The sequence below is a fragment of the Sturnira hondurensis genome, unplaced genomic scaffold (assembly GCF_014824575.4).
Source record: "Sturnira hondurensis isolate 20B ecotype Veracruz unplaced genomic scaffold, ASM1482457v3 Scaffold0018728, whole genome shotgun sequence".
NCBI classification, from domain to species: Eukaryota; Metazoa; Chordata; class Mammalia; order Chiroptera; family Phyllostomidae; genus Sturnira; species Sturnira hondurensis.
This window is the reverse complement of record NW_028091359.1, coordinates 9,297,420-9,436,494: the sequence shown is the minus strand read 5'-3', so window position 1 is coordinate 9,436,494 and position 139,075 is coordinate 9,297,420. Positions and strand designations below refer to the sequence as shown.

At 39.8% G+C, this 139,075-nt stretch overlaps 2 protein-coding genes across 2 annotated transcripts; both read left to right on the top strand.

Moving 5' to 3' along the window:
• The first annotated feature begins 484 nt into the window (after positions 1 to 484).
• On the top strand, positions 485 to 54,652 carry ABCA6 (ATP binding cassette subfamily A member 6). Its single transcript, XM_037069764.1, has 40 exons — positions 485 to 702; positions 1,066 to 1,126; positions 1,769 to 1,869; positions 3,358 to 3,553; positions 4,770 to 4,931; positions 6,512 to 6,615; positions 8,974 to 9,200; positions 13,662 to 13,803; positions 14,541 to 14,726; positions 17,993 to 18,140; positions 19,494 to 19,659; positions 23,331 to 23,389; positions 24,426 to 24,536; positions 24,980 to 25,155; positions 25,358 to 25,477; positions 25,729 to 25,867; positions 26,434 to 26,524; positions 27,356 to 27,495; positions 28,669 to 28,785; positions 30,056 to 30,224; positions 30,615 to 30,781; positions 33,027 to 33,160; positions 34,617 to 34,754; positions 37,098 to 37,205; positions 38,158 to 38,331; positions 38,564 to 38,677; positions 43,138 to 43,257; positions 44,752 to 44,826; positions 46,310 to 46,401; positions 47,093 to 47,213; positions 47,815 to 47,932; positions 49,147 to 49,238; positions 49,502 to 49,680; positions 50,059 to 50,134; positions 50,214 to 50,308; positions 51,266 to 51,385; positions 51,580 to 51,720; positions 52,028 to 52,107; positions 53,897 to 53,952; positions 54,047 to 54,652. The coding sequence occupies exons 3-40, from the start codon at positions 1,774 to 1,776 to the stop codon at positions 54,146 to 54,148; spliced, it is 4,851 nt and encodes a 1,616-aa protein (XP_036925659.1). The 5' UTR covers positions 485 to 702; positions 1,066 to 1,126; positions 1,769 to 1,773; the 3' UTR covers positions 54,149 to 54,652.
• Positions 54,653 to 71,792: 17,140 nt separating this feature from the next.
• On the top strand, positions 71,793 to 127,669 carry ABCA9 (ATP binding cassette subfamily A member 9). The gene is made up of 40 exons (XM_037069976.1): positions 71,793 to 72,292; positions 75,726 to 76,055; positions 77,210 to 77,311; positions 78,792 to 78,999; positions 81,064 to 81,228; positions 81,700 to 81,803; positions 82,517 to 82,743; positions 85,649 to 85,790; positions 86,074 to 86,259; positions 87,379 to 87,526; positions 87,960 to 88,128; positions 88,783 to 88,844; positions 89,362 to 89,472; positions 89,903 to 90,078; positions 90,258 to 90,377; positions 90,591 to 90,729; positions 91,399 to 91,489; positions 93,677 to 93,816; positions 94,328 to 94,447; positions 95,499 to 95,697; positions 97,717 to 97,883; positions 98,747 to 98,880; positions 101,050 to 101,187; positions 103,910 to 104,017; positions 108,090 to 108,263; positions 108,453 to 108,566; positions 110,662 to 110,781; positions 113,549 to 113,617; positions 114,041 to 114,132; positions 115,325 to 115,445; positions 116,033 to 116,150; positions 116,795 to 116,886; positions 118,552 to 118,712; positions 119,231 to 119,306; positions 119,380 to 119,474; positions 120,145 to 120,264; positions 120,686 to 120,826; positions 122,072 to 122,151; positions 126,498 to 126,553; positions 126,687 to 127,669. The coding sequence occupies exons 2-40, from the start codon at positions 76,047 to 76,049 to the stop codon at positions 126,783 to 126,785; spliced, it is 4,893 nt and encodes a 1,630-aa protein (XP_036925871.1). The 5' UTR covers positions 71,793 to 72,292; positions 75,726 to 76,046; the 3' UTR covers positions 126,786 to 127,669.
• The last annotated feature ends 11,406 nt before the right edge of the window (positions 127,670 to 139,075 follow it).

Below are 139,075 nucleotides of genomic sequence, written 5' to 3'. Positions count from 1 at the left end.
TATTTTCTTCAGTTGCCTTAAGAACTTCTGCATCCACTATGAACAAAATGGGGAAAAGGAATTTCTTTATTCTTCATTTGTCCAACTTAAGTGTCTCACCAAGCCAGACTATAGATTGCTTCACTTTATTAGGCAACAGAAAGTTCAGCTCCAGCACATTCTGCCTATTTCATCTAACTTAGTCAAATATATTATTGGCAATTTTGTTTAGGCATTAGGAATGAAAAAATAGCTAATGATTCCTCATGCAAATTTAACTACTTTGCTTACTTATTGTTCTTATTTATTGTTCTTCCCTCCATCTTTATTCCTCATGTCCGTAGGGCTAGCTGCATTTTCCTTGTTTACCATTGTCCCCCTTATCCCTGGAGTTGAAAGGCCAAGTGCACAAACACAGGGTTTGTTTTATTCCCAACCAACCACAGAACAGTTATTTCCCTGCAGAATAATTGGCTTAGGGAAGAAAAGGCAGAAAACAAAACAAGTTCATCACATGCAGCTTGGTCCGACTACGCCCCTCTTTAGCAACCAGCCTGGGTTAGGAGCTGCTGGGAGTAGACACCCATTTAAGGAATAAATGAAGAAGAGGCAGTAACGAAATTTTAATCTCTGCCTTAGACAAAAAAAAAAAAAAAAAAGAACAAAAAAAAAGAACAGTGCTTTGAAAGTGTTTCCAGAGTACTTTTTCTGATTTTCCTGACAGTAAGTACAGCTCTGTTTTGTTGTGCTATGCCAGATATGTGGGTGGACGCTGCTGAAGTCAATCTGTTTTTCAGATGTTTCTAAATACTTGTGTGTTTTATACTGAAAACCTAATGATGAAATTTTTCTGTTTTTCCCAACCAAATGTATTGCATAGATACCAGAGTATATAGGAAAATAGTAAAATTTGTTTCTGTGCTCATTGTGGGAGAATTCTCTGAATTTTTTGATGTGCAAATCTAAAATGATTTAATTTTGAGGTTTCGAAAGTTGAAAAAAATGATCTCTGTTGGTTTACTTGCAAACATTTGACCAAAAATTGCTTTCCCATGTGATTTCTTTCTTTTCTTTCTTTTTCTTCAGAAACTTAGTTTGTAGTTTGTTTCCTCAGTTATTAAAGGACTTCTGAATTCAGAAAATTGAGGTAAATTGTTTTATTCTTCGTGTGTATCAAAATAAAGTTTCAAGTAGTTTGACTTTGGGTTATTATCCCATGGCTCAACTGTTTTCATAAAAGTAAGTAGTTCGAGTCAATTTAGAAGGTAAATACCACAAGAAAATATTGAGTTAGGGTTACAGCTAATGGACATAATGATTGAGATGAACTTAAGTAGTTTCATAATTTAGTATATGAAGTTTGATGTTAATTTGATGTAAATTCTGGGATTTCCATTTACATGCAAAGAATAAGAAGTTATTAATCAGATGAGATACCATATAGATACTTTATTCCTATAGTTGGATTTCTGTCATAAAAGGTTGAAATGTGAAGTGTCTTACAGGTCCTGATATCTAATGGTATCCTTTCCATTTGGGACTTTGTTAGTGTAAAACATAATAGTCACTTTCCCTCCCCAGCATTACCTACCAAACAGCTCACAGTGTGTAGATTTCATGTATACTTTTACAATCACGAGTTATTGAAATACTTTAAATCCATTTTTTTTCACTTCTTAAAGGTAGGAAATTTTTCCCCCCAAATATGATTAAGGCTCTTCTCATGACACCTTTTTTCCTGGTTTATGCTCCACCATGTTTACTTCTTCCTTGTTCATTTAATGACCAGGCTAAATGCATAGGAAACAGAAAAGCGTGTGTCAACAAACTCAAGCCCTTCTGTACAAAAATCTTCTTAAGAAATGGAGGAGGAAAGGCGACAGCTTATTGGTATGTTTGAAAGTTTTTCTCTTTCTGCAGTGAACATTATTACATTTCATTTCCTAACAGTTCTCTTATTTTACACTCTAAGCAACAGACTGGATTTCTTGATTTTGAGGTTGTTTCTAGTTGTGCTTGTTGCATAGAGAGACTCACAGCAGTTCTGAAAACAGTGTAAAATTGTAAAGGTATAAGCATTTACTCATTTTTTTAAAAAGGAGATTAAGTAAAAATTTATATGATGAATCATAACTATTAAATCTGCTCTAATTTGCATGGAATAAATTTAGAGTCAAGAAATAATAAAAGTAGTGTCTAGCAGAAAGTCAAAGAATTCTAACCTTAGGGACTGATTTTCAAGGCCATGAATTATCTACACAGGGACTATTTCCAAGAATTATGACCAAATAACACCGCTGGTTTTCAGTTCGAATTAGGTAAGTGGCTGTCTACAGGTGACAGCCCCAAATCTCAGTGGCTCTACAGAACAGAGGTTTATTTTTATTTTTCATTCTTTTCACAGCCTAAATAAGATTGGCAGTAAAAGTGAAGTAGGTTGGGTAGGTGAAGGGGTCTTTTCCATGCAGTCGTTCAGGGACCCAGACCTCTTCCTCCAGGGATCTGCCCTTTCAATGGGTCTCGGAGACCTTCTCCACATCCTCTGCATCCAGTCAGAAGACCAAGAGGGAGAGGGACCTAGACAGGGAGACTAAGAGAGGTGTCCCACCTGTGGCCTGCAGCCCGGTGGCCACGTGTGGCTCAAGATGGCTATGAATGCAACCCAACACAAAATTGTAAATTTACTTAAAAACTTTTTGTTGTTGTTGCTCATCAGTTTTCATTAGTGCTTGTGTATTTAATGTGTGGTCCAAGACAACTCTTCTTCTCCCATTGTGGCCCAGAGATGCCAAAAGTTTGGGCATTCCTGCTAGAAGGTTATGCTCCATGAGCTAGGCCTGAAAGTGGCCTATGTCACTTCTGCCTACATTCCACTGGCCAGAACTTCATTGCCTTGTGCCACTTCATTTCCAGAGGCTGGGGATATAGTCTAGCATTGTGCCTAGCAGGAAGAGATTACTGATATCAGTGAAACACTAGACGGTCTGTACCATTCGGCTCCTTTCCATTTTCTTTGATTTCCAACACAAGGATATGACCAGAGTGTCATTATTTGTCACCAGGAACTCTAGCTGGGATAATCTGTGTCTCAAAGACTTTAGAATCAGAGGCTCATGCATACAGAGATTGTCATCCTATTAGTTTATTGGATCGCTTCTACATGATCTAATGGAATGGTGTGGTTCTAATATCGGAGAATGATATATGTGGCAACTGTCTCAGTGTATGTCTTTCGTTGGGCTCCTTTCGTTCTGAAGGAGAGCAAAGAGAAACCAACACTATGGTGAAACTGGAATTTGTCTTTAATTCTTTGTTGCCAATTGAGCTCTTTAAAGGAATGTAATCTAAATTTGTTCTTTTTTTCTCTCTGTGTTATAGGAATGGGGGTTCCCAATACTTCTAGGACTGTATATGTGCTTATTTTCATATTTTAAAGAAAGTACCCAGTTTCCTGAAAAGCCTCCTGAGGAGCTGGGAAGGATAGATAAATTTAACGACACTCACATGCTTGTGTATATGCCGATCTCTAATAGAACTGAGCAGATAATGAATAAAATGGCCTCTATATTTAAAGGTAAATGTGCTAATGACAAAAAGTTACTGATATCATTTTATATTTTTTGTAAGATGTGTATATGTTTGATTTAAAGTTACAGCCACCCATTGTGCTAATTATTTAGATTGTTAAAATAACATAGACATTTGGTTAGTTTTTTTTTATTTCTCTCACAACAATTAGCCTATGAAACCCCTTTTCAGCTTTATGGGATTCCAATTTAGGGAGACCTATATTTCTATGAACTAAAACAATAGATTTGTAGTTCCAGATTTGCAGAATAGTGTCTAGGAAGAATATGCCATTCATGAATGGGGGTGTTCTTAGCACAGAAATACAATGGTTAAGATTTATGACTCAGGGGGAAAATCTAAATAAAGGAAATCAAGTCATGGTTATATTAAACTATACTTTTGAAACTGTGAAAAGTAAGGATGGATAATCTAAGTCAAAGAACATGTACAAAGGATCCAAGGACAAAGACAACTGGGAGGAGGACTAAAAGTGGAAGGAGGGGTTTGGCTAGGGCAGGGGAGAGTAATGCGGTGGGGAGGGGGGAGCAACTGTAATTGAATCACAATAAAAAATAAAAATAAAACCATAAGGAAAATCCATGCTTGGCGCAATGTGTACACATTTTGAGGTCACCGTATAACTGAGGTAACCAAAGTGTGTCGTTCATTCACGGGTGAGCCGGGTGCAGTCGGGCTGCCTGCTTTTGAACCCTCCATTTTTAACGAATGAAATTGCTGGTTGTTCAGTATAGAGTCGCTTTGTGCTCTTGGTTCCTGAGTAAGGCAAAGATCATGAGATGCTCTTACTATAGTAACTTTGATTTCTTTATTTTTTTAAAGTTTTTGCTTTATTTATTTATTTAATTGTTTCGCAATTACACTTGTCCCCGTTTTCTCCCCATTACTCTCCCCCATCCTACCCAGTAACTCTGATTTCTTATGCATACTTATTCTGGCATAACCTTTTTATGGACCTAAACCTGCCCTAAGACTTATTATTAAGAGAAAGCACTTAATTCTCAAGCATGTCTCCTGACTCTAGAACCTAAAACATTAAAATAAAAATTTCCCCGTTGCCTTTTGGGATAAGTTTTACTTAAGAAAAAAAGATTCTATTTTAGTTCTAATGAAAAATGTATGATGACATAGTTGACTATTGCATTCTGTTTTGGTGGAATTCTAACCATCTTTTATACCTATTTTTATTTTGCAATTCACAGGAGCCACAATCATTGGGGTATCAAATGAAAGTTCTATGGATAAAATACTTCTAGAAAACATCCTAGAAGCAGTGGGAATCGTCTTTAGTGACACTTTATTTTATAAGTTGAAATTTTTTCAGGGACACGGCATTCCATTTATGAAGGAAGAACATTTCTCAGGTGATTCTCCATCTAAAATATCACCATGGGGTTTTTCATGCTGTGAACAGGAGGAATGGGTGGGGGCAGTCAATAGAGCAGCTTTCAATGGCACTTGAGAAACTTAAAAGCACGTTTGATGGATCGACTTTTTCCAAGGTCAGTCATGATATCCAGCTAGAGGATGATGATCCAAAGATCATGACTTCCCCAGCATCTATGTGCGCCCATATACCGAGGGTCTATTAGGTGTTCAACATTTCTCTTTGCCTTGAAGATTGAAGTGAAAAAATGCAGAGCTTGCTAGTATGAATACATGTATATATTCATAGATATTCAGTGAGCTCACAGGTGCATGCTGTGAAGGATGTGGAGGGTGATGGAAAGTGATACGTCCCAGGCTAGCAGTATAGACATATACTGAGCAAGTACAGAATTGATAAGTGCAAGAGCAGGCAAGGTCCTTAAAGGGACTTAGACCAGGAGTCCCTAATATGCTTGGAAATAGAGAAGTGCTATCTGGAGAAGTGATATTTCAACTAATGTCAGAAGGAATAGCATGTGTGAGGTGCTAGGGGCATTGTGTTTTATGTATGAAGGCTCTGAGGTGACAAAGGACATCTGCTAATGTGCATAGAAGGAGAGTAGTGTAACAGCATAAAGAACACAAAAAGGACTGTGATGGGAGAATGAGGCTGAAGGTACTCAGGCCCAGGTCCTGTGGTGTCCTTTAGTCCTAGGGCAATGGAGAGCCATCCAGGCACTTTAATCAGGGCAGAGGCATGATTAGATTTCCAAGCATCAGGTACAATCTGGATATAGCCTCAAGAATGGATTGCAGAGGAGTCAGGGAGAATGCCATAAAAGGTACCAGTGAGCTGATGGTGGCTTAGACCAGAGTGGAGGCAGCATAGCAGGATGTAAGGAGCTTTGAGGACCCCTTAGGAAGCAGAATTGAAGTGACTAATGGAATTGGCGGTTTTCCCCCATTCATTCACTGAGGGTCTACTATGTGTTCCACATTTTTCACGACCTTGAAGATTGAAGTGAACAAAACGCAAAGCCTGCTGGTAAGAATCATAACAGTCAGGGATAGGGAATGAAAAAAAAATTCAATGGACACTGCCAGGGGGTGATAAAGCAACAAAGTAAAAGGAAGCAGGGATATAAGACAGAGACCGAAAGAGCTGTTTTAGATATTTTTATTTATAGTGGCCTGGAAAGACCTCTAAAATCAGTTTGAGAAGAGATTGGGATGGCGGAAACGAGTGAGCCATAAATTCCTCTGGAGGGAGAGCGTTGGAGCACAAAAGAAGTCCTAGCACTGGAGTGCATTTAGCATTTTCAGGCATAGCAAGGAGTCCAGTGAAGCTTGCTTTTTTTCCCCCTCTCTCCCTCCCTAAGCCTCCCTGTGCATGCTACGGTCTCCATGAACAGAGTGGCCTCATTAAGAACTTTCCTTTGCTTTTTTTTTTTCTGTGTGGTTAAAGGTTCTGACTGGTGGAGCCATCTCTAGATTGTTTTCTCTTGGATTCCTGTTGCTTATTCTCCAAGGGCCTTCACCCCGTAATGTTGATTCTGCTCTTCTTTGTGCTTTACAGCTCATTGCTGGGAGTCCAGTTACCACTCAACATGTAACTTGGCCAGATACTTGTATACAGGATTTGTGACTTTACAAACTGCAATTAACGCTGCTTTTATAGAAGTAAGGAAAGTTCTAATAAATACTTCATTCCAGAAGCATCAAGATTTTGATAAGAGGTTATATATACTCGGGTTTTCCCATGGTTATGTATAGAAGCAGGTATGCAAACACTGATATGGGATTTAGGCAAAGGAACACATTGCTTTTTTTAAACTAAACTTTCCAGTAGTTATGGAATGAGAGGGAGTTGCAAAAACAAGGTCCAGGGTGGTCTGTGTGCCCTTCACCGGGTTTCTCTAAATGGAAATAGCTTACATTTCCACTGGACAATTTTAAAACCAGGAAATTGGCACTTCCGGCCAAGATGGAGGCGTAGGTGGAAACACTGTGCCTCCTTGCACGACCAAACTTTTACAACAAAGTTTTAGTAACAAAAATGCAGCCAAAACACAGAAAATTGAGCTGTATGGAAGTCAGACAACAATGAACCATTCAGCCAGACCAGTAAGAAAGGCAGAGTCAGCGGCCAAGCAGGGTTGGAGCGAGGTCGGGCAGGAAAGATCCACCTGACTGGCCCAGGAGTGCAGGTGGTGGTTGGCAGATCCCAGGCATGGGGTGGCAACAGGCGGACCCAGTGAGGGTGCAAGGCAGCTGGCTGATTGCAATCACACATTCGCATGCAGATAAACCAGCCAAAGGAGCGAACAGTGAGACAGACTGCGCAAACCAGGGCCCCAGTGATGGAAATTAAAGCATAAAAGCACCAGTTGGAAAGACTTTTGGGGCTGAGGTGCCAGGAGAAGCTCCCAGGCTCACAGAGAGTTTGTTGGAGAGACCCACAGGGTCCTGGAGGGTGCACAGGCCCACACACCCGGGAGCTGGCACCAGGGGGCCTGGTTTGCTTGAAAGAAGCAGCAGAGGGGACCAAAATCCAAGAGACAGCAGAACAAATGCCATTACCCCTTTCTGAATCCGCCCCCCCCACATATAGCGTCAAAACCCAGCAACTGGGTCACCCCACCCTGGTGAACACCTAGGGCTCTGCCCCTCATACATAACAGGCGCAAACAGACCAAAACATTATGGCTCAAGAACAGCTCAAAGCCTCAGAGCCAATACTTCTAAGAGAAGTGACCAAGAGATAGCCAACCTATCAGATGCACAGTTCAAAATACTGGTGATCAGGATGCTCACAGAACTGGTTGATTTTAGTCACAAATTAGAGGAACAAATAAAGGCTAAATTCAGTGAAATGAAGGGAAATGCACAGGAAACCAATAGTGATGGAAAGGAAACTGGGACTCAAATCAAGGGAGTGGACCAGAAAGAAGAAAAAATGACCAAACAGAAAAGAATGAAGAAACAAGAATTCAAAAAAATGAGGAGAGGTTTAGGAACTTTCAGGACATCTTTAAACATTCCAACATCCAAATTAGAGGGTACCAGAAGGGGAAGAGGAACAGCAACAAGTGGACAACTTATTTGAACAAATAATAAAAGAGAACTTCCCCAGTCTGGCAAAGGAAATAGACTTCCAGGAAATCCAGGAAGCTCAGAGAGTCCCAAAGAAGTTGGACCCAAGAAGGAACACACCAAGGCACATCATAATTACATTAGCCAAGATTAAAATGAAGGAGAGAATCCTAGAAGCAGCAAGAGATAAGGGGACAGTTACCTACAGAGGAGTGCCCATCAGACTGTCAGCTGATTTCTCAAAAGAGACCTTACAGACAAGAAAGAGCTGGAAAGAAGTATTCCAAGTCATGAAATCCAAAGACCTACGTCCAAGATTGCTCTATCCAGCAAAACTTTCATTTAGAATGGAAGGGCAGATAAAGTGCTTCTTAGATAAGGTCAAGTTCAAGGAGTTCATCATCACCAAGCCCTTATTATATGAAATGTTAAAGGGACTTATCTAAGAAAAAGAAGATAAAAAATATGAACAGTGAAAGGACAGCAAACTCACAGTTATTAACAAACACACCTAAAACAAAAGCAAACTAAGAGGACAGCTAGATTGGGAGCGGAACTATAGAAACGGAGATCACATGGAGGGTTAGCAACAGGGGAGTGGGAAGAGGAGAAGGCAGGAAAACATACAGAGAATAAGTAGCATAGACGGTAGGTAGAAAACAGACAGGGGGAGGGCAAGAATAGTATGGGAAATGTAGAAGCTAAAGAACTTGTGATATGTGGACATGAACTAAAGAACTTGTGCCACTTGGCTGGGGGAAGGCATGTGAAGGGTGAAGGGGAATGAAGGGGGGGATAGGACAACTGTAATGGTATAATCAATAAAATACATTTTTAAAAAATACATAAAACCAGGAAATTGACTTTGGTACAATTGCCACAGCTTATTGATTTCACCAGTTTCTCTACTTTGAATAATGATTTTGTTTGTTTAAACACTTTTAGATCATGACAAATCACTCTGTGATGGAACAGTTGATGTCAGTTACTGTTACAAATATGAAGACATTACCTTTTATTGCTAAAGACGTCCTTCAAAATGAGATGTTTATTTTCTACTGCTTGCTTTACTTCTCCTCATTTGTATATTTTGCATCACTCAGTGTTACAAAAGAGAGAAAAAAGAGTAAGCATTTGATGACAATGATGGGTCTCCAAGATTCAGCATTCTGGTGAGTGACTGGTTCAAATAGCAGTGATGAATAAGAGAAATGAAGAAGCAGTGAAAAGCCGTTACTGTTCCAGAACATCATGATTGAAACTTAATACATTGGCTGCTTTTTCTTCTGTTCTGACTTTTCGATTTAGCCTTTCTGAAATTTTGCCATGCAAAATAGTTATTATACCTTGCTGAGCACTTTTTCTGTGGCAGAGGACAGAAAGCTAACACTGTTACAAAACTGCTGTTCACACCCAAGGGAGTATACCAGTTGCCCAAAGTCTGATGGATAATGAGTGCCAGAGCCAGGCTGCAACCCAGGAGCCCTGATTCCAGCTCCCCAGCTGGGTCTGCCCACAGTTACCTTTTGATTTCTGGAGAGTCCTTTGTGTTGCAGAAAGTATAATCTCCTAATGGCTAGCCTGTGTTCAGGGATTTGGTCACCAGGGATTTTTCTTTTCTTTTCTTTTTTTTTTGAGCAACTAAATATCAGATGTTGGGCTTTAAAAGAGATGGCCTATGTAATGTTCCCAGCACATGCAGTGGGTAGGCTGGTGTACAGGAAGGGAACTTCCTTCATACATTGATATATTTATATTTTTGTCCTATTCCATGAATAGTTTACAGTGAGTATGAAAGTTTGAAATACATGTGTGTATGTATCTGTGTGTTTGTATTAAAATAAAAACAAATAATTAAAGAGTAGAAGCCAAAGACCTAGCAAAAGAATAAATAGATCAGATTGGTAGCTTGAAGCTGCCAAGACACCTACAATAGAGCAATCTATAATACAGTTAATTACAACATCCATACTGTTTAGTAAAAAAAAGAAAAATAATCAATTACTTTTATCCCCAAAGAAACCCAATATTTTTCAATAGTGAAACCTGGGAGGTATTTTTCTGTACAACCTCTGTATCAGGAAAGTACTCTGTGAGGATGTGTAGGTAGCTCTCTGGAACAGATGAGGAGCTATTTACTGAACAATCTTTTGTCAGATGCATGTTCCCTGAAATAAAAGTGTGGTCCAGGAGATTTTAAAATTTCTATAAATTGTGTTTTACTAACAGAGTTTTGATTCTGACATATATGAAATGTGAAATAGACAAAAAGGAAGCTGTGTCTTGCACTAGAAAAGAAAAAGGAGAAGTGTGTTTTTGTAGTGGAACTTTGGGAAGTACAAAAGGATGGGTGGAGTCTGTTAGGAGGGAAGAGAGGGGGATCTGTGTTGAAAAGACCCTCCTCCAGCCTAGGGCCTGTCTTTCGGGACTGCATCTCTGCAGTGGCCTGGAAAGGGCAGGACCAAGTCGGCTCTAGACGCAAACTGGAAAGGCATCAGAGAGTGAGATGTGGATCCGTCTCAGGAGAAATGCTCCTCCGTATGCAGGAACCATAACACTCAGCAAGATGAATATATACGTAACTGTGTGAAAACCCGAGTATATATCACCTTTCATCAAAGTCTTGATGCTTCTGCAGTGAGCTTACAGTATTTATTAGAACTTTTCTATCTTTCATAATAGCAGCATTAACTGCAGTTTGTAAAGTCTCAAATCGTGCATACAAGGACTTAGCCAATGACCGTAAATATACAAATACATCTGTATGTATTTGTATGTTTACAACATACATTTAATGTATAGTAAATATATAATAACTATAATATATAAATATATAATATATATTTAAGGATATATATATATATATCCTTAAAACTAACAAACAAAAAGATTCTGAAACTTTTTAAATTAAATACAGAATGACTATGACAAATAAATCTTGGCTTCTTAACTTTTGCAATAAATGTGAAATGTGATCAGGATTTATTCTTTAATATGACATTTGAATTGCTTTGTTGTTATAAGAAGGTTTTCCTGAGTTTAGTAACCTCTTCCCCTGCCCCATCCCAGTTCTTCAGTGAGTTCCTTTTTCTAGGTAATGTTTTAATTTCCTGTGTTTGTCATCCCCTACCCTGTGGTTTTTCAATTACTATCTATTACAGTTCCCTTATGTTCTCAGGAAGTGGCTTATGCAGATGCATTATGCTTTTTCAAAAATGCTGTTTCTAATGCATCGCTGTAAGGACATGAAATTTAAAAAGAAGTTTCATAGCCATATTTTTTCTAGTATATCTACTTGGGCAAGGGACACAAACAAAAAAAAATAAACGAATGAGACTACACTAAAAAATTATTTTTTTGCCAATTAAAAATGAGCAAAAGACCTGAATAGACATTTCTCCAAAGAGGACATACAGATGGCCAATAGACATGTGAAAAGATGCTCAACATCACTAATCATCAGAGAAATGCAAGTTCAAATCACAATGAGATAGCACCTCCCACCTATGAGAATGGCTATCACCAATAAATCAACAAACAACAAATGTTGGAAAGGATGTGTAGAAAAGGGAACTCTTATGTACTGTCAGTGAAAATGCAGATTGGTGCAACCACTATAGAAAACAGTATGGAATTTCCTCAAAAAACTCAAAATGGAATTACCTTATAAGCCAGTGTGGCTGCTTCTGGAAATATATCCAGGGAAACCCCAAACACTGATTCAAAAGGATATATGCACCTCTGTATTCATTGCAGTATTGTTTAGAATAGTCAAAATTTAGAAGCAGCCCAAGTGCCCCTCAGTAGATGATTGGATAAAGAAGCTGTGGTGCATGCCCATAGTGGAATACTACTCAGCCATAAAAAAGAAGGAAATCTAATCTTACCTTTTGTGACAGCATGGATGTACCTGGAGAATATTATGCTAAGTGAAATAAGGCAGTAAGAGAAAGACAAGTACCATATGATTTCACTTAAATGAAAATCTAGTGAACAAAATAAGCTAACAAACAAAATGGAAATACAGTCATAGATACAGAGAACAGACTGACAGCTGTCCCAGGAAAGAGAGTTTCAGGGGCTGGGTAAAAAAGTTTAAGGGGTTAAAAAGAAGGAAAAAAACCCCATAGACTCAGACAACAAGGTGGTGATGACCAGAGGGAAAGGTGACTGGGAAGAGGTAGAAGAGGGTAAAGGGGGGAATAATGGTGATGGAAAGAGACTTGACTTGACACAATATCATATATAGGTGATGTATTATAGAATTGTACACCTGAAACCTATGTAATTGTTTAACCAATGTCATCACAATAAATTCAACTAAAAAATAAATCTTGAAATTCTCAAAAAGCCACATAAGCAATAAACATGTTCGTTCTACTGGGACATATTTATGCCAGCTCCCAGTTTGAGTACTTTTGCTATTGTGTTCAGCTGTTGAATTCTTTTTTTTTTAAGATTTTTTATTTATCTTTAGAGAGGAAGGGAAGGAGAGAAGGAGAGAAATATCAATGTATGGTTGCCTCTCCTGAGTCCCCTGCTGGGAACTGGCCTGCAACCCAGGCATGTGCCCTGACTGGGAATCAAACCGCGATCATGTGGTTCGCAGGCCCGCGCTCAATCCACTGAGCTACACCAGCCAGGGCTGTTGAATTCTTACTTAGGCAATTTTATGTAGAGGAAAGAGCTCTGGACTGAGCAAAGGCCTGTGGCTTCATCTTAGCTTTATTAGATGGTTCTATTCTGTTGACCTGAAGAGGTCCATTAGCTAATAATAGGGACTGAAGTTTACTCACCTGCACAATGAGAAGTGTGGACTAAAACACTCTATAGACCTGTTAGATCTAAGGTTGAGTATTATTTCTCAATAAATACCTCATAAAAATGTGACCACCAGCGTATCTAAAGCAAAACAGTTGGACTCTTAAGGCATACCATAATTTATATCAGTTTAAATAAAGAAATTATGAATGGGAGTGGCAAGAATGGAACGGCTTAGTGGAGCTGGAATTTCAATTTTCTGCTGGGAGAGAGGGTGGGGGTGCTGCTGGCCGAGATCCTCAAGAGTGGCCAACTTGTCCTCTGCCCGCCACGCTTCCATGGCGACCTACTTGATTAGCATGGTCAAGTTTCCATACAATTCTATGATTAGAACACTTTGGTAATCAATAAAGCTGAAGATACAAAATGCTTATTCCTTTAATTCAGCAATTTTACCCAAGAGAAATTGTGCGTTCTCCCACAAAAAGACAAGTATAAGAATGCTCTTAAAAACACTGTGTCAGAAAAAGAAACAACCAAAATGTGTATGGGCAGCACTTTGGGATACACTCATACAATGAAATATTATATAGCAGTGTATGCTATTGTACATGTTGATTGATAAAGGCAAGTTGTGGAAGAATCCATATGGGATGATACTATGTACACAATGTTTGTACTTTTTATATAGTATGTGGATACAGAGCTGGCACTCAGCCAGTAGGCACAACCATGCCAATGTATTACTAATATTTTAATTAGTAATCTAGATGGCAGGTACGGGGGCAATCATTACATTATCCTTTAGATATTTTGCGTGTTCAGTATTTCATAATAAAATTAAAATAACTGCAATAACTTTTTGTCTTTAGGTTCTCCTGGAGTTTAATCTATGCTGGCTTCATCTTCATTATTTCCATAATCATTGCAATTATCATAACATCTGCCAAAATTATAGTCATGACAGGCTTCATGGTCATATTTACACTCTTTTTCTTATATGGCTTATCCTTGGTAAGTTCCTGCAATGGTGACCACTTTCTCTGCATTAGGTCTCAGCCGTATGCAGCAAAAGGGGGATCAGCAGGCTACCGCAGTCCTTTCTTTCATGTCCATTTTGGGTGTGCACGTTTGAGAAAGTCTCTGAGTGTGAGAAAATGATGTAATCTAAGGAAAGCTGGGCCTCTCTTTTAGATAAAATCTGAATTAATGAAGTCATGCATCAAAAAGAAAAAGATTATATTGACTCTAAATTATCTAAGACCTTTGTAGATGGTTAATGAGGGCGCCTTGAGGAGCGAACCTATCTTTTCCCCCAAACTTCCCCCTACACAAGTCTTCTCCCTCTAGTATCCCACCTTGCTCTGACTTCTCACGTCACTCCTCTCTGTCCTCTGAACAAAGAGCCTCTATTTTCTCCCACATGTCAGGGTGTTTTCTGCAGAAGGTTATATAAATGCTCTTTAATACTTTGATTTCTTTCAATCTTTGTAAGTCTGCATCTTCAGCCTTCCCTCAGCAATTCTTCCAGCCTTCCCCAACCCTTTACTGGGCAACAGATGCCCAACATTTGAAAAGGGTAAATAGGGATGCTATGTTTATACGGGGATTGAGAGAAGGACTGAGCATAATTATATCCTAATATATTCTTCACTGACTCACTCATAAAGATGTCAGAATCCCCATTCAGTTCTGCTACCAGTCATTCTCGATGAACTAAGTCTGTGTGACCTGTCTTGTCTCTCTTTCAGATCGCTCTAGCATTCCTGATAAGCGTGCTCCTCAACAAAACCGTCCTCACGAATCTGGTTGTGTTTCTCTTCACTCTCTTTTGGGGCGGTGTGGGGCTCTCTGCCCTTTATAAACAGCTTCCTTCATCTTTGGAGTGGATTTTGAGTATTTTTAGCCCTTTTGCCTTTGCTGCTGGAATGGCCCAGGTGAGAGAATAGTTCATTGATTTGGTATTGAATTTTCTGAAGAATTTGATGGATACTTTACAACTGTTCATGATCAACCTTTCAGATTAAGAGCTTTTGTCCTAAACAATTCTATGCTAAAGCTAAATATGAAAATGTTACTATTACGTTGTAGAAAATGGTCACCTCACAAAGAAACTTAAATAAGAAAATGGTTCCATTTTTCACCTCTCAGGTGTAATTTTTTATTTTGAAGTATTTTCTTCTAGTTTTGTTTCTGCACACACAATTTCTCTCTTTTCATGTAAAGCTAGATGATTAAGGTTTCTTGGTAAATCTTTTTTGAAAAAATATGAAAAGCTTTTGAGACATAAATCTGGAGCTTAACTAAAAAGTATAAAATAAACCAAAAATCCGTGAAGTCGGTCAAGAAACAAAATGTTGCCATGACCCTAGGGCTCCTCTAAACACTCTTTTTTCTAAGAGTTTAGTTTTATGATCATTACTTTCTTGCTTTTTATTATCATCTAAGTATGTGTTCTGAAATGTAATCCTTTTGGTTTTGCCTATTTTCCACTTTCATATTGTACAAAGGGTATTTTTGAAAATCTGGCTTTTTTTCATTCAACATTGTTTTGAAAGGTCATCCACAGTCAGTGTGTAGTTACAGTCATACAGTATTATGTAGTATTCTATTGTGTGAATATATATACTATTGATTTTTGTATTGATGGACAAGAATATTTTCCAGTTTTTGACTATTATTAATAACTGCAAAAAATTCTTATGCATATTACCTAGTAAATACGGGCATTCATTTCTGTTTCATATATCTCTAGGAGCTGAATAGTGGGAACTAGAGTTTGTATATATTGATCTTTATAGCTATTGTTAAATGTTTTTTCAAAGTGGTGGCATTAGTTTACTTTTGCACCAATAGTGTTTCAGAGTTTTGGTTGCTCCAAATCTTCACCAACATTTGGTATTGTCAGTCTTGCAAATTTTAGCCATTCTGGTGGAAATGTCATGATATATCATCATGGAATTAATTTGTATTCCCCTGCTTGTTGAGATATTTTTGGATTTTCTGTTTTATAAATTGCTGACTCAAGCCTTTTCACCATATTTTGCTAAGTTTCTATCTTTCCTTATGCTATGTATGAATTCCTTATATACGCTAAATATGCGACATTTTGCTATTATTTCTTGCGGACATTTTCACTCTTTTCTTAGTGGTGCTTTTGTGTGATGAACAGAAGTTCATCATTATGATAATGTCCACTGTGTCAAGCTTTTCTTTTATACAGAGTAATTTTGTGCCTGTTTAAGAAATCATTGTGTACCCAAGCTTACAAAGATATTCTTCTACTACCTTTTTATTCTGGAAGCTTGATTGATTCTGCTTTTATATACAGATATAAAAATTTTTCAAAATAACTTTTGTGAATCTCTAGGTAGGGGCAACATTAATGTTTCTACACAAAAACCCAGTTGCTTTAGCTCCATTTATTAAAGAGACAATTTCTTCCCCAAATGAATTGCAGTGTTTCTTTTGTTATAGCTCAACCAATCATGTATTGGCCCATTTACAACTCAACCAATCATGTATTGGCCCGTTTACAACTCAACCAATCATGTATTGGCCTGTACATTTATCTTCCCACTGTTGTCACATTGTCTTAATGGTTTTGCTTTATATGTCTTGATATTTGGTAGCAACAATTCAACCACTTTATTTCCTTCTTCAAGAGAGTCTTTTCTATTCTACATTCTTTCCAATGTAATTTATCATTGTTACATCATTGACTTATCAAATTATACACAAACACTATGTATGTACAAAGGTGTTGAGATTTTGATACAGGTGAATTTTTCAATTTGGAGAAAATTCACACTTTTCAAACATATCTTCATAGGAATTTTCCCATAGTAATTGTTTTCCTTTCAGTATAGTCTTGCACATTTTTGTTTGATTTATTTCAAAATATTTGATATGTTTGATGTCATTAGAAATGCATCTATGTTTAAATTCTTATTGCTAAATGTGTGCTATTAATGCAGAGAAATGCAACTGATTTTGGGTACAGTGGCACTGTGTCCAGTATTCTTGCTATATTCTTTGATTAAAATGAGTATTTTTCATGATTTTACCTGGGGACTTTCTTATATATAATCATGTTGTCTACAAATAATGACAGTTTTTTTTTTCCACTTTTGCAGTCATTTATTTTTCTTGCCTTAATGCACAGATCAGGACCTCTAGTGTGGCGTTGAATAGAAATGCAGACAAAGGAAAAGCTTTCAACATTTCTCAATTAAGCATTATTTTTGGTGTTGGTTTCCCTTAGTCTGGTAACTCACCTGTTTAAGAAAGATCTCTCATCTTAGTTTATAAGGAGACTTTCTTTATTATAAGCAGGTGTTGAATTTTATCAAATGCTTTTTTTTCAGTATCTATTAGGTTGACATAATTTTCTACTCTAATCTGTTTTATGTTGAATTACATTGATTGAGCTTCAAATGTCAAATCAATCTTGCATCTTTAGAATAAAGTCAACTTTTTCATTAAGTGTTAATTAATGTTTTAACATAAATTGAGGAGTTGTGCAGTGTCTAGTTAAGGCACTGAGTTCAGAAGCTGGATCCTATACGATTTAGCTTTGCCACGCCACACCATGCGATTTTTTCCTTTATCTGGTTCAGTCACTCAACTTCTTTTTTATCTTATATAAAATGCAGATGAAAATAATAAGGCCTACCTCATAGGGTTATGATGAAGATTGAATGGGATAATACAAAAAGTACTTAGAACAGTGCCTAGAACATAGTAGCTACTATTACATAAATAATTATAAATACAAATCTTTATTTGCAGTAATGACTAGAAAAAGAGGTAAGTTCTCTCACCAGTATTCTAATAAGATAGTTCAAAGAAATCTCTATATTTCTTTGTTGCACAGGATAAATATTTTGTCATATCACAATGAAAACAAGCAAATAAATTATAATTTAAATTTTCATTCTTAAAATATATGTTTTAAAAATCAGGGGGGCAGGGTAGGGAATATAAAACAGAAAACTGTACTTGAATAAGAATTAAATTTAAAAAATAAAAAAATCAGTATTTTCTCCTAATATTTCTTTGATTGCTATAAAATAGTAGTTTCTTAATAACTTCATAAAGGGCTTCTTGAAAAAGTTACTTAATAAAGTGATAATCCTTGCTGTCGTAGTGCATTTTGTCTATTTAATTTAAGTATTTATTATTATTTTTGTTTGAATCTTAGATTATCCACCTGGATTATAATATGAATGGTGTAACTTTCCCTGACCCATCAGGAGACTCATATATAATGATAGCAACTTTTTTCATATTGGCTTTTGATGCTTTTTTGTACTTTATATTGGCATTATACTTTGACAAAATCATCCCATGTAAGTAATAGTGGATTTTCCCTTGATCTCTACAAATACTGACAATATTAAAGATTTTTTCCTTAAGGTTATATAAGTGTATTTTAAAAAATGATGACTAACAAGTATTTCCCATCACAGGCTGAATGAGTTCTTTATTTCTATTTTGTAGTTTTAATGGTCTGAAAAATGTGTTTATGTAAAAACAATCATTTTTCTCACTTTAATGTAATGATACACATTATAAATCTATAATAATGATAATTTTAATACATATTTTAATTATATAGTATTAAATAATGTTACTTTTTTCAGAGATCCCTGAAGCGTTTTCAAAGAATGATATTTTGGATTAGTATCTGAATGAGCTGGAGTAACATAGATGGTTTTGGCTCATTTAGTGTAGGGCCATGATATAGCAAAGTACTTCCTAGTAAATGTTTGTTCTCCTTACAAAATCATGAGGCAGCTTGTAAATGAAATACAACTTGAAAGAACCTCAGGTGTGAAATGATCAGGTTACCTCACTCCCCAGTGTTTGAGGGAGGACCATTTCAGAAGGGGAGTTATCCTTCCTTTAAGGAAATCACAAAATGAAGATTAGCAAGAACATTTTCAGCATTATTCTGAAAAGTTTTCTTATATTGTTTGTGTTTACAGAAGTATATCCAGATAGATTCCCTTTATCTTGCAAACAATAAAAAATTTCACATAAGCTCAGAATTCCCTCACATACACTAGAATCCGAATGCCTTTTTCCTTGTACAATCTTCTTGTCTTTTTATTTTTTATGTTCCTTCCACTTTGACTGTAGTTGAGGTTGTTTCTATGTATGCCTGTCTTTCTATCACTTCTGGTTTATATCTGAAGGCCCTTAATAAAAAATACTGCTTCATTTTTTTTAATCTAGAAAATAATCATATATTCATCCTGAACAAATACAGTTGCTCCATGTACTTTTAATACATGTACCAAATATACTTCAGTATTAAGTTCAATAATATTGCCATGATCAATAGATTAAGGCCACCAATATGTTTACAATTAATTTTATGCCATATTAAAACTTTCCCCCCACATATTTGGTTTTATTGTCCTGAATACCTTTTAGACCACATTTTATTCAAACCTGGGATTTATGCTTTGTTGAAAGTTCTATTGTTTAACTTTTGTGGTAATATGTTATCTCCTTTGGATTTCCATTTCTTATTTATTTATTAAGCTTTCTTGAGACTACTGTAAGTAATAGGAAGTTAGAAAAGACTCTCCCTATGATGTTTAAAAGCCTAATTCATTTTACAATATTTTGAACAAGGATTCTTTGCTCATTGTTTTCTTACTGATCCAATATTTTATTGTCTCTTGATTAATTAGATGGAAGTGACCGCCGTCACTCTCCATTATTTTTCCTGAACTCGTCCTCTTGCTTCCAACGCCAAAGGACTGATACCATCATTGAGAAAGAAATTGATCCCGAGTATCCCTCGGATGACTATTTTGAACCAGTAGCTCCAGGATTCCATGGAAAAGAGGCCATCAGGTAATCACACTACAGTAATATGTGGGTGCAAGGCTAATCAATTATTAACCAATAGCAAGAGAGTGAGGCAAAATACAGAAGACATTTGTCTTTGTGACCATCGCTTTTAACTCTCCTGCTGCCATCATCACCAGTGTCTCCTAGCTGTTACTTGACAAGAAAATTCTCTTTGCTTAGCTCCATGTACTGTTAGCACATCACCCTCCATTTTGTCTCCCTTCTTGTTTCTGTCTCTTGTCCCCCACCTCTCTTTCATACTTGCTCTTTTCTTTCTCTGAATTTCTTCTTCCATAGTTTTATCTGGCTTATATGTATGATGGAAGAAGTAGGAAATTTGGAGTCACAATTTTATATCTTAATACCACGTGTCCCTCTTATTTGATGTGCAATCTTGAAAAAACAAGTAAGTTTCTTTGACTCTGTGTCCTCTAGAAAAGAAGGGTAATGTCTACTTTGTAGAGTTGTTCATTGCAGATTCATATGAGCAGCCCTTAAAATATCTGTGCTCTGAGACCCCCACCTCCAGTGATTCTAATTCAGAAGGTGTGAGCTTGACACCAAGTACCTGTGGATTTTAAAGAGCCCTGTAGGTTTTTCTAATATGCACTAAACTTAAAGAATTAGAGTTTCAAACATCGACCTTTTATTCATTTAACAGATGTTCGTGTAGTGCTTACCACGTGTGAGATGCACAGTTCATTTTCACAGAAAGCTCACGGGACAGGCACTTTTATGTTGCCCATTGAAGAATGAGAAAAGTGACATACTGAAAAATGAAGTCTCTTGCCCAATGTTACCCACTCATTAATGGGAGTCTAGGATTGGCATCCAATCTGGCTCCTGAATCTATGTTCTTAGCCTCTGGCTACTGTAGAGATATAGGAGGCAAAGGAAGATGAATAAAACGGAACTATAGCTAGGAAGTGAAATTTCTCTCTCCACAACAAAGAGCAGAAGGAGAATTCATGTACCTCTGCTTCTTCCTTCTACTTCTGGCCCTATTTTTTGTTACGCTTTCTGAGGGGCAACCCCTCCCCAATCCATGGAAAACATCTGTCCAGTAGAGAAAGGCTAAGTTAGGAATAATTTCCCCCAAACTCTATTTCAATGTCATCAGTCCCTCTTCCTCAGTTGACAACACACACACACACAAATTATATTACTGTTCAAACTATAATACTTTTCAGGTCCAATCTGACAAGAGAGTCGTAGGGTTAGTTAGCTGCACAAATTGATGAAGTTCTTTGTTTTACTGTTGTCCAGGACAGAAAAGTGAAATGTCCTCTCCCATGCAGCCCGTCCTCTTTCCCCTCCGACCCTGACCAGTCTCTGCAGTGGTCGACCCTGGACGTCCTTGTCTCTTTCTCTGGGTTCCACACAAAAGTAGAGGTCTGAGGTCACTGAAAAACTGGGGAAGTCATCTGATCCAAGGCTTATTCATTATAGTTTTTGGCTCCATTGTGGGGTGCATCACCCCAGATCCACACCAAAGTAGCAATGTGTGTAGGCTTAGGTGCCCAGTATATAGCTCTTCCGTGACAGTGCCTACACACTCAGTTTCTTTTGAAACAGGTTCTGGAGCTGCAAGGCAGCCTAAAATTGCCCTTCACCTCCCAACATTAGATGCTATTTGATGCCAGTCCATAAATCTTATCTCTCTCTTCATTGTAACCCTTTCTTAGAAACATGGTCGTTCTTCCCCACCACTAGACAAGTGTTGCATTTGTCCCAATCAGTCTCAACATTTGAACTTGATGTTGTGTGGATATGGAAGGTACTAAGATATTAATTCCCCTTTTCCCAGGCAGTCTCTGTTGTATATACTAATGAACTCTTCCTTTTTCCTTAGCAGCCCTTAGCTATATATATCTGGAAGTATGGAGAAAACCTTCCAGAGTTCTAACCAGAATCAAGATCTTTGTTGTGCAAAAATATCTACTTTGTATTCACAACTTGCTCCCTCTTACCCACAATCCTTCGTCCCCCAATTTTCCTTCTTCTCTGGGGCATTTGCATGCACATCTTCCTATTCCTATGACTTTAGACCATTCTTGTAACATTCCCAGTACACAGGTGGAACTTCTGCCCCAAACATAAATGGCTACCTTTATCTATGAAAACAACCAGCTGCTCCTAAATGGAAATTTATTTTTAAAATAAAACACACAAGGCCCACTTCAATGGATGCCATGCTACATAAACAATGGTGGAAATAAAATACCCTGTGAGATTCAGCACCTTTTAAGCCTTTTTCTTATAAGTTTCCAGACTTCTTGGTATAAGCCCATCTACCAGCAGCATCCTGATTGAATAAGTGCCCTTACCATTATTCTCATTCATGCTCAGCAAAGAGAGTGGCTAAATTCTGTTTCCTTTTGAACTTGAAGATGCATTGTACTTGGTCTTATGTAGCCTTGATATCTCTCATCTCTCTAAGTCTGGTTCCTGCCTTGCTCTGCAGCAGGTGTATTTAAGTTCAATAAGCACTGATCTAGAGGGGGGTGTGTGTATGTGTGTGTGTGTGTGTGTGTGGAATTTGTATGAACAAAATCCAGCAAACCTTTCTATATGTGAACCAAATCTGAGAGCCAAGGATGGGGTCAACATTAGGCTGCTGTTGAAACTATGAGAATTAATTAAATAACCCATCGACACACTCTAGAGTGAGATGAACCATAATGTACAAAGAGAACACTGTGGAACACCAAGATGATATGTTAGATGAAAGAAGAGAACCTTACAGAGAAACAGAGAAGGGACATTTACAAAAATAGTAAGAAAACCAATAAAATGAAATTTTCTTTTTTTTTAAATGAAAATTTTCAATGCCTTCAAAATAGACACTTAAGAAGGAGGGTCATCAGTGGTAACCCATAACCCAGTAAATAAGGAAGGAACAGTGTTTTTTGCATTTAGTGATTGGGGAGCCACTAATGATTTCAGTGTGAAGGGGATCACTAGGGTTGTGGGTTCATAAGCCAAAGTGCAGGTAATTGATGAGGAAGTAAGGAAGTAGGGATGTCAAATTCACACTTTTATTTTGAGAACCTTTCTTCAAAGATTAGGAAAGAGAGAGATTTGACCATATCTAAAGCATATTTACTAGCCAAACAGAAGTTATCAGAGAGGAAAATTTGGGGGACAGAGGGCTTGGGAGATGATGGTTACAAAATACAGATAAAGGCACTAATCTTTTTTAAGATTTTATTTATATATCTTTAGAGGGGAAGAGAAGGAGAGAGGGAGAGAAATATCAACGTACAGTTGTCTCTCATGTGTCCCCTGCTGGGAACTGGCCTGCAACTGAGGCATGTGCCCTGACTGGGAATCGAACCGCGATCCTCTGGTTTTCAGGCCCGCGCTCAATCCACTGAGCTACACCAATCAGGGAAAAGGCACTAATCTTGAAGAAGGGGAAAACACCCGATGTGCTAAGATTCGAGAAAGAAAGTGAGGATGATTACAGATCATAACTTTCTAAAGAGAATGCTATTGTCTATTTCAGGAGAAATGATTTATCAAAAATAAGTCTTCATCTCCCTGAGGACACAGGTGGTGGTCACCCCTTATTTCACATAGAGTGGTCGACTGCCTCTCTCCAGGGCTGTTCATGACCTGTACTGCTTTTATTTCTGTGTTGTCTAAGTAATCATCCCCTTCTGTCATTTCAGAATCATAAATGTTAGAAAAGAATATAAAGAAAAGTCTGGAAAAGTGGAAGTATTGAAAGGTAAAGAAAAACATTTGTTCTATTGACTTCTTTGTTTCAAAAAATGGGGGAAATTTAATATGAAAAATTAGAAAATAGGGATAAGCAAAACAGAAAGGAAAAATGTACAATCTAACTCCATCATTGGAAATTAGCCATGATTAAAAACTGGATGTAAAATCCTTTTGGATACTTCGTGAATCTATTAATCTACAAAAACAAGATTGCACAGTGAAAAATGCAATTTCACTTTGGTTTTAAAAATGAATTTGCTCTAACAAATATTTTATTTGCACTCTGAGAAAAGAGCACTTAGACTTAAAATTGATAAATATTTTTTTACTAGCCAGAAAATCCCACAGTTTACCCGTACTGGTGAGAGTAACTACAACAAGATGAGTAATACCATTGTGAGTGAATTGGATTTCATAAGCCTATATCCATAACAAACACAGTGTACAGTTTTGAATGAACCAACATATCTGATACTAAACATTCTAATAAGTATAGCTTCCTATAACAAATATTTAAGTGAGCTATATATCCTCCTGAAGGTTGAGAGTTCTCTGTCCTTTGTGTTTGTATTGTGTTTATTTTCTAGCAAATGTTGCACCGCTTAACTCATCTTACTCATGCGTTTAAGATTAGATCTTTGAGCATTTAATGTAGTTGTTTCAGCAAGTTTATTTTCACTCGAGGTTTTTCTCAAGGAGCATGCACATCTGTGGTTTCTTTCTTTAATTTTACTCAAGGATATATTGAGGTATTTTTAAATTTATTAGTTTAGTTTCCAGAGCACATAATGAGCTACTTTCTAACGCATCAATAACCATGGGCTTTTATGTCTACACATCTTCAACTTCTGCAAGGATTTCTTCTTGTGTGGATGAGAAGAAGAAAAAATGAACTATAATTCCAAATATTCACACTACACTTACTTCCAGTGTCTATTCATGTCCATACATGAATATGAAAGTGTATACATCTCTTATTCTGTCTTCGGAACCAGGCCTGTCGCATGTTCTCTTAGATGTTGATATTTTTATTTTAAAAACAGGCTTATTCTTTGACATATATGAAGGTCAAATCACAGCAATTCTGGGTCATAGTGGAGCTGGCAAGTCTTCATTACTAAACATCCTTAATGGGTCGTCTGTTCCCACAGAAGGTGAGCAAAAAAAAAAGATACCCATGAAAAAAATAAGAACAAAAAGAAAAAACAACTTCTCAAAGGCAAGATGTCTGATAATAGAATAAGATCATATATAGCCTTTCTCATTTTTGGATTGTTATTTAACTGCTTAAGGGAAAATGGGAAAGTAATGTTTATTTTTTTAAAGTTATCAGAACTGTATGATTTTAAATAAATTTCCCAAAATGTTTTGAAGATTATTATCTTTATTCCACTGATATGGTTGGTACATTTCAGTGGGAATACACACTACTCCAAGCATAAATTTGTGCTAAGGGTAATTAGTATTTGTTAACAAATTATCGAGTCATCATTTTAGATGTGTGTATATATGCAATTATTTCCATAAATAAGATCTCCAAGCATCAATAAAATGTATTATGTTGCCAATGTAAATTATTTTTCACTTCTATTTTTAGGATCAGTTACCATCTACAACAAAAATCTCTCTGAAATGCAAGACTTGGAGAAAATCAGAGAGATAATTGGCGTGTGTCCTCAATTCAATGTTCACTTTGACACACTTACTGTGAAGGAAAACCTCAGGCTGTTTGCTAAGATTAAAGGGATTCGCCCACAGGAAGTGGACCAAGAGGTAGATACCTGGATTAATTAAACTGCCAGCCTATTGTCGAGTAAAGTCATGGCCACAGAATTCCCCTCAGTATTTACCTGTCCTGTTACATGTACAATTCAAGGCATTGAGGTCCTACCCAAAACACCTCCTGCTGTACTGACCTGTTAAAATTGTAAAATACGAGTCGTCTTGGATTTTAAGCTTTGTATACGTTCCATAGGTACAAAGAATTTTATTGGAGTTGGACATACAAAACATTCAGGATCGCCCTGCTAAACATTTAAGCGAAGGACAGAAAAGAAAGCTGACTTTTGGCATTGCCATCTTAGGAGATCCTCAGGTAAGTGCCCTTAGGCAGGTGGAGGAGTGTGGATGGAACAGCAGTACAAAGTCAGGCCACTTTCTGTCACTAATGGTAGCAGGGCTTTCATGGTCGTGAATCAAAAAAGGACCTGCTATGTGTAACTATGAAAATCAGTATATTGGACATACGCAGTTAATGTTTGGGGAGTTTTATTGTTACCCATGCTCTCATCAGGAAACAGCGGACACTGGAGCAAGGCATAGTTTCTATATCATCATCCTTTGTAGGTTTTGCTATTAGACGAACCAACCTCTGGCTTGGATCCCGTTGCGAGGTATCGTGTGTGGAGCTTCCTCAAGGAACGCAAAGCAGGCCGCGTGATCCTCTTGAGTACCAACCTTGTAGACGAGGCTGACATCCTGGCTGGTAATTGCTGATTCTATCTCAATATCACAATACAGAGTTTGGGGAATATTTATTCTCAGGGCAAGAGCCCTGCTCTCATTGCCTTGATATGCTTATGTTACGTCCCAGTCTGAGGGATATCAGGAGTCTAGTCTCAGGGTACAATTCTTTGCTGACTGTATGGTTGCTAGATTTTGACCACTCATAAAAACCTGGGATTTTTTTTCGGATCAGCTTTTGATTAATTTAAACATTCAAATATGCTTTAATATATGTTTTGTTGAAAAATCACTGCTCATTCTTTCACATCCCATTAAGAATAAAAAATGCACTCATGTAATTTCTGGTTTTTCTTTCTTTTTTTTTTTAAGTTTTGGAGGACACTAAAATGAGCTGGAGCTCATACGTTCATTTTAAATGCATCAATTTTAATGTGTATTTCAAACTTGCAAATAGACATTAGATAGAGCAATGCCCCATAGAACACTTCTCCTCTGGGAATCTGAGCTTTGGCTCCTTGTTTATATTTTCCAAAGAGGGAAGAACTGATTCCTGTCATCCCTTTTCTCTTGCTTCTTTTTACTCAGATAGAAAAGTGATCATGTCCAACGGGAGAATGAAATGTGCAGGCTCTTCTATCTTTTTGAAGAAAAGATGGGGTCTTGGATATCACTTAAGGTAAAGAATTTGGGGATAAATTGGATATATATATATATATATAAAATTTCAATCTGTCATATCAAAAAGGTAGACAATTATGAGAGAGATGTGTTCTTATGCTTAGCTCTACCAAGCTGTAGCAATCCATGTTTTCTGAATGTTTTTCCTGCATTCCATTGTGATAAGAAAAATTTCAAAATTATAAGCTGGACCACGTTCCAGGCAGCTGCTCTGTGCAGCCTAAAAATCTATCTTCTTCCCGTGCTCCATTTTCCTCAGCTGATCCTTGCAATCCTGTGACATAGTTTCCTTTTTCCATAGGGTACAAAATCAAATAATTTCAGAAGCTAGTGTCAAAAGCGGGAGTAAATCTGGTGGCAGTGAGCAAAAAGGACTGTGTGTAGTGAGAATGCGTGTCCAGGCGAAAAGAATGGAAGCAAAAACTCTCTGGACAAACGGAACATGCATGTTGGCCAGGTTTCCCTGTTAGCCACTAATTTCTGATATCTACACAGTCTAGCATAATAATTATTTTCCCTAAGAAATCTCGTCTAACATTCTCACCTCCTTTTGTGTATCTTCCTTCTTAATATATATCAAGTTTCAATTCTAGTGTGTATTTGTTTGTATATTTGTAGTCGTTCTGAGTTTATACACCTCCTCTGTATAGATCAGAAGATTTTTCAAACTGAGAGCATTATGTATTTTTTATTATTATTATTATTTAAATCATTTTGTTTGTTAAAGCTAAGTAAAGTAGTGCTCAAAGGCTAGATATTCAAAAGCAAGCTCTTCTTTTGTGACAGAGCTGGATAATACAAATGATTTGTCTTCTCTTTCAAACATTAGTTTGTACAGAAATGAAATATGTGATCCAGAAAAAATAACATCCATTATTAATCATCACATCCCTGATGCTAAATTAAAAACAGAAAGCAAAGAAACTCTTGTGTATACTTTGCCTATGGAAAAGACAAATAAATTTCCAGGTAACTTTGATATGATTATAATGGAATGAAATTTGGGAACAAGTGTTTACGTTATTATTACAACTTTCATTGTTTAACAATTTGGATATTGTTTTAGGTTGAATTTCTTAAATGGAGTGTGAGATGAGGGTTTTAGTGTCATTTGCTTGGTAATTGATGCCTAGAAGGACCAGGGAACGGGGACACGAGAGAGGAAAGGGAAGGAAGCCAGGGAAGTTTGCCTTATCCAGCAGGTTACGGCAATAAGCAATGGAGATGTAATACCCCCGGGGAAAATAAATGAATAAGTAAGGGGCTCAGAATTACGTCACCAGAGGGGTGAGAAAGCTGGGGTATTTGTTTGCCACTCCTTAGCCATCATTGGTTAAGAGATGTGTCCAGAGCAGGAATTTTTGCCCCATCTGGCTTGTGCTCAGCAGGAGCTTTAGCACACTACAGAGCCCAGAAAACAATGCCCGTGGCAGGTGCTCTTAAGAAGCCGATTTGCCATTAAAGGAGATGAGGGTGGGGCATCAAGGTGTCTGATACAGGTTCCATTTTGTATTTTAAACTAATTGGGTGCGTACCTTTTCTTTGTTTGATGGCCAACTTTACATGCTATTTGGATGACCCAGTACATGTAGGAGAAATTGACGATTCAGGAGAGGGACCGAGGGAGGGAGAGAAAAAGGCTGAGGGAAAGAGAGAGAAAGAGAGAAAGAGAGAGAGAGAGAGAGAGAGAAGATCATTTTGAAAAGTCCTTGAGATGACCAGAGGGGATGGAATTCAGAACACAAGACAAGAGGCAGCCTTTGGTGGGAGCAGCTGTGAGTCTTCTACCTGTACAAAAGGAAGACCCAGAATGAGGGTAGAAGTATGTGCTGATTTGTGGTGTAGAGGTGAGAAGATGATACCCTCTCTGATTGCTTATATTTCCTCAAAGACGTTTGCAGGAAGTTCATGAGCTGAGAACAGAAGACAGAGTGCAGGCAGTCTGAGGACAGAGGGAGAGGTCTGACATAGTCATTTCAGAGAGGAAGAGCATTCCAGTGAAATTTTGCTTTTGCTTACTATGATATTAAAAATATATAAATGTTATTGATGATATTCTGCATCATCATTTAAATATGTAAATTTAGCAGGTTTAGTTATCAGTGGTATTTCAAATGTATCTATTCCTGTCTGTTGCCTTAGACCTTTTCAGTGACCTTGATGAGGGTTCTGGCCAAGGGGTGATGAGTTACGACATTTCCATATCAACTCTGAATGAACTCTTCCTGAAAATGGAAGGAATATCAACTATTGAACAAGGTAAATTCATTTGTACAATTCATATATAATCAGTTTCCAAACAATCATGTGTCAATTTAGTATGTGTAGTGTCTTAAATTTGATTACGCTAAAGAACATGACTAGCCCTGGCTGGTGTGGCTCAGTGGACTGAGTGTCAGCCTGTGAACCAAAAGGTCGCAGGTTCAATTCCCAGTCTGGGAATTGAATGTGTCTGGGTTGCAGGCCAGGTCTCCTGTTGGGGGTGTGCAAGAGGCAACCGATAGGTGTATCTCTCATACTTTGACGTTTATTCTCTCTAAAATAAAACCTAAAAATTCTGAGAGAAAAAAAAAAAAAACATGGCTAATCCCAAATTCAACTGCGGCTCCGGGAAGGGCTGCCATCGTTTCCTAACGTCATCACTAGGACTCAGCACCGACTGCTCCTGGAATACGCCAAATTCCTCTTCAGAAGCTGTTTGCTGCCTTTTCAGAAGCTTTCTTCTATCCCCAGATATTCGCTGCTTCTTGGATATTTTGAGTATATACAAAACCTTCCCAATCAATGTTATGAACTCTGAACAGATATTTTGTATAAAAATTGCTCCTAGCTTGCTCATATACGAAATCCCACTAAGGTCTAAATGGGGGAAAGGCTTAGGGTCATCTCTTGTGTATTTTAATGGGTGGTAACAGTAAGAGCTGTTATCTGTGGAGAGTTCATGCCGGACGCTTTGATCGCTGTGTGGCTACATAACACCGCTTTTCTACAATAACCATTCTAACCAGTGTCGTTGGTACCGTTTTACACATGAGAAAATCATACCTCACATTCTCAACTTAAGAGCAGTTAAGTGACTTGCCCCAAATAATACCACGTGTAAGTCAGATATTTGGAAGTCGGGTACAGGTCGTGTGGTTTCAGAGCTGATTGATTGTCTTTCACCTAGAATTCTACATTATTGATAGCTTGATAGTAGACTTTTAGGCATTAGTGATTTGCTATTTCAAATCACTATGGAGAAGATTTCTTGAAGTCCCTCAGAATATTGTTACCTGTAAGACTTTCTATGCCTTTTTAACGACTAGACACAGTGAGATCACCCTTTACTGACTTCTTTTGGTATGAATATTTGATAACTGAGTTTATTAAATGTGGACATGATAAACTTAATTTGTTTCTTACATTGTTTGTTTTGTAACAAACATCCTAAGAGAGTTTTTCTCTAGAAGGAGAAAGCTGTGCTGACTCAAGAGCGACATTAATAACATGTGTATGTATGTGCGTATGTGCTTATTCCGACGCACAGAGACGAGCAGAGACGCGGAAAGCCCATACAAAATGGAGCCAGCTTACTCTTCTCGTCCCGAAAGTCAGAGGACTGTGAGTGACTTGGAGCTCTGGAGAAGGCAGGTCTGTGCAATAGCGCGGCTCCGTTTCTGGAAGTTAAAACATGGAAGGAAAGCACTTTTAATCCTGTAAGTATCAGAGTACTGTGGTTTTCTTGGGTAGTGAGTTACAAGAGCGGGGTTAACCCAGAAAAAAATGTACAACGAGAACACAATACCCAACATTCCTGCGAGAGCATGTACAAAGGCAGCATTTGATTTTACTGTCATGAGAATACCTGGAAGTTAGCATGTGATGAGCCTTTCATACTGGTCTGTTTGGTTTTCATAGTTTGATTGCCTGCTGTTAATACAGCGATGTGTTTTTGTGCCGTGTAGCATGCTACGGTGTGACTTTCAAAATTTTAGCACTTATTCTTATGGCTGCCATAAAGTTGATGTTCTACAAATATTTGTGAAATGTCTGACTGAGTAAATACAACTGCTGTAGATTCATATGGTAGTTTTTCTTCATTATAGACTATTGCTACTTGGAATTGCACTGTTCCCTGTACTTGTGGAAGTGATATTTGATGCCATATTAGTTCAAAAGACTGATTGGGAATTTAAACCTGAATTGTATTTCCTTTCTCCTGGACAACTTCCCCAAGAACCTCTTACCAGCCTATTGATCGTCAATAACACAGGTGAACAGAAAGACAAAATTCAAATCTAGGAATTAGTTGTTTTCATGTAGAGGGGGGAAAGTGAGTCGTAAGAGTAGAAAATATGTATTTAGACTTTGTGAATAGAAAACCGTTTCTGAGGAGCTGTGCATATTTGCTCTGAGTTTAGGGGGTGATGGGGTCGAGGAGACAGGGTGGAAGGATCTGGGGTCACTGCTTCACCTGGTGGAGCAGAGCTGCTTATCTGCCTGGTTACCCTAAGCTACTGTGTGAAAGAGACACTTCTGTGTTGGTTGAACCACTCAGTTTTGGGACCCCTTTGTCACAGCAGCTTAACTTCTATCTTCAGTGTTATACACACTGGTTGACATATAGAGATCCAATAAGCTCTAGGGGATGCCTTAACACCATTTGGTACTCGTGCCTCTGTTATCCTAAATGATAGGTAATTGGTTTTGTCTAACTGCTTAATCCTCCTCTTTATGTAACTTTGAAGATGTTATGTCTTTGCCTAAAATATTAACCAAATATAATCAGAAAAGGAATTTTCTCTTGAGGAGTCCCCCTGCCCACTCCAATTTTCACATACATTTGTGACTCAGAATTCTAGATGTCTCCTCTTCAAACAAAAGGGGTCTTCTTATTTGTTTCTCGTTCCTGTCTTTTTCCATGCGGGTTTTAGAAAGTGAAGTTTATTCGTTCTCCTACCTTAAAACTGAAAGGCTTGCTAGTTGTTCGACCTCCAAGACCTAGAATTGTTTCTCTCCCTTTCAGTTGGAAGGGAGAATGAATAAACACACCCGTGTTTATTCATTCTAACTTACATGAAGTAGAATTATAAAGCTCATTCATCACAGAGTAAGGTTCGACAAACAGAAGGTGCGTGTGTTTATTCATTCTCCCGCGCGTGTTTTCCTCCCCAGTTACTCCGAGCACAATACGTGGTATTCCCTTGTTTATTTTTTCTTTTCTCTGTACTCACTTGTTAGGCATTTTGTCATTTAGGTTTGGAGCTTTTATGCCATCTCCTCCCCCTTTTTCTAAAAAACCTCACGATTGTTGATAAGACGTTCAGCTTTAAATTGGAGAATCCCTGTTTGCCTAGGTGAATGTGGGTCACCACGAAGGGATCTACCCTACCTCAAGTGACTATGGAGCAGGTTGTGTGGCTAACTGTCCTACGATGCAAGGAAAGCTTAGTTTCTATGTGAACATCCCTTTCCCACCTGGTGGGAGGAATCCTAATTCATCTGGCGCTTGGCCTTGTTTTTCTGCTGCCAGGACCCAATTCGGTCCTCAGCTCCCACTTGAAAGTCCAAATGAGCCAAAAATGAGAATCCTTCTTCTTCCTTTTCCCATTAAAGTCTGTCTTTTAATTGTCTGGAGTTCCTGTAGGTCTGGCCCTGCAGTTTTCCCCAGGTAATGTCTCTTAGGAAGTAAATCTGGGGACTTGTATTCTGAAGGCAAGGGGAGCTGCCACCTGCTCTGTGTGGGGCAGAAGGAGGGGCCTGTGGTCACCTTGTTTCAGGTGTGGTTGAACAGTTAACCAGCCTGACAGCGGCTTCAGGGTCTACTTTGCCCCTTGAATTTGTCTGCCGAGTTTAGATATTAGGAAAGTTGGTTTTGCCTTTGTAGTTGTTGGCCCCTGTGTGTGCTGGGTTGTGGGTTCTTCTTACCTCTTATTTCCCTGTTTTCTTCATTAGGAGCATCTCAAAAACTTTGGTCCGATAGTGGCACTCTTTTCATTTCCCACTTTCTAACAAAAAATATACTTATGAAATACATATGTATGTAACATGTACGTAAATGTGGAAAATACATTCCTGTGTTAAAATACATACATATGTATGCCTACCTATATTTACTTTTCTGTTATTTGGAGAACACAGAAACAAAAGGGGTGCTATTATTGGCCATTTTAGGCTAGTGAGTCCAGGCACTCCCCATACGATTATTGTATTCCCACAAATATTGAGTTCAAGTGTATTTTTTTAACAGAGTCATGAAATCAAATTATATTGTCTTAGTGGCCACACGCTAACTTACATGAAGTAGAATTATCAAGCTCATTCATCACAGAGTAAGGTTCGACAAACAGAAGGTGGTGCAATGTGTTCTCTTTCATGGGCCAGTATTGTTATTACCGGGACACCCAAAGGGGTATGCCTTCACAGGATAAAAATATAAATTGTGTATGTGGTTTATTTTTTTCAATGGACACATATGTTTTGTTTTACATGGCCTTCTGGTACTGATTTAATATCAGACTCAAATATTGAAGATTTCGTACAGTCACTGAAGCATCAGAATATCCTTTTGGAAATTGATGACTTTAAAAACAGAAATAGCGCTGAGGAACTGTCATACAATGGGGCAATTGTCGTTTCTGGTAAACAAAAGGTATGTTTGCCTCTCGCTACTTGTTTTGGCTTTTATGAGAAAAAATTAATGAAGTGCTACATTTTAGCTGTCTTAAAAACTGTGGAAAGTCAACCCAGCTAGTGTGCAGCAACGTGACTCAAACTCATTTCAGGTCATTATTAAATAATCTGGAAACCTTGCCCTGGCTGGTGTAGCTCAGTGGATTGAGCACGGACCTGTGAACCAGACGATCACGGTTCGATTCCCAGTCAGGGCACATGCCTGGGTTGCAGGCCAGTTCCTGACAGGGGACTCACAAGAGGCAACCATACATTGATGTTTCTCTCCTTCTCTCCTTCCCTTCCCCTCTAAAGATAAATAAATAAAATCTTTTAAAAAATTTTAAAAATAACCTGGAAACCTTAATTACACTTGTGTAACACATTTTCCATCGTAACTTTGGAGTTAGATGATTTTTTAGAATTAGAAGTAGCTGGATATAATTGCATCATTCAACCCTGATAAAATATCAGGATGTAAACTTACCGTCAAAGATAATTACGAATTAAAGGGATCCCATTCAATGGCTAACTACCGAAACTGGCTTTCTGTGTTTGAAAAGATACATTCAGTAGTATCATAGCCACTGAAATCTCTGAGAAAATTTTTTTCAGCCCACTCTCTTAGCATGTTTCATTCCGGGTGAAGACTATAAGCAATAATCTTTGCAGGAACAAGACTATTGAAAACACATCCTAACCATAAGTAAACTCTGAGTCTCACTTGCATTCCAATGGCAACAGGGGGTTCAATTCAGTGAAGCCACCTCTTTATTTCTTGCCCCAAGGAGAAAAAGACAACAGCCTTTGAAGATGTATCATGGACTGCCTAAACTAAGGGCATCATTTAAAAAGATGTGATCTCAATGTGGGCAACAGCATTGCTGGGAGGATGCTTTGCTTGTTACTCATTCAACGTGTTGATTACAGGAACTCTTGGTTACACGATATCAAGCCTCTTCTTCATAAACATGAAGAACATAAACATCGTCCTTGGAAGTATAGAAACGCTTCACGGCAATGTAGCTACGAATGTTTTATGAACCCCATGCTTATCTCATATCCAGAAAAACAGGGTTTCTTTGCTTGCTCGCTGCAAACTGATAGGGTTTCTCATCAGGGCCACTTTTAAATGCCATCAGCTGAAGTTTCTTATGAGCAAAATGAGGAAAAAGGATCTAAAATTAGTCATACTAATACAAATTCATATTGCTGACTCCGCTAGGGCCTGATGTATGTTATCCCGTTTAAACTGTATAACAACCCATTTATCATGCATACCTTTTCACCGGTGAGGACGTGCCACTCAGAAAAGGCAGGGGACTTTGAAGACAGTCACACAGCTAGAATATGGCACTGTTACAAGTTTAGGTATAAAACCTTTTTCTTTGTTCTTCATTTAGAATTAACGTCATCTCATTTGTGTTTATTTGAAGGATTATAGATTTTCCGCTTTATGCAATACCAAGAGACGGCACTGTTTTCCTATTCTTATGAGTGTTATCAGCAATGGGCTGCTTCGAATGCTGAACCATACGCAACAGATTCAAACTGCGAGAGGCTCATATCCTTTTGTAAGTATTGCCTTCACTCCTTCTGAACAATTAGGAATTTGACAAGCCACCTATATGTTCCCTCTTTAGCTTTTAAATATTTATAATTTATTTCCATCCCCCCAAATTAATGTTGTCCTTATATTTTAAGCAGATTATGTCTGACAGAATGTGATTTTTTCCTTTACTATGATCAGAGAATTCTCATGGGGGAATTTTTTTCCACAGTGTGTCGTAGTCTCCCAGAAAATCTTCTGAGAAGATATGTACTTGATTGCAGGAGTATATTGGAGAGAGAATGAGACTCTGTGTGTGTGTGTGTGTGTGTGTGTGTGTGTGTTTATATACTGAATTGGAAATGAGGAACACATGTAACCCTGTTTTAGAATCTCATAAATCTTATATAATTTGTTGGCGGATTCTTCATTGACTAAATTAGCAGACTGACTCATTTGAAGGACAGTCTACCAGTTCTCGGGCTATATGCTTCACCTACCCAGTCCCTCTACACGGTGGGGGTGTCTGCCACACACAGGTTGCATTTTCAGGGCTTTTTATCAGCTGGCTCTAGTGTGACTTGACAACTGGAAGCAGTGCTTTTAGCCAGGACAGCAGAAGGATCTCTTACCCTCGCCTTCAGTGACATCACTTCCTTCCTTTGTCCCTCCACCCCGGATGTGACAGTGGCTTCTCCTGTCATCATCCTTGGCTTCTCTGCTCTTTCCTCCCATGTAACCACACAGGATTAATTTCACTCTATTTGAAGTCCTCGAGGTGGTTATGGTTTTCTGGTTAGAGCCCAATGGGTACCCAAGAGAGGCTTCTCAAAGATGACTTCAACCGTTTCCAACCAGAACGTTGGAAGAGAAATAAACAGGACTAGAAATGGAGCCTTCAAAGAGGGAAGCCCATTTTGTAACCAAGGGGTCCGATTCTGTTTTGGATTCACTGCACCCATGGTTCTGGGGGTACACGGAGAAGCACATGGACGGGCTATACTTGAGACGTCAGCAGGTGACATCACCCTCTGTGAGCCAAAGCCACCACTGTCCCTGAAAGCAGGGAAAATTCAAGAGTGGTGGTGTCTGAAGGGAAGTCTCCAGCAGGTAGAACCAGCTGGTAGTACAAAGAGATAGATGTTACCCCTTCTTTGTCCTCATATTGGGTCAAGATTAAAATGAAAGGCTCCATGGCTACACTCTTAGCCTCCCCAGGGGCAGAAACCTTTCTTCTTTCAGCCATTCTTATGAAGACAGTAGTATATTTTCCCACCCACTGGAAAATTTCTAGGTACAGCCCCCAAAGCCTTATGGAAAACTTGAGAATTGTGGCATGATTTTGAGGTAGGCTACTGCCCCAGAGGCCATCCCATGCCCTGCCTGAGCACAAGCCCAGCCTCAGACAGACACTGGTTCAGGGGCATCTCCTGAAGACCTGCTGGGCGGCCTCGAGTTCTCTTTCTAGGTCTGTTCTTCAGAGCACGTCCAGCTGGCTGCCGTAGTTCCCACGTGTCCATCACTAGGTTTCCTGAGAAACACCTGCCGTTCAAGCTTGAGGAATCTGTTTCCCTAGGACCAGAAGTCCTTAACTATGTTTTGGTATTGTGGTAAAAAGACATGTAACGTGAAATTTACCATCTTCACTATTTTTAAGTGTACAGTTCACTGGTGTTGAGTATATTCACATTGCTGCGAACACAAGCCTCCAGAATTTTTTCATCTCGTGCCACTAAAATGCTATACCCATTAAATAAAAACTTGTCATTACTCCTTTTTCTGGATCCTGGCAATCACTGTTTTACTTTCTGCTTTTATGAAATGCAACTACTTTCGATACCTCGTAAGAGGACCCGTGTATAGTATTTGTCTTTGTGTAACTGGCTTTCCTCTGGAATAATGTCCTCAAACTTCATTCATGTGGTATCATGGGCCGGGATTTTCCTTTCTTTTTTTTTTTTAAAGGCTGAATAGTATCCCATTGTGTGTACACAGTACACTTTGTTTATCCATTTATCTGTCCATGGACATGGGTCCCTTCCCCCTCTTGGGTACTGTGAATGGTGCCGCTGTGAAATGTGTGGGCAGAGATGCCTTTCAGGTCCTGCTTTCAGTTCTTTTTTGTACACACCCGAAGAGGGTCCTGGGTTTTTTTTTATTCCCCCCTTTTGTTCTAAGAGTTAAAACTTCATATTTCATAATCAGAAATTACCCGCCCCCACTACCATGCATAGATGTTGATGAACTAGACACACTTTTAATTTGATTTTTTTCCATATTTTGAACGGCATATTCGTTGTGGTTATTAGTATTTGTTTACTTTTTTTAAGAAATATTCACTAGCTGAACCTGCATCTTATATTTGCAGAGTTTCATACTGACCTGGACTGGGCTGCCAGAAGCCTCCTTGTTCTTATTTTGCACCGTGAGCTGTATTTCTCCTTACTTTGCCATGAGCAGTGTTGGCGATTACAAAGTAAGAGACAGGGAAGGATAAAAGGAAAAAAAGCAACTTCGGGGAGTTTAATACTTGTGTTTGAAATGCTATTTGTTCAAAATGTTGTCCTGTGAGAAAAACATGTAAGCCTATGTTTCATTTAGATAATGTCATTGAGCATTATTTCTAGCAAGTCAGAAATTTACTTCTAAAAACATGAAATACTCGTGGACGCAAACAACAGGGTGGTGGTTGTTGGGGGAGGGGTGGGTAGAGGTGGAAGAGAGTATAAGGGGGATAAATGGTAGTAGAAAAATGTGGTAAAAATGAAACCACAAAACACTTTTTATTTCAAAATTAACAGAAAAAGTACAATAATTTTACAGGGATTCAAGTTAAATATTACAAGGGAAATATTATAAAACTTTCAACTATATTATTTCTTAACAACAAAGAAGAAATCATAGATGCTGAAAAAAACCAGATTTAAGACTTGAATCCCTTCTTTACTGTGGGCAATACAGCTTTTTCTCGCATTGGTACTTGGTCATGTCCATTATCTGAGTCACACAGCTGAGTGAGACTTAGGGGAGTCACCCTTCACAGTTCGGAGCCGGCAACTCTCCCAAAGCACAGTTAGATAATGGAGAACTGATTATCCTTCAGACCACAGACGTTACCTCTTTTGAAAGAGATTCATTCCTTGATCGTTATTAAATCTGCTTTGCTATTTATTCTGCATAAGTCAAAGTGGTGTTGTGAATCAAACCTATAAAATGAATTAACACCTATTTTCAAAATGATGGTTACCTTAACGAAATGGTGACCTTAACGAAATTAGCAAATTTCCATTAAAGAGTGTATGCATAATTGAAATGATTAGAAAATTTAAAAGTATTTGATTAGATTATATCTAATGTGTCGTCCAGTGTGTTCGTTTTTGGCTTGGGACTTTAACTGAATCTGTGCGCACTCTGTGTTTTTTCATCAGAAAAGAGCTAAGGCCCAGCTGTGGGTCTCAGGCCTCTATCCTTCTGCCTACTGGTGCGGACAGGCCCTGGTGGACATCAGCCTCTTCATTTTTATTCTTCTTGTCATGTATTTAATTTTCTACATAATATACATAGCACAAATTTATATCACAACTCGAATTGTTTTCGCTTTGGTAAGTAACATCCTACACAGAGATCGCCTTATAAGCTAATCCATGATAAATATTAACATTTGATATTTGATATACTCAATACATTTTCATTTTCATTTTGTCCTTAACTAAAACAAACCAAAAAAAAACCATGCCAAGTGCATGTTCAATAAAGTGTTTTAAAATATTTAGAATTTAAATTTCCCCCCAATATTTTATTTTTTGACTTGGGTATTATTTCTCTTATCTTTAGGTTATAATTACATTTGGTTATGCAGCTTCTCTCGTCTTTCTGACATATGTGATATCATTTGTTTTTGGCAAGCGAAGAAAAAACAGTGGCTTTTGGTCATTTTGCTTCTATTTTGTAAGTATACATACAAACATACAAATAAAGAGAAATAGAGTTCTATTTTAAACTTTCAATGTAACAGTAAATATATTCACTTTTCCCCTGAGTGATGGGAAAATTAATACCTTAAGATTACACCATAGAAAGAAGAAAGAATGTAACATGTTGCTGATTCAATAATGTTCCTGAAGAATTCACGTACAACATTTTGACTAAAGTTCACAGAGTACCTTACAGGAAATCTAACTGCTACTGTTGAGTTTATGAATCCTTCAGCATACAGGGCTTTCTCGAAACACTAGAACAAAACTTGACCTTGTAATATTCAACAGTACAATCCATTTCTACAACCTTTAAGAAAGTGTCTTTTAACCTCAGATACTAGTAATTTTAGAGATTGGAGATGTTTCTATACCTATGTCAGTACACTTGTTTATAAGTACGAATACAAGATGACTGAAATTCCAAGATTACTGAAAACTGCGACGGAGATATTTACCAAGACTCTGGATACCCAGAGTGTCTAATCCCAGAAGTTCAGGTGCATTTTAGCTGGTACTTTGACCTGGTAGTTGAACATCTGGCTTGCAAACACAGCTCCCAGCTCTTGGAGTTGAAGTCCTGGAACCACCAGAGGAAGCCAACCAGAGGTCAGCTGCTAAAAAAACACATTTGCCAGAGCCCACTCACTTCTGTAGGAAGTTAGCCTTAGACCGTCCTGGTCAGCAGGTAGCTGTTGACTTATCCCTTCTAATCTGGCTTCTCCAGACTGTGTTTCCTGGTATTCAGCAGGTCATATCTATTACTACCCCACTTACCACCACCAGGACAACCCAATACAAGTTCAGAAGTTACAGAAAGACTTATAGAGACACCCCACTTGGAAGACTGGCTCTGAGGCTGGCGTGACAATCTGGCGCGCCAAAAGTCTTCCATTCATTCTTTGCATGGGAACTTTCATTCAGTCAACTTCTTATTGCCTGTGCCCAGTGTAAACCCTGGTGTTGGGAGGGCCGTACGGATGTCAGTAGAAGAGAGCCTGACTAATAGTTGACTTCAGTCAGCACCCTTGTATGTGTCCAGCAAAAGGTTAACAAAGGACTGGTGACCATACTTTGTGTTTTCTAGTAGTTCCGGTTCTGAATGAAGTCTTTATCAGAGCTGACGTTCAAGCAATGTCAGGGTTATTTGCCAATATGAGTGTTGACGGGGCCATTACTGCCAGCCTAATGGAGGCTGGCAGTATCCCTGTGAGTTCCCTCATCAACACTCATTGTGCTTCTTTCCCCTCATTCCTAAATAATCAGCAGCCTAAAGGTCATGGCCCCCTTTTACTTTGTCTCTCCCATTCTTGGGTTTGTTCTCCTTAAATAGAAGCCATTCCAGAATGGGACAAAGAGAAGTCTACTTGAATGTATTTTTGCTTTGTGTCAAGTGAAGAATCAGCCCCTGGTTCATCTTATACTCACAGTTCTTCCTGATCTGTATGGATTTGACAATATCTCAGATAGAGGAGTGTTTGGCCTCAAAGGTAGAGCCATACCCTATCAGCCCCTTCTCCTTCAGCTTCCAGTGGGAAAGCCACTGAGGGGCGGAGCTCTTCTCATAGACGTCGGCTCTGGAGTGAGGTTTGGGATTGGAAAAAAATGCCCAGGTTCTAGAGATTCAAAGGGCATCAGTTCTACGGAACATGACTTACCGTCCAGAACTCCAAACACCAGTCTTCAAGAACAATAGCTTTCATCTCTTGGCTTAAAGAGTAGAGACCATTTCCCCTAATGCTTTATATACACAACAAAGGGTGGAAGTCTAACGAGGGCAAATTTACCTCAATATGTGGTAGATGGCAGAATGGAACCTGTATTACCATATAATGAGTTCCTCTTGCATAATTCCTGAGCTGTAAGAGCATAAATGAGCAAATGAAGAAATAGGACTTTATTTCCGGGAAAGTCACGATAAAGCAGAACACATTTTCCATTAGGTTTGTGGACAGATGTGATAATCAGGATGTTCTCACTGCTGTGGAACAAACAGCAGTAAAGTAGCAAATAAAGGACCACATCAGATAGTCAAACATGCAACTCTGAGACACTGTGTTTTTCAAATTGAAAACAGTGTTGTTCCCATTTAAACACAGATATGGATACCATCTGTGATCGAATGCCATTTTTCCTTTGCTGCCACTATTTTTGAATTATTGTGTATTAAAATAAGGTGGTATTGCAGGGGCAAGTAAATTCTTTAAAATAAGGGTTTTTGTTCAAAAATGTAAAAACTGCATCAGTGTTATATACAGTATAATACATGTGTTTAATTTCTGATTTCTACTTTTCGATACTTATCTATTTTAGTGTACTTGTCTACTTATTTCATTTTTATACCATTGAAAAGAAACTGCATTTTTATGGAATACTAGGATGTCAGATTTGAAAAAATTCAAGATTACCTATGATAATTCCCCTAACCTTTTAGAGCGAAAATAATTAGGTAACTTATTTAAGGTCACACAGAAACTAGTGACAGACTCAAGAACTAAACAGGCCTCAGACCCTATGTCATTCCTCACCTCAAACAATAAGAGATGGTAACATGGCCCACAATATGATGTGAAGTTGTGTTGACCCACCTCTGGACTTTAGTAGGTTAAATTATACATCCTCACGGAGACTCGAGCAGTTTGCAACATCTTTATGCCTGCTAAAAAGAATTTCTAATTCCATTCGAAGTGTGTATGGAGGATAGGTACTATGATCACTGATCTTTCATCATGCAGTTAGTGTCCGTTTAAATCACGCCAATCTTAGGACTGAGGTGATCTTTTGTCACTCACAAGATCGTACGTAAAAATGCATCACTTGCTGGTGGTCAGTGCAGTTGTCATCTTGTGGTCTTCGGTGTACCTGGAAGGACAGTGTAGGCAATGTGTCCCCATCATTGAGTGAAGCCACAGTCAGCAGTTCATTTGTTTCTAAAGTCCAGTGGACTCCTGCACCCCCAAGGGTGTGGTACTTCGTGGGCATCTTAGGCCCTTGTCTAATAAGGAAGCATCCTACCAGCCCCTATTTCAGCCTTGTCGTAGAGGTATAGAAACACATCTTAGCACACTGGGCCATGGAGTGTTTCCTGGGGTGCATGTCGGCATCTTCTCTTGTTCCAGTGGGTAAGAAGGAAGAGAAAGGATCCCAAAAGTATAAACTTGGAGGCCTAGTAGAGTAAGTGGAGTAGCTGGGAGGACTAAAGGACTTAGTTATCAAAAACGAGGAGACAGGAAAAAAATATAAAAGCCTGATGTCATGGAAACTAAGAGAAGAAAAATACGTAAGCATGGACAGTTGTGTGATACCTTTTCAGAGAGATTGTGCAGGTGGTGAAATGAGAAAAGTCTTTTGTACGTGCCACCTAAAATGCCTATCGTGCTCTTACTGAATACTTGATGATAAGTTACTTGTTTTTTCCCAATTGTCTTTCATACGTCATATTCCCCCCAAACTTTAAATTCCCCTAGAGGCAACATTCCTTTTATGTAACAATTCCTCAAAATAGTATAGTTTTCTATCATACAGATTTAGCAATCACGCTTGGCCAGAGTTTTGAACTCCAGCTCTGTCACTCGCTAACTGTGTTGTCTTGAGGGTGTTGTTTAATGTCTCTGGACCCTAAAATTCCCATATATAAAGTGAGGGATAATGTGCACAATTATGCGACAGAGTTGTGAGGGTTAAAGTGCACAGTGCATGTTAAATCCTTAATGCCTGGCATTTGTGTTGAACTGAGTAACTTAGGAGTTTTAAAATGTACTATTTTAGTGTAATTAATACATTAATAGGATCCAGCAATGGTTTAATAAAATGCTCAAAACATACTTATTGACTGATAAACTGATCCTTAAAACAGGAAATTAAATTATTTTCAACTTTACCCCAACATTTACCGTTAATCTAAAAGAAAATTAGTCCATTGCAATCAAAATGCACAATCTCAGAAAAATCATTTATTTGGAATAGACACTTAATGGAGCAGGTGTGGCAATTAGGGAACTTCAGTCTAGGTGAGAGGTAGTATGGATTTTTTTTTGGATTTTTTATAAGGTCAGATATATTCAGGGTCCAGCAGAAGTAATACCTGCTTGAGTGTGGTTGGTAGGGTAATAATGTGGGTGTAATAATTTATAGTTTTAATTCGAACATTTCACCTAAAATGTCATATGCTGTGCTTGAGTGTGATATTGTTATGTTACAGAATGACATGCTTATGATTTTTAATAAATAGTCTTGTAATAAAAGGGGCATTATGTGTGCTGGTCCCAGTAGTCTCATGATCAAAAGCTTGTTTTTTCCCTTTTCCTTCTGAAAGGGGTTAATCTGCACGCAGGAAAATTACATGGGACAAGAACACCTACATCCTAAATGTTTTCTCAAATATCACTGGACTCAATATGCTTGACATGCAATATATTTCAACTTGCCTTGCAGACCTCAATCATCTTGGTAGAAAGCCTGATGTTCAGAGACTTATACTTACCTGCTACAGTCTGGGGCATGATATTTATTCCCCAATTCGTGTTGGATGGATTTGTAGTTTTTGTGACAGAGGTAAGAAATGTTATCAACTGTGTCACTGATTTTGAATATGCAACCTATTAAAATGCTTCGCCCAAATCTACGAAGACAGAGAGCAGGTCACCGGTTTTCTGGGGCTGGGGTGGGAATGGGGACGGACAGAAAATGCATGTGACAGAAATGTTCTTAAGTGAAACTGTGGTGTTGCTCTCGCCAGTCTGTAAAGTTACTCAAAATCCTTCCGTTGCACACTTAAAATAAGTACATTTTATGGTGTAAAAATTTAGCCTCAATAAGGCTACTAAAAAGAGCTTTGCCGTGTGTACTTTGTAAAACTTAATTAGCGTATTTAAAACTAACGCCAGGTGGGAAAATGTTGCCTCATTTAATGGGTATTCATGATCCATGGTGAGGAATACACTCAGGTACAATATGTTTCATTCATTCAAAATGTATGTTAAGCCCTATTCTATGTTAGACACTGTGCTAGTGATTGGGAACATCTGATGGACAAGAGAGCACAGGCCTTCCTTTTAAGGATCTTAGTGGAGACAAAGGCCAACCTCCAAGTAGTCAGTGCAAAGCACTAAAAGGTCGTGAAGGAGAAGAGCAGAGTTTCAGGCGCAGCTGATATGCTCTGGAGAGTCTAATGAAAAGCAATGTTTACACGCAGTCCTGAAGAGTAAGAATTAGTGGGAGAGTGGGCCAGCAGGTGAGCATGTTCTGTAGAGGGAAGCAATGGCATCGGAGAAGGAAAGACCAGGAAGCATTAAATACATGGAATGCGATTCAAATGGAAAGAAATGTACAATGAGATGAGCAGAAGGGCGAAGTCGAGAACATCCTTTTGGGCGCCCCGCATCATGTTGCATGAAGCAGCTTTAAACAGGAGAGAGGGCTTCCCCAAGTTTGTGTTCTTGGGAGTCTGGAAAAGCCTTCTATCTGTAAAATAAAACACACTTCTGTTGACTGAGCCACATCTGAAATTCTGAATTGAAAATTTATTCCTTTGTAAAGCACTTTTCTCCTAAGATCGAAGTAGACCTACAAAGTGAAGTACACTACCCTAGACCTACCACACACTATTTAGGAGTAGTGAGTTACTTGTTGAATGCATTAATTGATGAAGAAACACACAACAGGACTAATTATTGTGGTGGAAACAGTCACCGCCGGGGTGGGAAAGGACCCTGAAAAGGCTGGAGATGGCTCTGTAGGACAAACACTGTTGATGCCTACAATTTATCATGATGAAGTCGTCTCTCTCTCTTGTGCTCTCAGTGGCTTTTCACAGCAAACATCAAACTAAAATATTAAAGAAAAAAGAGGAATTGGAAAAGATAAACATAGCCATTCAGAGTTGAGTAGGGGGTCCCCTCATGTCTCAGAAGGGAATTGTTTGTCACCAGTACACATAGGGGACTCAAGCTTAAGGAAAGTATTCAATATGTGAAATTCTATGTTATTTAAATAGAGATTCTAAAGCTCATGACTATTTATTTAGCCATTTATTTTTTGCCTTTGCAGAGAATCTTTGATCATGAAAGAAGTGAAGACCAGCATTACATTCTGAGTGGAGTTGATTTACTAGTATGCCTAATAGTAAGAAGGTTTTCCTAACTCACCCTCTATTTTTTTGAGGCAGGGGGGAGTTATCATTTATTATAACAACTATTTGGTCTTGCCAGAAGGGTGCCAACTTTAAAGGTGTTTTAGTCTTAGAATAAGCAATTATATTCCAACATGATTCTCAACCCTAGAGTTACTTTTTATGTGCATGAATGGATGGTGTAAATCCAGAATTCAATGTGAAATTATACTTCATGGTTATTTATTCTGTAGACAGTCCCCTCCAAATTTGAGAGAGCTTGTCAAAAATACAGATCAAACATGCCCTGCCTGGGTGGTTCAGTTGGTAGGAGCACCATCCTGTACACCAAAGGCTGTGGGTTCAATTCCCAGTCAGAACACATTCCTAGGTTGAGGGCTCAATCCTTGGTTGGGACATATATGGGAGGCAAATGATCAATGTTTCTCTCTCCCTTCCTCTCTCTCTCAAATCAATAAAAAACATATCCTCAAGTAAGGATTTAAAAACATACAGATGAAGCATAACTTAAATTCTTTGAATGAGAGGTAAAAAAGCAAAAGGTAAATAATTAAAATGAAAGGAAAAAATGACAATGTTGATACATTTAGACTGAAGGAAGCTGCTGTCTTTGAATATGATGCATCAACAATACTTCTTTAGGCATAGGAGCAAATATGAGGAGAAGTCCCTCCCCTCCTGGAGTTTATTTTTTGGTAAAAGAAGACAGATAATAAACCAAATAGATACTGTGTACCATGTCAGATGGCTGAGAAATAAAGATCAGAGGAAGGCAGGAAGCAAGCTGTAGAGACAGTTTGGGGAAGAACATTCCAGTAAGAGGGGACAAGAGCCACCCCAGCTTGTTCCAGGGTCAAGCAGGAGACCTTTCTGGTTGTGGCCAAGTGACCAAAGAGGAGAGTGGTCCCAGAGAAGGTCAGAAGCAATAGGGTGATTGTGCAGGTAGGTAGAAGGGGTGACACAGAGTATTCTTGGTCACTCTGAGGATTTTGACTTGACTTTGAGTAACCAAGGAGTCATACTGGTGAGTTTTCAGCAAAGCGCTGCATCAAGGCACGTCTTAAGAGGCCCTCTAGTGGCTGTGTTGAGAATAGGTGTTTGGAGCAAGGGGAGAAGAGGGAGACCAGGGAGGAAGGTGTTGCAATAGCATTGCATTTCTTCTTTTTGTAATAATGAGAAATGACAACGACCTGGGCCTGGGTGGGGGCAGCACAAATACGGGTGAGAAGTAGTTGGGTTCAGGGTGATTCTGAAGGCAAGACAGAATTTGCTGGCAAACTGAATGCAGGTTGTGGGAAGAAAGGGGTCAGGCCCCACTGAGCCAGATTGTCACTGTGTAGCTGGCCATCTCCCCGGATTTGTAAGATGATGCACATCTGTTTTACCTGAACGCAAAAGGCCACCAATTTAAGTCACATGCTTAAGTAATATTTGTGAATAAAAGACCTAAATAGAACTCTTTCTCTTTGCTCCTAGCCTTACCTTCAGGCTTTGCTATTCATTTTCGTTCTAAGATGCCTGGAAATAAAGTATGGGCAGAAAACAATGCACATGGATCCTGTTTTCAGGTCAGTAAAGCTTCATTGCCTACTTACTATTGCATTTTAGTGTTCCTAGTAGTGGCTGTACCATCAGCCTGTCGATGCAGATTTGCCTTTACCATGTGTACAGCGTGCAGATTTTTGTCACAGTCCGTGGATGGCTGGCTTCCTGCCGAGAGACAGGGCTCCCAGGCAGCATTCCGACACTAACCAACCAGCAGCGGGAAGCTTTCAGTGCCTCAAGGATTTAATAAGTGCTCCAGTGTGCCATTCTGCAATCCAGGATGGTTACACCCATGAACTGTAGAGATGGGGTGGAACTGGTTGAGCACCCTAGCTGCCAGAGCTTCACCAGCAGGGGGACTCCAGACAGGGTGAATGGTAAGAGATACTAAGGCAGTCCTTGGGTCAATTAGACGGGCTCAGGAAACAGAAGACATGTAGGTGACCTGATTTTTAAAGAAGTGGTAACACTTGCCAGCAGGTTGGGCAATGTCAAGGATACCAACTAAAAGAGCTGGAACCACGCTGCAAAAGGGATTCTGGCTACCTGGGTGGGAATTTGGGGCAGACACAGAAGCAGTGCTGATGGGGCCATCAGCAGCAGCAACTGACTGAACGAGAGAGGCAATGGTAAAATCACCAGGGGACTGATTTTTGATGCACCTTTGACAGCGAGAGAAAGATCCCATGGCATACATTTCCATGTTCTCCACAGAATTTCCCCCCAGAGAAGAGAGGCCCAACCATCTGCCCAGGAAGCTGTCGACGAAGACGAAGATGTTCAAGCCGAAAGAAGAAGCACAGCGACCGCCCTGACCACTTCAGACTTAGAGGAGGTAGAAAAGCAAGGGGCAAAGTGCACGTTGATGGAGCTACCCAAGAACTATCAATAGTTGATGTGGTGGTTTGCATTCTGAAAATTTAGCCTTTGGTGCGTTTGTATAATTCTTTAATATGCAGGCACTTCTTTGGGGTGTCCTGGAAGCTCTAAGAAGCACACAAGGCATAATAGCTCTCTTCCCCTTTTGAGAAAAAAAATGGACTTTGATCATTAGAGTGATCATTTCAAAACGAGAAATTTCATGAGTTGTGGAATTTATGTGAGTGAAATCTGTTACAAAATCCTAAACAGTGATTAAAATTTTAAGGGTGATTCTTTTCTTTGACTTACATGTTGTGATATCCCCATGAGTGAGACCCTTCTGTTCTGGGAAGGCAATGAGCCAGCTTCCCTAAAAGTATGCTGTTTCGCTCCACTCGTTTAGGAGCAAGAAACATTAATAAGTGTATGTTACACTTGAAATGAGCAACAGGATTACCCTCAGCTCAAAAGACAATCTGGTCCATGACATAGGGCATGAAGGATTCCAATAGGGAGAACATAGGAACATAAAGTCTCCGAAGTTTAAGAGGAAAATCAATTGTCGTCTATTCCAGAAACCCGTCATAATTGCTAGCTGTCTACACAAAAAATATGCAGGCCAGAAGAAAAATTGCTTTTCTAAGAGGAAGAAGAAAGTAGCAGTAAGAAATATCTCCTTCTGTGTTAAAAAAGGTTTGGAAGAGCCACTTTTGTATTCATTATTCTTTTTAGAAGTGCACACTGAACACCTGTGTCATAGGCTCCACTCTTCCTGCTGAAGCATTCATTCATTCATTCATTCATTGAACATACCTTTTTTTGAGTGTCCCAGGGACTGTTTGGGGTTCTGAAAATATCATTATGAACTGAATAAGCAAGTTCCTGTCTGCATGGATTTTACATCCTCAGAGGGGTCAATAAACAGAAATGACTTATCGAGAAAAGTCTCAAACATGACATAGGGAAGTTCCATGTGGAACATTCAAATGTGTAAAATGATATGTGTGACCTGGGGCTGCCTTCAGTTAGGGTCAGGGAAGACCTTCCTTCAGCAGTAACCTTTAAGCCACCTGAGGAGAAGGTGTCTGCTGTGGAACGTGAAGGGATAAGATCGCCCCAGGTGGAGGAAACAGCAGGGGGGGTGACTCAGACCTGGGGAAGCCTTGGGAGGGGTTGAGGCACACCCAGAGAGGCCAGGGGCTACATCAGCAGGGGGAGGGGATGCAGCTTTGTGAACTATGGTAGAGCTCAAATATTATATGAAGTTATTGGAATGCTACCAGAGGGTTCTAAGACAGTGTTGTGGCACAATTTAATTTATGTTTTGAAAAAAAAACACACACACACACTGGCTACTGCTTGTTTATAAATTTGGCTTGTGGATAAGTCAAGAGACTTTTATGTAAGTTCAGATGAAAGATGACTGGAACGCAGGTAGTGGCATTGGGGATGGAGACGATGGCCCTGGCTTCCCATGTTTAGGAGTCACTTATCTAGGGAGTCAGCGCATCAGCCATCTGTTCCAAAAAACAATCGGGGCCCTTTTTTCACTAAAAAAAGAAAGAAAGAAAAAGAGAGAGAGAGAAAAAACATCAAATCACAAGCTTTTCATTAATACTTTCTATAATTATAGGAGTAAAAGGATATGTTTTGATGGATTGCATATATGTTATAATTTCAAAACGATACTGAGGGCTTATTAAATAAGGTTATTGAAGTCCATGTCCGTGAGTTCTCTTTCCTTTTTGGTCAATACCTCCACGCCCTTGCAGAGGGTAGGGGTATAAGGAGACTACATGGTAATGGGAAAAATACAGTAAAATAAAAAATAAGGTGATTCAAGAGAAACAGTTTTATGTTAATCAGTATCTCACTTCCGGTATTGATCATTAGTGATTCTCTTTCAGGTGAAATATTGGGGTTGCTAGGACCCAATGGCGCTGGCAAAAGCTCGTCTGTTAGAATGGTGTCTGGGGTCACGGACCCAACAGCTGGCAAGGTAGTAAAAAATGAAGAACAGTTCCCATTCCCAGAAGAGAAATTTCATGATGAATATACATTATATCTTTGTATGGCTATGCTTTTAGTCATTTAGAAAGTTTTAATAATAAATACACAAAGTAATTTCTATTTTTCTCTGATGCTCAAAAAATGTACATCTATATTAGCTATATGCCAGTTTCTTGAGTTATTACTCAAGAAATATGTGTAGTGATCAGAGAAAAGGCTACACATGTTTCTAAAACCAGTTTCCTTTTGTAGGTGGAACTGAGAGGATGCAGTTCAGTTGGGAGGCATCAGGGAGACGGCACGGTCAAGTTCCTGGGGTACTGCCCTCAGGAGAATGTGCTGTGGCCCAACCTGACCGTGAGGCAACACCTGGAGGTGTTTGCTGCGGTGAATGGACTCAGGAAGGTGGATGCCGCGGTTGCCATCACAAGGTACAGAGAGAGTCGTGTGGTTTCTTTGTGCCGAGAGGCAGGGAATCTGTGCACTGATGATGAATTCACCAGTAAAGGATGCAGAGTAGAACCGACAGCTCCGCTTTATCTGAGCGTGTCAGTGGTAAAGCAGGGAAGAAGGGCAAGAGTTGTTTTTGACAAGTGAATGCTTCATCGCCCATTTCATTTCCAAATACAGAATTCAACTCACTCTTTAAAACTTTAAAAATCTTCCGTGTCCCACAATAAACTGTGATTTTCCCTTGGTCCTTGGAGTTAGAGTTTTGAGGATAACAGCACCCAGCTTTCTTCCTCTGCGTGATGGCACTTACCCTGAATCCTCGCTCCATCTGACATTCTCTTCCTGTTTCCCATCAGATTGGTGGGTACATTCAAACTGTACAAACTGCTGAACGTCCCAGTGCAGAAATTAACAGCAGGAGCCACTAGAAAGGTATGTGAGGTGTGATGATGTGCTAAGGGCGGGACTTGGTGGTAGCAGCAGCAACCAGGGGTGTTTCTCTGCATTTCAGTTGGGTTTTGTGCTGAGCATCCTGGGAAATTCTCCTATCCTGCTTCTGGATGAACCATGTACAGGCATGGATCCTATAGGACAGCAGCAAATGTGGTGAGAATTATCCCCCTCGGGGCCAGAAGAATAAATCTTATGTCAAAGACGCATTTTTAAACTGACCTTAGAAAATCAAATCTACTGGTTCCCAATTTGGTGAAGATGATCCACGTTATTAGGATATACAAATATTTAACAAACGGATTCTCTAATGTTGTATCACATTCATGTGCTATTTACATTTTTAAAAAATCATAACAAAAACTCCAAGGATTTTGTGGGAATTTTAGGTATTGCAATTTGCAGTGTATTTTAATCTGGTCTTTTCATTATTGAGATGTCTATAACTGTTTCCTTAGAAACGATTAAGTTAGTGACATAATGTCCCCGTGTCTCTTTCCTCCTTTTATCTAATCTGTCAAATTCACGTAACTTTTCTTAACTTTTAAACTCTTTTTAGTTTCCTATCTAAGATTTTCAATTTGGACTAATAAAATTTTCCAGTCCAGTTTCATATGTGTGACTGCTCAACTTTTAAAAAGACCTTCCTTGTGGAAAGTTTATACAAATGCAAAGAGAATCATGTATGAACCCATTGTACCCATCACCCAATTTCAACACTCACCCACAGAAAGCCAATGTTTCTTCACTTATACCTCCTTTCACTCTCCCCCCCCACTCACCAATTATTTTGAAACAAATACTAGGTGGCATGGCCTTTATTCATAAATATTTCAGTTAGTTTCTACAGAAGATATGAGTTTTTTAAAACTTAACCAGAATATCATTATCACCCCTAAAAATATTTAAAACTTTTCTTTGTGTTATAAAAACCCTAGTCAGTAGTCCCATTTCCCTGTTTTTTTTAAAATTAAGATCTAAATATGATCCATAAACTGTATTTTGCCTATAAAATGTCCCCTTCATCTCTTTTTTCCCACATGTTCTTTGTTTTAATGGTGGTGTGTGTGTGTGTGTGTGTGTGTGTGTGTGTGTGTGTTTCGCTTACTTCAGGCAGATGATCCAGGCAGCCATTAGAAACACAGAGAAGGGGGCCCTCCTGACCACTCACTACCTGGCTGAGGTCGAGGCCATTTGTGACCGCATTGCTATCATGGTGTCCGGAAAGCTGAGGTGGGTGTCTTCCCATAGCTTTCACTTGACCCCCCAAATGATATGCTCTGTGAAAAGGGGAGCTTCCCCAGGTGAAGATGGGATTCTTTTCAGCTCCCTCAGTGGTGCCCATTCCCTTACCTTTGAAGTTTAAGACTAATGTCAAAACTTCAGGGGCAGTGTTGATTCTCGCATGTTTTCCTTCTGGCCCTTAGATGCATCGGCTCCATCCAACACCTGAAAAGCAAACTTTGCAAGGATTACATCCTAGAACTGCAAGTGAAGGAAACTTCTCAAGAGACTTTGGTCCACACCGAGATTCTGAAGCTTTTCCCACAGGCGGCCCGGCAGGAAAGGTGAGAGCTTTGATTTGGGAGAAACCTGTTGGCTTTACCCACTTGCCAGTTCCTTTTCTGTTTGGTGGAACTTCAGGGTAATTTGATTTCATAGTGAAAGTTAGAGACCTCGACTGACTTAGACACATCCATTGGTAAATTATTCTATTTCATATGTGGGCTTCATTAACTGGCATTATTTTTATTTCAAAAAGGAAGTTGCTGAAAATATCAAGATTTGTTTGAACGGTCATTTCAAATGCCTCCTTGAAACTCAAGGTCAAATATGACATTTTCCCGTATTTGAAATTTTCTCACATTTTCCCAGGTATTCCTCCTTCTTGACCTATAAACTGCCCGTGGTGGACGTTCACCCTCTGTCTCAGGCCTTTCACAAATTAGAAGCAGGTAAGAATGACCATTCTTAAAATAAAACTTTTGAAAAATTAATTCAGACTTAGATAATACTTTAATAGGAGATGATTATGTCATACACTTTAAAAATAGGTCCTGTAGGGTATGATTTTAAGAATTCTAATAGTACATGGTGGTGAGATTTACCCCGATTTTGGGTAATCCAAGTCTCTCTGAAAAGAGGTTTCTTTCCAGTGCAGATGGAAGCCGAGGAAGACACACAGTCATGATCGATTGGTTGTAATGTGACTTCCTGGCAGTAGCCTCAGAAAGCCCTGTAGTCCGGGCTGCTTTGCTTCCATGTGCAAATCCATTCACACCGAATGTCCGGAGTTACTACTACTTCATTCCTCCTGCTTTGCTCCCTAAGTTGACGTGCTCACTTTGTAGTTCTTCAGTGAAATAAAGGCAGTAGGAAAGTTCCCTGTGTCTGTGCTACCCGTTCTGTCTCCCGCTGGAGATGAATGAACGGTCCGTCTCCAGCTCGGGCCACCCCCTGCAAGGTGCAGAACACCTCTTGCCACTCGAAATTGTCTGTTTTCTCCCTTCATCATCGTTTTTCCCCTTTTTGCTGGATCATTCCTGAAAACAAACCGTCATGGTGGTATTTCTGAGCACAGCCTCGTGGCGAGGAGCTCCATCTCCGGCGCCGGGATCTCTGGGTTCCCATCCCAGCTCGGCTGCTTACTCGCTAGAAGCCACAGAACAAAGATGCGTAGTGTCCGCATGTCAGGATGGCCCATCTCTAGAACGAGAGAGAACATGGCTGCCCTCTTGGCAGGGTTGTCAAGAGGGTCAGATGAGCTCATTGGTAAAGAGCCTAGAACAGTGCCCAGCTCATCGGCAGTGCTTGAGGTAGTATTAATCTCTGGTTTGCCCCTCCCACTCTAGACACCCTGAGTTCCTAGTTCTGCCTAAAGGCTACCAGACACGTGTGGTCCTACCCTGCTAATCCTTTCTGGAGTTCTACTTCCTAAATATCCAGGCTGCTTCTTCACTTCTTTCAGGTTTCTGCCCAATTATTACTGGGGCTTTTCCTAACCATCCTGTTAAAAAGAGTGAACACCACTCCCCATTTCCCTTACTTGATTTACTTTTTGACCCACAGTAGCAATTATTTACTTTATTATATGTAGACATTAATATATTTGTTGTATATTGCTTATTTATTTAGTGCCCATAGTCCTCTTACTAGCATGCAAGCTACACAACGGTAGGAGTTTTTGTTTTTGCCTGTTTTATTTAAGCTCTGTCCCAGGCACCTAAGGGTGGCTCTCACACATACAAGATTCTCAATGTATAAATGGTGAACTGTGAACACATGAATATGTAAATCTGGCGACCCCTCTCATACGGAGTTGCTGGCAGGGGTACCCAGCACAGAGCTGGTACAGCATATGAACGGATTGAAGAAAAATTCCACAGAAGTATTAGATCCTTTTAAAGGCAACAGAAGGGGGTTGAAATCTTCCTCGCGTGTGAGAATGTATCAGTCAATTATGCAGTTCCTGATGGAACTTACATATATCCCCAAGACACACAGACTAAGTAGTAAAACACGTATTATCGAAAGTAATGTGAGAACACTTTAATATCAAGATCAGCTCAATGTGTATTTATATTCTCTCTGAGTTCTCCTTATTTCATTCTCTCACCAAGCATTGGTTTATTCAGCTCTATATTCCACCTACGTGAATGATTTGTATTTTTATCTTGTATGACTGTAATAAAATTATCGGAAATGAACTATAAGCATCTACTCCCAGTTTCTTTTTCCCCCCAGTGAAACGTAGTTTTGACCTGGAGGAGTACAGCCTCTCTCAGTGCTCGCTGGAAAAGGTGAGTTGGCGTTTGATGGTTCTGTATCGCTGCTCCTGTTTGTTCATTCGACAGCTTGATCCTTCTTCTCCCTCCTTGTTCCTTTCTTCTTTAGGCGATTTTGGAGCTTTCTGAGGAGCAGGACGTGGGCAATTGCGATGAAGAGGCAGGCACGACCATGCGGTGGACACTCCTTTCTCGTTCAGATGACCCGTAAAACCTGGAGCCGGCTCATTCCTTGTTGGTGCCCTGTAATCTTATGTTTACGTACAAATTTGCAATTCGTATAATTTTAGAAGTTGTTAACATTGATATTAGGTGTGTTTTGTATATTTAGTTAATAAATGAATACATTTTAAAAGTATTCTTCCTCTCAAACTTAGGGATGGTAGAAAATCTGTGGTAAAAGCCACGCAAAGTGCGAATGAGGTTCTCTGAAGAGCCAGGCGCTGGGCGTTGAGGAGCGAAAACCACAAACTTGGAATTTTTTGAAGCATGGCCCTTGAAATAATGACATTTACCAAAACTTCTCTTGTGGAAACATGTGAGGGTTGTAGCCAATAGCCAGAGGTGCTGAGATTGCTCCATGCCAGATTGTGATGATACCAAGTTTGAGTTTGTTTTCATACTTAGAGATGACGGAAGAGCCTTCCCTGAAACCTTTCCAGAAAAAAAAAAAACCCTTTGCTTTGAAGTTCACAGGGTCAGGAGACCCTTAGCTCCTAAATGAACAAGCCTCTGCAGTGGAAAAGCTGTTCAACTCTACTCTTCAAAAATAATGAGAATCACAGCAGCATTTATTCAGATGTAATTTTTTTGAATAATATATTAAATTCTTATGATTTTGAGAGGGCTGATTTCCTTCTTTACCTCATCAGTAGTTTTCTGTGTATTTACTGCTATTTAAAAAAACTTTATCCTATATAAATGCATGCTCATGTGTGTATATCCACATACCCATATCTTTTGTATTACTCAATTTTTAAGAAAAAATTGTGTCAGCTTTGCATGTTATTTTTTCCTTCAACAATAGCATGTTCATTTTGAATACCACTAGAAAAGATTTTTAAAATGAAGTGGTATTTCTGCTGCTTTTTCTGGTGATGTGTTACATAACTTAAAAAAATTGTTATGCCCACTGAAGAAAATTTGTATAATGGAGAAAAACATAAAAAGTTAGGTTAGAGAATCACTACAATTTCTTCATACCAAAAACCCAATAATTTTCTCTTTTCTTTAGTGCATTCTTTATCTGTTGGAATCATTATAGTGTATATAATTTCATAATTAGGGAGATATGCATATTTGCTAATATAACATTGAAATAGTTTCAATTTACTTTTTAACTTATGGTGAGGTTGAAGCTTCATATGTTTGCATTTTATTTTATGTTAATTATTTGTATTTTTTCATTTTTGTGCTTTAATCTTTTCTTTATCTATTTTACAGACTTTTAATATAATTAAGTGTTTCATCTGTATATTTCTACATGTATCATATTATGTCTGGAGCATTATATCCCTGAATCTATGATAAATGAGCTGTAGTTTATTGTTTATTTAGGAGCCTTGAGTGTCCTATAAAAAGTAAATTCATATTATAGTGAGAGTTGAATTTATTTCAGTTATTTCTGAAACTCCTATCCAAGTACTAACCAGGCCCGACCCTGCTTAGCTTCCGAGATCAGACGAGATCGGGCACATTCAGGGTGGTATGGCTGTAGACTATTTCTGAAACTCAATAAATTCACCTGTCTTGCTCAAATGTATAAGATCACAATGTATATAACCATTTCACACGACAATATAATGAAATTTTTGCTTGTGTGCTTTATAAATTACAAATTTTATTAACTGTTATAGAAATAAGTTTTTGAAGTACTGGATAACCAATGGCAGATATGGTATGAATGTTTTAAAATATTAAACTTGGAATAGTTTGCTAAAATTATAAGAATATGATTGTTTTTGAAGCTATTAACTTGGGTTTTTGTTAGGATTATGTCCTAAAAGCAGATGAGTGGATACAAAAAGAGGTCAGAATACAACAAAAGAAAGGAATTTAAAAACAAAAAGAAGAAAGAGTCATACCACCTCTAACTCGACTGTAGACAACAAATACTGTGCTAGTTTTGTTCTCTATTTTCCTTAATACAAGGCTGACCACTGGGAACTGCATCACCAGTTTCTGCTTCTATGGATGGCTTCCCGTTGGGACTGCCCAGTCCAATAGGAAGTAGCAGCAAGAAATGTATGGGTAGAAGAAGAGACAGGTCAGAATATTTCCTCCCTTGTCCCCTCTTTTGGGACCAGATCTCTGTCAGCTGGTGTAACCTTCCAAGCCTATAGTCTTTACCCTCCTCTGGTTACACGCACCTGCTCCTGGCCCCTTAATACTGAGTGTCCACACTCAGCCTCCAGCAATTTATCAAACTTGCATTTGAGTGTTAGTTCCTACCAATTAATGGTTTTGTTGACTTCTGCTGCAGGTAAGCTGCTCTTGGCTTTGGTTCTCTGTGCTCACTTATGTAAAAGAATTTCATGAAAAAGAATATACAAGTATTATCTATCTATCCCCGGTTCCTTACACAGTGCTCCTAAAACCCTTGTAATTTTCTGAGCAATAGAAGCTTCTGACCACAGAGCTCCTAAATTTCTTGGCATTTCCTGGGTGATAGGGGCATCTTTTGCTCTAACAAGAGAACTATGGTGGGCTCCTGAATCAGGGCTGGTCATCAGAGAACCAAGCCATGATTAGCAACTTGGTACTTTTTCCCTGACCTCCCATTCTCTGGAGATGGGAGAGGGTTTGAAAGCTGGGTTAACAACCCATCGTACCCGCCTGATGCAACCTCCACAAAAATCCCAGGGTACTGGGTTGAGAGAACTTCTGGGCTAGTGAACACATTCACCTGCTGGGAGGCTGATGGCCCCTAACTCAGCGGGGACAAAAGCTCTTGTATTTGGAACCCTCTGAACCACATCTTATGTATCTTTTCATCTGATTAATCCTCTGAATCCCTTATCATATCCTTTCTTATATAATAAACTAAGGCCATATTGTAAAGTGGCTGGTTAGGGGTGAAGATTTGCTGGGTCTGCTCGACTCAGTGCCCAGTGCACTGTATTTGAACCCTGTTGGCAAAGTCTTGGTGGCAGCTCGGTTCAGACTGGGATGACACAGAGACGCCGGGGTTGATGGGATTAGGGTGATGGTTTAGATGAAAATTGGGGTTTTCGAGCACACTTTATATGAGGTGGTCAGCTCTCCTGTACCTGAATGTCTATTTGGGATGGACATTAATGTCCGATTAGAGATTGCTTCTCCTACCTAATACTGGAAGCAGGAGGCATGACATCTTCCTTTGAGCCAGTCTTAATTTGTCCTGCTAAGTGGGAACCAGCAGAACTGCCCAGGGATAGGCAAGCAGTTAATTTAAAACAACATAGAATATAGCAGGTCCTCAATTAACATAGTTTTGTGCAATATCGTTTTTGTTATAAAGTTGATCAAAGGCTGGAGGAACTCAACTCTTGTTTATCTCAATTAGCCTATGTAAAATAGGTGTCATGGTCATCTCACTTAAAATCCCAGAACCTATTGACAACTTACTATGTCAAGGACTTACTGTACCCAGCAGGCAAAAAGGTTACCACTTTAAGGACACATCAAAAGCTGACATGCTGAGTGCCGATACCAATTGTGGCCAAAGAAAAAAGCTTGTATCTCATGGAGACTAACAATAGACTGTTAGTCTTAAATAATGTTGGACCACCCATGGCCTTAGCAGTCCTGGACGTAGTTTTAACTGTGTCCCCGCACCTAACCACCCACCACCAAAACTCCCCCAGGCTGAAGTAAACTGATATTCAGTTATTGTTTTTTCAAACATGGTTTACTCCATCTGGGGAAGGAGCCAACTGTAGTTCACTTTCGATTAGGAAAGATCCCAATTTGTGTTTGCTGGGCCGTGGCAGCAAACTGTCGTAATTCAGTCAGAAGGGATCTGGGTCTGATGTGGGTCTCCACTGTGATGATAATACACCATATTGATGACATTATGGTAACACTGGAAACTGAAGAGCAGGCTAGGACTGATTTGAATGCAGTGGTGACTCACATAACCAACTGAAGCTGGTCAATAAATCCAGCAAAACCTTTGAGACCTGCCCCAAGGGTAAGATTCTTAGGAAAGACCTGGGCAGAAGCCTCCTTGGATATTCCACAAGCAACCAAATACAAACTTCTGTTGCTGCCCACTCCTAGGACCAAACAAGAAGCTCAGCCTTTGGTTAGTTTATTTTGATGCTGGGGAATTCATGCTCCACCTCTGGCAATATTGCTAGCTCCTGTATATAAGACTACAAGAAAGAAATACAGACTGAGTGAGGACCTGAGCAAAAGTGGGCCATGTCTGAATGACAAAACCACTAGGTCTCTCTACACCTTTGGACCCTCGTGAGTCCAGGTTTCTGGGCTGTGTGCTCTACCCCGAAATCTCAGTCTCTGGGGCATCTAAGAAGCATCACTGATTTTCAGTGCGCTTAGCTTTTTCTTGTTGTTAGGAGGGGAAGGATGACTGCCAAGCTGTTTACATGTCAGAGGTGAAGGAACTGAATTGTAAATATTGTTGGTTTCTCATGAATTTACATTTAAACACCTGCCTGGGACTTGTGGCTACCATATCGGACAGTGCACTTTTACAGTTCATCAGTATTTCTGTCCTCATCCTGAACTTGAGGATTTCTAGGGAACATAGCTCTGATCATGCCTCTTTGTTCTCCCATATGACTGCTGTTTGGTACTTGAGTTCCCACATTATGTTTAACATCCCCCCGTACACAAATTAGTCATTGTCACCATTATTTTGCCTGGTCAATATCCATTAAGTTTACCTTCGTTTCCAACATCCAACTAGTGTCTTTTGGCTCAATGTCCTTGTTCTTGAAGGATAACTCTCTCAGAGTTATTTCTAAAAGAAAAAAACCTATATTTTACTTGAAGATGTGACTACTTGATCCTACACATGAATAGAATTTTAGCTGGTTTATCAATCAGCCTTTGCTAAACCACCCCCCAAATTTACTGGCTTAAATGAGCAATCACTTTGGCTTTGTTTCCTTGCTTTCTTCTGCCATCTGAATATTTATTTTTTTATGAACCTGACCTCTACTTTTGTTATATTTTTATTCAGCCATTTTATGTCTCTTTCGAAGGAGTAACTGTATCAGCACAGTTCATCAATTGGTCGAAATCTTGGCAATTGTCTTTTAAAATGACACTGTGTGCTACATTGGTGCAGACGATCCATTGAGAGGTAAACCTACCCCAACATTTTCTCTCACTTTGTACGGTTTACACTAAGTAAAGCAGAAAACTTGCAAAAAAATACTCCTGGGGTAGGGTTAGAAGAGCAATGATTGTATATTGTAAATAATACTTTTAGATGACAGAATGCATTTTTGTTTGAAGTTCTTGTGCAATATTTTACAAAAAGGCTGAGCATCTGACCTTCTTATATAATTGTAAATAATTTCTGTAAAGAAAAAAAGTCATGCAAAATTTAAGACATACAGATTCAATGAAATATCTGGAACACATGTAGAAAAGATTAGTAGCCAAAACTCTTATGGAATAAGGTTTAGATTTCCTTGTCTTTAAGTTAGAAGGGTCTGAGATTTCCCGACTCCATTCTGGCATTCTGCGCTGTGGGGGGGGGGGGGCATCTACCATAATGAATTAACTCACTCTTTGCATACTGCCTGGGGAGAGCTGCTCCCTACTGCCAACCGTGGCAATTCAACATCATTTCTGCTTAGTTCTTTCAAACCCAATGAGCTGTGTAGCTTCTGTAAATCTACCCATAACTTGGAAAGATGTACTTATAACTGAGGATGACCTTTGAGGAGCTCCAAGCTTAATGGTTAGACTCTTTGGAAGTATGGAAAAGGGAGAACACTGTGGACCCAATGACTTTATAAATTCAAAATTGGTGAAGAGAACAATATTATGTCACATTTAGGTATACCGTGGGCAAATTGCCTTTTTGTAAAAAGAATGAAATAGCAAAAACATTACCAAAACTTAACCATACACGTCAACTTATGTACTTCTTGCCTTCCCCTTCTCCACCAGTACCGATGAGCGTCTTCAATTTGAGTCACTCGGATGAGTCAGTCTGATAACTATGTTTTTCCTTCTGGCTTATTTTGAGCATTTTTGAGTCCTTAAGTAACTCACTATCAGCTTCAGTAGCCATTGATACCTTTATCGATCCACCAATGATTTTAGTTCAGCAATTAATGACTTGATAATACGTTCCAATCAGCCACCAGTTCAGAGACAAACTTCCTAGTTCTCCTTCAGTTTGAAGGAGAACGACCTACCTCAGCGGGGCCTTCTTCTGCCAGACTCAAGGGCTCCCGACATGTCTAAGGCAGACCTTCGTCCTCCTGACAGCTAACCCAAGACGCCTAACACTACACTCAGTTGCCAAGCACGCCTGTTGGTCAGTTCTTAGAATTGGCTTCCTACTTCACAGAAACATATCTTAACTCTCAGGGGTGAAATCTTTTTCTTATTTAATTATTAATCTGTTTATTTTAGGATGGTGAGAGGGACACTCTTTTTTAATATGGACAGGAACTTCCAATAAATCTTTACAATATTTATGGAAAGCTCTGCTGTTCTTTTTTTTCCATTATAGTTTATACTCATTATTTGGTATTAGTTTCAGATGTACGGCATCTGAAAGGTTAGATCACCTGCTTTACAAAGGGTTCCCATGGATATTCCCAGTACCCACCTGGCACGACACATAGTTATTACAATACTGTGGACCAAACGTCCTGCGCTGTATACTTCCATCGCCAGGGCTGTTCGGTAACCGCCGATCTGCACCACTCAATCTCTTCCTGGCTTTCGCCCAGGCCCCCAAGCCCCTCCCCACCTTCCCCCCTGGCAACCAGCCATCAGTCTGGTCTCTGGGTCTATGAGTCTCTCAGTGTTGTTTGTTCCTTTATCTTGCTCTTTAAATTCCACCTACAAAAAGCGAAATCCTATGGTATTTGTCTTTCTCCGACTGACTCATTTCACGCATAATACCCAGGGGTCAAATCTTTAGTTCACGTTGTCATACTTAAAAATTCTCTCGGTTCTCACTTTCACCTCCTTCCCCCACCCCTTCTCCTTTCAAAGAAACTCTCCCTTCTCCTTTTTAAGGCTGTCCTCATGTACTGGTTCTGATCCACCCCCGTCTATTCCCCTGCAAAAAAAAAAAAAGTGACGTTCCATCTGTGACTTCGTTTCTCCTGTATTTTTGTTCTTTTCTTTTCCTTCTTCTTCTAAAAAACCATCTTTAAAAAACCCTGATCAAAACAACTCATTTTGGCCACCACCCATCCACGAGCTTTCTTCCAAAATCAGCCTTCCAGAAAAAAAAAAAAACAACAGGAGGGATTTTCTTTGGTTTATTGTGCTTTCCTACCTTCCATTCAACAGTATACATTTAAAACTCAAAACATATGCATGGAGCAACTTTTACGTCCTCGAATCTGTGATGTGTATAGCAATGGAGGTTCTGTGGTAGCCCCTCAGCAGTTTACAGCCTATGGGGGGAGACATAGAGCTGGAGTCATTATGAGAAGGCCAGTGGATAGGAGAGGCTTGTTCCAGGAGAACAAATAGAGGTAAATGTGAGTGTGGTGCATTCACTGAAAACAAAAAGGTAATCATGTCTAAGTATGACTGGAGTTGAAGGAAGGGTTAAGGCAAGGGAAAGTTGGAGAGAGAGAAGTGGCGACCAGATGATGGAATGTCTCATGTTTTTCTCCAGAGAAGCCAGAGGCTGCGGAAGTAGAGATGAGGGTAACATCATAAAAATTTAATTTGGGAAAATTGTTTACGTGTAATATGAAAATGGATTGCTTTCTAGCTCTAAGGTGGTAAATAGGCAAAAGATAACACAAGGACAATAGATTTCAAATACTTAATTAACTTCTAGGAAAAAAATAGTGGAAAGACCAAATGAAAGGAAGGCAATATCCGACCAAAGTGTTAGCTGAAAATTTCCCAGAACTTGAAAAAAGGCACAATTTATTTTATTGCAAGTGACCAAAAATACCATGCAGGACAAAGGGAAAAAAGCCAAAAACAAAAGCCACACCAGAGCACACTGTCATTAAATTTCATACACTTGTGGCTAAAGAGAAAATCCGAAAATAGCCTAGTGAGGAAAAGAAAATAGCTCAAATTAATGAGATTCAGTGTTATGTAAGGATTCTTCTTGGCAAAACTAGATGTGAAAGGCAGTAACGTATTACTTTTAAAGAGAATGATTTGAGACATTTTCAGTCAGAGTCAAAAACAACAATGGAGCCCTGGTTGGTCTGGCTCAGTGGATTGAGCACTGGCATGCAAACCCAAGGGTCACAGGTTCGATTCCCAGTCTGGGCACATGCCTGTGTTATGGGCCAGATCCCCATTTGGGGGTGCTTAAGAGGCAACCGCACATTGATGTTTCTCTCCCTCTCTTTCCCCTTTTCTTCCCCTCTCTGAAAATAAATCAACAAAATATTGAAACAACAACAATGGCATAAAAAAACCTGGAACAACAAAGCAGCAGAAATATAGGTGGAGGAAACAGACAGGTAATTTATTAGTCAGGTAATTTACCAATGGCCAAAATTATATTCAAATGTGCTTGACATCACAAGCAGTCTAAGAAATGTATGTTAAGTAATTAAGGTGGTAGGATTTTTGTCCGTCAGATTAGTAGTTTTTAAACACCTATAATTTCCAGTTTGGACAAGGTTGGGATGGAGAGAGAATTGCCAGCATTTATTGGTGCCGTTCGCACGGCACCCAGCCCACTCAGTGCTGGGTGCTGTGCTAAATACTTGGCATGTGTTGTTTTCTTTAACCTCGACCTTATCCCACCAAATCCTAAACTTTTAAATCCTAAATGACCCCGTTGGGACTCTGTCTTACAGGTGAAGAAACCAAGGCTTCCATGATAGGTCTCTTGCCCAGCATTGTAGAGTGAGTAAGGGGTAGAGCTAAGGTTTCAAGGTCAAGTCTGATAAAGGGCTTAGCCTGTAAAGCGTGGGATCGAGGCACCCCATGGAGGGGTCATGACAACAAGATAAGCAGAGATAGAGGCTGATTTTTTTTTCATTGCCAGAGTAATGTACATTTAAATTTGTCAACCTTTAAGGGCAATGACTAGGAGGGTGAAATGCCAGAAGGTCCTGACTCTTCTCCAGGTGCCAGGAAAAGAAACGGGCAAGGGGAACCTTAAAAAGGGAACAGAGAAAACATGGTCGATGGAGAAATGGAGAAATGGAAAAACCACAGGAAAGCTTAATTTAGAAACTACGAAATCAGATGACTGGATGAAATGGATGGGTTAGCCTACAGACCTACATTCCCTGTAGAAAGTAAGTGGTTTGCAGACTAAGTGAAAAGAAAAGCTGCACTGTTTGACATGGTACTCTGTTAAGCAGATAATAGAAGCAGGCCAAAAAATACCTAAGAAATACAACTGCAAATAAAAATGAGTATCATGCAAAGGATGTTTCAAGGCCAAAAAATAAAAAAATAAAAAAGCATAAACAGGATGAAGAATAATCAGTTTACAAACAAAGAGAAATTTTTGGAAAGTATGTGACAAAACCCAAATGCAGGCAGTGCAGCTGGGTCTGAGGAAGGACGAAAAGCAAGAATGGAACTCCCTGGGAAATAAACATTCTCTCTCTCTGTCTCTCTGTCTCTCTGTCTCTCTGTCTCTCTCTCTCTCTCTCAAATCGCCTGTTGATTTTAACCAGCAGATATGTTACATTGCCTAGTTGACTGCAAAAGTGAGTACAATGTTTCTTTACAGTGTTTCTTTAAGAAGAAAAGGAGATAGTTTACATTGTTGCTTACGAAATCTATTTTTCTTTTCATCTGCAGAGTACCTTTTAGAGTTATCAACACCTTTTGAGGGGCATCTTATAGAAAATCTGAATCTGAATTTTGAGACATTTATTTTATTTTATTTTTTCTATATTTTGTGTATAATGTCGTAAGTATTATGGAAAATAAGTTAGCCACATTAAAGGTTTTAACTAACAATTAACAATAATGACTGCTTGGGATTATGTTTATATTAAGAAGAATTCACTGGAGCCAGTGGTTCTTGCAGTCATATCAAAAGAAAATATATGCAAGCAAATACTCCTTTGGATTACTTTGTTCTCTTTTTTGGCTTTCCTGTTCATGGGAGCATCCTTTAAAGCAATAATTTTCAACCAGTGTGCTGCAATAAAGCATGCAATTTCTGACTTTAGCCAGGGGCACTCATGTCTTTTTTAAAAAATTGAATTTATTGTGATGGCATTGGTTAATAAAATGATATAGGTCTCAGGTGTACAATTCTACAATACATTACCTGTATATTGCATTGTGCGTTCACCACCCCAAGTCAAGTTTCCTCCCATCACTATTTCCTTTTATTGACCTTCTACCCTCTTCTACTCTCCCACTCCCCTTTTCCTCTAGTAATCTTCACACTGTTGTCTGAGTCTATGAGGGTTTTTTTGTTGTTGTTAATCCCCTCACCTTTTCCACACAGCCTGGCCAAAACCCCCTCCTCTCTGATATCATCAGTCTATTCTCTACCTATGACTCCATTGCAATTTTATTTGTTAGTTTATTTTATTCATTAGGTTCCACACATCAGTGAAATCATACAGTATTTGTCTTTCTCTGACTGGCTTATTTCACTTAGCATAGTGCTCTCCAGGTCCATCTATGCTGTCACAAAAGGTAAGATTTCCTTTTTTCATGGCCAAGTAGTATTCTGTTGTGTAAATGTACCACACATTTTTTTATCCACTGTATTACTGATGGCACTTGGGCTGTTTCCAAATCTTGGCTGTAATACTGCAGTGGACATAGAAGTGTATATATCCTTTCAAATGAATGTTTCAGATAAATTCCTAGCAGTGGAATTGCTGGGTCATAGGGTAGTGCCATTTTGAATTTTTTGAGGAATCTCCATACTGTTTTCCACAGTGGCTGCACCCATTTGCATTTCTACCAACAGGACACTAGGGTTCTCTTTTCTCCACATCTTTCCAACACTTGCTGTTTGTTGATTTATTGATGATGGCCATTCTGACTGGTGTGAAGTTATATCTCATTGTGGTTTTAATTTGCATTTTTTGAGGATTAGTGACATTGAGCATCTATCTCTGTGTCCTCTTTGGAGAGGTGACTATCAGGTCTTTTGCCCATTTTTAAAATCATATTGGTTTTCATGTGTGTGTGTGTGTGTGTGTGTGTGTGTGTGTGCACGTGCGCACATATGTGTTGAGTTATGTAAGCTCTTCATACACTGTAGATATTAACCCCTTCTCAGATGTATCATTGGAGAATATGTTCTCTCATTTAGTATATTGCCTTTTGTTGATAGTTTCTTTGCTGTACAAAACTTTTTAGTTTAATGTAGTCCCATTTGCTTATTTTCTTCTTTCCCTTGCCTGAGGAGACAGATCAGAAAAAATATTATTAGAAATGTTTGAGATTTTAATACCTATGTTTTCTTTTAGGATTTCTTAATGGCTTTGATCCTAATATTTACATCTTTAATTTATTTTGAGTTTATTCTTGAGTATGGTGTAAAAAGGTAGTCTAGGCCTAGCTGGTGTAGCTCATTGGATTGAGTACGGGCCTGTGAAGCAAAGGGTTGCTGGTTCAATTCCCAGTCAGGGCAGGTGCCTGGGTTGCAGGCCAGGTCCTCAGTAGGGGACACATGAAAGGCAACCACACATTGATATTTCTCTCCCACTCTTTCTCCTTCCCATTCCCTCTCTCTAGAAATAAATAAATAAAATATTTTTTAAAAGGTAGTCTAGTTTTATTTTTTGCACATATCTGTCCAATTTTCTCAACATCATTTGTTGAATAAAGTATCTTTATCCCATTGTATGTTTTGGCCTCTTTTGTCAAATATTAACCGACTATAAGGGCATGGGTTTATTTCTGGGCTCTCCATTCTGTTCCATTGGTCTGTGTGTCTGTTTTTATGCCAGTACCATGCTGTTTTGATTACTTTCACCTTGGAGTATAGTTTGATATTAGCACAATGCCTCCAACTTTGTTCTTTCTCAAGATTGCTGTGGCTATTCGGGTCCTTTGTGGTTCCATATAAATTTTCGGAATATTTATTCTAGTTCTGTGAAATATACTATTGGTATCTTGATAGAAATTGCATTGAATCTATCATTTTTTCTTTTTTCTTTTAAATATATTTATTGATTATGCCATTACAGTTGTCCTATTTCCCCCCTTCATTCCCCTCCATCCTGCATACCTCCTTCCCCGCCATCCCCCCTTTAGTTTATGTCCATGTGTCACAAGTTTTTTAGATTCTATATTTCCCATACTATTCTTGCTCCGCACTGTCTATTTTCTACCTACCGCCTATGCTACTTATTCTCTGTAACTTCTCCCCCCTTCTCCTCCTCCCACTCCCCTGTTGCTAACCCTCCATGTGATCTCCATTTTTATGGTTCCACTCCTGATCTAGCTGTCCTCTTGGTTTGCTTTTGTTTTAGGTGTGGTTGTTAATAACTGTGAGTTTGCTGTCCTATCACTGTTCATATTTTTTATCTTCTTTTTCTTAGATATGTCCCTTTAACATTTCATATAATAAGGGCTTGGTGATGATGTACTCCTCAAATTTGATCTTATCTGAGAAGCACTTTATCTGTCCTTCCATTCTAAATGAAAGCTTTGCTGGATAGAGCAATCTGGGCTGTAGGTCTTTGGATTTCATGACTTGGAATATTTCTTTCCAGCCCCTTCTTGCCTATAAGGTCTCTTTTGAGAAATCCCCTGACATGGGAGCTCCTTTGTAGGTGACTGTCCCCTTATCTCTTGCAGCTTCTAGAATTCTCTCCTTCATTTTAATCTTGGCTAATGTAATTATGATGTGCCTTGGTGTGTTCCTTCTTGGGTGCAACTTCTTTGGGACTCTCTGAGCCTCCTGGATTTCCTGGAAGTCTATTTCTTTTGCCAGATTGGGGAAGTTCTCCTTTATTATTTGTTCAAATAAGGTTTCCACTCGTGACTGTTCCTCTTCCCCTTCCGGTACCCCTATAATTCAGATGTTGGAATGTTTAAAGATATCCTGAAAGTTCCTAAGCCTCTCCTCATTGTTTTGAATTCTTGTTTCTTCATTCTTTTCTGTTTGGTAATTTTTTCTTCCTTCTGGTCCACTCCCTTGATTTGAGTCCCAGTTTCCTTCCCATCACTATTGATTTCCTGTGCATTTCCCTTCATTTCACTCAGTTTAGCCTTCATTTGTTCCTCTAATTTGTGACTAAAGTCAACCAGTTCTGTGAGCATCCTGATCACCAGTATTTTGAACTGTGCATCTGGTAGGCTGGCTATCTCTTGGTCACTTCTGTTAGAAGTATTGGCTCTGGGGCTTTGAGCTGTTCTTGAGCCATAATGTTTTGGTCTGTTTGAACCTGTTATGTGTGAGGGGCGAAGCCTTAGGTGTTCACCAGGGCGGGGCAACCCAGTTGCTGGGTTGTGATGCTATATATGGGGGCGGGGTCAGAGAGGGGCAATGGCATTTGTTCCACTCTCTCTTGGATTTCGGTCCCCTCTGCTGCTTCCTGAAAGTAAACCAGGCCCCCCTGGTGCAGATTCCTGGGTGTGTGGGCCTGTGCAACCTCTAGGACCCTGTGGGTCTCTCCAACAAACTCTCTGTGAGTATGGGAGCTTGTCCTGGCACCTCGACCCTGAAAGTTTTTCCAATTGGTGCTTCTAGGCTTTAATTCCTGGCGTTGGGGCCCTGGTTAGCATGGTCTGTCTCACTGCTCATTTTTTTGCCTGGTTTATTTGTGCATGAATGCATGACTGTGGTCAGCCAGCTGCCTTGCGCCTTCACTGGGTCTGCCTGTTGCCACCCTGCACCTGGTATCTGCCAACTGCTGCCTGCGCGCCTGGGTCTGTCTGGCCACTTTTTCCTGTGTGCCCCCGCTCTGCCAGCTGCTGACTCCGCCCCTCTTACCAGCCTGGCTGAATGTTTTGTTGTTGTCGGACTTCTGTACAGTTTAGTTTTCTGTGTTTTGATTGCGTTTTTGTTACTAAAACTTTGTTGTCTTTAAACTTGGTTGTTCGAGGAGGCACAGTGTTTCTACCTACACCTCCATCTTGGCCAGAAGTCTAAATCTATAAATTGCTTTAGGTAATATGGACATTTTAATGATGTTAATTCTTCCTATCCATGAATATAGTATATACTTCCATTTGTTTGTATCTTCTTTGATTTCTTTCTTTAGTGTCTTATAAATTTTCAGGTACAAGTGTTTTACATCCTTGTTAAATTTATTTCTAGGTATTTTATTACTTTTTGGGGGGAATTAAGTGGGATTTATTTCAGGGAAGCAAGGTTGGTACAGTATCCATAAATCAATAAATGTGACACACCACATAAACAAAATGAAGGATGAAAAACCACATGCCATATCAATAGATGCAGAAAAAAACATTTGATATAACCCAGGACCCATTTATGATAAAAACTCTCAGCACAGTGGGAATAGAGGAAACATACCTCAATAAAGGCCATACATGACAAACCCGTAGCCAACACCATACTCTATGGGTGAAAACCACAAGCATTTTCCTTAAGACTGGAAATAGGGATGTCCGCTTTCACCTCTCTCATTTAACATAGTACTGGAAGTCCAAGCCACAGCAATCAGACAAGAAGAAAAAATAAAAGTCATCCAAATTGAAAAGAAAGAAGTAAAACCATCATTATTTTCTGATGACATGAAATGGTATATAGAGAACACTACAGATTCCACCAAAAAAAATACTAGAACTGATTGATGAATTCAGTAAAGTAGCAGAATACAAAATAAGTATCCAGAAATCAGTTGCACTTTATACGGTAATAATGAACTTAAAAAATGGAATCTAAGAAAACAGTGACATTAACAATTTTTTTTCAAAAATAAAAATAAAACACCTGGGAATAAATTTAATCAGTCTCTCTCTTTCTCAGAGTGCTGGGTCACTTCATTCTTCTCTCTCTGCAAATCAGGTTTTTCTGCATTTGTACACACAATGTTGAGGACAGGACACAGATCCCATGATGCAACGTATCAGGTTGGCCAAGAAGTTTATTTGTTTTTTTCTGTAAGATGTCTTTAGTCAGGCTTAGCTGTCTGTGACTTCATTTGAAACAGTTTTGTTAGACTGCATTGTGACAGCTGTCATATTAGTGTTCATTTTTTTAAAAAATATCAAAATTGATGAATTTTGGTGTAGCCACTTTAATATTGAATATGGAAGGAAATAAGCAACATTTTCAGTGAATTATGCTTTATTAGTTCAAGAAAGGTAAAAACACAACTGAAATGCAAAAAAAAATTGTACAGTGTATGGAAAAGATGTTGTGACTGATTGGATGTGTCAAAAGTGGTTTGTGAAATTTCATGCTGGAGATTTCTCGCAGGACAATGGTCCACAGCTGGGTAGACCAGTTGAAGTTGGTGGTGATCAAATGGAGACATTAACTGAGAACAATCAATGTCATACCACGAAGGAGATAGCTGATACACTCGAAATATCCCTATCAATAAAGTCATTGGTGAAAATGAAAAACGTATCATTTATTTTACAGGAAAAACCATATGGACTTTTTGACCAACCCAATATTTCCTATAAGTAGCCAGAAAAGAATCCCAAAGGAATGTTTTAGCCTAACACCAAGTCTATCACATGAAATTTATGCAGCTTCTGGAACTGGAGAATATTGCTGCAAAAAGCAAAGAGAATTGTAAAATGCAATGCGTGCATCTAAAGTGAGAATCACTGAATGGACACACACACGTGTAGGACAGCATAGCATTTACTTGAGCTCACAGGCTGGAGATGGTCTGGGTTTAACTATGTTCTGTTGCTTGCCAGTTGTGTAAATTCAATCTCTGGGCCTCACTTTTTTTTAATCTGTGAAATGGGGGTTGATTATAATAGTGCCTACAACATGAGATTATCATCTTGATTAAACGTGTTAATATTTAAGTGTGTTTTGCACATAGAAAATGCCATGTGTGGTTGCTAAGTAATAATACATTATGCTACAAAGTCAGTGCCATTCCGCTTTCAAACTCCCAATGATACTGTCTTTTTTCTTTTCTTTTTATTTTTTAAAATATTTTACTTATTTATTTTAGAGAGAAAGGAAGGGAGGGAGAGAGGGAGAGAACCATCAACATGTGGTTGTCCCTCGCACGCCCCCTACCAGGGACCTGGCCTGCAACCCAGGCTTGTGCCCTGACTGGGAATTGAACCAGTGACTCTTTGCTTCACAGTCCAGTGCTCGGTCCTCTGAGTCACACCAGCCAAGGCAAAACTTTTCTTTTTAAATCGTCAGGCTAATACTAAAGCTTGGAAGCTTTAGGACATATGGAAGCATGAGGACATATGACTTTGATTAAGAAAACATTGAAAAGGAAGATTAATGAGAGTGGGCTTCCTCAGTTCTAGAGGTTACGTAGCAGCGCGTGTGAAAGGAGAGGCCATTTCTAGGTCCAGAACTCATCAGCTCTATTCCAGGTACGAAGTTCTAGGGAAAAAGTTACCGAAGACAATTTCCTGCATTATATTCATTCCCTGCGTGCAAAATGCTGGTGATATTATTAAGTGTGATAATTTTGTATTATCTGTCGAAGACAGTAGATGTACAGAAACAATCAGAGTCCTTTTTTAAAATTGTTTGACAGTCGTATGCATTAATGAATGCAACCTGCTTCTACTTTGCTGGCTGAGCAATTTCTAAACACATATAACTAACCAAAGAGTAAACATAATAGGATAAATATTGAGGGGGTGGGAAATAGGTACGGAAAATGGGACATGGGACATGCTTGAACAGTGGGAGGCAGAGGCTATGGATCTAAGAATTGTATGCAAACACATCCCTTCTTCCTCAACCGTGTGTTTGGGAAGTCATGACAGCACCGAAGAACAGACTTACCGGCCTCAGGAAGAAAGGTAGTGGTTCTTACTTTCTCCCCTTCCTCCTTCAGGGAGGACCAACTTTGTGAATTACAAGAACTTTTGAAACTGCCTTGTCTTCGACGTACATGAGTTGTTCCAAAAAGATAGAACGGCAGCTCTTTCCTGCCAAAAATGTTTTGTCAACAATATGGAAAACAGGACATGCTACAAAATTGGTAGTTGCTCACAGAGGAAGCAGGTTGTTTTCTGGGACTTGTGGCAGAAATAACTAACCTATGGAGTGCAGGTCGTTTTTTAAAAATTTTTTTTTACTTTTTTATGACATTGCTCTAAGGTTTTTCCTATTTCGCATTCCAAGAAAGATGCTACAAATAGCTGGCACACCATGCACTGAGATACAAATAAAAATTTAGAGTTCATTTTGTTACCCTGAAAAAAAATCGCATTGCTTCCTTGCCATGTTTACAAGTCCAGGTTTGAAGAACTAAATTTCAGTGGAAGATTTAGAGTCACTTTCTGACCTGATTAGTATATTTCTAGCTGTTTTTCTCCCTTTTTAGTTTCTTTGTTAATTTTTAGTTATTATTTTAGAGAGAGAGAGGCAGTGGGGAGAGAGAGAAAGAGAGAAACATCCATTTGTTGTTCTACCTATTCATGCTTTTATTGGTCGATTCTTATAGGTGCCCTGACCAGAGATCGAATCCACTCCTTGGCGTATCGGGGTGTTGCTCTAACCAACTGAGCTACCCAGCCAGGGCTGTCTATTTGTTTTTCCCTCCACTTCTCCCTGTTGTTCTCTTCTCTGAACTCTCTACTTACATGTTTCTTTAAAAGTTTGTTTTGGGGGATCAACTCTCCCACTAGGACCTTGTATGAAAAAGCTAATTGAGACAGACTAAACTCTTTCTGGGTTGATAGTTTGTAACGTTTTGATCTGTCCAGCCAAGCCATCTGCAACTATAAACTCCCTGCTGAGGAACTGGCGGGGAGACAAAGAAATGGAAAACTGTAAAGAGGTCACCATGTGATGTGAGCAGCGAGTTTTTGGCAACTTGGCTGAATTAAGACCATAATCCTTTTCGGAAATTATTCTAAAATGGAACTATTCACAATAAACATGAGATTAAAAGCATGACGTAGTAGCGACCTAAAAGGACTGTGAATTCTTCTCCGGGACATGCAGAGACCCGTGGACGAACTGTCTCTAGATTCTTGTTCCAGATTTCCTGAGAGTAAGTCAACCTCTATAACTGTGGTTGTTTTGCATGTGGAAATATAACCTACGACTTCAAACAGGAAATGCCAAACATTTGGATGGAAACTATTAAGTGCGGTAAGTTCTTAATGAGTCGTTTTGACTTCTCAAATCATCTGAGTATTTTATATTGTATGGGTAAATAATCAGTTAGAAAGCTAAGATTTTTTTCTCCTTATTTTTCCCCTGTCACTAATAGCATATTTGGACAAATACCATGTATTATCTAATAAGCTGTTGGAGAAATTGAAAGGAATGTAAGTTTATGATTCTCCTTTGCAAGTGTGAGCTACATGCCAAGTTATTAGCATTACTTATTCTTTATTGTTTGTTTTCAATTTTACTGACAGGATTGTAGGCAGTGAGGAATATGCACGATTTTAGAGTTTTGAATTGTTTTAACTTGCTTGAGAATATTTTCATGAAGAAAACTTGGGACAATATTTTCATTGACCTTGTTTATCATAAGAGTTTTTATCTAATTTGTTGTGCATTGTATTTATTCTCTAAATACTAGGAATTCTACCTGACAGGACATGACTGGAGTTTTATAGCCGAGTTATTATCTGTATGATTTTCAGGGCAATTTAAGCTAATTAGGCATTTTGTGCTACTATGCTGAGTATCTACTATGAATATCGTTTCCTGGTAATTCCTATCAGGGTGTGCCATGGAGAAAAAAAACATCCGTGTTAACAGTAAGAGATAAATAGCCACAGTTATGGCAATTAGATCATGTTAATTATTCTTTATCCATAAGTAATTTCAACAAATGCACTAATCCACAGAGAGAAAGACTAGGCGCCTGGGCAATGTATTTAACCCTTTGGGATACCGCAGCCGTGACTTCCTAACCCAAAATGTTGCGGTTGGTCCCGTTGAGGCCTCCTGGCTGTTGCAGCCTGCTCTGGTGCCCTATGGTCAGGGGCTCCCCCACAGGACTCCCGCATTCCGCTCACTCCTGGGCAGCTTTTGAACATAAATTCATGCCCCGTGTTCCATAAATGGCACACCATAGAAGAAAGCCCTTGCCTCAGACCATGTTAGAATTTCCTCCTGCCTGGTTCCCAGTCTTTCTTTCATGCCCCTGTATTAGTTTTTTATCGCTGCTCTGACAAAGGAGCTCATACTTAATGGCCTAAAAAGAAACGAATTTACCATCTTAGAGGTTGGGGGGTAAGGCGTGTGAGGTGAGTCTCCCGGGACTGCACTCAAGGTGTCGGCAGGGCTGCGTTCCTTTCTGGAGGATGTACTCAAGGATGTGTTTTCTTGCTGTTACAGCTTCTCGAGGCTTCCCCCTTCCCTGGCTCACGCCCTTTTCCCTCCATCGTCGAAGCCTCTTTAGAACATCCCAGCACTCTGACCTCCTCTTCTGCCCCCTTCTTCCATTTGTAAGGACCCGTGCGATTGCATTGGGTCTGCTCAGATAACCCAGGATTACCGCCCTGATTTAAAATCAGTCATTTAGCAAACTTACCCCCATCTGACACCATACCTTAATTCTCCTTTGCTGTATAATGTAACATATTCCCAAATTCTGGGATTAGAATAGGACCATTATTCTGCATACCAGTTCTCTTTAATTATTCTTTGCCTTAAGTAGTAACAGCAAGTATTGCTAGCAATGAAGTATAATTAGGCTCTGTCTCTAGCAGTGCCCCCATCCCAGGCTGGCTTGAGTAGGTGATTTTCCCATTTGAGTTGCCTCCCGAGTCACCAGCAGGGGGCCACGTAGTTATGGCTTTGCCCCTGCCCTATGAATAAAATCAGGATTTCAGTGCTTGAACCTAAGAACCAGGAGGAACCTCATTGGTGAGATAAAGGAGGGGCACAATAGCAACCCTATGGTTTCCATCCCTGTTTAACATGACACCAAACGAGGGTACCCCTACCTTTAAATCCCAGGCTTCATTGACCAACGAGACTTGTGCTCCAAGCACTGTCCTTGGAACATTTCCTGGGCCAATTCCCCCTCTTACAATGTTGGGCTTGTTAACTAAGAGTAGGTCTTGCGTTTTCTTTATCAACTAAGATAAATCACGGGCACTCACACGCTACAAGTTTCAGAGTCTTTTTGTTATTCTGTCTCATGGGAAAATGATGAGGTATGCCCTGTGCCAGGTAATTACATAGTGCATTCTGGGAAATACACTGGTAGTTCTTGGGCCCCACTAAGACAACCATGTAAATAATGACACGACACCACTACTACCAGATCGAGTGTCACATCTGAAGTCTGCTGCCTTCATTAGGTTTGAAGTGATCGGTTCATGGCTGTTCACAGAGATGTCCTGAATTTTGGTAGTTATATAGGTTCTAGACTAAAATTAGAATGCTCTCTGCAAGCAATTCCATAAAGAGTCACCAATGACTTGGACCACATGTTGGAAACTGACAGACTGACTGAGGGGTGGGTCTGTGCAGAAGTCCCAAGGCTTGTTCTCTCCTCCTGCAAGGTCAAGGTCGAACCCATAAAATGGAGTGAAGGCATCATTGTCTCTCACTGACAACAGCAGAGCAACCTGGGTACCTGCAAATAGTTATGCCTGCATTGCCTAGAAAGCATTTCCAGTTCAAGGACCTCCAAGTCCAAATGTACATGTCTGATTCTTGTATCTGTGATCCGTTCATCCCTTACCCACATTGCCACCTCCCTCCCATGCACTCATATGCGTGGCTGAGGTCCTTATGCATAAGGGCTTGATAATTATTCGGGGTGCTCTTTTCTACTGCCAAAACAACTGCACCACGTATTTTGTTAGAATCAAAGTGTGGTGTGGGATGGGGTTAAATCATATTCTAGTTTTACTGCAAATAGATTTTCTTCAGTGTTCTCCTTTAGTTTTGTCTATCTGGGTATATATTTCAGAAGGAAGTTGAACAAATCACTTTTCCAATTCTACTTTGAAGATATTGGACTGATTTTTATTTCATTAAAAGCAGTTTACTCTTTCCCTAACTATTCCATTTCTGTCCGGTACACTTGATTCTCGATAGATTTTTCCCTTTTTCCTTTAATTTCATAAATATTACTTTTGCTATTTCTGTGTAACTATATTTGGTACTTGGAGAGCCTTTGGGGAAATATGCATGTCTTTCCATTACTTTGAAAAATTATTTCCATTATGTTTTTTACAATGTATTTTTCTTGCAACTGTATTTTCTTCTTTTTGGGTATGGCTTCACCAAATACTTTACTTTGTATTATTTTCTCTTCATTTTAGTCATTTTTAATGTCATTCTTTTCAAATATGTTTGAATTTTCTGTGGAAAATTTGGGAGGACTACAAAATTTCCTCTATCATGGAAGGTGTTCTGTTCTTTATAACTTAAATGGGCATTTTTAGTACGATATTCCCTTTTAATTTCTTTTTACCTTCTTAAAAAATCTTATTATAGTGATTGAATGGAAGATTTTAAAAGTTCCTTCTGTTTATTGTCATATAGTTTCGTTTCATGTTATGCATTTTCCCTGTCTTTTGAGGGTAACCCGCCTTTCTTTCTGTTCCAGCATCCGGGCTTCCTGACAGTGATCGCGCGAACTGAAGTCTGGAGCTGAAAGCCTGATCGGATCCCTCCTGAAGCTCCTCGCTGCCCGTCCGGATGTTGGTAGGATCTCCGATCCTGCACGGAAGGGAGACGTGGTCCGCACACCCCCTAGATGAGTTCCCACAATAGCGTGGCGCCCTGGCTATGAGCGCGGGCTCCAGAGCCTGGCTGTCTGGATGGGAGCCCTGGTGGTGTTCCCCTTAGCTGTGTTTGGAGAGTCACTTTGCCTCTCTGTGACTCATCTTCTTCACCTGTAAAACGAGGAGCCTAAGATCTATCCCAAATGTTGACTGTGAGGACTAAACTAATTAATTCTTATAAGTACTTAGAACTACCTGAAACATGGAAACTATCATGAGTGCTAGTTCATATTATTTTTCTCCCCAACATCCTATATTCAAAACTACTTCCCATCTCTCTTTGTTTTAGCCATAATGAACAATATAGAATTCTCTGAAATTTCATGAGAATTTCTATCTCCTCACTTTTGGGTTTTGTTGCTGTTAGACTCATTTTCCTTTTTTTTTTTTTTTAATGGTTGGCATGGGAACTTTGGGGACTTATAAAAAGTGGATAAAGATGGAGTTAATCATACTTTTGATTTCATGGCACACGAAATGATTGGTTCAAACAAAGACAGAATTTTATCGTGTTTTGGTTATTCATTTCCGTAAATAACCCACGTTATACTCAACCTCTATTCCCAACTCCCACTGCCACAGGTAATCTTTTCATTGTACTTGATAACGATCCTTAATTCCTGGATATTCTTGAAAAATGTGTATTGCATGAGGTGTTAATTAGTATAAGTGACATTGTGACATAACTCTCAACATCTTCTTACTTTAAAACATTGGCACTATGTTTTAAGATCTCTGTGTGTGGATGGGTGGCTACCCATCCTCCACTTCTGAACCCTGCATAGTATCCTATGCACCGTATTGATTAAAATAGGATGCACCACACTGTCTGACAATAATCCACCTTATGAAAAGCCTCTCCGTAAAGGTCCCCTCAAGGATTCATGTGAAAATGTCCTCAGTGCACATACCCCGCAGCTAAATTGATGGAGGGCAGCGGTGATGAATCACCAAACTGGTTGTGTAAGTCAACCCTCACTCCAGCAGGACACCAAGTGCTCCTACCCCTGCTAGAACACTGAACGATGCCAAGTGAAGGGAACACCACCTGGCTCTGTTAAACTCTCTAATCTTGGTCAGTCCACTGAGGAGTAAACACATATAAATTATATCTATTAATTTTTTTAATGGTTAATTTCTTTCAATGACCCTTTTACGTGTTTTTTTTTAAAGCTTTTCGGCTCCCTTCTTTGCTACGCCAGCAATTGAAATGGTGTGATGCTCTTTCTCTTGATTGCACAATGTTTCCTGTTTCACACTTTCACATTTACTTCCTTTATGTCTGTCTTCGTTTGAAAACAAACAGGTCAGAATGAGCAAGCGACACATAAGCGTGCGTCAGCAAACGTGGGCTCTTCTCAGCAAGAACTTTCTTAAAAAACGGAGGACAAAGAGAGAAGCCTTCTTGGTACGGCTCAGGGTCTATGTGTTCTCACAGAAGAGGAAGAAATATTTTGTTCAGGCAGCGCAAGCACTGTACCTTCATTATTTAATGTGTCATATATATTCTATTTCTGACTGACTGGAGTTTTTTTGAATTTTGGACTTTGCTGGTATTTCAAAAAAGATTCCCTGAAAATGTATTATTATTATTATATGTCTCAAGGCATTTGAGAAATAATTTATATGAGATAATGAAAAATAAAGTCACCTCGTTATGTGCAGAGATAACAAATCTTCGTGTTTGAAGTCATTTGAAACTCATGAAGAAAAAGTTCTCAAGTTCAGGGTCAGAGTCAAAGAAAGATGCAGCCCTTCATCCAGCATTAATTCAGAAATTAGGGCAAAAATTTTAAAAAGCTTTCAAAAGGCAAATTGTAGCACTTCCATTCAACTGTGTTACACATATGGGTGATATCAATTTGAAATAAATAATGGGCTTATGAACACAGAGGAAAAGAAATGAGTTTTGAACTTCTGCTTCTATTAAGATAGTATTCATTTTCTTGTGATGATAAGAACAATTAGGTGCTTTGTGCTTTGTGTCGTAAATTCAAAAAATATATATTCAATACGTTTAAAAAGGTACTCATAAAATACCTGTAGATCAAAAGTTGAAATATTAACATTTGATCTCACGGACGGTGTGTGTGCATGTGTTCCTTCAGCCAATTTGCACTGAATGCTTGGATTGGCAGGAGTAAGATATATAAAAACCCCTGCATGGAGTAAGGATTATATGAATGTACATATAAACATTGGATTCGACTCCGTCAAGATGCTTTGCCACCATCATTTTAATTCTTTTTACATAAGCATTATCTGTTAACCAACACACGGAGCTAAAATCAGACCACACGGAGAGTAAGGTATACCTCTTTTAAAGGCCATGTGTTTAAAATGAAAATTAAATAATAAAGCATGTTTTTATCATGGACTTCACACGCCTTCTGTTGCATTTCCAATTCCAGAATGTGGCTGCAATGACAAAGACTTTAAAAATTCTTCGGTATAAGCAATATTTTGGCACTATGTCCTTCCACATACTGGAAGCAGAAGATGGAAATATGACCTTTTTCCCCTTTGATGGGAGTTGGCCATTTATTTCATGCCACCTAACATATTTTGATCACTGTCACTCAGGTTTCAACACGAGTCTAAACCTTTGGGCCATTCGTGAAAACATCCAGCCTGTAAAACTTCAATGAAAATATGATAAGCTTAGATTCTTGATTATAATTGTCACTGATGCTACAATCCTGTCTTGACAGATGGTGCGCATATTTTAAAATGTGCCGATGAAAGAAAATTGGGACATTTAAAAAGTGGGAGAGGAAAAAATGGATTCCAAACTACCTTAAAAATGAAGTGTTTTAAACTGTGTGGGAGGACTAATCGGCGGTTGAACGGCTGTTGATCCACTTCGTTTTTCTCCCATTGCTGTGTAGGAATGGTTTTTCTCACTTCTTCTGGCGTTGTTTGCATACCTGTTGTCTTCCGACATACACCAAGCGAATGACGTTCCTCAGACACCTGCAATGGACCTGGGACGTGTAGATAACTTTAATGATTCTGATTATGTGATTGCATTTGCACCTGCATCCAAAACAACTCAGGAGATCATGAACCAAGTGGCTTCAGCCCCGTTCATTAAAGGTAGGTTCTCCAGAAATTCAGAGTAATTTCCTTATTTGTGAAATACACAAATTCGTTTTGGACTTTCCTCAATAAACCGTGTTCGCTGTTTTTACGTCTCTGGATTTAATCAACAACATTCATGTCTATTCCTTTCCACTATCAAGGAGATTTTCTTACTCTATTTACTAGTCTCCTATCCAGGAAATTTTATGTTAAAAAGGTTTTCCTTTGTATAGCCCATATTAAAATGAAAGAGTGGAGGATTATTCAAATGTATGTTGTGAGAAGATTCTGAAAAGATTAGCCAATGGTGACAGCATGATTTTTTCATCTCTTTAAATACATAACGATTGAGAAAGAAATTCAACAGCAAAACCAACAAAAAGTGGGCAATATTTACAACAAAATAGAAAATAAGGTGTTTCTTTGAGCCCCAAAATGTGAGTGAGTGGGGAAGAAGCCCTGACAACCACCGGCTTGCTGTAGGGTTTCCGAAGCACCTGTGTGGAGAATGCAAAATGTCTAAGAACTAGCCAGGAGCCACTGCAGCCAGAGAGGGCCAGTGTGAGAAGGACCGAAACCACTTTCAGGAAGTGGATTGGTGGTGTAGTGTTAGAATGGTATTCCCAGGCTGTTAAATATATAAAGTGGGATATACCAAATAAGTCATTAGGAAATAGTCTAATTCTCTCACCCTTGTGTCCTTGAAACACAGAAGTCTCCGGATGGGAGGAAAGGAGATGTAGGGATCTGGGAGAGGAGAGTTACAGGCTGAGAAATCTTGACCTTCTAGATAGCTTAGGAAGCCATTGACAGCAGTAGGTTGTATCGGAAAAAAAAAAACAAAAAACAAACCTCAGTAGTTAACTTAAAGAGACTCCCACTGGTCCAGGCATACGGAAAGCTTCCCAAGAATAAGTACAATGATTTGAAACTCACTCAGTGTACATTTAAATGCATGTTTTCATAATAATATTTTTAAATATGTTTGCCTTTAGGGGATGACAGGAAATCAATTGTTATGAAAACTTGTAAATAAAGGCGAAATAGCAGCATTTATCTTATGTGAACTCTACTGTTGGATAACCAAACATAATGGAAAGTACTGTTTGATAGACATGCTCTACTAGTAAATGAAAAACCGAAGATGGAAATAAACCATCCTCATTTGGAAACTCCTATTGAATTAATTAATGGATCTAGGCAGTGAGTGTCGGTGACTGCCAATATCGCAAAAAGTGATTTGACAATCAGAAATTATGGTGCTGATCAAAGAATATGCCACCCCCTGTAGTCTGGCCCAAAAGATAGGGCCTGAGTCTCATTAAACCTCTGCTCTGGCTGCCAGATGGCAGGAAACACTGAGGACAACGGAACATGTTGAATTGCATCGGGTGGCTGCATTCAGCGGAATCCAGACATTGGGTTAGTGGCCTGAGTTTGGTCAGCAAGAGCCATTCATTTACATCACATATTCTCCAATGAACACAGTCTCTTGAGAAAAGACTCTCCAAATTTAACAATTTAATTTGGCCGTAATGACACCATCGTCAAACGGAAATATACAGGGTGGCACAAAAGTAGTTTACAGTTGTGCGTGTGGAAAATGGTAATTAATAAATAATAATAAAAGAACAAACCATGTGTTATGCATACACACCAACTGTAAGCCTATTTATGCCCCACTCTGTGTATTATACTTATAGGATATATTTATAAATGTAGTATATATTGCAACTCTAGATAGGGCCACATGTATGTGCATTTAAATGTATGCATTGGCACTGTTAATATTCCAAATCCATCGCGCTTTAAACTACTGATTAGCTATTTCATTTGGAAAGGCACAATCTGTTTGTGATAAAAAGGATTGCCACACAGCACTTCTGACTTTATCCACAGCGTTAGAATTCACCCCCCTACCCCAGCCCCACACACACCAGGCGTGAATCTCTTCTTTACGGTCCGCACTGCCTTCGGTGGGGAGACAACTTTACTGTAACTTAACATAATTGAACATGGTCTGCTGTCTTTGGACCACACACAAGCCTTCCCTACCTGATCCCTTCTCTCACCTGGCAGGAAGAACAATCACAGGCTGGCCCGATGAAAAAAGCATGAGTAAGTTGGACTTAAACTATTCTATAGATGCGGTGAGAGTCATCTTTAATGATAACTTCTCCTATCACTTGAAGTTTTCCTGGGGAGCAAGAATCCCCAGAATGAAGGAACACAGAGACCATTCAGGTAACTTCTGTTTTTTTGCGGGGGGGGGGGGGGGNGGGGGGAGGTGGGTTTTTTTTTTTTTTTGCTATTATAGGATTAGTCACAAGGAAGCTTCTGTGAGAACAGACAAACATACACATGTAGTTTACAATGTATGTAGTTACATAAAGTATGTATATGTTGTACATAAAATGCAGTGCTTTTTTGACACAAGTAACAGCAAAGCTCAACAAAATTTTCCTGGATAATGGAGAGAATTATAAGATCGGATTGTCAGAAAATTGTCAAGAACTGATCTTCATATTCACAAAGCCGCTCTAGCGTACTCTCCTTGGGTGTGCATTGCAAACCTCACCGGAAAAGCCTTTCCATTCTTTATATTATCGTGCCCTTGGGGTGCACATTGGAACACTGGAAGTTTTTGTTTTCCCTGTGGCCACAGTTGTCCCATCCCATCCTAACCATTTATGCTGTGCTCTTCCTTTTCTAAAGCTCATTGCGAGACCACAGACAACAAAGTCACGTGTAAAGTCTCACTGTTCTGGGAGAAAGGCTTTGTAGCTTTTCAAGCTGCCATTAATGCTGCGATCATAGAAGTGAGTATGAAGTTAAAGAAACGAAGTGTACGTTACGTTTTGACAGGCGGTTCTCTTACGAATTGTCCTATCTTATATTCAATCAACTTATTCACTCTTTATTTGGCACAACGTACTGAACAGCTCCAAGGCAGTCCTGCCCCACTGCGCACTGTGATATTGGGATGGCAGCGTCACTGGGCGAGGTGACAGACCACTGTCGAATGTGCAGCTCATCACTGCGCAGAATGCTGTTACGTGGCGCGTGACTTAGGCCATGTGTTTAAGCCATTATACTAAGCCCTCGGGAGCAGGAGATAAGTAGAACGTGGGTGCTTTTCTCCAGGGTTAGTGAAGACTGAGGGGAGAGCAATGGGTATGCAGTCATAATAAGAGTTTAGACTCCATCATGACATGATAAATGGTTTGCCAGGCAAACACCGAAGCAGAAGATGCTCTGATGAGAAATAGTCAGAGAGGGCTTACCACTGAAAGGGACATTTCAGCTGAGACTTCAAGATTGAACAGAGTTTTGTGCAGTGACGCTGGTAGGTAGGGGTATTATGAGGAATCAAGAAAGAGAATGGAGTGTGGCAGGAACTTCCTGGGGACAGATCATGACGGGCATGTATATTTAAATGTGGAATGCACGTAATTTCTTATCATTGAGAGGAAGTGCATCAGGTTATAATTAGCTCCATAATAACACTCTGTTTATCAATATCTTTCTTTAGATCACAACAAATCATTCGGTGATGGAACAGCTCATGTCAGTGACTGGGATAAATATGAAGATATTACCTTTTGTTGCCCAGGCAGGACTTGGAACAGATGTTGTCATTTTCTTCTGCATTATTTCTTTTTCTACATTCATATACCATGTATCCATCAATGTGGCACGAGAAAGGCAGTACATTAAGTCGTTGATGACAATGATGGGACTTCGAGAGTCAGCATTCTGGTAAATCACAGGGCTAGTGTGTCATGCGGCGTAAGCAGAGCAAGTTGGTTGAGCTCCCTAGACCTATGAAGTGCCATATTGAAACTCAATGGCTTCCATAAAGGACTGTGTTCTAAAAGAATGAGGTAGATGGACTTGTAAGCTTGGTAAATATCCTTTTTATACTTCATTGAATTAAAGAAAGTCTAATTCTATAGATTACTGAAACCCAGTTCACTAACGAATAAAACGATGACTCTCGGTTGCTGGTTACTATAGATGGGTGAATACCTACATATGTATATCTAAGGCTTCTAATGCTTGATGAAATATATCAGATATTTTATTAGAAAGGGTGATTGATTTTGACCCCACATTGAATGAATTCTTCGTTTTATGACACTGAGGGGGGAAAAAACCACGTTCTGTCCTTAAGCACAGAGCTTTCTTCAGTGGAGGTATCACAGAGTGGTGAGAACAGGATGGGGGGGCAGAAAGCCACTGACCACCTCCATCTAAGCATTAGATGGAGCTTGTTCCACCTTGAACAGCTACCTGGTGTCTTTAAACCTTGGTTTTTCTCTTCTGTTAAACACCAATGATAATATCTGACTCTTCTTGGTCATGAGGATTAAACAGGAAATGTACTTAAAGTGAAATTAAGTACACTAAGGAAATGTACTGAAAGTGAAATCACCCTCAGTATTGGGAATTAGTATGGTCTGAGAGATATAAGTTCGGAAATCAATTAGCAACAACATTTTTAATGAGTTTAGCTCATTAAAATGAGCTAAACTATGTTTTTGAGACATATAGTAGTAAAAGCATAAGTTCTGTACTCAGATAGCAGTGGTTTGAGCGTGCCTATTACACAGCAATATTATTCTCCATGTTAAATAAGATTTGTAGAATATACAGAATAGTTGTAGATATATGCCGTGTAGTCTTTAAAAGAACATTAGATACTGTTGAGTAGGAAGACCAGATTTTTTTAAAAGATTTATTTATTTATTTATCTTTAGAGGGGAAGGGAAGGACAGAGGGAGAGAAATATCAATGTATGGTTGCTTCTTGTGTGTCCCCTGCTGGGAAATGGCCTGCAACCCAGGCATGTGCCCTGACTGGGAATCGAATTGCGATACTCTGGTTCACAGGCCCGAGCTCAATCCACTGAGCTATACCAGCCAGGGCCTAAGACCAGATATTTTTAATGCTGCCAATATACAGCAAATTTGTTTTTCCTCCAGAAATGTTCAATAAACTGAGCAGAAAAAGTGGAGGAAATGCATTGCTGATTTGAGCTAGAATTTGGAGGGGTTTTTTTCTGGTGTCTCTTTTTGTACCAAAATTGCAAGATTCAATCCTGAAGGAAATTTTAGCTACTGTAATTTTTAAATATTTTTTTAAATTTATTTTTAAAGAGAGGAGAGGGAGGGAGAAAGAAATGGAGAGAAACATCAGTGTGTGGTTGCTTCTCATGCGCCCCCTACTGGGGACCTGGCCCACAATCCAGGCAGGTGCCCGGACTGTGAATTGAACTGGCAACGCTTTGGTTCACAGGCTGGCACTCAATCCATTGAGCCACACCAGCCAAGGCTGGTCATTGTATTTTTAAAGAAGCATGGAACTCGACAGAGCATCAGAGAAAAGCAACCAATATTAAGAGAGAGAGAGAGAAAGAGAGAGAGAGAGAGAGAGAGAAATTGAATAAATCTGGTGGCAAAGCATTAAAAAATGGGACCCCCCCCATAAGAAAAGACTGGCATTCTGTTTGTAGGGGGTATGGATGAAATTAAGAAGACATTTGTAGAGGGCAGAAATGAGCAATTTTAGATGAATGGAAGTATATTGTGCAATGGGAATCATCACAGTTAGGCAAGACTTCCCAAAACGTGGTGGCAATTTCCACTCGGACTCAGAGAGAACTAAGCGTTCATTGTGGACATGCTATAGACCAGTTGCCATAGGAAACCCATAATGCACAACACTTTATTTTATCCTCTTCTTGTTTTTCAGTAGAGGATAAGGACATTTCAAGAGATTACGTAACTGCCTTTCAGGATCAGACAGTGACAATGCAGTGAGAAAACTTGAACCGAGATCTGCATGATGGGAAAACTTACTCTCTTTCCCTATAAAGAACTTTCTTCCTGCTTCTTTGTCATTGAGAACATGAAACAACACACCTTCATATCCATCTATAAATCTATACATCTGCAGATTTATAGATGTACACCTGTGCGTGCATCTGCATCTAATCTTTATCTAATCATCTATATGGGGGGGCAATATATGCCCCCCATTTTTTATATCTGCAAACCAGGAATGCCTTTTACATTTTTAAGTATTTGAAAAAAAAACTATGTTAGGGCACATAAAAACTCATAAAATACAGATTTCAAAGCCAACAAATAAATTGTGGCTGGACCCCAGCCACGCCCATCTGCATGTTCTCTGTGACAGCTTTTGTGCAAGGCCAGCACTGGGTGGTGGCGGCAGGAACCAGGTGGGCTGAGAAGTCTAAACTATTTGCTGTCTGACTCTTCAGAGAAAACTGTTCGCTGCTTCCTCATCTGTTCTCGGTCCATGGTATTTATGCAATTATGTAACTGAAAGAACAAGTCTAGAACTGACAAATCCTCAAAAATGTTTTCCCTGAAAACCTCTCCTAATTAGTCTCATTTTACCCCCCCCGTTTCGTTCTTATTTTGCAATTAGCTAACTGATTTACCTGTTTATTTGTTTATTGCCCACCTTCCCCTGTACATTATGAACTTTAGGGGCAGAGAAGTTTTCTGATTTATTAGCAGCTGTATTCCCTTTACTGTTGATACATGATGAGCTTCACGGGTCATTTGCTGAATAAATGAACAAGCCAAGTGATGGAGTAACAACACTCCGAACTAACACTTTATTTCTCTGCAAGGCTCTCCTGGGGTTTGATGTATGCTAGCTTCATCTTTATTATGGCGATTTTGATGGCTCTTATTGTAAAATCTACCCACGTTGTCGTCCTATCTGGCCTTGTGGTGGTCTTCATCCTCTTTCTTCTCTACGGCCTGTCTTTGGTGAGTTGGTGAATTTAATCTCTCTTCCCACCACCCCACCACCCCTTCTCCGACTCTTCCTTCCCCCTCCCTCCCCCCTCCATGTTCTCAGGAAAACTCTCTGTTATTTATCACTGATTCTGATCACACCTGGTTTTCTTTTGCTTGCAGTATTTGAGTATTTACATATGACAGTATCTGTAGAGACAGATGAAATATAGTTTGTATTATAAAAGTCTTTTTATTACGCTACTGCTGCTTCTCAGAGAGTCACATTCTACCTGAAGTTCTCCTCTCTTCTCAGATAACTTTAGCTTTCTTGATGAGTGTCCTGGTAAAGAAGCCTTTTGTTACTGGCTTGGTCCTCTTCCTCCTCACCGTCTTTTGGGGGAGTCTGGGTTTTGCTGCGCTCTACAGACACCTTCCTGCTGCACTGGAGTGGACCTTGTGTCTCCTTAGCCCTTTTGCTTTCATGGCTGGAATGGCTCAGGTAAGAGCTGATGTAACTATTTCATTTTTCACAAACTATTTACAATAATTCCTCCGAATAATTCATGTTGCATGTACTAAACACTAAAATTCTTGACTACCTTTGTAAGTATACATACTGAAGAGACAGGAGATGCGTGTTTTGATGTTTTTCTCTCTCAGCATCATTTCCTTTTGAGTCACTATTGTACCGGGTGATGCTCCGTTACTGATGGGTTCTGCCTGTACTTTTCATGGGCTGTCTCCATCAAGATACATCTAATTTCATGCTCAGGAAATGTGACCCTTGGTATAACCACAAGTATTTGAAAACCAGGAATTCCATAGAAATTCATTTTGATTTTTTAAATATATTTTTTTAGATTTTATTTTTATTTATCTTTAGAGGGGAAGGGAAGGAAAGAGGGAGAGAGATATCAATGTATGGTTGCTTCTCGTGAGTCCCCTGCTGGGAACTGGCCTGCAACCCAGGCATGTGCCCTGACTGGGAATCGAATGCGATCACGTGGTTCACAGGCCCATGCTCAATCCACTGAGCTACACCAGCCAGGGCTCATTTTGATTTTTCGATCTGCCAATTTAAATGGAATTGAACCTTCTCTCAGAAAATTAATTATGATCTTATAACTAGTTATGATCTTTTAACTATAAATGCTAAATGAAGGGTTAGGTTTCATAAAAACTCAGTGTAGCTTACTACACTAAGTAATGCTTCTGCTGTCTTCCGTCCTACACTGGAGGACTTCCAGCTGTTCACAGTTTTACTTTCGAATCCTGTCCTCCATCTGCAGTGCCCTTCTTTTCCCCCATCCTGAGCCAGATGCAACCCTACAGGCATCCCAGCTCAAGCAGGGCTTTCCTTGACTTTTTACTTCTGCCCCGAGGACCTTCCTGCTGCTGCCTGTGGGTCTCTGACCTTTCATTCCTACTTCCATCAACTTCCCAAATTGCTTTCAAGTTAGATGGTTTCATTGTTATGCTGTCCAATCGCTTCAAGCTCTGTAAAGACAGGAATTCTGTTTTATTTGTCATTTCAAGCCCAATGCCTGTAATAAGACAATAATAATTCCCGATGCTCTGTTTATCCTTTTAATATTCAGTGTATGTTTTTTTTTTTTAGCTTATACACCTGGACTATGATGTGAATGCTAACACCCATTTGGACTCTTCAGACAACCCAAACCTAATCATAGCTACTTTTTTCATGTTGGTTTTTGATACGTTTCTCTATTTGGTGTTGACGTTATATTTTGACAAAATTTTGCCTGGTAAGTAGATTCATGATTATGACTCAGCGCAATTTCATTCATTGCATTTCTTTAGCTGTCTCCACTTAGTACAAGGACAAAAATTAAATCACTAATAATATTTATATTGATTACATATGGAAATGATAAGATTTGGGATATATTGGGGTAAATAATGTACACAGTGTATGAACTATAAATTAGCAAGCTTTCTAAAAAATTTAAAATAGACCTAAGGGTATTCTGTGCTTTGTTTATAGAATTACTCTCTAAGATTTGTTCTAGCATAACATTTCAGATGGTTTCTTTTTTAAAAGAGACACTTGCTATCGAGTCAGGGTAATTATACCGTCAGTGCTCGTATCAGCGCTGGATGGAGACTGTTGCCGCTGTGGTGACTGTCACCCTTGCAGTGGTGGTGGAGCCCATGTGTAATCCCCTCCTGTTCACGCAGCTGAGTACGGACACCAGCAGTCTCCCTGGTTTTTCCTGAAATCCTCCTTCTGGTTTCAACACCAAAGGGCTGACCACGTGGCCCTTGAAAACGAAACAGATGCTGATCCTTCATCTAGTGACTCTTTTGAACCCGTGTCTGAAGAATTTCACGGGAAAGAAGCCATCAGGTAACACAACAGCGACATGCAGGTGCTACTGAAAAACTGGCCAGAGACCAGAGATCAATCGGGCGAACCCCGATGTGACAGAGGTGTCCTTCGGTGCCATTTCGTACCCACTGATAAGCAGGCTGCACACTCGTGAAGGGCTACACTCTTTCTTGAGAGTGTTTTGTCTTTTCACATTGTCTGCATTCACATTCGCTGCTATCTTACGGAATCGCAACAGCCATCGATGAAGGAGTAATCTTCCTATTTCCATCGTCTTCATTATCTCTTTTTTTCTGTTGTTCACGCTCTTCTCTCTTTCCCGGCCTGCTCTCTTTGTGGCAGACCCTGTCTCTGTCTCCCTGGTTATTTTCACCCCCTTTTCTCTCCGATTCACACTGTCCCTCACCTCTTTGTTCCCTGGTTAATAGGATGAGAAAGAAGGGGCGGGGGAGGCAGAAAATGGAGACAGACCGCCCAGTGTGGTGGGAAGGAAATGTAAGTTCAGGGCACGGTGTGCTGCCTCTGCTGAGAGGCCCTCGCTGCTTCCGCAGGTCTCCTGGGCCTGGGTGAAGGGAGCCGGTCCCCAGCTCTCCTCACAGCCTCAGGGACTTGATTTGTCAATCCCCTGTCCACCGCCACAATCTCCTCAAAACATTTTTGTCTTTTTTTCAGAATAAAAAATCTTAAAAAGGAATATAAAAAAGGAAAGCATGAAAAAGTAGAAGCGCTGAAAGGTAATAAAATGTCCGAGTCAACCTGGCTGGTTGGTTTCAAGACTGTCTCACTGGGATACAGTCTTGGTAGTTGAAGACCAGCGAGTCCAGTTCTCATAATGCTCCTTTGTTTGAACACATGGTGTTTCCTTCCAAGTAAATGAAAAACCGTACAACGACTTTAGAAAGTTGGATGCACCCCCGATATCCTATGGGTTTGAGAGATGTATGGTAGTTTATTTTCAGCTCATCACATTCTTTGATCCTAAATCTGTCTTTATTGTAGTCAGCCTACCTTTAATGACAAAACTGCTTTGATCCCCCAAATGGTTAGTTATACAACAATATATTATGGTAACATTGCATCTATAAATTATTTATCATAGCAGATACAATTTTAAAGGAAAGAATTTGGGGATGGATTTTATTTTTAATGTTGCTAGCCAAATATACCCCTGTTATAAGAGCTCGTTCAAACTTCAGAGAATGTCAAGTTGCTATAGAGGCTCTGACTGTAATCTTTTTGAAATAATACCAGGTCTGGTACTTGACGTATATGAAGGCCAGATCACTGCCCTCCTCGGTCACAGCGGAGCTGGGAAAACAACCCTGTTAAACATGCTCAGTGGACTGTCAGTCCCAACATCAGGTGGGAAGGCAACTATCCAATGACAAGAACCTGGGCAAACAAGTTAACTGTGCATTTCATTAGTCAATTATGTTTGTTAGTTAATTGCAATAGTTAGTCGTTTCCTTAACTACCAGTCACACGCAGTTATTTAAAAGTTTTGGAAGTTTCTTCAAGTTATTCTTTTATGCATTCATGTTCTCTTTATTTAGGGAAATCTTTGTGGTTTGAATATTTTCTAAGAGGTAGCTGTATGCTTTAGTTAGCATCCCAACTAGACCAGAGGTTGTATGAGCATTAAATTTTTAATTAGTCCACTGTGTGTTCCTTAGAGATAAGTACAGTACCTTTTAAAGGACTCCAGTGATTGGCACACATTGTTTTTTCACTTAAAAAGATCTTAAAGCATGGAACACTACCCTGATGCTCACTCTCTACCTCTCACTTTTAGGTTCGGTCACCATCTATAATCACTTGCTTTCGGAAATGGCTGACTTGGAGACTGTCCGCACGCTCACTGGAGTTTGTCCACAAACCAATGTGCAATTTGGCTTCCTGACCGTGAAGGAAAATCTCAGACTCTTTGCAAAAATAAAGGGGGTTCAGCCACCGGAAGTGGAACAAGAGGTAGGTTACATGTTAGTTGTCCCACAGCCATGAAGATGAAATTGTTTATCTGGGAAATTCTAACTGCGTTTGTGTTATTTCTACATAGTTCATGTCTAAAGGACAAAAAGGCCCTTCAGAATGAATAGCAAAATGATAGTGTTTTCAAAATAAACACCAAATATCCTTTATTTGGTTAGGTCCAACGTGTTTTACGGGACTTGGAGATGGAAAATAGTCAAGACATTCTTGCTCAAAATTTAAGTGGTGGACAAAAAAGGAAATTAACTTTTGGGATTGCCATTTTAGGAGATCCTCAGGTAAATGGAACTCAAATTACTGGTGGAATCAGATTGAAGACAGTCAAACTATTGTATTTGGTCAGACTTAATTTGTAAACAATAAAAGCAAGAGAGCATTTACCATGAAAAATTAAGTGCTAAGCTAATTTCTCCAAAAACTGTGACTATTTTGTCTTTTAAAAGAACGTTGCCAGAAAGGGGAAAATGATTTTATGTGCTTTCCTACTGCAGATTCTGCTACTGGATGAACCAACCGCAGGATCAGACCCTCTTTCCAGGCACCGTGTGTGGAATCTCCTTAAAGAGAGGAAATCAGACAGAGTCATTCTCTTCAGTACCCAGTTCATGGATGAGGCTGACATCCTGGCAGGTCATTCCTGGTTTTCTTTCGTGTATCTTAGGGAGAAACTAGGGACGTGTGTGGAATACATTCCAACACAATCACCGAGACAGGAGAACCACCCCTTTGAGTGCCTATGTCCCTGAGTGCCCTTTGCCATGGAAGTTCTCTGGCCTTGTTGCACTGGTTGTAAAATACTGTATAGCTACTCTCAATGACACATTATGCTTCATTCAATGTGAGTGTCGCTGGCTTGAAACAGACCCTTTCGATGTATGATAAAATTTTCCTGAATATACTAGACAATGAACTAACAGATCATTTTAGTTACTGGATGGCAAAGGAAGCGGTTAACATAGGAGCAGAATGCATCTGTTTTAGTGGGTCATGCTCCTAAAATACATTAGTTACTGGTGGCTTTGTTCCTTTATAAACAGTGAAAAATAACTCCTGCCCTGGCTGGTGTAGCTCAGTGGATTGAGTGCAGGCCTGCGAACCAAAGGATCGCGGTTCGATTCCCAGTCAGGGCACATGGCTGGGTTGCAAGCCAGTTCCCAGCAGGGGATGCAAGAGAGGCAACCATACATTGATGTTTCTCTCTCTTTCTCCCTTCCTTCCCTTCTAAAGATAAATAAATAAAATCTTAAAAAATAATAATAACTCCTTAATATAGTTTATTTAATTTTTTTATCTACTCAGATCGAAAGGTGTTTATATCTGATGGGAGGCTGAAGTGTGCAGGCTCTTCTCTGTTCCTGAAGAAGAAGTGGGGCATTGGCTACCATTTAAGGTACGAGCTTCTTGGTGGACACATATTAGACCGTGTCGGAAATGTTGAAGACAGGCGATGTCAATATTAGTACGTTGTCAAAAAACCAAAATAAAAGCAAAAAAAAAAATATGAGTATGTTTAAGTAGGCTATGTAACTGGTGTGTTCATTTCAAGAGATCTATGTCAGAACTATGCCACAATGGCTCTCTTTCTGAGCTAGAATGAAGGCTATGTTGAGTTGCAGACATTAAGACTATAAGGACGAGTAAGCTATAATTAAATTAAATTGCTGGAAAATATTTTCACAACACCTCCTTTGCTAAAAAACAGGCGTATTTGTATTCCAGGTCTTTCCATGATCATATTTTGGATGCTTGTTGTGGTATATTTTAACTCTTTCAATAATCTCTTCTTGGTTCTCCCTGAATTCATTTTCTCCTTCACATTTTTCTGTCTCCTTCTCTTCCAGATCATAGTTATTATCAGTATTAAGTAATGTCTATCACTTATTAAGTATTGGCTATGTTTTAGATACTTGCTAAGATATTGACATGTGGAATACTCATATATTCATATTTAATCCTCCAGATAACTTATAGGATGGTATTATTATTCTCCTTTGACCTGTCGGATCTTTTTAATAATCTGCCCGATCTCACATGATTTATAAGTGGTAGAATCTTTGGACCAAGATTGCAAGTGTAATATGACTCATTCCCTATACCTCCCCCCCAAATATTAATATTTCTTTAAGATAATTCAACTCATTTTATCTTCAGTGGTGAAATGAACCACCCCCGCCCCCATTATTCATTCCAGGTGTTTAACCTGATCAAATCTGCCATACCCTCAGGATTGCTTGGGACAGCCTGATTGAATCTGTACCTTCCGACTAAAAGGACCCACTCATTGTTCTCTAGGTTTGTCCTATACTGCAGGGTCTCGTCTCTGCCTGAGACAGGGCACCTGTTTAACATGTCCTCCCCCCGCCCATCAAACCATGGTTACTCTTGTTCACTCTTGAAGGTCCGTTCTGCCTGTTTTCTCCTTGAGAAGCATCCTCTTTTCTGGAACCTTGAAGGCATTGTTTTAAATTGTTGCCGTAGGCAACTTAATTAACTTGCTTGAATCTCAGTAACTTCATTTATGGCATAGCAGTAATAATACTTGCTCTGCATTTAAGACATAAAAATATTGAACAGATGAGTAACTGACAACGTGCAAAGTGCTTAATGGATTTAACTCAACGTTCTTCTCCCTCCCGTATTTTATAACATGCTGGTTTCTATTATACTCACATTACGTCATGGTACAAACTCCTTTACAGAAGGTTCTGTATTCTTATTGAGGTATCCTGGAGAGCGCTTAGCATTGTAAACACAGAACAGCTTTTTCTAAAATTGATTGTTTTAGGTTCATGTCATCAAAGTCAGTTTTGATGTGCTCAGCCTTCTATAGCCTCAGGCAATTTCAATGCATGTGGCTAATAATGAGGTTTCTAAAATCCGATGATTTCATGAAGAACTTTATATGTCCTCATAAAAAGACAGACCAGTTTTGACTTGAATTAACTTTGGACCAAGAAAAATTGGTCCAAAAATTTCAGCTGATATATATTGAGGGTTTTCTTAGTGCAAGACCCGTGCTATCTCATACATATTTATTCTGTATTTTGAAATTCCTTGAGAGGTTAGTATTGTGAAACCTCACAGATAAGAAAACTGATGCTCAGAGACATTAAACGTGTTCTGGAACAGGGATCGGTAGAACAATAAAACCCTATTCTTAATGACTAAACCCAATTATCTCTGTTTTTATCTTCCCCAAGTTCAAGTGCTAGTTTTTGCAGAGCTCATACTTAACTGTGTGGGGAGAATTCAAAGTTGAGTTATTGAACAGATGGAAGCAAAATTGGGCATCCCCTCCACCCCACCCCAGCTAAGATCCAGCCGGAGATCTCTTTTCTCCAAATAGCCATCCTGGAAGTCACCTCCCCCATGTCTAACGTCCCTGACACCAGGTCCCCTGCTGTGTGATGTAGATTATACGGCTTGGACTATATTAGCATTTCATGGTTTGCTTCTTCCATTAGTTTATATGAGTTTTGTCTTATAAGTATTCGTGACAGGGCAAGCACATACTACAATTGCTTGAAGAGATGGTGTTCAAGAAAAATAACTTGAATTTACTTTTTTTCAATGTTAGTTTGCATTTGAATGAACTGTGTGATCCAGACACTGTAACATCACTCGTTAAACAGCACATCCCCGATGCCAAATTAACAGCACAAAGTGAAGAAAAGCTGGTATATATTTTGCCTTTGGAAAGGACAAACAAATTTCCAGGTAACGGAATGTAGAGACCACAGACTGATTTACATTGATGTTACAATAACATTAGTTCTTTTGCATTTGTTACTGTATTGCCTAACAGTTATTCCTACTAGGAAAGTATAAATCTTTACTTTCCAGAAAATATTTCTTATATAATGGGGGTTTCAATATATAAATTTTGGGTTGACACATTCAGTACATCCATAACACTCTTTATAATCTAATAATTAACTATTTAAAAACAAATTAAATAAAAAGTAATGATTTATTTCAAAATCCCTCACACATGTAATTTTCTAAGAATGAAAAAATAAATGTTTAAAATTTTATACTCAAGAAGACATGGAAAGTAACACACAATATAGATTATTTTATAACTAAGGAAGTATCTGTATCATAACTGATAAATGCATCTGGTCTATCACATATCACACACACACATATATACATATATATATATATAGTTATGATCAATCTCATTACATATTATATTCTTTTGAAGCAGTTTTGTATCTTCTTTCAGACCTTTACAGGGATCTTGATAGACATTCTAACCAAGGCATTGAGAATTATGGTGTTTCCATGACAACTTTGAACGAGGTGTTCTTGAAATTAGAAGGAAAATCAGCTATTGACGAATCAGGTAAAAAAAAGATTTGAATTTCATATTTCTGTGGAATATTTTATCTTGAAAATATACTTTGAATGATGAAATTATATGCTTTTGGAGTGTAATGATTTGGTCTGGTCTCGGGAAAACGTAGAGCAGATAGAAATGCTGGTCTCCCATCTTGAATTTCCGATTTTGTGCTGTGCATTTTGCTGAGCATATGGAATACCCCAGTGCTTAAGCCCAGATTCTCATGGAGCAGTCCACAAATACGTGATACAATATTCCTTGTGTCTGAGAGCTCTAGAGAAGAGAAGCTGAGAGTTGTAGGTTGACAGTTCATTTTCTTACGGTATTTTGATGATATCTTTTCAATGGCCTCAGGGTCCCATTGTTGCTGCTGAAAAATTTTCTGACAGCCTAATTGTCACATGTTAGAAAGTGCTCTGCCTTTTCTCTCTAATGACTAAGGTAGTTGCTCGTTTCTGGTTTACTGTCATCCCATGTACATTCTGTACTTTTTCATTTCCTGTTCTTTTTTTCCCCTGATAGACCAAGTGGGTTTTTTTAAATCTTTTTTGAAGTTATATATACAGTTGATATCTTTTCTTAGTGGTTACACTTACCTTTTAATGTTCATACAGCTTTCTGAAAGTCTAGAGTTGATCGATTTCTCTAGGCTCTTCTTCCAAATGACATGATTTTTATCTTAGGTATTAACTCTTCCATGTCAGAAACACTAAGATAGTTTATCTCTTGCAATGAATAGATTTTTCTTCTTGGCTTCTTTTCATTGATTGCCTCAGGGTGAATTAAGTCCTTTAAAGCTGTACACACAGAACCCTTTTTTCAGAAATTATAAGATTTTCTTTTACTGTATCACTTTTTCTCCTTGTAACATATCATTCTTTTTGCTTCATTCCCATTTCTTTAGTAGTTGCTCAAGTAAAACCAAGAATTAGATGACTTCTCTTTGTCCAAGACTCTACTCTGACACCGTGTGGTAAAAAGATGATCATAGGAAAATCAAAATAATGCATATCTAAAATGGCACTTTATAAATTACTGATTTTACATTTCATAGATACTGGAATTTGGGGACAGTTGCACAGTGATAGGACAAAAGACACAGGAAGCCTTGTTGAGCTGGAACAAGTTTTGTCTTCCTTGAATGAGACAAAAGAAGCAGCCAGCGGCATGGCTCTCTGGAGGCAGCAGACCTGTGCCATGGCGAAGGTTCGCTTCCTGAAGTTAAAGAAGGAAAGGAATACTCTGATGACCATGTGAGTACCCACGTGTCTCAGGGATGCTTGGTCAGCATGTTCAAAATAAACTCAAGAGAGAAAAAACAATAACCTCAGATAAAATGAATTTCAGCAACCGTATAAAGTCTGTTTAATATGGAAGCCAATTTTATTTAATTTACTTTTAGAGAGGAAGGGAGGGAAAAAAAGAGGGAGAGAAACATCAGTGTGTGGTTACCTCTTGAGCGCCCCCTAGGGGAAGACCTGGCCTGCAACCCAGGCATGTCTCCTGACTGGAAATTGAACCAGTGACTCTTTGCTTCACAGGCAGGCACTCAATCTACTGAGCCACACCAGCCAGGGCTGGAAGCCAATTTTTAATTGCTTAGGTGGGTATGTCATTGAAACAGATGAAGTATAAGGCTTTTCTTTTAATGTCACACAAAATCTGCTCTTATCAAAAGGTCAAAGTACTTTACCAGAGCATGAAAGTTAGCACTGAGGTTCTACCCCAGAGACTTGTCTCTGTGCCAGGCCCATCCTGGCCAAGGTTTCACAACACAATATGGAATCTGCACAGTTCTCTACAGGTTCAGACTCTTCACTGAGTATACCTCCTTGCTCTCCACCCAAGACACTCATTCATTCAACAGTATGTGTGAGCACGTCTGCAACACACTGTGGTAAATGTCTTCACCACTGATCACAATAAATCAGACAGGAGATTTGGCTCTTGAGGGTGATCAGAAGTACACTAAAAAAGCATAGCACAGCCCTGGCTGGCGTAGCTCAGTGGATTGAGCGCTGGCCTGCGAACCAGAGGATCGCGGTTCGATTCCCAGTCAGGGCACATGCCTGGGTTGCAGGCCAGTTCCTTGCAGGCTAACTACCAGCAGGGGTCGCACAAAAGGCAACCATACATTGATGTTTCTCTCCCTCTCTCCTTCCCCTCTAAAGATAAATAAATAAATAAAATCTTAAAAAAAAGCATAGCACAAAATCAGACATTATTTTCAACTACTACATTCAGTGTGAGAGATATTATGTCCAAATAGGAGCATCAGAAATAGAACTTTGCATGAATTTGGTGTAGAGAAATAGAACATTTAGCTAAGGAGAGAAAGGATTAGCTAAGGAGAGAAAGGAGGGTGGGAATTCAGAGAGCAGTTCTGAGCATGGAAGTGCACCAGGAGTCTGGGGAACTGGTATGACTTTGAGCTAATTGCAACACAGGGTGTGCAAAAGGTAAAAATAATTTTGACACTATATTACATAGAGTTAGAGAGTTTGGACTTCATGACTAATAAGGAATTATTGAAGGTTTTTTGTTTGTTTGTTTGTTTGTTTGTTCGAGCAAGTGATTGATATAATTAGAACAGAATGCCAAGAAACTTACCAGGGCAGCAGGGCAAATGGTTCAGGGACAGCAGACACTAGATACAAGAAAAAGGGCCATTTACGACAATATTGAAAGAGCTCAGGAAAGAGATAATTAATGTCCAAACTTGAAGAGTAGAAGATAGGAGAAGCAAGTGATAATGATGATATTATAAATTGAAATTTGCAACCATTTTGAAAAAGGATGAATGGCCGAGAGATGAATGTAAAGTAATTGAGCTTTAGAGCCCAAGTGAATGAGGAAATGTTGTAATTTACAGAAATTGAGGATAGGAGAGGGGAAGGTTTCAGTGTGTGGTAAGTCTGGGTGTTGGTCGTATGGCAGCTTGCAGTGGTCCCCCCAAAAGAAGAAATGCAAGACTGAGCCAGTGCAAAGAAGTGGGCTCTAGAGAGGGAGAGATTTAAGAGTCATATCAGCTGATTTCATAAGCTTGAATAAAATGTTTAAAGGGGGTATAAGGAGGCATTTGAAGAGATGGAAATACCAAGGATAGCTTCATCTTATTTTAGAAAGAAGGAAAGGGAGGAAAAGCATGATTCACATATTTGGTGAGTGTTTGTAATTTATTTCTATTGTAACATCTGTTATCTGTTCAAATGTTAAAACCTACAACAGTTGTTCTGCATGAATATAATTCTCTGACATTTTCCTTTATGCAGATTACTGCTTTTGGGCATTAGCTTTTGCCCTCAGCTTTTGGCCTATGTATTCTATGAGCTTTATCAAAAGAGTTATTCCTGGGGACTGTCTCCTGACATGTACTTCCTCTCACCTGGACAACCACCTCAAACCCCTCTGACGCGCTTACTGGTCATCAACAAAACAGGTAAAGGCGGAGCTACAGGAAACTTGGAAATGCTGTTCTCTTTGAAAGACTCCCCAGACAATGTAAACCATGAAGGAAAAATAAATTCTGTATGTTTTAGAAAACACCTAGGGGACCAAGCAGAAAAATGAATTTAAAAATGAAAAAGACAGGCCCTGGCTGGTGTAGCTCAGTGGATTGAGTGCGGGCCTGTGAACCAGAGGATCGAGGTTCGATTCCCAGTCAGGGCACATGCCTGGGTTGCAGGCCGGTTCCCTGCAGGCCAACTCCCAGCAGGGGACCCACTAGAGGCAACCATACATTGATGTTTCTCTCCCCCTCTCCTTCCCCTCTAAAGATAAAGAAATAAATTTAAAAAATAAAAATTAAAAAAATAAAAATAAAATAAAAATGAAAAAGACAAGGTTGGACAGTTGGTTTCGGAAATGCATTTTGCAAGTTTACTTAAATGCTAAAGCTTATTGCCCAAGCAATGAAAGGGAATTCAGGCAGGCAAGCCACAGACTGGTCTTTGCTGTGGTCTTTTCATAACATTTTTTAAGTATTATGCATTCATGGGCTCTGGAAAGAAAATAGGTTTCAAATTCCTAAGAAAATAGAATATTAATACCTTCAAGGCTTATGATGTTGATTTTAAATAATATTTCTAACTAATAAACATTACAAAGAGAATGCCTAGCCTCAAGGTAAAGTAACCTTGGAATGGATTTTAGTCCCACACCATCAATTCTGCCTTTTTAAGGAAATCCTTAAGCAGTCCTTTTGATGATATGCTTTGAATGACGTTGTTTCACTTTTTTCAGTATTACTTGACTGTTGTTTTACTACACGTTGGCTTCTTTCGATCTTGACTTTCTTGGTAGGGTCAAGCATTGAGAACTTCATACACTCACTGAGGCAACAGAACATCGCTTTAGAAGTGGATGCCCTTGGAACCAGATACGGCCCCGGCGAGCCATCGTTCAATGGTGCTATCACTGTGTCAGGTGCTGACAGGGTATGTAGGGTTTTGGTAGCCGTGTCTCACTGCAGATGGAGCATGAACATGGACTCTGAGTAACACATGTCAACCAACGGAAAAGGCCAATTTGTCAAAAGCAGGGAGGATAGTTCTCATTGTTAGAGGAGAAGCTGGACCACCATTACCGTATTTTTCAGACTATAAGACACACACCCCAAATTTGGGAGGAAAACGGGGGTGTGTCTTATAGTCCGAATGTAGCTTTGCATTTACATTGGTGAAATATTATGTTATTTATGTTATTAAATATTTTACCACATTTTTTGCTTCAAAGTTATTTTTCCTACTTTCCTCTAAAACCCAGGCATGTCTTATGGTCTGAAAAATATGGTATTTACCCACAGCCTGCATATAATAATATATAATAAATAGTCTTTGATTTTGTTCCTTATTACCTTGTGTGCACTGCTATTATTAACAATGAATTCAAGTCTTATTAACAGTCATATTCCATTTTAATCATTAATTTAAATTTCATTCTCAAATGAGTATCAGCTCAAATGATATATTGATGAATCCTCCAAACATAAATCTCATTAATACCTATTGTGGACTTCAGCTCCAGTTACCAAAAAGAAATATTAGCTATGTGTTTTTTTTACAATAGAATTTTGTGTGATTTTTATGGGGGGTGTGGATAAAAGCTCAAGTCCTATCTTTTATACTTTGCACAAAGGGGTCAGATCTTTAGATAAATAGTTATGCTCAGTTCCCTGATGTTAACAGAAATGCCTTAGTTTCATGCAACTTGAAATGTGGTTCATGAATCAACATCTTGGATCACCTGGGAGTTTGCTGGAAATGCAGACCCCCAGGCCCCACTTGAGCCCTGGGTGAGAATCTGCACTTTAACAAGAGCTACAGAGGATCAGGGTGCTTGTCACAGTTTGAGAAGAACCGCCTCACTTGGAAACATTTAGGACTGGTATATTTCACATAAAAACTTCAGTCTCTGGCTTCTCTTTAAAAATTCTCAGTCTCTGGCTTCTCTTCATGTGACCCTTCTGGCTGTCTGCAGTTGGAACACAGGGACAGTTGTCCAGTTTATAGTTTGACTTGACTTTTCAGTTTGCTGCACGGCAAACACTGCTTCCTGTCATGTGCCTGCCTAGGCCCTGTAGGTGCTTGAATAGAGACCCCAATAGCAGACAGATAGAAAAAGATGAGAAGATAGTGTTCAATGTACAAATCAGCACAAAGCTTGACCATTTGCAGCTTTTTCGTTAATTTTCAGAAATAATTTCCACACCAAAAATAAAATCAGAAATTACCTTCAATTAAAATAATCCTTGCTAATGTCTTCATCAGGTTAGTTTCCAGTATATTCAGAAAAATAGTTTTAAAGTGACACTTAATATCAAGAAACATTGCTTTAAGTATATAGGTTAGACACAATTCACTTAATGTATTTGTGATTGTAAAAACACATGCTCAAACCTTGCCCACAATTTGGCCAATATAGATAATAATTTACTTATATTCTTTTTATTTGGGATAGAAACAATCATGTTTTAATATATATTTAATATATATAGTTTATGTATATATAAAGTCAGTTCTTTTGTGTGTTTTCCCCAAGTTTTGAGATATAACTGACAGACAGCACTGTGTAAGTTTAACATGTACAGCATAATGACTTGACTTACATACACTGTGAAATGATTTTAAAACAGAATTTTAAAAAGAGATTTTCCATGCAACGTTGCAAATGCAAGCTCAGTGTTTTCGAAAACTGATGCTTTCTGTACAAGAGCTGCCTGCCTCCTGCCTTTCCAGTATGCACACATTCTTTCGTTATAAAATGAATGTATCCCACTTTGAAACAAAACTTACTGCCATGTTAAAGTGAGGCTTCATTATGGAGTTTTATAGCATTGCTGCCAAAAATCATGTGAGGTATTTTGTTTTGTGAGAGTTTAGTTATAAATAGCCACAGGGCCGACGCTGTGGTTTGTAAAGACCGAAACACTGGATTTCTTGCAGTATACTAGGACTTAATAAAATATTAGTGATGACAGTATTAAATAATTCAGTGTTTTAGCCTTCTTGTATTGCCAATAATTTGAATGATTTTCTATCATGTTTTTTCATTAAATTTTATATCGACTCTCTGAGGACTTAGGATGCATATTTGTTTTATTTTAGGATCACAGATTTTCAATAGCGTGCAACACCAAAAGGCTGAATTGCTTTCCTGTCCTCATGGACATCATTAGCAATGGGCTACTCACAATTTTTAATTCTTCAGAACACATCCAGACAGACAGAAGCACGTATTTTGAAGTAAGTATAATTTTATGTCCCTCATCCTGAACTGTAAGAAGTGAATTTTCAAAAAAAAAATATTGGAAATGCTAAAAGCATCATTTTAATTTTTATTCACTTATTCTTGAATAAGTTTATATTTTATACACATATACATTACTATAAATACATACACACAATATCTAGGAATACATATATAACATTATAGATTTAGTTGGATGACTTAGGGCCAATGGAACAGCAGACAATACAGTTAATCAGGAAAAAGACATGACTGTCTGACTCAGAGCCTGCTCAGATCCTCTGAGTCAGAATCTCCCTGGTGGGCAGAGAGGAGGGTGCAAATCTGTCTTCAACTCATCTCGTTCAGCTCACTGTGCTGAATTTCCCTTTGCCCTCTTTAATGACACCTTGGGCCCATCCTGTAGCTCTCTGGTGCCTTTTGTCATTAAGAACCATTCCAGTGCTGTCCAAAGCTTCCATTTCCTGTCCAATCCAAACCCTGGATTGCAGCCTAAGGGACATGGGCTGGAGTGGGTGGTGGTGGTGCGCTTTGCTTTTTCATTCTTCTTTGTAGTTTAACATCTTGGAGTAGAAAGAAGAGCGTGACTTTGCTCTGGAACACCTGCCCTTTCTTCTCCCTTCCGAGTAACGTGCTCCTGGGGCTGGGAGCAGAAAGGGGGATCGAGAGATCAAGACAGAAAGAAGGGGTTGCTGTGGAGAAGTCCCTGCTTTCTCTAGCTTCTTCCGCTACTAGTACCTTCTCCTGAGGTGGTCGCCAGAGCCTCGGTGCCCTGTGTGATTGTTTTGGGTAGTGTTTAGCTTTGACCCCAGCCCCTTCTGTAGGTGAAGACCCATTCCATGCAAAGTTACTGCAGAGAAGCCCACACCATCAAGCGTTCTTTGGCTTTCATTATTTGATGTGCCCTCATCCAGGCAGTGGAACCACTTCCACCCTTGCTTTCACCCCTGTGCTTCCTCAGAAAGAGTGCTAAGAACTGTTGAGTGCCCCTTGCACACTGGATGCTGTTGAGATCTGGGGTGCCATGCGGGTTGTCCCATCTTCTTTCTAAGCACATAAGACCTCTGTCTTCTCAAGCTGCACTCAGCAGTCCTCCAAACTTCTGAAGTCTCCAGGGCAGAAACAGTTGTCCCCTACGTATGGGAGGCCCCAAGTTAACTTCAAATATTGAGAATATTTACCAGGTGCTTTACATGTAATATTCTATCTATATATCCTAACAAGACTTCGAGTATCGTTATTATTAAGCTGAGGAAGCCTGCAATGCATAGAGGTGCTGATATGTTTCGTTAGCTGCTATATTCAAAGAGACCTGTCAATGATCAGGATCACCAATAATACTGAGCTTCCTAGAATGAGCACATGACCTGACCTGAGTTCTTTCCTTTAAAAAGTTGTATTATCTACAAAACATTTGCTACCCACCAGCCCAGCTGACCTTGTGTTCATGCGTGTAGAAATTCTCTTTAAATTACCCCTGTTGGTGTCCCCACCCAGCTCCTAGTGCCCCCCTCTAATTCTGCAAGCACATCCTCCTTGACCCTAGAGCACAGAGCTTGCTGTGCCCTCTGACCCCATTCAATGCGTTTAACCACCAATCAGAGTGTCCTGAAGTGTTCTCCACCCACCACTCATGCATGTGGTCTCCTGACCAAACTACCCTGTTGATATCAAGGGTCTCTCTGTGAATCCCTCCAGGCTGAGCACCACAGAACTGTGGGTGGTTATGATCTAACATGGACATAATATGTTGTTTATAAACCAAGTTGTGTGTAAAGAGGCTGGCTGTGGAGACTAATTGTGCATCTAGTGTCACTAGATACATCTTTCAAATCTGAACAATCAGTAAGGATGACTAGAGGTAAAGACATCGAGTGGGTGATGCGGTTCTTGGTGCCTCTCGTTCCCCTGCCAGGAACTCATTTCCAGACACGTATTTTTACTCAGGCAGTTTATAGGCTGTAAGAGCTCAGAGGGACACGAAGATGTAAGAGGGGCTGAGAGAGAGACAAGCAAAGAGATCTCAAAACTCATAATAGCAGACCTCATGAGACAGGTGACGTGCAGTATGATAGGCCACTGATTACAGAGCAAATCAAAGCTTCTAGCAAAACCCAAGTCCCTTTCTCACCTGAACAGGATTTTGAAATTTTTAAAATGCAATGCCCTTCTCTGGAGTGTGTGCTGATCATTTTTCTCTAAGCCCCTTCACCTTTACCTCCTAACATCCCCCTACTCATTCATGTATCATCGACCAGGTACCCAAAGGCCCTTGAATTTGCTACTTATGCATTATGTTGAGCCAGAAGAACGATTCGTCATCAGGCTTGGAATGAACTGCTTTGGCAGCAGTTTCTGAGGGTAGCACTGACAAACTCTATTGCCCATGAAAACATCAGCCTAAATGGTATCATCATAAAGTCAGAGAGCAGAAGTTTTGTGTTCTACTTGTTATTAACTGTGGGACTGCAGCCAGTTCATGCAACCTGGTGGAGTTTGCTTCTTCACGAGTAAATCAGGATGCATGTTCAAAGTCTCCAGGCTGTTGCAACTCAGGATTGAAAATGAATGTGGCAAAGAAGTTGCAAATAGAACCTTGGGAAGTACGAGTATTTTGGGTTGTCAGATTGATTGATTTATTTGAGTGGTTTAGTTAACAAAGTATGAATGAACTGTATACACAGTTGTTACCAACTCATATGTTCTGCATGATTTCAGGACGACACGGCCCAGGAATCTGGGTCCCTAAGTAATTCCTTCTTCTGGATCCCTATGGCGACCTGTTTTACCCCCTACATTGCCATGAGCAGCATCGGCGACTACAAAGTAAGAAGAGTTAACAAGCCTTTACCTGTCCTTGATACCCAGAGAACTTTTCTCCATCTTATGACGCTGAATTTATGTATAGGTGGTGGTTTGCCTAATTTATGTGCCTGAAACAATGAACAATCAAGCATTATCAGAAAAGGTTGGCAAATATGCCCTGTCTGGTGTAGCTCAGTTGATTGGAGTGCCCTCCCATAACCCAAAGGTTGTGGGTTCAGTTCCCAGTCAAGGCATATACCTAGGTTGTGGGTTCGAGCCCAAGTCCAGGCTCATGCAATACCTGGTCTGGGTCCATGTGGGAGGCAACCAACCGATGCTTCTCTCTCCCTCCCTCTCTTTCTATGAGCAATGAAAAAAAATCCTCAGGTGAGAATTTTTTTAAGTTGGCAAATATAAATTTAAAAAAATGAAAATACTACTTTTCTTACTCAAAAGAAACAAACAAATTTTTCTTAAACAAATGAGACCTCCAAAAGAACAGCACAGGGGATATCATCATCTAACAGGAAATGGCAGTTTTAGCTTGCAAATCACTTTATTCCTAGACACGTCCCATGGACCGTCCCTCTCTTGGCCACGCTTTCTACTTCTTGGATGGTGGGAAAGTTATTGAGTTAAACAGAGCTCACCGACTCACCGCAGCTCTTTGACCTGCTGTTGAAAAAGACTATGTCTTTGAAGCTTCATCTTTACGATGCTTTTATAAAAATTCAAGAAGCCCGTAACAGAGTTCTTCTACCTCTCCATGAGACTTCTATGTGACAGAAGAGCCCTTTGCTATGTTTCTCCCAGGACAAACACAAAATACTTCTCTTCTTTCGTTTTTAGGAGACCATACATTCACCATTTACTTTCTACTACTTGTTACTCCCTCTTCCTCGTTTTTTCTGGAGTCCACCTACCTGGTTCAAACCTTGACTCTTCCACTGTCAAGCTGTATAAAACATCTGAAAGCTGCTTAATCACTCAGGGGTGAAATAATAACTGCGAATTACTTAGAACACTATTTGGCATGTAGTAAGTTTTCCATACGTGTCACTGGATAATGTCCAAGTGTCCAGGGTTTAGTCCTAGGGCCCCTTTCAGCTATTTCCAGAATTCTTGAACTTCCACATATACAATAATCTACATGACATACACGTGTATACAGAGATGCCTAGTGGACAGTTAAAACAGGAACGAGAGAAAAACCTGGGATTTTCCTGGCTAAATCTGCTCATCTCCCAACTTTTCCATCTCAGTGAATGGTGCTACCAGCTACAGTCACTTTTGCTCCAGCACAAAAATTCGAAATTTCTTTCTTTCCTTCCTTTCTTCCTTCCTTCCTTTCCTTCTTTCCTTCTTTCTTTCTTTCTTTCTTTCTTTCTTTCTTTCTTTCTTTCTTTCTTTCTTTCTTTCTTTCTTTTCTTTTCTTTCCTTCCTTCCTTCCTTCTTTCTTTCCTTTTTTCCCTTCCTTCCTTCCTTCTTTCCTTCTTTCTTTCTTTTACCTCTCCTGCCCAATCCCTCAACAATTTCTTTAAGCTCTACCTTGAATGTATCAAATTTGTCCACTTGTTTCCATCTCTCCTATCTCCATTCTTGTCTCCCTTGTCATCGTTCCTTGCCAAAACCTCTGCAGTACCTGTTGGTCTCCTTATTTGCAATTCATGCCATATGTACAGCCAGCACAAGTTTTCAAAAATATATAATCAGATCACCCCATTGCCTTGCCTAATGGCCTCCAGTAACTTGTTTTTGCTAGAATTTAATTTTAGTTAAATTAAATTGAATAATTTTCTTTCATCTAGAATGAAATCCTAGTTCTTGCTTTGGCAGAATCCACATGGTCTGCCTCCAGTGTCTCAACCTTTCCTCCCTGCAGCCTCCTCCTCCACCCACCCCAAGGCTCTTTCTGTTCTCAAACAGGCCAATATCTTTCCCATCTCTGTGCTTTTGTATGGGCTATTTCCTCCTGGCTGCAATGTTCTCCCTCCTGTTCTTTGCACAGCTGGCTTCTCCTTGTCATGCAGATCTCAGCACAAATCTCATTTAAACAAAGATTCCTCTTCTGCTTACCCAGCCTAAAATAGGTTCCCCTTCTGTGCCACAGAGGCTCATTCTTTAAAAACCTATGCATCACGCTTGTTGCTCTCTGAGTCTTTTCTCATTTGTTTGTTGCCTCCTCCTCTGTCAGAATAAACATCATACGGCAGGAATATTTTTCTCTGAATTCTACCTATTCCATTGTTACACACCTGCATAATTATTGGATTACCTTTTATTTCTTTTCCTTTGGACTGAAACCTAGGACCTATTCCTGCAACGGTTACCAGATTAAGCAAATAAAATTACAAATACCAAGTAAAACTTTGATATCAGTTAAACAAGGAATACTTTTCCCAGTATAAGTTTGGGACATCATTATACCAAAAAAAAATTGTCTGTATCTAAAATACAAATTTAACTGGCAGCCCCATGACATTGTAACTGCTCTCTCCCTGCCTTCATAGCCAGCTAATGGTGAAGGCATGAAATGTTCTTCTGGTGCATGTGTAGAGCCTTTCCACATTCCCCTTCTACACCCCCCTGGTCACAGACACTGTGGTCTGTTCCTGAGGAGCACAGCAGCCTCCCTGACTGCTCGCCATGGATCCTCTTGTCTTCTCCTTATCCATTTTCCACGCAGTGTAACAGAGCAATATCTTAAAAACACAAACCTGACCTTGTCCACTGCCTGCCTAAACCCCTTCAGTGGTCCCTCATCAAACTACGGGCCAAAAATGAAATACTCGTGTAGCCTGAAAAGCCAGGTTTGACCTGGACCTGGGTGTCTCCTTCCACTTCAGTCTGTCGCTACCACCATCTTGATAATCACATCCAACTCTCCCGCCTTCTTTCCAGTTTCCCCAAAACATCAGCTCTACCCATTGCTCAGCCTTCTCTCCTCCTGTTCTCTCGGCCTGCAATGCTCCCAACCTGCCACGTGGATAACTCCCACTCGTTGCTGAGACCCTAACTCAGCTCTTCCCCAGGACCCCCTCCCCACCCCAATTCCATACTGCAATTCATTTCCTTTTTACAGGCTCTCATATGAACCTGAACCTTCTTCACAGTTTCAATTTTACTTTTCTACTCTTTAGTTTTAACATGTTTCATTAGGTAGCTATTGTTGTACTTATTGGCTTATTGCCTTTATGGACCCTCCCCCGACAACTTAAGCTCCACAAGAGCTCTGTGACCCACACGGAGCCAGGCGCACAGACAAATTAATGACTAGGAAGCCTCAGCTCTCTCATGTGTCCTCACTCTCATTCTCTTTTCTGCTTCCTCCCAGACGCACTCTCCTTTCCAGAATAGTTATCGGCATTCCAACCTTTTCCTTAATTCGTCTCTTTATAGAAACTCAATGTGAGATTTAAAATTTTAATCGCTTTTGTGCTTTACTGTTAGGGAAGTCCAAGTTATATTTGAAGACCTCAGGTTAAGACGAATACTGCAACAAAACATGGGTTGTCGTGGGCCACGGAACAAAATCCACTCACTAGTTTTCACCCGTGGTAATGAGAAGTGTGGCCTACCGCCGGACGATGAGTGTCACATTTCAACGGAAGACTTCTTACGCCAGCCTGGAGTTTGCAATGCGATTGACTAGTTAGATGGTCATTTCTTAGGCTCCGAAAAGAGGCCCATTATAAATGCACTGTTTACATTCAACATACAATTTATCTACCTTATAGGAAATTGTAAATCCATGTCTTTGGAATCTTTGAACAGTTTGTAAGTCTTGATGGTGTCAAAGGGAAGGAACACTGCCTGCCAGAGGCAATGCCCAGTCATTGTGTAATGGGATGTCAGCTAGTTTGGTTAGTGCATTTTCCTTTCCGATACTGAAGTTGTCGTGGGGGTTACGGCGGGATCAGTGCCCCAGAAGCAGGAGTATGGCAAGTGAGGGTCATTTGCTACATCCGCGTGATCATGCAGAGGGGACAGCGAGAGAATGTCTGTGACGGCGTGTTTGTAATTTCTCAGGCCCCACTATTCCAGACCTTTCGATGACTCTCCTATTTTTTGTCTATGTGTTTTTTTTAATCAGAGGAAAGCCCACTCCCAGCTGTGGATCTCGGGCCTCACCCCTTCTGCGTACTGGTTTGGGCAGGCCCTCGTAGACGTCCCACTGTTCTTCCTGATCCTTCTGGTGATGCAAATAATGGATTACGTCTTTAACCCAGATGACCTTATATTCATCATCCAAAACCTGTTAGTGCAGGTAAGTGGCACAAATTATGAAGTGGCTTTATTTCATGATTCTAGTGAGTGCGGAAATATTATTAATCTCAACCCCCAAGAACTTCACCTTACTTTTGGTAAGGTAGCCCAGTTCGGAGAGTTGAGGTTGAAGTAGGAATACTTTCCTTGATGGCAATTATTTTATCCAACCTTCATATTCTCTTTGCAGATCCTGTGTAGTATTGGATATGTCTTATCTCTTATTTTCTTCACATATATGATATCATTCATTTTTCGCAATGGGAGGAAAAATAGTGGCCTCTGGTCATTTTTCTTCTTAATTGTAAGTATGCATACAGCAATATTATTTTGTTTTCAAGCCACTTTACATGATTTTAAGAGCATATACTTTCATCTTTACACTAAGCAGAATGGTAAGTTAATGTTGCTATCTAGAAAATCCCAATTACTCTAAGATAATCATAGACATATATAAAATATCCTCTAAGTGAGGGTGCATACCATTATAAACTATGACCTCAAACATGCCTCCAGGTCTAACCTGTCCCCAGGGCTAGAGACGCCTCTCTCTAACGGTTCACTTACAATGCCACTTGAGTATTTAAAAAAACAACTCACTGATCATATATGTAAAATAAAATCTTTTCCTCGTCTTCCTAGTCTTCTTTGTCTCTTAATAAATGACGTCATTACGGTACAATCTATGCAGATAATTTACTCATACCAGAAATTGAGATTTATCCTCGATCCCTATCTCTTTGTTTCTCTTCCTGTTCGATCCATTTGCATATCCTTTAGACTCAACGTTTCTCAAGTCTGTTTGATGTGTCTCAATGTCACTGCCTCATCCATTGTCTAAGCAGTCAGCATCTCTGTCCTGGAGCTCTGCAGCAGCTCTGTGACTGGTCTCCCTCTCTCTACTCTGGCCTCCTGGAAACAACAAGACTCATTTTACAATGTGCTTGCAAGTCACCACATTGTACATCTTAAATTTACACAACATTATGTCTCAGTTATATCACAATAAAGCTGGAAAAAAAGACCAACCACTTAAAGATGAAATTCATTCAACCAAGAAATAAGTCGAAATAAAAAAGTCAAGAAAAAATTGCTATAAAAGCATAAATAGGGACTACTGAATTCTGTTAAACATGTGTGAATATTATATAACTTTGGTATGGCATCTTTATATAGCAGAATCCACCAAGTTTTTATAGTTCCTTTTGTAGAGCAAGCATAACTTTAATAATAAATCCTGAGAAAGATAGAATAAGAAAGAATGTCACTGATAAATTTAGATGGAAAGATCCAGGATATCTCCCTACATAAAGAGATGGCCAAGCAAACTCAGAAGTAAATTAAAAGAATACTAATAATAAATAGTCAAGTGTGATTTACTTCAGAATGCACTGATACCTCAGTATGAGCAGCTGTCAAACTAGAGGAGAAAAAAACTGAGTTAAGAAAACACCATACATCCCCAGTAGGGGACACATGAGAGGCAACCACACATTGATGTTTCTCTCCCACTCTTTCTCCTTCCCTGCCCCTCTCTCTAAAAATAAATAAACAAAATACATATTTAAAAAACGCCACACAATTTCTTTTAAAAACACCCGGTAAAAAGAAAATATAAATACAAGAAAGACAAGTCACCAAAAATCATTATCATATTATGTAGGAAAATTATACGTTTCTTTACCTAACATCAACAGTAAAACAGAGACACCTGCCATCATTACAACATCCTGTCTCAGCGCAATGGCCTAATGTGTCCTCTAACTTGTGGCCTCTGGGAGAATAGACTCTCACCATCTTTTAAACAATAATATGTTGGTAACTACTGAAAACTTAAATGCATACATATTATAAATTGTAACAGCCCTCCTCAGAATCTCTCCTTACACACTAAAAGTGTTCATATACAAAAATTCATATAGACTATCATTTATAGCAGCAGAGAAATTGAAACATCATTTCTAAAGGCAAAATTGTTGAATTCTTGCACATCCATTCAAAGAAGTACTGTGTAGCTATGAAAATGAATAGCTGGTAAGCCCAAAACTTTCAAAGGTGTCTTTGACCTACTGGGAAATGAAAAAAAAGAAAAATGCAGAGGAATGTGTAATAAATAGACCCTTTGTCAGAAACCGAATTTCGCAAGGGCTCCCACTGATTTTATGTACATTGAATTCAAGAAGCCCTGTTGTGTCTTAAAAATGTCATGCTGCATCCAGTTCAGAATTGTGACACGATCCTGTGGTGCAGAAATAAAAACTAAGATGGCAGTACTGTCTTGGGGGGTGAGATGGAAATTGAAAATAAGAACATGGACAAGATGAATTTCTAGTCTCTTAAAAACATCCAAAACTCGGATCATTGCACTTGAGTGAAACTATCCTGTGTTTTTATTTTAGGTCACCATCTTCTTGGTAGTTGTTACAGATATAAGCGACTATGGGTTTCTATGGCTGTTTCACTGTACCATATTCATACCGCCATTCACGCTGATTGGCTCTCTGTTCATTTTTTCAGAGGTAAGAATGTCACAATTGTCCTAAGGTCGTCATGTAATGAGTGGCCACCGAAGACAGCCGGGAATAGTGTAGAAATGCAGGTCGAGTCTTAGGCTGTATGAAGTTTGAGGTCTGTGTCCTCTGAAAGCCAGTTCACTCACCACAGGCTAGAATCATGCTCTCATTCAGTAGGAAGGGCTGCCTCGGTTTAGGGAGGCAAAAGGCAGCTCCACCACAGTAGAAGTTTATAGCTGAGAATACCCCTCACTCCTGGGAACAAAGACCCTACTGAGAGGCAGATGAGATGCCCTTTTTCGGTTATTTTGGACATGTTAGGTTTAAGACTCCTCAGAGACATGCAGTGGGAAATACCAAGTAGCCAGTTAGATGCATGAGTCTGAAATTCAGTATGTAGGGTTTTGTAGAGTTGGGGACTAAAGCTAAGTACTTGCGATTCACCGGGATATCGGTGATATTTAAAACCATGGAACTAGATAATATAATCTGCAGAGTAGGTACAGTTAGGATGAAAAGACAGCCCACGGATTTGGCCTTGAACTCCACAACTTAAAGATTGGGAAGAGGAGGAACCACCAAATCAAACTGAGAAGGATCCTGTGAGGAAGAAGGAAAAATGGGGCACTCTTGTGTGTCAGAATCTCTTCTCAGAAACTCTCCTTAAGCATGGGTGTCAGATGGAAATAAATAACACTTCAGAAGGAGGGAGTGATTCAACCAACAAAGAGAGGTCTAGAAAGTCGACAACTCAGAAGACATCATTGGATTTGACTACATGGAAGTCGCCAATGATATTAACAAGATATATTTCAAGAAGAAGGTGAATACAAAAGCCTGATAAGGGTGGGCATAGTAGAAACTGCGAGGTCCAGAAGTAGGATGGTTGCTATGAACACATATTTCTAGAAGTTTTGCTAAAAAGGGTGCCAGAGAGTTGGATGAGTAGATGAATAAGAGGATAGATTTATTGATTAAGAAAGGAGATACTAAGGTAATATGAAAGAAATTTCTCCTGGGAAGGAATTTGGAGTACCTAAGATGCCATGTCCTTGAACTGAGAAAAAAAATGGCACACGGTACACAAGCAGAGACATTAACATCCATAAAGGTAGGAACATTCCATCTAGGTGTCAAGATTGTGGCCAGAGTATGTGAATACAAATAGTTTTGTTGGTAAAAACATGCAATGATTCTCTTCTGACCAATTGTACTTCTTTAGGGGTATTAGCAACTGAAAATGAAGTGAAGAGAAGTGTTGGAATTTTGAGGAAAGAACAAGAGATATAAAGTATTGCTTCAGAAAGTAGGTCCGTGGGACTGACAGGCAGGGCTAAAGGATGCCTGGCCCTATTTTTCAAGTGAAGTCAGCAAAGTTGAGTGTTTGATATCACAGTCTGTTCCTTAGATACAGCTCAGGGCAAGTGGAGGGCTGCATTCAATCAAGTTGCAAGATGAATCTGACAGAGAAAAGGATGTGGAAGAGGGTGGTTCTATATAAAGAAAGATTATAACAGTGGACCAAGGATTCTATGCTAGGAAATAAACAAGTGAAGGAAATGAGGGAGCTTATGGAGAGTGACAGGCAGTGGGATTGGTGGGTTGGAGGTTCACCAACTCCAAATTACAGAGGAAGGAAGCTGAAAACATAAAATGTAGTGGCAGACAGGGCAAAAGGCAGGGAGGCCTAAAACTGATGTTAGACATGGTACAGATATTGGAAATGGGTGACTAAAACATTTAGGAGAAACAGGTCACTTGAAATGAGGTCAGGATCCTGGCAAATCATCCAATAATGCAAAAGAATCATCTTTTTTTGGTGTTGGATGGCTGTGATGGTGCCATCTACCACAAAGAGGGTGCCATCTTTTTAGAGATTTACTACATCTATTTAGTAAACGAATGTTGTAAATAGATGTTTCTCAGGAGAAAAAAAAAAACATCTTGGGACACATAGTGCAAGAAACAAAATTGAGCCCTGGCTGGTGTGGCTCAGTAGATTGAGTGCCTGCCTGTGAAGCAAAGAGTCATTGGTTCAATTCCCAGTCAGGGCACATGCCTGGGTTATGGACTGGATGTCCAGTAGAAGGCTCTTGAGAGGCAACCACACACTGATGTTTCTCTCCTTCTCTTTCTCCCTCCTTTCCCCTCTCTAAAGATAAATAAATAAAATCTTTTAAAAGAAGCAACAAAATTGGGCCTCTACTCTTAATTCACTGAAAAATTGGGGCATGTCTCAAAGTGCATTATAAATTTAATGGAAACCATGCACTTAAGTGTAAGCAGGTAAAGAGCTTTGTCTTCAACATGACAGGTTGTCATGATTTTTCCTGAGTGTGTATGGCAATGGACAGAGCAATGCAATTATTCTAGGGCTGTGGGAGAAGAAGAGGGGGAAGGAACACAGATACAGAGAGAAAGAAATGTAAAGAACAGGGCAGAGGGTTGTCTTAGAATAAATCCCACCCATGAATTAGATGGGTCCTGCCAACACCACCGAAGTTACCCTAGCGAGGTGAATCCTGCTAGGTCACAGTGTAAAATATAAAAGCATCTGAGCCCATAGCCAAGCACAGGTTAACACGTCACCAAGTGACATTGGAATCAAGGAAGACAAACTGCACAGTCAGAAATTGACTTCTACCTGATTTACAAGCAAGAATTACATAGAAGGCTGGCAAGGTCATGCAATGGACCTTCATTTATCTTAATTGAGATGAGATTCATAAACAGATGAAGTTTCACCCAACCACACTTTTTTCTCATTTTACAGATTTCTCCTGACTCTATGGATTATTTAGGAACTTCGCAGCATTATTCTGTATTTCTGGCACTGCTAATAGTAAGAAAACATTTCTATTTAAATGTTCTTACATGAGGGGACACATTTATATGCTTTGCATTAAGTTAAAAATTTAATTTTGATGCTTAAACATTTGGCACTTTAAGCATCTGAACACACACATACTCAGAGGTTTTAAATCCTGGACCACTAGCTTTGTAACAATCATCTGACTGAGTATTAAGAGGAAACTCTCAAAGGCATGAATAGAGTTAGTATCAACCTACTATTTCTGTCATGGTTTCTCTGAAGAGCAGTGAAATGAATTCTGAGAGTTTCATAGAATAATAAATACAATTTTTCAATCTTATGAAAATGTTATCAAGTCTATCTTTACATACGATTAAACTCCTTAAGTCAATTCTAATACTGAAATTGTTGTTTTCATGGTGATGCTAATTTTGATTGTCTTTCCCCCCCCAGCCTTACCTTCAGTTTTTCGTTTTGCTTTTCATTCTACGATGTCTGGAAGCAAACTCTAGGAAGAAATCAATGAGAAAGGATCCTGTATTCAGGTTGAGAGAATTCAAATAGAATTTCATGTTTTATTTTAATTCTTATTGTTAAAGGCATTTTAATAGGCTTAAATTAATGGAGTAAAAAGTACTGTACAGGATTGTTTTTAAGGGACTGTGTAGTACACACAATTATAATTGTTGGTACTTTAATGAGCTTACAGTCTAGTGAGAGAAGCCCCATTAGCACACATGAGACACTGAAAAATTAAGGCAGCCTGTAATTTCACTGACATACTAGAAGAAAGTTATATATGAGAGGTGGTACTTAAAAATAATGGCTAGGTATATACAAGCAATTGGATGTGTGTAGCCAGCCAAGAAGGAAGAGTAGTCTGGAAAAAAGGACAAAAATTGAAATAAATGCCACCATGATATAGGGTCAGGAAGGCAGCTGGAATGAACTTGAAGCCTTCTTTGTATTAGAGGTTGGTGGAAAATTAAAACAAAGCTAGATATTGGAGGGTCTTGGAATAGGGAACCGCAGGGAAGGTTTTACAAATTACGCAATGGGAAACACACAGGTGTGTTTTGACACCCTTGTCTAACTCACAAAATATGAATCAAGTTCAAGTCTAATTGTAGGTATTAGAGCAGGAGAGTGACAAGATGGCAGCCATGTTTTAGGAAATCAGCTAACAGCAGCAATTTGGGATGGCCTGAGAGAGAAAGACAGGAATCTGCAGTAATCAGTGGTGGGGATGATGAAGAGAAGAATTAGATTGGCAGCAGTCTGGAAAGAGTGATTTTGACACATGTCCCTAAGAAGTGACAATGCTCGGAAACTGGTGATTGTGTATCTTAGGTTTTCTGGGACACATCTCTGATTCCAAATGTGCTGACATTGTTCTCACAAAGCTTTCAGAATTCCAAAATATCTGTCAGAATTACAGTTCCCAGATCCCTTTATCAACCCTGCCCTAAAATCCTTTATCAAGGTGTGAGTACCACTTTATTGTCAAAAAAAAGTTCAACAAGAATTAAACTTAGACGAAAAGCAAGGATGATGTGAAGTAGTATCATTTGAATCATTGGAAAACGAGGCTGTTTGCAAGGCACAGGGCATAGGGCAGAAAAAGCAAGGTTATGTTACTCTCAGTTGTGTAATCTATTCAAATAATTGATAACAGTTTACAGAAAGTTTATTATTTCTGCTACAAGTTTTTCACCTGGAAACCTGGCTTGCCTTTAGAATTTTACCAAGAAGCAGTAAAGTTCTCCCAAATCCAGAAGAACCCGAAGGAGAAGATAAAGATGTTCAGGCGGAAAGAATGAGAACAGCAAACGCTGTGACTGTCTCGGACTCTGACGAGGTGGAACTCCTCAAAATGCTCTTCACCAAGTAATACCCTCTCAGAAAAAGTGGGCAACTTCCTGATCTGAATTTTGGAAAAATAAACACATTAAGTTTCTTTCATCCCTGCACAGATAGCTCACTACTTGATTTCAGTAAATCTGCAATGCCAACAGAAACAAAAGACCACATGCGCATATTAAAATTTTTCAGTCCCAAGTTTGGTGGGTAAGGCTAACTATTACAAAACATACAAAGATGCAGTGAGCAAAGCACTTCAGAGGAGAGAGTTCATCAGAGGTGTGTGCATGTATGTGTGTGTGTGCGCGCGCCTGTGAGTGTGTGTCTGACAGACCTATTTGCTTAGTGAATGTCCCTGTTTCTGTTTCCTGAGGAAGGTCAGCATGAATCACATAGATGATTCAATGCAAATGCCCTTATGCTGCAGGAATACAGACTGGGAGGCTTTGCTTTAAGATGGCAGTTTTGAGGGAACGGGCTGGATTCATGCTTGTATAAGGGAAGATTTGGCGGCAGGAGAGTGTGGGGCACTCACTCATTTCAAGATGAAAATAAAACCCTGTGGCGATTCACTTTTCTCTCCAGAAACCAGTCATCATCGCCAGTTGTCTACGGAAGGAATATGCCGGCAAAAAGAAGAACTGCTTTTCCAAGAGGAAGAAAAAAGTGGCCACGAGAAACGTCTCTTTCTGTGTTAAAAAAGGTTGGAAAAGTAGTTCTGTTAGCAGAGTGAGCTTGACTTTTGAAGGGGATGATACTATCTGAATCTGAGGCTGCTCGTTGGTAAACATGAAAGGCAGCCGACTCAGCGGCAGTATATAGACCACTGATGCACCCTGCTTAAAAGCCTCGGTTGGAACAACCTGTTCTTTGCATAGATGACAGTATGTTCTGTGGAAACCAACAAAAAAGAACAGGAACTGAAAAAGAGGCGGTTTTGATGCTAAGGAGGAGCTTTCTAAGAGGTCAGATTAATTTCACAATGAGGAACAGCACATAGACCGGAGGTCACCCAGGAGGTAGCAGCTCCTTCTTCCTTCCGAACAAATGACTCATTTGGTCAGAGTGTCAGTGCGATGCACCAGGTGTCAGCATCAAAATTTGTTTCAACTCCAGCTCAGCCTCTTTCTTACTGGTTGCATGACCTTGGGCAAGTGTTTATCCCCTTTATGCCTCGGTTTCCTCACCTGTACAATGCAGGTTTGTCTGTGGGTGAGAAATAAGTGAACTAATGCCCAGTGTGCATTTGAGAAAAAGCTTGACACACAGTGAGTTCTCAAGCAGTATTTGGTTTTTATTATGATGATTATTTGTAGCTATAATTCTTAGCATACCTTTTTTTTTCAGGTGAAGTTATAGGTCTGTTAGGACATAATGGAGCTGGTAAAAGCACAACTATTAAGATGATAACCGGAGACTCGAAGCCAACTGCTGGACAGGTCAGTAACACACACAGAAATCCAGTCATTGATGGCTGCCTAGGTCTAAGGTTTTACTGTACATACTGATGACCATCCTCACAGATGTAGGTGACCTTTCGGTATTAGTCAGTGTGATTTATGCATTGAATGAAGGGGATTCATAAAATTTTATCCCTTAATTCCAAAAAGAGTTACATGCTCAAAAGGGCAGCACATTATCTACAGTAGGACTTTTATTGAATGAAAAACAGAGTCACTAAAAGGCAGTCTTTTGGGAAGTAAAGCTAAGCATTAGCTTTACTGCAGGTCAGAGATCTTTGCTTGGTGAACTCATGCACCCTGAGAACTTATCGAGTTGAACTGCCAAGATCCAGGATTTATTCAGAAAACAGAGATCATAAGTTAGAGGAAAAATTAGCAACTGTCTAAATTCCAAAGCAAAACTAGAATAGTATATGAATAACACTTGGCTGTATGTCTAGGCTAAGTTGGGTGAAACGACAAACAGAGATCAAAGGACTACCACTTTGAAGGGGAGATGCTATTGACATTTGACAGAAGGTCAAGGTCAGAGAGAGTATTCATGAAGAGAGGCTGTACAGTGGTGTTGATTGCCACAGGGGTTTCCTAAACTGTCTTCTCCATTTCTACCCTTACCTCGCTGAGCAGCCAGCAGCCCCCCAAAATGCAGAGGTCATGTCCCATTCCTGCTCATAACCCTTTAGTTAGAATTGATCCCAAATCTTAACCATGGTTGCAAACAGCCCAGCAAGATCTGGGCTCCATTGAATGCCTTTCACACCACACCCCCTGTTCACACTGGCCTGTGGTGGTCTTCCCATTGTAGGACCTATGAGTTTGTTTTTCCTGTGGCCAGAGTACCCTCCTTCAGCTTTTCCTGTGCTTGGTTATTTCCTTCTCATCACCTTGAAATTTGCCTCCCCAAAAGCCTTATCCCTGACCATACTAGGACCTAAACTATAGCCTTCCTGGTATTCTTTAGCACATTTATTTCCTTGAAAGTGTGAGGCAGAGGCTACAATTCACTCACGTGTATGTTTTGTTTCCTGTTTCACTAGATTGAAAGCTCTGTGAGGGCAGGTTAACTGTGTTTCTTCTCTTTTGTATGGAAGACAGACAACATAACACGGAGGTGAAGGGCTTGGATTCTGATGGTAGACTCCAGTTTCAGCTCCCAGGTTTATACTGTGTGATCTGCGAGTTTCTGCATCTGTGCACATGTTAGATTTCTCACATGTAAATCAGGGATGATAAAACCAACACCTCAGTCATGTGGGTCTTTCTAAGGATGAAGTAATTCAAACAATAAAATATTTGGATTCTGGCATGTAGGAAACACTGGTACCTGGTATTTATTATTATTATTATTAATTTATTAGGTGAATAAATAAGTAAATTTATTAATTTATTATTAATTTAATGATAATAATAATAAGATAGTGTCTGGCTCATAAAAATAGTAAGTGCTATCATGTATCTGTGGGATATGCACCTTTGGGCTTCTTGAGTTTCTATCATTATTTTCCCAGAGGTAAGTGATGACTTACTGACTTTATATTCTCGGCAGCCTTGTGTGTGCAAGAGAAGTACATCATTGAAATACACACCTACATGCACACACATACAATTTGGGACAGAGTGTGAGAATGAACCTTTGTGTAGGTGATTTTGAAGGGGAGCATCGGAGGGGAAGCCCCCAAGTTCCTGGGGTACTGCCCTCAAGAAAACGCCCTGTGGCCCAACCTGACGGTGAGGCAACACCTGGAGGTGTTCGCTGCGGTGAGAGGGCTCCAGAAAGCAGATGCCACAGTCACCATCACACGGTACCTTGGGGGAGACGCACCTGTTCTCTACTAGTGGGATGTAATAGCTTCACACAAAATTAAGGAAGGGCAATTCTAACTGATGAGTCCATGGCTATGGGAGAGGACTTGGTTATCCAGACCCCAGTTCAGTGTTGCATTCTCTCATTTTAAGCCTGGAGAGGAAAAGTTTATTGATTATTCTTAATACAAAAAGAAGTCATTGAAAATGTGAGTTTAAAAACCATGAAAGGTCCATAAAGTATCCTAGAAAAATTCGATTTTTTTTACATTCTATTTTTCAACTACAATTGACTTTATATTACTTATTAGTATATTATTAGTGTATCAGTATATTATTTTATATTAGTTTCAGGTGTACGGCATTGTGCTTAGATAATCATATTTAGTTTCTATTTTATGATCAATCTGAACAGTGTTTTTAAAAGTTCTGCACTGTAGTCTTCTGATTTGCTCACCATCCCACAGCACACCCCATTCTGCAGGGGTGATGTGGGTTGACTCACTGTCTCCCGCAGGTTGGTGGAGGCGCTCAAGCTTCGGGACCAGCAGAAGCAGCCTGTGAGGGCTTTGTCGGAGGGAATCAAGAGAAAGGTAGAGGCGAGACTCGGGGTCACTCTGCTAGGCCCACAGGGCGGGGCCAGACGCACTGCTCCTCTCGTTCCAGCTGTGCTTCGCGCTGAGCATGCTGGGAAGCCCATCGGTGGTGCTGCTGGACGAGCCGTCCACGGGCATGGACCCCGAGGGGCAGCAGCAGATGTGGTGAGGAGATGCCATGAGCAACGCAAAGTGAAACTCTTTTACTTCCAAAGTGAAAGACATCAACATTATCAGCAAAAACAATACTATGGGAAAAATCTGATAGCGCATCACTGCCAATTTTTATGGGGGTGAAAAAGATATTCTATCAAACCAATACTCTGAGAATTTTGTTCTCATACTAGTCATCTGGGTATGTTTGGTCCATTTTTATACTCAATGCCATCAATCTATATTAAGTTTCAAAGCTTTCTGCAATACCACCCGAGACATACTTCTACCGGCAGAAAAAAAAATCCACACGTGAAATATATTCTTTAATGATGTTAGGAATATTCTGAAAACTGCTACTGTGCACTTTAGGGTATATGTCATTATTATCATGTTTTTAAATGTTATCATTTTCTATCTTTTTTCCTACTGCCTTCTCATACATAGTCTTGAAACCTAGCATTTTTCTAAATAAACTTTTACCAATATCATTCTCCTCGTTCAGCCCAAACCACAGTTTGGTTATTTCCATGCAGGTAAGCCCTGTAAAAAATCCTTTCTTTGTCTCATCTGGATTCACAAATTGTTCTATACGTGACAATGGTAATTTCTTTAAAAAAAATTTTTTTTACATTATCCCAGCATTCCCACTAGTTAACACGACGTCCCTTGACTTAACTAGGCAGGCGATCCGGGCCACCATCAGAAACACGGAGAGGGGCGCCCTCCTGACCACCCACTACATGGCGGAGGCTGAGGCGGTGTGTGACCGCGTGGCCATCATGGTGTCCGGAAGGCTCAGGTGGGTGCCCACGCCTGGCCCTCAGTTACGCCATGAACGAAGGACATTTCCCAGCACACTGCATGGCTCTGAGGAGCTGGAGAGGCTGCTGCTCCGCTCTACCTGGCCCAGCCTACAGACGCCTACTGAGGCCAAAAAGCACCAGTTGCAGGTCTGTCTCCCTTTCCTTGGTTGACTTCATTCTCCTCGCTCCCCACCCACCTCCAGATGTATCGGTTCNGCCCACGCCTGGCCCTCAGTTACGCCATGAACGAAGGACATTTCCCAGCACACTGCATGGCTCTGAGGAGCTGGAGAGGCTGCTGCTCCGCTCTACCTGGCCCAGCCTACAGACGCCTACCGAGGCCAAAAAGCACCAGTTGCAGGTCTGTCTCCCTTTCCTTGGTTGACTTCATTCTCCTCGCTCCCCACCCACCTCCAGATGTATCGGTTCCATCCAGCATCTGAAGAGCAAATTTGGCAAGGATTACCTGCTGGAGATGAAGGTAAAGACCCTCGCCCAAGTGGAGACTCTCCACACGGAAATTCTGAGGCTCTTCCCCCAGGCTGCTCGGCAGGAAAGGTAAACACAGGCAGTGTTCTGTTTCATCTTGGTCTTTGTTTTGTTCCCTATTATGGTGATGAAAAATAAAATAAATTTTATCATCTCTTTCTTCTTTTTTTTTAACTTTATGGTAATTGGGAATATTTTAATTACTAGAGAAAGGCCCAAATCCGGGGGATCCCACAGGAGGGAAATAAGAGAACATAGTGCTGATTGGGAAGCTGATTCTTGTCAAGGAATGTGCCAGGTACTGACAAGTGCTGGTACCTAGTTCATTTCAATTGCTCCTTCTAGAGGGTGGAACCATCCCCATGAAATGCGATCACCTGTACAACGCCCAGTTCCAGGCACAAGTCAAAGCTCACTGCATGCTGTCTCTTAGCCTTCTCATTATTATCAGTAACAAACGGCCCTTGAGACTCAAGTAGGTTTGATAATGCCGTGTAACGGGTGCTGGGGCCAGGAAGCAAACCTAGTGTTTTTTGGTTAAATGCTATTGTCTTCTTACTAAGAGAGAAGGGTGATAACCCACTTCTTCCCTTCAAGAGGCATACGCGCTCGCTGTTCGTTTCCTGCCATTTGTCTCTCATTCCTGCATTGTCAAAGAAGCCTTTTCTTAAGAGCCTTACAATGGTTCTGCTTTAGTAAACTGACCTCTTGTGGATCGAGGAGCATTCACCCTATGGCTGTTTCCAACACTATACCGATATATACATGCAAACAAATTATTGGCCACATTTTTGCTCCTTTTTGTTTATTTTTCCAAAGTCATGATATCATTTTATTATCTTTTCACGTTATGTTTCAATGACAGCTTACATTCAATATTATTTTCTGTCACTTTCCAGTATACAGCAAGTGGTTAAATAATCATATACTTTATGAAATGGTCCCCCCGGCATTTCCAGTACCCGCCTGGCTTCGCACATAGTTATCACAGTATTACTGACTACATTCCTTGTGCTGCACTTTACAATCCCATGACTATTTTGTCACTGCCAACCTGTACTTCTTAATCCCTTCACCTTTTTCACCCGGCTCTCCCATCTTCCCCCAAATCTGGCACCTGTTGAGATGTTCTCTGTATTGACGAGTCTCTTTCAATTTAGTCTGTTCAGTTATTTTGTTCTTTAGAGAAATGCAAATGAAAACCACAGTGAAGTACCACTTCACACCCGTCAGACTGCTGCTCCTGCTTAGACCTCTGCCTGTCCGTGGCTGGGCTCTGGAAACCCAGGGTTCAGCCTGCTGCTTTCCTCACAGGTACTCCTCCCTGATGGTGTACAAGCTGCCTGTTGAGGATGTGCGGCCCTTATCACAGGCTTTCTTTAAATTAGAGATAGGTAAGAGCAACTGTGTAGAGATAAGACCGTGGGAAACAGGTCAACTGAGATCTTGTGTAAAGCCAGTAGGATATGTATGTGAATATAAAATTGTGATATTATACCCAAAATAAATTATTAAGACTTTTAATTCAGTAGTTCTCAACCAGAGGTGAATTAGCAGTATCTGGGCATCATTTTGGTTGCCAGGACTAGGGGAAGGGTTGGGGAGGCAACTGGTATCTAACAGGTCAAGGCCAGGGATGATGCTAAACATCCCACAAGGCACAGGTCAACCCCCACCCGCAACAGAGAATGATTGGGCTAAAATATCATTAGTGCCAAAGTTGAAAAACTGTCCAAATGAGTGAGGCCCTAGAGGGAAGAGACCATTGGCATTTGGGACGGGAGCGCCCACAAATTCATGCAAACAGAAAGATACACACTTGGTTTTGTGGCTTTGTGTTCTTTGATAGCATTAGATGCTGATAAGAAGGCACCTCTCCATTGAACTAGGCTACGTCACAACTCTTTTCTAGGCTCTTAAATTCTGACTTAAGATTTGGACTTTTGCAAACTGTGCTGACCTGGACTACGTTTTTGCCTGTCATGCCAGTGTATAAAATCTGATAAAAAGCTGAACACCTCCCCTTTTTGTGACTTGTGCTTCCTTTGCCTGTCATCCATCACCTTTGGAAGTCCCAGGCTTTCTAGTTCTTCATGAGATTCTTCCCCTGAGACAAGCTTGTGATGACCCCACATAGGTTTTCTTTTTACTTTCTGATTTTGCCAGTCACCTTCACTGTATGGTGTATGGTCCATTTTCCACACCGACTGTTTTGGCCTTTTGACCAATTTTGCAATATTCCTGTGGGAAGGAGTCCCACAACCAGCTCTGATCAATAGGAAGGGTTTCGTAATGAAGGAGAAGCAGGGAGGGAGATGTCACAGGAAGGCTGCCTCCCTAGAATACAATGGAGCCTTTTCTTTTTTTAAAATACATTTTATTGATTGTGCTATTACAGTTGTCCCATTTTCCCCCCTTCACTCTTCTCCACCCTGCACACTCCCTCCCCTCCACATTCCCCCCACTTTAGTTCATGTCCATTGAACTAAATGCTTTGGCTTCTACATTTTTTATACTATTCTTGCCCTCCCCCTGTCTATTTTCTACCTACCATCCATGCTACTTATTCTCTGTACCTTTTCCCTCTCTCTCCCCTTCCCACTCCCCTATTGATAACCCTCCATGTGATTTCCATTTCTGTGGTTCTGTTCCTGTTCTAGTTGTTTGCTTAGTTTGCTTTTGTTTTTGTTTTAGCTGTGGTTGTTCATAACTGTGAGTTTGCTGTCGTTTTACCATTCATATTTCTTATCTTCTTTTTCTTAGATAAATCCCTTTAACATTTCCTATAATAAGGGCTTGGTGATGATGAACTCCTTTAACTTGACCTTATCTGAGAAGCAGTTTATCTGCCCTTCCATTCTAAATAAAAGCTTGGAGCAATCTTGGGTGTAGGTCCTTGCCTTTCATGATTTGGAATACTTCTTTCCAGCCCCTTCTTACCTATAAGGTCTCTTTTGAGAAATCAGCTGACAGTCTTACAGGAACTCCTTTGTAGGTAACTGCCTCCTTTTCTCTTGCCGATTCTAGGATTCTCTGTTTAATTTTTATCTTGGGTAGTGTAATTATGATGTGCCTTGTTGTGTTCCTCCTTGTTTCCAACTTCTGTGGGACTCTCTGAGCTTCCTGGACTTCTTGGAAGTCTGTTTTCTTTCCCAGGTTGGGGAAGTTCTCCTTCATTATTTATTCAAATAAGTTTTCAATTTGTTGCTCTTCCTCTACTCCTTCTGACACCCATATAATTCAGATGTTGGAATGTTTACAGATGTCCTAGAGGTTCCTAAGCCTCACCTCAATTTTTTTTTTTTGAATTCGTTTCTTCATTCTTTTCTGGTTGGATGTTTCTTCCTTCCTTCTGGTCCACACCATTGATTTGAGTCCCAGTTTCCTTCCCATCACTATTGGTTCCCTGTACATTTTCCTTTATTTTACTTAGTGTAGCCTTCATTGTTTCATCTAATTTGTGACCAAATTCAACCAATTCTGTGAATATCCTGATTACCAGTTTTTTGAACTGTGCATCTGATAGTTTTGCTACCTCTTTGTTGCTTAGTTTTATTTTTTCTGGAGCTTTGATCCGTCCTTTCATTTGGGCCATTTTTTTGTCTTGACGTGCCTGTTACCTAGTAAGGGGTGGAGCCTTAGGTATTCACCAGGGAGGGTTAACCCACATCACTGGTTTGTGATGCTATATGTGAGGAAGGGGTCTGAGAGGGAATAATGGCACTTGCTCTGCTCTCTACCAGATTTCAGTCACTTCCCTTGCTTCCCACAAGCAAATTGGACCCTTCTGGTGCTGATTTCCATGTGGGTAGGCTTGTGTACATTCTAGGACCCTGTGGGTCCCCTCCTCCTGGTCTGGATGAATGTGTCTTCTTTAACTCCTTGGTTGTCAGACTTCCATACCGTTCAATTTTCTGTCAGTTCTGGTTGTTTTTTGTTTTAAAATTGTTGTTCTTCTTTTGGCTGTGCGAGGAGGCACAGTGTGTCTACCTACGCCTCTATCTTGGCCGGAAGTCTCACAATGGAGTGTTTTCTTAAGAACCTTTTAATGTTTCTGCTTTCAAAAATGTCCCCTCCCTCTCCAGATTCCCTCTGCTGTGCTTAATTTTCTGAAACTGAAGTTCTAATTTAGGGAAGAAAAACAGTGTATTATCAGTTTCTTATCCCATTATGTGAAGATAACACAAAGTACAAAATATTGAAACCTAAGCTAGCAGTTTTTTCTCCAAATGTTAAGTTGGCCATACATTCTCAGCTGCAGTGCATGTATTGAAGTTATGGGCTAGGCCAAGCAGCTTGGAAGCAAAATGCATGTTCTGTGATTATGCCTTTATCTTGCTACATATACTCGTTCTTGCATACAGTCAGATCACCTTTGGGTGATGTAAATTCCAGCAAAATTAGAGCCTCACATGCCCCTTTCTTGCTTCAGATTTGAAAACTCAAAGCTAAAAAGGTAGGATGGTCAGTTTTATCTCTCTTCCTGCTTATTTTCTACTCATAAGCTGATGTTTTTGCCCTCTCTAGGACAGAGCATAAGGAGAGGGGAGAAGAGATAATATGAAAGCAAAACTAGATTTGCTCATTAGAGCTGTACTATGGCAACAGACCCTGACTCCCCTTCTCTTGTGGGGTGCTTCTGTGGGTTCCCTGAAGAGACCCTCTCCCCTCCCATATTTAGTCTCTGACCACAGCTTCCTGGAGTGGCTGACGCTGCCTCCCCTTGGCCTCTTGTGAACACCATGCTGGCCTCTTGGAATCTCTTTAACCTTCTGGGATATCTTCTAGGCATACCTACTGGTATCCCTCCCACTTTGCATTCTGTGAGAGACACACAGATTCTTTGCCTCTCCAGGCTCTGAAAGTGCAGAGCCATCAGCCATCCATAGCATGGTTTCTTTATGTGTTTTCAGACATGAGTCAAGGACCCATTCCCATGGTTCCAAATTGTGGGCCAACCCCACCCCAGCAATCTGATGACGTTGCTCTTCAGTCTTACCTTTCCACTCATTATATCCTCTCCTTGTATATCTGCACATTTGGGATCTCAGTCATAATCCAGATTGGTAACAGATTGGAAATTCAAAATAGGATAATTCAGGGAAGTTTTGTTTATAAAGGGACTATTTGCGAAGGTGCAAGGAACAGTGCAATTACCCGAGGCTAAGCCAGCAGAAGTGTCCCCATCCCTAGGTCCGAAGGGACTAAAAGAGGAAGCAGTGACTGAAACCTGGGTGCAGAGTCATGTAGAATTTGCCACCTTGAGAGAAGGGGCAACATGGGTGGTGTCAGAGGGGAAGTGAAAGAATAAAGGCCTTGAGCTACCTCCCCTCTTCTCTGTTCCTTCTTCTGGGCTGTCACTGGTGGAATCCCCAGAAGGAGCCTCTGGAACAGAGAGCGGGGTAGAGAAGAATGAGGGTTCATGGAGAGGGGCACCTGATAGAGTTCCAGCATGGAGGGAACCATTCATGGTTTAACCTACTTAGGTGGTCTGGAACCCCTTATGTTGTTTTTCAGTCTGGTGGTGCCTCTGCCCACATCCTAAGACAACGGAAGAGTATTTCCATCCTGTCATGGGACTAGAAAGTAAACTCGTGTGCGCATACTTGGTCCAAGAATGTGTGTTCCCTTGTCTTTTATATTTAAGATCTACTAGTATGTACCTCTTATACACATGTCTTGGTACAACTCTCTGGACCAAAAATATATGGTTTCCTAATACACATCCACCCTTGTGCAGTTAAACAGAGCTTCGACCTGGAGGAGTACAGCCTCTCGCAGTCTACCCTGGAGCAGGTGGGTCCGTTTTAGAAATTCTTGTATCCCCCATGGATATTTATGTATACTATCTGCCTATTCTTTGTGCTCACTTGGAACTCCAGGAAATAGTGTGACTCCCTCTCTCTTCACTTTTTCCCCTTCATGTCAGGTTTTCCTGGAGCTCTCGAAGGAGCAGGAGCGGGAGGACTTGGAGGAAGAAGTCCATCTATCAGTGAAGTGGAAGCTCCTCCCGCAGGAAGAGCCTTGAAGCCCCAAATACCCTGGGGTTGCTCTTTAAGCTTGTGACTGTTTTAAGATAACATTTTATAGTAAGATAACATTTTATAGCGTGAATACTCCTTATCTCAGATTTGTACAAGGTACTTTTGAAACTTATGTCATGATTCTTCTCAATAATATTACTACAGTAGGACTGAGGAAGCCAGATCCTGCAGCCTCTGCACCAGCCACCAGATTGCACATTTCATACAGTAGTGAACTGAAAAAAATACATTTGTTACAGAATTGTTTCTGCTTCTGAGGATGATTCAAAGATTGCTTCATTTTCTTTCACTGCACTTTAATATACTGGGCATTTTCTTATCTTTTTGACTAGAATACCAAGTAAGACAATGCTGATTTTAGGGGGCAGGGAGTCTACTGATTACACAGCAGCAAAGTCTTTGCTTTGTGTAATTCACTGCTGCTTTTTTTTTTTTTTTACTTTTTATTAATTCACTGATTTTTCCTTTTCCATCATTTTTCAGATTTTAGGTTGTAGAGTTCACGTTTTGCCTATAAAGGAAATTTGAAACCTGTTAAAATAAATAATTGCAGTAAGACTTTGAATTATCAAGTTGATAAAATACTTATCTTGCATATAATTTTAAATATATTTCTGATTTTATGTTTTTATGATGCAATGACCTATGCAAAGCAGTAGGTCCACCCATATATATTGATCTTAATTTCCCATGTCCATATCTGTTATGATTTGTTCAATTGGTGACTCTATAAACACCTTAAAATCAACACGATATACTTGTACACTCATACTTGGATTAGTTTCTATTGTTGCTGCTACTTTCATTGTTGCATAAGTCACTAAGTGTATGGTCATTTATTATACAACAATAAAAGTTTAATACGAACTTTTAAATGAAGTGTATTTAGACAAGTTGCCCTTCCCACATTATAGGTCACAAAGACCCAGAATTCAAATCCAGGAGCCTGTCTGATGCCACCTACTTTAAGATTTCATGGAGCAGTTATTAAACATTGGGTTGACGTTTCACTGAAGGTATAAAGAGCATTCCTTCAACTTGAAGTTTTTGTTGTCTTTTGGGGAGAGAATCTAAAGAACTTAGTAGACACTATATAATCAACTTCTAATTGTTATAGTGTCAACCAGAACAATACAAGGATTTGAAGCTAAAAACTACTTTTGCCCTAAAAATAACCAATTATTGTGGTAAATCCAAACGATCCCATTGTGAATAGTTTAATATAAATATCTCAGGTACAATTTTGAAGTGTCTCAAGTTTTATATGTTTTGTTACAATTCAAGGGTCTACAGGCAAATAACCAAAACTTATTATTTTGCTATATTTTATACCCAGTTGGTGTCATAAACATTACAATTTAAAGCTATCGCAGTATACTTGTTGTCAGAGTGGTAAGAAATAATTTTATTTATTTTATTAATTTATTCTTATTACCCTTTATTGATTATGATATTACAGTTGTCCCGATTTTTTGCTCTTTGCCCCCTTCACCCAGTGTCCTCCTCTCCCGCAGGCAATCCCCACACCATTGTTCATGCCCATGGGTCATACTTGTAAGTTCTTTGCCTACTCCATTTACTGTATTTTGCATCCCCATGGATATTCTGTAACTACCTATTTGTACTTTTTAATCACCTCACCTCCTCACCCATTCTCCCATACCCCATTCCCATCTGGCAACCATCAAAATGCTCTCTGAATCCATGATTCTGTCTCTGTTCGTTGAGCAAAAAAAACAATGAATCATAACAACAAAAAGAAAAAAAGAATCAAGTAAAATAAGAATAGTATGAGTAACCTCTGGGATAACTTCAAGAGTTCTGACATTTGCATCATAGGGGTGCCAACAGAAGAAGAGAAAGAGCAAGAAGTTGGAAATCTACTTGAAAAAATAATGAAAGAAAACTTCCTAATTTGATGAAAGAAATAGACATGCAAGTCCAGGAAGCACAAAGATCTCAAACAAGATGAATGCAAAGAAGCTCACTCCAAGACACATCATAATTAAAATGACAAAAGTTAAACATACAGAATTTTTTAAAATTTTATTTATCTTTAGAGGGGAAGGGAAGGAGACAGTGAGAGAAATATCAATGTATGGTTGCCTCTCATGTGTCCTCTGCTAGAAACTGGCCTGCAACCCAGGCATGTGCCCTGACTGGGAATTGAACCATGATCCTTTGGTTCACAGGCCCATGCTCAGTCCACTGAGCTACATCAACCAGGGCCATACAGTGAGAATCTTTAAAGCAGCAAATGAAAAGCAGTTAGTTACCTACAGAGGAGTTCCCACAGGAGTGTCAGCTGATTTCTCAAAAGAAAGTTTGCAGAATAGAAGGGATTGGCAAAAAATATACAAAGTCACGAAAAGCAGGGGCCTATAGTCAAGATTGCTCTACCCAACAAAGCTTTCATTTATAATTGAAGGGCAGATAAAAAGCTTCCCAGACAAGAAAAAACTAAAGAAGTTCATCATCACCAAACCATTATTATATGAAATGTTAAAGGGAGTTATTTAAGAAAATAATATCAAAGCTTTGAACAATAAAATGGCAATAAATACATACCTGTGAACAACTGACTCTAAAAAGAAATAATTTTATGTTAACCTTGAAGATGTTGTAGGTTATTGATTAAGGAAAAAACCAAAATTTGTCTCAGGGAGAACTCTAAGACACAAGTATAAATAAAGTTACCAGGAGTGCCTTCCCTTGCTATGAACTTCAAAAGCTACAAGGATATAAAAGGAAATGCAATGATCTTGGCAAAGAACTTGAGGATTCATTGAGAAAGAGCACACCAAGCTCTATGAAATACCCATAGGAATTTGTTTCTTAGGCCTCAGAATTGGCAGAGTTACATTGGTATTATTCTTGGCTGCTTTCTAAGCTATGGACCAGCGAGTCAGTGATTTAAACATGCTAAGTCTCAGTTCTCCATCTTAAAAAGGGAGTATTAATACCCAACGTATTTACTCATTGACTTGCTGTGAGAATCAGATGACAAAATGCAGGTGAAAGTTTATAAATAAAAAAAAATTCCTGTAATTGTAAGGACAGTCACATGAGCAGTGGTCAGAGTGATGGGAGGGGTACTCTGGTTTTTTTTTTTTTTTTTTTGCACTTTTGCAAATAGTCCCTTTATAAACAAAACTTCCACCAGGATAAAAAAATCTTCCTTTTATAATCTCACCTTCCATATCAAGGAGGAGGCATCCTCTGAGTATAGCAATTCCAGACACTGAACTATTATTCTAAAGAGGAAAATAATTCAAGTTTAGAGTCTATACTTCACATACCAACAGAGATGTACAGCCTTGATGCTGAGGGAAGTTTTTCTGATCATTACAAAAGTTAACTGCATTTCATTTCGCAGGAGAGTCACAGTGATGGATTACACTGATCAAATGGTACTGGAAACACTTACAGGTAATGTGCAGGTGCCATCTTTTGTTGAATCTTCTTAACATCAGCTGAGGCACTTGTCTCTCCTCTTGTGCACCATCTTCACTAAGAATCTGGAGTAAAAACAGCCCCACGTAATTTTCTATGTCGTTTAGGTAGAGACCTGCTGATACTCACCAATCCCATTCTCCTTCTGAGCAGACTGGAAGATTTCCTTTTCCAGCCGCCTTTATGGTTACTTTGGGGCCATGGGACTAGCTGTGGACTATAGAATATGGCAGAAATGATGTATGACACTCTTGGGCTGCTAAGTCTCCTGCTAGGTCATTTGTGTGATTTCTCTTTCCCATTTGTGAGTCAGAAAATGTGGGACTCGAGATGGCAGAGCCCACAGTGGAAAGCACTGGAGTCCCTGAGTCACCATTTGGAGATGAGCTGCCTACAAGAGCCACCTGGCCTGCTTAGGACTAAAACACAAAATACATGAAATGCACACACCCACACACACTCCAGAATCCAACCAAACACTGAACAACTACCAAACCCTTTGTGGTGTTGAGCTATTGAGATTTCTGAGATTGTGGGGCTGTTACAACAGGTAGTTAACATTACACTGACTAACAGAGTAGATCATGCCAAGAAAGGTGTAGGACAAAACCCTGAACCGGGCACCAGTGCAATTGCTGAAGACCTCCAAACTATCCCAAGCTGCCTGTCCCCAGTCCTCACCTGGATCGGGACTCTGCAAGGTTGACCCTTCCATTTACCTGCCGCAGCCCGCTGCAGCAAGGGTGGTCGCGAGGTGAGGCGAGGGACTGAAAGAATGGAGAGGACCAAATGCTCTGCTGGCAAATGGCAACTTTATTCAAGAAACAACTGTCTTATATACAAACTGCTGTGGCCTAAAGCAAGACGGCAAGGAACTAGAAACAATGTTACACACCCTAGAGTTATCAAAAGGGCAAGATGTTCTCATATCCTTGGAACATTAGCCCGAGGACAATGGTGTCCTCATAACCGTCATTTCCTTGGAACATGCCACATATGCCAAGATCTTGTTATCTCCTTCAAGGCTGGGAACAAGAAGGTCAGGAAAATGTCAAGACATCCGCCGGCTCCAGGGACCAGAAACCAAGTTCCTCCACCATTTTCACAGTGGAGGACTCTGTCCTTGGTCCCCTGTGGCCTGGCGGGCTCCCACATTTACCTGTGTGTGTTGACTCTTACCAAGTTGGTATTTCCTGCAATTTGTCTCCACCACGCTGCCCTCAAAGTGTCTAGCCAGACAATAGTAACTTTCTATTATTGCTGCTAATATACATGTCTTCCCGTTTTGATACTTTTTGAGTTCTATCCATGGAAACTTCAAGGCAAGGGAATTAAAATGTTGGGTTAAAACTATCTTTTAAGTTTTTGTTTTTATTTTTATTTTTATTTTTTTCAATTTTTTTATTTAATTATTTTTCAAGTACAGTTTTCTGTCTATTACTCCCATCCCATCCCAACCCCATCCTCCCCCCTCCCTCCCATTTCCACCCTTCTCAGTTGTTGTCCATGTATCCTTTATATAGGTTCCTCTAAATCCCTCCCTTATTTCCCCTGAAATTCCCTCCCCTCTCCCCTCTGGTCACTGTCAGCCTGTTCTCTATTTCAGTGTCTTTGGTTATATTTTGCTTGCTTGTTTGCTTTGTTGTTTAGCTTCCTGTTAGAGGTGAGATCATATGGTATTTGTCCTTCAACACCTGGCTTATTTCACTCAGCATAATGCTTTCCAGTTCCATCCATGTTGTTGCAAAAGGTAGGAGCTCCTTCTTTCTTTCTGCAGCATAAAATTCCATTGTGTATATGTACCATAGTTTTTTGATCCATTCATTTACTGACGGGCACCTAGGTTGCTTCCAACTCTTGGCTATTGTAAATTGTGCTGCTATGAACATTGGGGTGCATAGGTTCTTTGGGATTGGTGTTTTAGGGTTCTTAGGATACAATCCCAGCAGTGGAATTGCTGGGTCAAAAGGCAAGTCCAATTTTAGTTTTCTGAGAAAATTCCATACTGTTTTCCATAATGGTTGTACCAGTCTACAATCCCACCAACAGTGGACCAGAGTCCCCTTTCCTCCACACCCTCTCCAACATTTGTTGTTTATTGCTTTGTTTATGATAGCCATTCTCACCGGTGTAAAGTGGTATCTCATTGTAGTTTTAATTTGCATCTCTCTGATAGCTAGTGATATTGAGCATCTTTTCATGTGTCTCTGGATCCTCTGTATGTCCTCCTTGCAGAAGTGTCTGTTCAAGTCCTTTCCCCATTTTTTAATTGGGTTAGTTGTCTTCTTAGAGTGAAGTCGTGTGAGTTCTTTGTATATTTTGGAGATTAAACCTTTGTCTGAGGTATCATTGGCAAATATGTTTTCCCATACAGTTGGTTGTCTTTTTATTTTAATGCTGTTTTCTTTAGCTGCGCAGAAGCTTTTTATTTTGATGAGATCCCATTTGTTTATTCTTTCCTTTATAGTCCTTGCTCTAGGGGACATATCAGTAAAAATGTTGCTGCGTGAAATATCTGAGATTTTCCTGCCAATGTTCTCCTCTAGGACTTTAATGGTGTCATGGCTTATATTTAAGTCTTTTATCCACCTTGAATTTATTTTGGTGTATGATGTAAGTTGGTGCTCGAGTTTCATTTTTTTGCATGTAGCTGTCCAGTTCTCCCAACACCATTTGTTGAAGAGGCTATCTTTACCCCATTTTATGATACTGCCCCCTTTGTCGAATATTAATTGACTGTAGAGATTTGGGTTTATTTCTGGGCTCTCTATTCTGTTCCATTGGTCTATGTGCCTGTTTTTATGCCAGTACCAGGCTGTTTTGATTACAGTGGCCTTGTAATACAGTTTGATATCAGGTATTGTGATCCCTCCTACTTTGTTCTTCTTTCTTAACATTGCAGCTGCTATTCGGGGTCTTTTATGGTTCCATATAAATTTTTGAAGTGTTTGTTCTATGTCTGTGAAATATGCCATTGGTACTTTAATAGGTATTGCATTGAATCTGTAAATTGCTTTGGGTAGTATGGACATTTTGATGATGTTAATTCTTCCAATCCATGAACACGGTATACGTCTCCATTTGTTTGTGTCTTCCTTGATTTCTGTCTTCAGTGTTGTGTAATTTTCTGCATACAGGTCTTTAACCTCCTTGGTTAGATTTATTCCCAGATATTTTATTTTTCTTTTTGCTATATCGAATGGGATTTTTTTCTTGATTTCTGCTTCTGCTGATTCATTGTTAGTATACAGAAATGCCTTTGATTTCTGGATATTGACTTTGTATCCCGCTGTTTTGCCAAATTCATTTATTAGTTCCAGCAATTTTTTGGTAGAGTCTATAGGATTTTCCATGTACACTATCATGTCATCTGCAAACAGTGACAGTTTTGTTTCCTCCTTTCCGATTTGGATGCCTTTTATTTCCTTTTCTTGTCTGATTGCTGTGGCTAGAACTTCCAATACTATATTAAATAGAAGTGGTGAAAGTGGACAACCTTGTCTTGTTCCTGATCTTAGTGGAAAAGCTTTCAGTTTTTGCCCATTCAGTATGATGTTGGCTGTAGGTCTTTCATATATGGCCTTTATTATATTGAGGAATGCTCCCTCTATTCCCACTTTGCTGAGTACCTTTATCATAAATGGGTGTTGTACCTTATCAAAAGCTTTTTCCGCGTCTATTGATATGACCATGTGGTTTTTGTCCTTGCTTTTGTTTATGTGGTGTATTACATTTACTGATTTGCGGATATTGAACCATCCTTGCATCCCTGGGATGAATCCCACTTGGTCATGGTGTATGATCTTTTTGATGTATTGTTGGATGCGATTTGCCAATATTTTGTTGAGGATTTTAGCATCTATGTTCATCAGTGATATTGGCCTAAAGTTTTCTTTCTTTGTTGTGTCTCTATCTGGTTTTGGAATTAGGATAATGCTCGCTTCATAAAAAGAGTTTGGGAGTTTCCCATCATTTTGGATTTTTTGGAATAGTCTGTGAAGAATAGGGGTTAGCTCTTCCTTAAACGCTTTGTAGAATTCTCCTGTGAAACCATCTGGTCCGGGGCTTTTGTGTGATGGGAGTTTTTTGATTACTGCTTCAATTTCATTTGCTGTTATTGGTCTGTTCAGGCTTTCTACTTCTTCTTCATTGAGTTTTGGAAGATTATATTTTTCTAGAAATTTGTCCATTTCACCTAGGTTTTCAAATTTCTTGGCATACAGTTCTTCATAGTAATTCCTTACAATCCCTTCTATTTCTGTGGTATCAGTTGTAATCTCTCCTCTTTCATTTCTGATTGTGTTTATTTGTGTCCTCTCTCTTCTTTTCTTAATGAGCCTACTTAAAGGCTTGTCTATTTTGTTTATCTTTTCAAAAAACCAACTCTTGGATTCATTGATCCTTATAATTGTGCTTTTGGTCTCTATGTCATTTAATTCTGCTCTGATCTTGGTTATTTCCTTCCTTGTACTTGCTCTGGGCTGTCTTTGTTGTTGTTCTTCGAGTTCTTGCAGGCGTCGGGTTAGGTTGTTTGTTTGAAATGTTTCTATTTTCTTTAGGTAAGCCTGTATTGCTATGAACTTCCCTCTCAGGACTGCCTTGGCCGTGTCCCATAAGTTTTGGGTTGTTGTGAGTTCATTTTCATTTGTTTCCAGAAACTTTTTGATTTCTTCCCTAATTTCAATCTTGACCCATTCGTTGTTTAATAGCATACCATTCAGTCTCCATGATTTTGGATGTTTGGGGTTTTTTCCTGTGGGGTTGGTTTCTAATTTCAGTCCCTTGTGGTCAGAGAAAATGCTTGGTATGATTTCAATTTTCTTGAATTTGTTGAGGTTCATTTTGTGTCCTACCATGTGGTCTATCTTTGAAAATGTTCCATGTGCATTTGAAAAGAATGTGTATTTAGCTTCTTTGGGATGAAGCGCTCTATATATATCAGTCAAGTCCATTTCTTCTAGAGTTTCATTTAATGCTGCTATATCTTTGTTGATATTTTGTTTGGAAGATCTGTCCATTTTTGACAGTGGGGTGTTAAAATCCCCTACTATAATTGTGTTGCTGTCAATATCTTTCTTGAAGTCTTCTAGGATTTTTCTTATATATTTGGGTGCTCCTATGTTGGGTGCATATATATTTATGATGTTAATGTCTTCGTGCTGGATTCTTCCTTTGAGCAATATGAAGTGACCTTCTGGGTCTCTCTTTATGGCCCTTTTTTTGAAGTCTATTTTGTCTGATATTAGAATTGCTACCCCGGCTTTTTTTTCTTGTCCATTTGCTTGGAAAATTTGTTTCCAGCCTTTCACTTTTAGTCTGTGATGGTCTTTTGTCCTGAGGTGGGTCTCCTGTAGGCAGCATATGTGTGGGTCATGCTTTCTTATCCATTCAGCTATTCTATGTCTTTTGATTGGAGCATTTAATCCATTTACATTCAAGGTTATTATTGATAGGGACTTATTCATTGCCATTTTTGTACCACAGTTCCTCTCTGTCTCTCTCTTTTCCTTCCTTTCCTTAAAGCAGCCCTTTTAGTATTTCTTGTAGAGCTGGTTTGGTGGAGGCATATTCTTTTAGACTTCTTTTGTCTTGGAAGCTCTTTATTTGGCCTTCTATCTTGATTGAGAGCCTTGCTGGGTAAAGTAGCCTTGGTTGTAGGCCTCTGGTTCTCATTACTTGAAATATTTCTTGCCATTCTCTTCTTGCTTGGAGTGTTTCCATTGAGAAGTCAGTAGCTAACCTTATTGGGGCTCCCTTGTATGTTACTTCCTTTTTCTCCCTTGCTGCCTTTAGGATTCTCTCTTTGTCTTGAAATTTTGCCATTTTAATGATGATGTGTCTTGAAGTGGGCCTCTTTGGGTTCCTCTTGAATGGGACTCTCTGTGATTCCTGGATTCGTGTAACTTTTTCTCTCATCAAATTAGGAAAATTTTCCATCATTACTCTTTCAAATAGGTTTTCTATCCCTTGTTCTTCTTCTTCTCCTTCTGGTATTCCTATTATTCGGATATTATTACGTTTCATATTATCTTGCATTTCTCTTAGTCCATCTTCATTCTTTTTGAGCCTCTTTTCCCTTTCTTGCTCTTTCTGGGAGATTCTTTCTACTGTGTCCTCCAACTCACTGATCCGATCTTCTGCCTCATCGATCCTGCTTTTCATTCCTTCTACTGTGTTCTTCAGTTCCGAAATTGTATTCTTCATTTCCTCTTGTCCTTTGGTGATAGTTTCTATTTCCTTTTTCATGTTGATATAGTTTGCGGAGAGCTCATGGTAGCTCCCCTCTAGTTTCTGGTAGCTCATTGTGAGCTCTTTGAATTTCCTGATAACTAGTGCTTTGAATTCAATATCTGATAGCTGACTTGCCTCTCTTTCATCTAACATTATTTCTGAGACTTCCACCTTTTCTTTCATTTGGGCATTGTTTCTTTGTCTTCCCATTGCTTATGAGACTCTTCTTGTTAGCTTCAGCTTCTTAAATTGATCTGTTCTGACTCCCTAGGTTTATGGTGTGAACTTCTGTGGTAGAATTCCTGTGAAATTCAGTGGTACAGTCTCCTGCAGGTATCTTGATGTTCTCTGCTTCCACCTACTCCTTTCTTTGTGTGTGTGTGATCAGCTGGAGGGGGAGGCAAAATGGTTTATGACAGCAGGAGAGTACTTTATGATATTTACAGTCACAGCTGGCAGAGAAGAGATAGAAGATCTTTAGGCTCTATATAGTGTTAACTGTAATCTTCAACCCAATTTGCCACCTCTAGGAAAGGATAGACCAAAGATAAGTCTCTTGTTGGGGAGGGAAGGCTTGTGAGTTGTATCTAGAAAGCAGTGAGGTTGCGGGTGGTCAGATTTTGAGGTAAGGTGAGAGTAAAGAATAGTAAATAGACGTAGCGTGTGAGCAAGTAGAGTTAATCACTACAGTAATAGAATTCAGGAACCTGTAAAGTGGGCTAAGACTGGAGAGATGTGTTGTGAAGTATTTACAGTGCTATAGAAAGCAACAAACAAACAAACAAACACACAAAAAAAGGGCAAGAGAAGTGAGGAAAAAGCAATAAGTTTGGGGTGAAATGAAGAGGGACTAAAAGAGGAAAAAAGAAAGGAGAGGAACAGAGTACTGAAAGATACAGCAACAATAAAATTAAAAAATATATACGATTACTGAAAAAAGTTTAAAAATAAAAGTAAAAAACAAAAACAAAAAAAACCCCAACAACAAAAACTCTTTCCTTGTTGCTTTCAAACTGTGCAATCCGGTTTTTCTGGTTTCGGTAGGACCCCTCTGTGGACTGGGTTGTAGGCCCAGGCGCACACCCGCCCACCAGCCAGGCTACCAGACTGTGGTGCGGGCTCCCGCCCACCTGACAGGCTGCCTTGGTCCCATGGGATCTGGTACTGTCCTGTGGCTGGGTGAGAAGCAAGTCAAGCTGCCTTCATGGGAGAACACCTCAGTCCACTTTCCGGTAAAAACTTCTCCAGAAAGCGTGCCTCTCAGCCCAGCCCAGTCCCCAACTTGACTGGTCAGGACAATGCTCCTCTCAAATTTCCTGGGCTGGCAGGCTGGTGGGCTGGCGACCACAGAGATCGCAACTGAACACGGACCCCTGTCCTTGCCACCCTCCCTGCACACCTAGGCAGACAGGTCTCTGCCACCCAGCCCGTCCTAGATGTTGAGGGAGGGAGCCAGCTCTTCCAGGGACCCCGCAGCCGGCCCAATCCTCCACTGGGTGCTGGGCTCCCTATGAGTCCTCCGTGGCACTGGCCACAGACGGAAGCCTCTACACCCCTAACACAGCGGCAGCGGCGGCTCTGAGGCGTTTTGGGCTGGCCCAGGGCAGCCGGTCCTGCCACTGCCGCTTTTGTCTTTACTCACAGTTGCTGGGCTCCCGCTGAGTCCTCTGTGGCAGACGCCCGGACGCTGGGGGTAGACAGAAGCCTCTGGGCCCTGGAAGCTGCGGCAACAGCAGCTCCGAGGTCTTTACGCGCCGCCGGCCAATGGCTGCTGGTCCCGCCGCTGCTGCTTTTGACTTTACTCTGGGGTGCCTGGCTCCCGAGGGCAGCCGGCCCTGCCGCTGCCGCTTTTGTCTTTACTCACAGGTGCCGGGGTCCCTATGAGTCCTCTGTGTCAGACACCCCTGTCGCTGGGCGCAGGGGGAAGCCTCTGGGCTCCAACCGCTGAGGCAGCCAAGGCTCCAAGGTCTTTATGCGCCGGCCAATGGCTGCCGTCCTGCCGCCACTGCCACTGCTGCCACTGCCCTTGACTTTTCTCAGGGTTGCCGGGCTCCCGATGAGTTCTCCGTGGCAGACGCCCTTGTTGCCGGGCACAGACAGAAGGAAGCCTCTGGGCTCCAACCACTGCGGCAGCCGCGGCTACGAGGTCTTTACGTGCCGGCTAATGGCTGCCACCGGTCTGGCCGCCTCTGTCCTTACTTGCGTCCCTGAGACCCCAAGGACCTCTAGCTGTCTGGTTCATCACTATCTCTGGTCTCTTATTTTCATAAATGCTGGGGAATTGTTGGTTGGGGAATTGATTGCGCTGTTCTTCTGTAAATCTGCCAGGATTTTCCCCCAAGTGTAGGAGAACTGCAGTGGCTCCGTCCTACTCCGCCGCCATTTTCCTCTTAAGTTTTTATTTTATTTTTTTCAATTACTGTTTACATTCAATATTATTTTTGTATTATCATAGTTTCAGGTCTACGGCATAATGATTCCACAATCATATACCTTACTAAGTATCCCTGCCCCCCAATATTTCCAGTACCCACCAGGCACCATATGTAGTTATTACAATATTATTGACAATATTCCCTATGCTGTCCTT

Coding starts and splice junctions, on each gene's coding strand:
- ABCA6 (XM_037069764.1), top strand. CDS start 1,774: ATGCATAGGAAACAGAAAAGCGTGTGTCAACAAACTCAAGCCCTTCTG. Junction 18,141..19,493: donor CTTTGACAAAATCATCCCAT/GTAAGTAATAGT, acceptor TTGATTAATTAG/ATGGAAGTGACCGCCGTCAC. Junction 52,108..53,896: donor CTTTCACAAATTAGAAGCAG/GTAAGAATGACC, acceptor TTTTCCCCCCAG/TGAAACGTAGTTTTGACCTG.
- ABCA9 (XM_037069976.1), top strand. Junction 88,129..88,782: donor CACGGGAAAGAAGCCATCAG/GTAACACAACAG, acceptor TCTTTTTTTCAG/AATAAAAAATCTTAAAAAGG. Junction 93,817..94,327: donor AAGGACAAACAAATTTCCAG/GTAACGGAATGT, acceptor ATCTTCTTTCAG/ACCTTTACAGGGATCTTGAT.